The 110401-nt window shown below is 42.3% G+C and overlaps 3 protein-coding genes across 17 annotated transcripts; 2 read left to right on the top strand and 1 right to left on the bottom strand.

Annotated features, from left to right (window-relative positions):
* Positions 1–13644: 13644 nt before the first annotated feature.
* Positions 13645–22239, top strand: DIRAS3 (DIRAS family GTPase 3). 12 transcript variants are annotated; one of them, XM_078392969.1, is made up of 4 exons: positions 13877–14219; positions 14754–14918; positions 20828–20948; positions 21068–22239. In XM_078392969.1, exons 3-4 carry the CDS (start codon positions 20910–20912, stop codon positions 21488–21490), a joined length of 462 nt encoding a protein of 153 aa, XP_078249095.1. In that variant the 5' UTR covers positions 13877–14219; positions 14754–14918; positions 20828–20909; the 3' UTR covers positions 21491–22239. The 12 variants fall into 12 exon arrangements, with proteins under 12 accessions (XP_078249093.1, XP_078249095.1, XP_078249092.1 ...); XM_078392966.1 differs by having other exon boundaries at positions 14754–14865; positions 20828–22239; XM_072997793.2 differs by having other exon boundaries at positions 20828–22239.
* A 15373-nt stretch (positions 22240–37612) lies between these two features.
* GNG12 (G protein subunit gamma 12) lies at positions 37613–94807 on the top strand. Of its 4 annotated transcripts, XM_072997791.2 has the most exons (5): positions 37788–37901; positions 51613–51677; positions 56989–57095; positions 88369–88486; positions 89463–94807. In XM_072997791.2, the coding sequence occupies exons 4-5, from the start codon at positions 88385–88387 to the stop codon at positions 89586–89588; spliced, it is 228 nt and encodes a 75-aa protein (XP_072853892.1). In that variant the 5' UTR covers positions 37788–37901; positions 51613–51677; positions 56989–57095; positions 88369–88384; the 3' UTR covers positions 89589–94807. The 4 variants fall into 4 exon arrangements, with proteins under 4 accessions (XP_072853893.1, XP_072853891.1, XP_072853892.1 ...); XM_072997790.2 differs by lacking the exon at positions 51613–51677 and having other exon boundaries at positions 37762–37901; XM_020795249.3 differs by lacking the exons at positions 37788–37901; positions 51613–51677 and adding an exon at positions 38213–38328.
* Positions 94808–103533: 8726 nt separating this feature from the next.
* Positions 103534–107273, bottom strand: GADD45A (growth arrest and DNA damage inducible alpha). The gene is made up of 4 exons (XM_020795280.3): positions 107092–107273; positions 106258–106359; positions 105377–105596; positions 103534–104259 (listed from the first exon to the last, which is right to left on the bottom strand). The coding sequence occupies exons 1-4, from the start codon at positions 107133–107135 to the stop codon at positions 104146–104148; spliced, it is 480 nt and encodes a 159-aa protein (XP_020650939.1). The 5' UTR covers positions 107136–107273; the 3' UTR covers positions 103534–104145.
* Between the last annotated feature and the right edge of the window lie 3128 nt (positions 107274–110401).

Raw genomic sequence — 110401 nt, 5'->3', positions numbered from 1 at the left:
AGAGTATATCGATACGTGCATGTGTACATCAAAAGGGTAGAAGTTGCCTGCAGCCTGTTGTCAACGAGTGGAAACAATTTCTGTTCCAAAGAGGCGAGAGAGAGACTTGCAGTCACCATGGTTATGGACTCCCATTCTCAGGAGAGAACACTACCAAGCACATTAATTTGCATTGATCGTGACCAGACTTTTCAGAGCCCACAGTTTCCTTAAGCCAGCTGATCAGAGTTGCTTTCAGCTACTGCCAAAAGAGGAGCAGGAGATGCACAAGCTGAAGATAGGGGTCCCTTGACTGGATGGCAGGTTTTGAGGTTTATTTAACCGGTAGCACATTGGTGCACCACCAGTCTAAGCCCAGTTGCATTTAGTTCTACCCTAAGGGCTCTGGAATTTCCTTGTAAGAACTGCAATCAGCTGTTTGCATGCACAGGAACAACTAAAGAAAAATATCAAAGAAGTGTTGTTAAAGATCGCTTTTCACTGTTGCATCTCCATCTAAAGTCTCTCTTGTTGTCCATGCTATACCATATGCTCTTCATTCCTGGTTAATGACTGGGATCTTCATTGGAGCTGTTAGGAATGAATGTGGCTGATAGTTTCCCACATTAGTGGTCTGGGCAAGATGTCTTGATTGCCCCCTTTAAGTGAAAAACAAAGGAAGAAGTGACTGCTTTCAGTTCAATTCCACCTTATATAAATATAGGTCACTGTATAAGAACAGCAGGATCTTAATTCCATATTTATGCTAAAAGATAACTTAATGCTGTTTGCAAACAGGCGAATTGCATTGCTGTGCAGGTAGTGAAAATGAGAGTACAAGGGGGGAACATGTAACGTTCCAGAAGATAATGTTGGCCTGCAATTCCCACCATATCTAATGATGAGAAATGATGGGAGTTGTAGTCCAATGACATCTGGAGCAGGTAAAGTAGGCAATTCTCCCAATTAGGCAGAGTAGGCAGCCTCTGCCCAATAAAACAGATCCCTACAGTCTGCATCTCAATGAATCTGGTGATAAATCTCATCTGCTCAAATAGTTCTGAACTGCACCGCTGGCATAAACAGCCTTCTAACTGAGATAAGTCCCTCATGACATCTGCCTCCTGTTCTTGTTCCAATATTAGCTGCGGATTGCCTCTGACTAGCATGTTGCCTTTGATGAACTGACTTTCAGCTGCTGGGGCTTCGTGACATTTAGAGATGAACTAGGAAATATATTCCAACACAGTAGGTGGGAGCCTATTTGCCTATGTTGTTACACGGTTCATTTATTTTTGATTTTAATATATATATATATATATAGAATATAAAATTCTATATATTCTGCATATGCCTGCATCTCTGTATTCAAATCTTTACTAGGATGTTATTTAAAATCAATGCCTCCTTATTTGAAACCAAGTACAATTTAGAAAGCTACTTTTCCACCATATGTATGATTATAGCACTCTGGTAAACCACCAAGAATAATAAAGGAGTTGCTAGACACAGATTCCTGAGGGCTCACACTGCCTGACAACTATTTGTAACTATTTGTTTGTTTGTTCAATTTATATACAGCCCATCTGGCCGGGGGACTCTCTAGGTGGTTCACAACACACACACACACACACACACACACACACACACACACAAATCGTAAATTACAACTCAAATGTAATAAAATACAAGAATACCAGATAATATAAAATACATTCTAAAATGCATAAACATTTTGAATGGCAGTAATCAATAACATTATCAGCTGTTAGTTTCAGTTTCAGTGGATGACCTCATTTGATAAGCATTCTGGATTACCAAATTTTAAGTTGTTTCTTTAAAATCCCCAGTGAACGGACCAGGCAAAGAGCAAGTGGCAATTGATTCTATAGCCAAGAAGCAATTGCTGAGAAGGCCCAATTTTTGTTTTCACTATCTGTGTCAGTATCCTGAGCCATCCTGCCTGGAGTGCACAGGTAGGATGGGCAGTGCCAATTGGGAATAGGCATTCCGTTAGGTATCAAGGTCCCAAACCATGTAGGGTTTTGTAAGGTAAAAACATCACGTTGAAATGGGACTGAAATGGACAGGTAACCAGTGTAAGGCAGCCAGAGTCAGGAAAATACAGGTGGACCAGACCACAGACACTATCTGGATGCCCATTGACAGTGCGGGGTCCAGTAGGACACCCAAACTGTGCACCTTATCCTTCATGGACAGAGTAACCACTCCAAAGGAAAGGGAGGGAGCCAATCTACAGAGAGCAGGAACACCCATTCCAAGGAACTCCATCTTGTCGAGGTTCAACCTCAGTCTGTAGTCCCCCATCCACCCTAGCTCAGCAGCCAGACAGAAGGATGGAAGGAGAAATAGAATTGGGTATCACCCATGTATTAGTGACACAAAAGTCAAATCTATGAGATTTGAGCTGAGTCTCTTTGCAGCCTCATACAGATATTAAATAACATTAGGGAGATGAGTGACCCCTGGGGGACTCAACAATGGAGAGTCTAAAGGATGGGAACCATCTCCCCAAGTTGTACTCTCTGGGGATGGTCCTCATGGAAGGACTGGAGCCAGGACAGAGTCAGGCCACCAATCCGTAATCCCAAGAGCCTCCCTAGGAGGATATAATGGTTGACAGTATCAAAGGCCACTGAGAGATCAAGGAGGACTTAGCCTCCCTCAGAAGATCATCTTGCAGGGCAACCAATGTCATCTCTATGCCATGATACAGCCTGAACGAAGACTGGAATAGGTTGAGGGCATCAGAGTCATCCAAGAGTGCCTGCATCTGATCAGCCACTGCCCTCTCTGCTAGCTTGCTCATAAAAGATACATTGTCAATGGGCCTGTAGTTGTTCCAATCATCTGGTTTTATTTCTTTTGGATAGGCCTGATCAATGTCTCCTTTAGGGCTCAAGGGACCCAGCCCTCAAGGAAAGACACACTGATAATCAAAATGGTCCATTCCATTATTTTCGGCCTGGAAGGTTTTAAAAGCCAGGCTGGGCAAGGGTCTAGGGAAGCTGCATTGGCTCTACAGCGATCAAGCACCTTGTCAACTGTCAATGACTTTACAGGCTGGTGCTGATTTAGAATAACTGGACAAGGTGGTACAGTGGATGTCTCAGCTTGATCTACTGTTGAAATACAGTGGTCAAGGTCCCCGGAGAATGCCTCCACCTTGTTTTTTTAAAATGCTGCAAACTGGTCACAGGTGATGCGGTTAGGAGACCTATCACTTTGCCCGGCACTGATTAAGTCACATACAATACAAAATAGCTCTGCCTGATGGTCATGAGCTTTGCTTTTCCGATGAGTGTAATAAACTTTCCTAGCAGCTTTTACTGCTGCTAGATAGACATTACAGACAACTTTTACGGCTGTTAATTTAAATTCTGTCATAGCCCACCTCCAGATGCTCTCTAGCCCTCTCCTTTGTTGCTTCATCATCTATAGTTCTTGCATATACATGGAGTGGGGTGGGCTTGGCAGTGGAGAAGGTGTTTGGATGTGATCGTGTCAGCTGCCTGAGTTGCTTTGGCATAACATTTCACGATTTGTGCTTTGACAGCAGTGCCAACCAGATCGGCCGGTATCCCACACATTGCATTCTGGAAGCCATTTGGATCCAGTAGCCTGTGAGTGTGGGCTATTTTAATGGTCCCCACGCCCTGTGGAGTGGAGCACCACTGAGAGGCTGAATTTTATTAGGTGGTGGTCCAACCATGACAAGGTGAAAGACACGAAGTCAGTCACTCTCGTGCCCCCCCCCCGCCCTGTTGCAAAGACCAGGTCTAGCATATGACCCACCACATGCTTGGGGTTGTTAACATACTGGGACATGTCCAAGGAAGCCATGGTTTCCAAAAACTCAAGAGCCAGCCTAGAAACCTCCACCTTGGCATGGATGTTGAAGTCATCCAGAACAAGAAGTCTGGGGGACCTCAGCAAAGCTGCCAATACAAAGTTCACCAGCTGCAGAAAACAGAATGGTGGGTTGTGGGGAGCGTGGTAAACCAGCACAATCCCAAGGCCATCCCGAGCTCCCAGCAACACGTGGAAGGCCTCTGGCACTGGGATTGCCCAGGCAGAGACCCTGACGGCCTCTAAGGCAGGGTCCCTGTGGTGTTTGCCCCTAGTTACCCCTGGTTATCTTTCAACCACTGAGCACATGAAGGCAAACCAAACTCCTCTTCACACGCTGCCACCAGCTGATCACTATATCAACATACTTTTCTAGAGAACGAGGAAGGTCCATTAATCACTGTCTTTTAAATAAAGCAGGTTTATTGATTACAGATGTGTTAGTAATAATTAATACGTATCTTCTTCAGGTATCTAAATCATCAATAACAATCTTCTATTTGATCTTACAGTTACTATTCGCTCTTCTGACTAATCACACCTCAGATCTCCCAAATATCTCTCTGTCTCTCACTCCTGACTCCACACTCTCTCCCACTCTGACTGACTCTTTACTCTCAGGCTCCGCCTTTTTTACCTCTCTCTTGGCTCCGCCTCTCAAGAACATCGGCCAACAACATGAATAATGCATGACTATTTAACATAATAAGGGAGAACGCCACAGTCCCCAACCCCTGGACCAGTCCCAATCTGTGGCCTTGGAAGGAGCAGGCCACTGGGACAGATAAGCGGCAAGCGGGAGGTGAGCAGCAAGCGAAGCTCCGCCTCCTGTTAGCACACTCCTATTAGGTTCTAATTCCGCTGCTGATCAGAAAAGAGGCGGAGCTTCATTCCCCTGCTACTGCTGCTAGATCAGCTGTGCCTGTGGCATTAGAATCTAATAGGAGCCTGCGTTCCTATTAGGTTCTAAGCCACTGCGGATCTCACAGGAGGCGGAGCTTCAATTGCACCTCATCTCCTGCTCGCCACAAGTACCCACCCTCTGGTCCTTGGAAGAATGGTCTTCAACTAAACCATTCCCTGGTGTCAAAAAGTTTGGGACCCACTGCTCTAAAGTATTTTTTTATAAACAATGACCACTCCCTCCCACTCAGCTGTAAGAATATTTTATGCTAGCTGTGATGACTGCGATGACGTCACCTGCCTATCATGGTTATGCTGGAACCCATCTGCCTATAGCAGAGCAGGAGGTGGGACTCCAGGAGGTGGAGCTGTGTATATAAGGGGGGGGAGTGAATGATGTGAGACAGTTTTTAGTTGAGAGTTAAGAGTTATGGAGAGTTAGAGTTAGAGTTGAGAGTTATGAAGAGTTAAGGTCTGAGTGATAGTGTGTATGAGGGGATACTTTATTATTACTGATTGCCTTTTTATTTTAGTTGATAAAGTGATTTACCATTCCTTCTGTTGTTATCAATAAAATACAAGTTTTTATTTTTAAAATCATACATTTGTCTGAAGAGTCTTATGAAGGAGTGGTTGGTGGCAGCGTAAATAAAGTGTGAATGAAAGAGTGTCCTGACCATTGTGACGTGAAAGAGGGACGTCACAACAGAATAGAGTGTAGTGGGACAGTACTGAGTTTGCCCCTGTTGAACAGGAGCAACTATTCTGGAAACCCATAGTTTGGCAAAAATAGAAACGAGTTTGTTTATCCACTCAGCAACAGTACACAAGAAAGTCCTAACCTTGGTTGCAAAAGTCCTTAGAGCTGGCTTCTATGTGTGCAAGTCTACTCAGCCATTATGGAGGAACCAGTTTTAGGTACTTCTGTAATCAAGGTTAGGGCTGCTTCTCTTGCACTGTTAGGTAGAAGGAAGAAGCAACAGAAAGGGACCTCGGAGAGAGGAGAAAAGGAACAGCAGTTTATGTATTTAAAAGAGAAGAGAGGGGAAAACATATAAATAATCTGCCTGCCTGTTTCCCACCTTGCATCAATTCAGATCACTTGCTGCATCATCTGGTCCTCCATTTGTATGTCAAGCACAATATTACTTTTCAAGTACATGTCTGCTTTGTCAACAACACCTTCAGGTAGCTGCTGGCACCTTGGCCAATAACATGCTACTGAGAAAGAGAGAGGTGTAATGCTAAATGCATAGGGGAAAAGAATTTCCCTCTTCTGTTTCTCACCCCAGGAGAAAGCTATTATGCCATTTCTAGGCATTCCTACCTGGGATGAAGCCCCCATGAGCCTGGGCCACTTTCCTATTGCCAGTCCTAACTGGAGGAGACTTAGTGGAATCGACTCAGTGGAATGGACATAAGTGTTGATTTAACATTAAGCAGTTTATTCAGTGGGTCTACTCTTAGTTGGGAGGAGAAATAGGAGAGTGGCCCTAGGGTTTAGAATTCTAGCCAGTGCCAGCCCTTCCTAAAATTTGGAAAAGTTACTTTTGAGGACTACAATTCTCAGGACCGAATTTCTTAGGGAAACATGGAGCATAATATCTCTGGTTCATGTTTATGCAATCCTGAGATTGTCCCATTCAAAGCAATCAGTACTCCCATAAGCATCCAGTAGGAAAGGGGGGGGAACTATGCACAAAATAGGCCATTATGTGCAATAAAAACAAATGGTGTTTGGGGTATAAATCTGGGAGATTTGGAGAGCTGCTCCCCCACCCCCAAATCTGGGTGGTGGCACCCACCACACCAACAGAGTCTGACTCAGCCCTCTGGAAGCCTGCAGGGCAGCGTTGCTGCTTTTGCTACTGTCCTCATGCGGTGCCGGAGTGTAGATGTCTGCAGATTTCTGTTAATGGACTGCAATTCCCTGGGGAATTTGGGGAGTTGGAGCTGGAAATACATGACAGAGACACCCCTGTTGTTAATAAAATTGGACAACTTGAGCAGAAAAACACAACCTGGCTCACTCCTCAGCTCTTATACAACAGCTTGAACTACAGAAATTGCCTGTTGTCGCTACATTAGACCCTTGGGGAGCCTTATGTACCCATGACACCTGGGACCACACTGCAAGAACCTCAGAAAGGAGAAAGTTGTCCAAAAAGGGACAACTGGGAGCTGTTGTCCAAAAAGTAACTTTTCCAATCACTGTGTAGTAGCATAGCACAGGGGCTGACAACCTATGTCTCTCTGTTTTAATTTCAAAAGCCCTACATAAGCAGCAAGCTGTCTTTCCGGTGCCTGTCTGCTGGACAGGGAGAAAAGAGAGAAAGAACAATGCAGCAGAAAGAGAGGGAAAAGAGAGAAGCTCCTAGTGAAAAACATGTCTGCCAAACACCTGAAGGGGTACAATTGTCCTGCCCTGGCTTACATGAACAAAGCCCCCACCCCACCCCCAGTTCCATCTCCTGCTTCAGTGTTATTAACAGTGGCCTGATCTGTAAGTAAGTTTCAGCTGGGTTAGGGTTCACTTTCATAAATCCCAACCTATCAGCAGGAGACACAGTAGATGCAGGATCAGACCTACCATTAAGATTAGTGAAGCATCCATCTCAGCCCTCAATTCCAACAGGTAACAGTGGCAGTCCACCTTTTTCTCCAAATAATAACTGGTTGCCACCAAGTTGATTTTGACTTATAGTGGCCCTTTCCGGGGCTTCCTAGACAGGGTACTCAGAATCAGTTTACCTTATTTTGAGGGTGCCCTGGGAGCATGTAGCCTGCCCAAGGCCACAGAGGCTATCTCTCCTCCTGGGACATGCAATGGGGAATCAAACTCTTGACCTCAGGTGCTCCAACTCTGCGCACTATCCAGCTAGCTCCTAAGCTTCCTCATCATTCCCCTCTATTAAAAGATGAAATTTTACGCTGTATAGCAGGGGTCTCAAACTCATTTTACCTGGGGGACGCTGGAGGCAGAGTCTGGGTGAAGCTGGGCCGCATCAGATTTTCCGCCAAGTGGAGCAAGAGCCTGAGGAAGCCGCCCAGGAGTTTCCTTAGCCCGGCTGGGGCTCCAAGGAGGAGGAAGCGCCACTGGGTGCTGAGGTGGGCACTGGCCGAGCGGGTGCTGAGAGAGAAAGAGAGCCAGAGAGCCGCTTCCCTGGAAGACGTGGTGGCGGCGGCTGCTGTTGGTGGCACTGTTGGAGGCGCTCTTTGAGGACAGGCCGGGAGCAAGCTCCACTCTCAGGCATCGCACGACAGCGGCTCAGTCACTCAGGGAAAAGGACTGGAAGTGCGCCTCATTCGCTGGCTCTCCCCTAAGACAGCACATTTTGCACCCTCCATCTGGAACTGCAGCCTGCCAGCCTGACTCTTGACAGCAGAGGATGCGTGGGTGCTTCGGGGGGGCAGGCAAGGCAGGGGCCACAAACTATCATCTGGCGGGCTGCAAATGGCCCCCGGGCCGCACGTTTGAGATCCCTGCTGTATAGCCTATATTTTACCTCCTAAACTGGTCAGTTTCTTTCAGGTATGGTGGAAGCCATTACAGTGGTGCCTTGACTTACGAAATTAATCTGTATTGGAATGGTGGCTGCAACTCGAAACTTTCATAAGTCAAAGCAAAATTTCCCATAGGAATGCCTTGAAAACCAATTAATCCGTTCCAGCTGTTTTTGGTACTTATGTAGAGGTGCTGTTCTTAAGTCAAAGCATTAGTTCCCATAGGAACTAATGCAAAGCCGTTTGATCCGTACTCTGCCACTAGCGGAAATTTTTTTCTTCTATTAACCTAAGATGAACTTAGGTCAAAAAAAGGGCAGGGAAGGCGGAGGGAGGGAACACCTTCAAACAGAACACCTTTTAACCCAAGCACCTTTTAAACAAAACCAAGCACCTTTTGCGTGCGGATGCATAGAGGGTGAACTCATAAAAATAGAAGAGGAAGAAGTGAAGGAGGGAAAGGCAGTAGAGGTGTGCTTGGCAGAAGACAAGGAAGGGGACAAAGGGGAGGAGCAAGATGTGATAGTGTGGGAGGAGGTTATAAAGGAGTGGGGTGACACGCGGGAATTTAGAGTGGAAACTGACAATATAGAGAAAAGCATGAAAGACAGCGCAGTACAGACGAAAGGGGGTGGTGAAGTGACTAGTAACGTCTGTGACTTATTGAGAGATTTTCCAAACCTTGAGACAGGAGGGGGATTGCTCCCTGATCCAAACTTGCCCAGAAGTGAAGGGAGTGAAACTGCTAGAATGGATGGTCGTGGTTTACCCCTGCAATCAAGGTGGAGGAAGGAAAGTCCCAGTCCCTTCTACAACAACCCACCTCCAGAAGGGGACTGGGCGAGACACCCTTGTTGTGGGACGGTGTGTGCAGTGAGGAGCACCCCCTTGAGAGTGATAACCGACCGTGAGTGTTTTGGTCCAGCCCCAATGTGAGGAGTGGTATATTTACACCAGAAATGAAGATCTTGAGTTATAAAACATTCCCAGAGTTAAGCTGTTTTGATCCATTTAACCTTGTTAATTCAGAAGTTGATGTTAATAAAGTTGAAGAAGTTGGTCATTCCAAACCATCTTCGTCTCTTATTCCCGCAAAATGAGGGAACCATCACCAATTTTAGAAGAACTTGATCACATACAGTCTAATTTTCACATTTAATTTTAATTTAATATTACAGTCTACTTTTCACATTTTAAATCCACACTGCAAGACCCATCAGAGCACAGAAACATAACCCCCCACTTAGCCTTACCCCACCACCACCAAGCTGCAAAATACCCTGTACAGTACAGTAAATAGAGTGTACTCACTTAGAACAGGCAGTCTCTGTTTTTTTTAAGTCAAAAATCCAAAAATCATTTTTAAAAAAGCCAAAAAAAATATAGTCCATACAGCAAAGTACCAGACAGTACTAGGCAGTCTGAAGACTCTCTCCCTATCCACTCTCTAACCGCTGGGACAAGCGAGGTAGCAGACATGCAGCCTCTTCACTGGCCAACGGTTGACAGAAAGTTCAAATTTCACGTTTTCCCCACCTCCCGCACATTGTCTCCACTTGTAACTCAAAGGTCCAGCCACAAGTCGAAGCAATATTTTGCATCCGGAGCTTTTCATAACTCGAAAATTTTGTAAGTAGGGACATTCGTAAGTCGAGGCACCACTGTATATCCTATTGCCATGTTCTGAAGCAAGGGTCTATTGCAAGTCAAAGAGAGCTTCTGTATACAGAATAGAGGGGCCACTATCTTGTATTTTGTCTCAGGTCAACCCTGCCTACATGTATAATAATGCCCTCAGAAGCATACAAGAGAATGGCCATTTAAAAATAAAACAATACCCAGAAAACAAATGGATGTTACTCAGCTTAAAAATATGGATAAGCCCTGAGAAACACAGCTTCTGCAGCTTCAAATGGTGGCCAGATCTTCACATTTCCTTTATAACACAAAAGGGACTCCATATTGAATGATTCATTTTCTCAAAATGATTATGTTATCTCCACTCTCTGAAGGAAATATAACTAAAATAAATGCTTTCTAAAAAGAGCCTCGTGGCACAGTGGTTAAATCGCTGTACTGCAGCCAAAACTGTGCTCACGACCTGGGGTTCAATTCCCAGGTAGCCGGCTCAAGGTTGACTCAGCCTTCTATCCTTCCGAGGTCGGTAAAATGAGTACCCAGCTTGCCAGGGGGGGGGATGTGTAGCGTGCATAATTAACTTGTAAACTGCCCAGAGAGTGCTTGAAGCACTATGGGGTGGTATATAAGCAGCAAGCTTTGCTTTGCTTTGCTTTTGCTTTCAGCAACTGCAGAAGTACAGCTGCCCTATGCAACAAATGCTGGAAAACAGTTCAATATGAAGCCAAGATATAGCTATATAATTAATTTGTCTGTTTTTTAATGCAAATAAATAACAATGCATATGAGTCAAGAAGAACTAAGCTGTTTTGAGAGCAACACTGGATCCCCACAGATCCAGGGCAAAAAATATTTAAATGAAAATATAGTATTATCCCAAATACTATAATACTATTGGAAAAGGAGTATGCCAAGGCTGTATATTGTCTCCCTGCTTATTTAACTTATATGCAGAATACATCATGCGAAAGGCCGGACTGGATGAATCCCAAGCCAGAATTAAGATTGCCGGAAGAAATATCTCAGATACCTCAGATGATACCACTCTGATGGCAGAAAGTGAGGAGGAATTAAATAACCTCTTAATGAGGGTGAAAGAGGGGAGTGCAAAAAACAGTCTGAAGCTCAACATCAAAAAAAAACTAAGATCATGGCCACTGGTCCCATCACCTCCTGGCACACAGAAGGGGAAGATATGGACGCAGTGACAGATTTTACTTTCTTGGGCTCCATGATCACTGCAGATGGTAACAGCAGCCACGAAATTAAAAGACACCTTCTTCTTGGGAGGAAAACAATGACAAACCTAGACAGCATGTTAAAAAGCAGAGACATCACCTTGCCAACAAAGGTTTGCATAGTCAAAGCTATGTTTTTTTCCAGTAGTGATGGTCCAGCTCTCACTTCCATACATCAAAAGCCGAAGAATGGATGCTTTTGAATTGTGGCGCTGGAGGAGACTCTTGAGAGACCCCTGGACTGCAAGGAGAACAAACCTATCCATTCTGAAGGAAATCATCCCTGAGTGCTCACTGGAAGGATATATCCTGAAGCTGAGGCAAAAATACTTTGGCCATCTGATGAGAAGATAAATCTCCCTGGAAAAGACCCTGATGTTGGGAAAGTGTGAAGGCAAGAGGAGAAGGGAACGAGATGGTTGGACAGTGTCATCGAAGCTACCAATAGGAACTTGACCAAACTCCAGGAGGCAGTGGAAGACAGGAGGGTCTGGTGTGCTCTGGTCCATGGGGGGCCATGAAGAGTCAGACACGACTTAACAACTAAACAACAATTATCTCTAACAACTGCATGGCAAGCAAAAATTCCACAGGTACAACCTGTGGCATGTTGTGGCCGAGTTGGTATTTATTTATTTATTTATTTATTTGTTTGTTTGTTTGTTTGTTTGTTTGTTTGTTTGTTTATTTATTTATTTATTTATTTATTTATTTATTTATTTATTTATTTATTTATATCCCACCCATCTAGACCGAAGTCTACTCTAGGCGACTAACAACACGTTCATAAAACAATTTCATAAAAACAACAGTATAAGATAACAACTTATCTGATGGTAGACAGGGAATTACTATTTTGTTGAGTACAAACTGGCATAGTTGCTTGAGAGAACTGACTTCTATCTGGGTGTAGTCAGCATATGGTTTTCCAGATGTCAGATTACAACTCTCTGGCTGCACCCTCTAGGTTTGGTGGGATTTGCACTCCAGCAACGTTTATTCTTCAGCCCTGCACTAGAAAATCCTATGGCCTGAAAAAAATGAAATACGTGTTTCCTATGGGTTGTTTTATCATGAGATATGTTCTCAGCATTTGAAGGAGAAGGGTTCCCATATTTTGTTAGATTCAGATCTGTTCTGAGTGAGGTTATACAGTAGGTGCTGAGGGGTGGGGATCGGGGCAGTATCTTGGAGGAGGGCTTTGGTGATCATACCCTGTACCATTCACTACGTCACCTAAGATAGTCCGCTGACAGCAGAGCACATGCTGCATCTTCCACCCCCAGGGATCTGGAAGGCTGTTTGAAAAAAGGTTTTGGCCTGCTGGTCTGGAAGATAAATACCTTGAAGTATTTATACAAAGGAACTTTGAGGACAAATTGCTACACAAAACAGCTGAGCCCCAGTGTATCAGGAAGTTCAACACTATCTCCTATGGGCTTATCAGGGACAAAGGTTCTTTGTTTTGGTTTTTATGTTGCATACAATAATCATTAGTGCAAATATGTCTGTGCCTCTGTCTATCTACTGCTTTGTTTGTGGGTTCTGTGATGTCAAGTCAGAACTGACTTACAGTGACCCTAATAGGGCTTTCAAGATAAGTTAGATATTTAAGGAGTGTTTTTACCAGTTCTGTTCGCCCATTGGGTTTCCATGGCTGAGCAGGGATTCAAACCCTCTTCTCCAGAGACCTAGTCTGTCACTCTATCCACTATAACATTCTGGGAATCTACTGCTTTACCTCACAACTATCTTATGAAGAGCTGTTGCCTTGTGGATAGCCTCTACTAACACAATCCAAACGTCATTGTTCACAAATCAGAACCACCATCAAGTAAGCATGCCTTCTGTGTTCTTTAAAACAGCAGTTCTTGTAACTGATGAAATGGATTGTAGCCTCCATTGCTTAATGCTATTATAAATGTGCTAGTCTTTAAAGAGCCACATGACATGTTTGTTGCATGTACTGTACAGACATGACTGCTATCCCTCTGGGTTTTTTTTTTGTTACCTATTCACTGGAAAATGTGCAGTTGTGGTGGTGGAAGGACCTGTTAGTAGCACAGAAGAGGTTTAAAATCATGTATATTTCTTTCCTGTTTGCTATAGTAATAGAGATTGTGGATTTGTGCTAAAACAACAGGGCTCTGCTTTTTCACTCCCCTTCGTGGGTCCTCCTCCGCCGTCAACAGCTGGACAACAAAGTGGAAATTCAACAGGTGCAGCAAACGTACCAAACCATGGAGGTCTAGGAAAAAAGAATGCCCTCCCAAAAGATGTGAGTGTGCAGCCTGTCATCTCTACCGGGTACAATGCATAAATTGTTCTGCCCCCTCAAGTCCTCAGTTTAAAACTATTAGGAAGAGTGCTTTTTTGTCTTCCCCAGAAGATTCTGTGCATGCTGTTTTCAGTAAAACCAGCACCAAGGACCGCAGGCAAAGAAGGGAAAGGGAACCTGTCTTTCTTCATTTAATTGAAAAGCCTACATAACAAGCAGCACTGTCTGCTTAGGAAAGTCTCTCCTTCCCAAGGTTCGGATATTGTTTTTTTTTCTTCTCCTTCTAAAATGCCAAGCACAGTCAATCAAAAATGTTGTTGTTGTTGTTGCTGCTGCTGCTGTTGTTGTTATATTTTACTGGCATGAGCACCAGCCTTGTTAGCACTGTTATTTTTAATTATGATCTACCCTCGATCGATGAATGGGCCGTTCCATTTCTCTGGACAGAGCGGGGAAAAAAGAGCAATGAACGGGCAGGGCAAGGCGAGGCTGGACGACCACCCTGCTTCTCCCCCGCCACCCGATTCCGCCAGCGGTCCCGAGCAGGAGAAGGGGGCGGGGAGCTGGGCAGCCGGGAAGCGCTTTGCTGCTGCCGCCGCCGCCGCCGCCGCCGCGCGTCAAGGCGAGGCTGGGACGAAGGGAGAGGCTGCCCGGCCGTCGCTGGGCGCAATGGTGCCTCCTGGCTTAGCTTGCCGCCGGGCAGACCCCCAGGACAGCCCATTTCCAGGGAGCGCCTCCCCCGGGGACGCAGGGCAGGCGCGGAGAGAGGCTGCTGGCCGGGCCACCTTTCGGAAGACCCGGGGCGCGAGGTAAAGAGCGCAGCGTTTAGGCGGGCGATTGTCTGGCTTTCCTTTCGGGCCGGGGAGGGGGGAAGGAGGAGGAGGGGGCGCCGCCCTCTTCTCTCTGCGCCCTTCCCCCCCCCCGCGCTGGCCCGTCAGCAAGGCTGCTGCCCGGGAGGGAGAGCTATTGTGGTGTGCTGAGCTGTGTGCGTTGTGATCCTTGTTCGGTGAGGCTTCTCGGTGGGATGCTGCTGCGCCCTTTGGGCCAACGGGGAAGCCGGGGGAGGCCTTTTCAGGCGACTCCTCAGGCGCCAGCGCGGGCAGGTAGAGAGGGAGGCGCGGCCGCCGCCCTTATTGTTTTTGGTGGGGGGGGATCTGACGAGGCTGGGAGGAAGAACACCTGGGCAAGGGGGGCGGGCTTTCCCGAATTTCAGCCCCAGGGGAAGCTTCCTGGAGGAGCCTGAGGGCGCTTCGATGGGCCGGTGAAGGGACGAGGCGTAAGCCCTCCTCCCTCAGGCTGCGTTTTTTTTTTTTTTTGATAAAACTGGCTCCTGTCCCCTGTAGCCACTGGCTAGGACTGCTGATGGGCGTTGGACTACAAAGCTGAGGTGGCACCGGGTTCCACTAACGACTAGGACAGCAAGGAGCACCTTGCCCTCTCAAGCCCAAGCAACAGGTTGCTTGCTCTGAAGAAGAAAATTCCCATCCATTTCAGTGAAACATAATTCGGTATAAGAGACTTTATTTGTATATGCATTTATTATATCTTAAGTGTGGGCTTTTTAACTAGCAAAAAACTTAAGGGATTTACCACATGGTGAGGTAGGCCACCACTACTTCCATTTTTCAGATGAAGGGGGTGGAGGAAATCAAGCACAGGCTTCCACGCAAGAGCCTTGGGTTCTAGCTTTGACCTATTTAAAAGGAACAATTAAAAGGACCCCCACCTAATGCATACCTTAACTTGGTAAAGGGGTTTGATTGTGTCATGAAAACTGAAAGCAATATTGTCAGGAGGCTAGAGTCCTAGCAGGATCACCAAAGGTGGCATGGTCATAGCTGAGACAGAGACGCAAGACTAAGTTGAAGCCATTCTCTTTAGGATTTACTAATTACACCAACAGGAGAAAATGGATAGATACAGTAGAAGTGGGTAGAGAAACACTTGAAGGGGAGCTGCAGGCAGCAGAAGTGGCACTGGTGTAAGATTTTTCACAGACAATGACAGTGACGGTTAAGCTAACTCTTGTTAGTACTGCACAGAAGGCAACAGTAAACCATGTGTGAATATTTTATACCTTGAAAACTGTGTGATAAGACAGCTGCAAAACATAACAAAAGATAGCTCAAAATACTGAGAAAGCTATCAGTTTCTCAGGAAGAGCAAAGGATAACTGTAAATAGCATGGTTGCTAGTAAAATGATTAGAGAAGGAGAATGTCTGTTTGCTGATGTGCAGAGAAACAGAGAGGAAGTCCAGTCCACCTGTTTCCAGCACAGCCCTAGAGTAATTAATATTTTGTATAGGGGATGGGAGAATCTTTATTTATAGATTTCACTTCCCAGAAGAGCCTGTGAGAGTAGCCAAGGTACCATGGGGGTTGTAGACCAAAACATTATGAAAAGGTTAGCTGGACAAAAAGTTCCTCTAAATCAGTGGTCCCCAACCTTGGGCCTCCAGATGTTCTTGGACTACAACTCACAAAAGCCTTCACCACCACCTCTGTTGTCCAGGATTTCTGGGAGTTGAAGTCCAAGAACATCTGGAGGCCCAAGGTTGGGGACCACTGCTCTAAATAATGTTCTCCCAAAGTGCTTGATTTTAACTCCCAACAGTCTTTGTCAATGGCCAGGGATGGTTGGAGTTATAATCCAAAAGATCTAGAGGGGACCATATTGAGACTGAAGCTGAAATTTTATCGCCTAACATAGTTGGTTGCACTAGAGTAGGCCCACTGAATGAGTGCAGATTTGGTGAGTTAACTCCTCCATAATGTTCCATTGATTTAAATAGGTCTGCTCTTAGAGCAGGCTCATTTGACTCAATGGAACTTATGAAGGAGTTGACTCACCAAATCCACAGTGATACAGTGGGCCAACTCTGACACTACTTACTATGTTAAGCAGCAGGATTTTAGCTTGTGACTTAAACGTTGCTGTCTAGTATCCTATTGCCTAAATTAGGATGTTACTTTTTGTTTGCTTGCTTGCTTTCTTGGTTTGTGCATCATCCAACATCAAGTCCAGCATCTTCTGACTCTAGGCATTTTTGTAATAGAAACTATGCAAGAGAAGTTGATCACTCAAATCTGTTGCTAAAATTTCCACTTTCACACAACTATTGAAGACACAAGAACCTTATTATTCTTCTCTCCTCCTCAACTTCTCCTCCCCACATCTTAGCCTCAACTTGGATCTAGGGTGGCTTTTTAATGTTCTTGTTTCCAGTGAATAAGTTGCCAGACCTTGGAAACTTGTTAGAGGAAAAAAGAAAAGTAACACTGAGACTTGATTTTTACATCCACGGATTGGATCATTGTGAATTTCAAAATACAGTATACAAAAGCTCCAGGAAACAACTAAGTAGGCTACTAGGGCTTCTTTTTTTGGGGGGGGGAGGAGGATGCCTATGCTTTTAACTGCTCTGTGAAAGAGAAGGATTCAACCTTCTCCAGCATGTGAAGAAGGCAAGCTTCACCTCCAGGTGCTGAATTTCCTCCCATCATGAATCTGTTAAAGGCCCAGAAGCTCTGAAGGGACAGGGTTGTTTATGACCCAGCTGGCAATACTGAAGGAATCCAGAGTGGTATTACCATACCCTGTGGATGGCATTTTAATTTATCTAAAAATCTCCTTCCCAAAAGATATAACCTGTCCTTTGCTACTGAGTAAATAATACAGGTAAGTGAATGAGGGGAAATCAAATCAGAAAGAAGAAGCAGGTAGAGCTGTGCTTGTAATGTATGAAATTATGGTTTCCAACATGTGCATCTGTCATCTACATCATGATGTGTTTAATGTATTTGTGAAGGCTTTCACGGCTGTGATCTAATGGTAGTTGTGGGTTTTTCGGGCTCTTTGGCCGTGTTCTGAAAGTGGTTCTTCCTAACGTTTTGCCAGTCTCTGTGGCCGGCATCTTCAGAGGACAGCACTTTGTGCTCTGGTGAAGTTGGCTTGGTAGTGGAGTATTTGTGGCTGTGAGATGGGCTTTTTCTTTTTCTGTAGATGGGCGATTAGTGTGTCTTGTTGTGGGTGTATTGTTGTGATAAGAAGGAGAGATTATCTGTCACTGTGGTTGATGGGTGTCATTAGCTGGTCTTTCGTGTGTAGTGATACCCGGTCCTTGTGGCTGGGTAGAGTTCGTTGACCTTTTGCACGCTGTATTTTTTGAGAGCTGGGAGCCAGGTTTTGTTGAGTTTCAAACTTTCCTCTTTTTTGTTGAAGTTCTGCTGGTGCTTGTGGATTTCAATGGCTTCCCTGTGCAGTCTCACGTAATGACTGCTTGTGTTGTCCAGTATTTCAGTATTTTGAAATAGAATTTCATGTCCAGTTTGTTTTAGGGCATGTTCAAGGCCCTCTTCCAACACTGCCTAATGACCAGCTATTTCCAGTGGGATAATGAATTCTATGAACAGACAGATGGAGTGGCCATGGGGAGCCCCCTCAGCCCGGTTAAAGCAAACTTCTACATTGAGCATTTCGAAAAACTTGCCCTGGCTTCGGCACCCTTCACACCCACAGTCTAGTTCCGATATGTGGATGACACCTTTGCAATTTGGAGCCACGGTGAAGAAAAATTGGAAGAATTTCTCAACCATCTCAACAGCATACACCCAAATATACAATTCACAATGGAAAAAGAAATAGAGCGCCAACTCCCATTCTTAGATGTCATGGTCCTATGCAAAACCGACCTCCGACTGGGACACAAGGTCTACAGAAAACCCACCCACACAGACCAGTACCTACACAAAAACTCCAACCACCACCCACAGCAAAAAAGAGGCATAGCCAAAACACTGGTAGACCATGCAAATCGGAACTGTGGAGCTCAGTTTCTCAGCACTGAACTCAACCATCTGAATTGGGCCCTACGGGCAAATGGCTACTCCAAAAATGAAATCACAAGAGCCATAAAACCAAGAAAACACCACCGAACTGAAGAAGAAAAACAGCCACCCACAAATAAAGTATTCTGCCATACATCAAAGGGGTCATGGACTGCATGGGGAAACTTTTGAAAAAACACAACCTATAAACAATATTCAAGCCCACCACAAAAATACAACAAATGTTATGGTCAGCAAAGGACAGAAGGGACCCCTTCACCACTGCAGGAGTATACTGGATACCTTGCAGTTGTGGCCAGGTATATATTGGAACCACAAAACGAAGCATCCACACCAGAATCAAAGAACATGAGAAACACTGCAGACTAAAACAACCAGAAAAAGCTGCAGTAGCTGAACATGCCCTAAAACAAACTGGACATGAAATTCTATTTCAAAATACCGAAATACTGGACAACACCAGCAATCATTACGTGAGACTGCACAGGGAAGCCATTGAAATCCACAAGCACCAGCAGAATGTCAACAAAAAAGAGGAAAGTTTGAAACTCAACAAAACTTGGCTCCCAGCTCTCAAAAATACAGTGTGCAAAAGGTCAACGAACTCTACCCAGCCACAAGGACCAAGTATCACTACACACAAAAGACCAGCTAATGACACCCATCAACCACAGTGACAGATAATCTCTCCTTCTTATCACAACAATACACCCACAACAAGACACACTAATCACTCATCTACAGAAAAAGAAAAAGACAAAAGCCCATCTCACAGCCATAAATACTCCACTCCCAAGCCAACTTCACCAGAGCACAGAGTGCTGTTCTCTAAAGATGCTGGCCACAGAGACTGTTGAAACGTTAGGAAGAACCACTTTCAGAACATGGCCAAAGAGCCCGAAAAACCCACAACAACCAACATAATGTGTTTCTTAGTACAACAAATTTGAGATGTGAAGTTATAAACCAATAGCATATCTAACAACTAAATTCATCGAACGATATTCTAAAACCATTCTGAAAGTAGTGAAATGGAGAGGATCCACAAATTTGCTCATTTCCATGAAAGCCAGAATATTTCTGACTTCTTCATTTTGACTGGTAGTAGCTAGAATAGATGGAAGACTTCTACATACCTATGTATCTCACTTCCAAGAAAGTAGAGATTTCCCCTCCTGCTCCAGTACCTATATACTGTAACAGGTCAATCATATAAAATATTTTCCTCAGAAAATGTTCTGATCATCTTAAGGCAGCCTGATGCTATGGTTTCTTAGAAGCAAATTCTACAGAATTCAGTGTTGTTCAGTCCCTAATAGGCTTGTATAAAGTTTTTAGGTAAGGCTGGTTTGTAAGGTGCTTGAGTATTGGCTGAAAGGAAGAGACTCCAAAATGCTATGTCAAGACAATGTCCCTTATGATACAGCAGGTAGAGTGAAGGTGTGAGGAAAGTGTGCAGTACAAATACCAATATTTTACCACTTATCATATTGATTAGTCCAACAACATCTGGAGGGATGCACTTAGTATAGCCTGCTATACTATCTAGACTATGGGTGGGGAATATCCAGATTTTGTGAGATGACAAGTCCCACCCTCTTTTATGTGACTAGGGACATCCTCTGAAGCACTTAAACTGCAACAAAGCAGAGGCACTTGCTATGCATATTTTTAATATGTTTCTTGAACATGCAATAGAATTCCTACATGGAATAGGGATAGTGGATGGTTAAAATAATAGCCATAATTCCACAATTTCAGAGCCTGAATTGTATGGGGGGTCACAACTCTGCTGGAGACAAGTACTTATCTCTTTCCTTGGCAGGGCTGCTGATGAAGACTGACTTTTGTTCCAAGGTAGATAATGTTTGCAATACTGGCTTCCTTTGCCTTCCTGCCTGTTGCCTACAGCTGTGACTGTGCCAGTAGATTCACACTGGGATTGTATTTATTCATTTGCATCCATCATTCTGAGTAATGCTGTGCTCTGCCTGGTGGTTCTTGAGAGCCAACGTGGGCGTGTGCAGAAAACAGGAGAAGGGAAGCAATGAACCCATGGGATTAGTAAGCAACCTTCTCTTTCTCTTTCCCCCTCCTCGCCTCAGAAAATGAAAAGAACTGATTGCTGAGACTGGCAAATAGGGAAGGGTGATTCTGGACCTGGGCTGATGCCAACAAGCTTGGGTGCTCAGTTGCTTGGGGACAGAAGAGCACTAATGAGGAGGGCTGGTTGAGCTCCAGTCTGATGGGCAATTACAACCTTATTTCTCTTAATGGAGGAGCTTCTATCTGCAAGCAAATTAGACATTTCAGGGCTGGTAGAAATTCTGCCTAAAAGCTGCAAAACCAGAGGTTTCTTGACTTTCTTCCACAGACTTTCCCACTGTACTTCATATGGGTTGTGCTGCAAGTCCTGCCATCTTTGAGTAACTAGAACAATTTTGAATGTGGGGGGAAAGTTTGCTGTGGCTGGTGTGCAATACAAAGCTTGGGAAAGAAAGCTGTTGTTGAATTTAATTGGATATTGGAACCTCTTATGATATCTAATTTGCTGTTTCCCCTCTACAGTTCTGTTGTTCACAGGTATATATAAATGCACAGGACCCTTCTTTAGCCCCCAGCTGAACAAACAACATGCCAGAACAGAGTAATGATTATAGAGTGGTGGTGTTTGGAGCGGCTGGTGTTGGTAAGAGCTCTCTGGTTCTTCGTTTTGTAAGGGGAACTTTCAGGGAAACGTACATCCCAACAGTGGAAGACACTTACCGCCAGGTGATCAGCTGTGACAAGAATATCTGTACCCTCCAGATCACAGACACCACCGGAAGTCACCAGTTTCCTGCCATGCAGAGACTGTCCATTTCCAAAGGCCATGCCTTCATGCTGGTGTACTCTGTCACCAGCCGACAGTCAATAGAAGAGCTTCAGCCAATCTATGAGCAGATCTGCCAGATCAAAGGGGACATCCAAAAGGTCCCAATCATGCTGGTAGGAAACAAGAGCGATGATGCCCAGAGAGAGGTGGATGCCAGTGAAGGAGAGGTCCTTGCCAGCAAGTGGAAATGTTCCTTCATGGAGACATCAGCTAAAATGAACTATAATGTGCAGGAGCTTTTTCAAGAACTCTTGAATCTGGAGAAGCGGAGAAGTGTAAGCCTTCAGGTGGATGGTAAGAAATCTAAGCAGCGGCAGAAGAAGGATAAACTGAAAGACAAGTGCTCCATCATGTGAGTTAATGGGTTATGTGCCTCCTCAAGTGGTTAAAACAGGAACAGAAACATTCCGGCAGTGGTTTTTTAAATGTTTATTTTATTTTAACATTCTGGGAAGTATCTGGAGATAGGGATTTTCCAGTCCCAGGGAGGGTCACATTTTGCTGAGTTGAATATTTATTGAAGGGAAGTTGGGATTTGCATGTTTTATTCAGTACAGGCTGATGTGTGTGTTTTTGTTTTTGTTTTTAAAAAACAACCAACATCACAATTCACGCCCTCTACCACATCAACCAGTATTAGTCATTATATAAAAGAACAAGCTCCTGCAGTTGACTGTATAACACACAGCCACAGAACTCTGCTTTTTAAAACTGCATTTTACCCTGCTTTTCAAACTATCTCCAACTTATTACATATCCCCTTTTATGCACATGCTTATGGAAATAAATGGTTTGCAACAGGGTTCTAATGAAGTCAGGAATGAAGTTATTACATTGTCCAATACCTTGGTATATCTTTGAAACAAAACAAACTAAAACAACAACAACAACAACAAAATGCTTTTTCCATCTGATGACCAAGGCAAAATGAAACACTGACTGTGGTAAATGGTTTTTATTCCCTACTGCATTTTAAAAGATGGAGAAGATGTATTCCTTACCAAAGAAATCCTGATTGTTCCATATTAAATGTTAGTATTTCATGTGTACTGTTGTATATTGGCAAGGATTTTATGTGAAAGATTAAAGTGATTTGAGCATCTAATATGTACCTATTGATTTCTTAATGAGAAAAAAAATCCAAGTTTATCCTCTCGAAAAAAACATCAGTGGGTGTGAGTCGCCTGACTATTCTCCAAATCTTACAATCTGAGTAGATGGGAGGCAAGAATGGTATCTCAGGTCACAATGTAGATTATTGTCTTTAAAAAAATTAATAAAAGCTACATTCACACCCAAGAATATATATTAGTAGGGACAATTTTGAAGTGGGCAGTGATGGATCATGCAGGTAGGCCTCACCCACTTCACTTCACACTCACTAGAAATTGTGAAATGATCACTATTTTATAATCCTGCTAATTAAAAAAAAATAAACTATTTGAATTGGTGCAAAACTATTTCTCACCATTTAAAATAAAATATGAGTGAAATACTGCTCCCAGACTACAAGCAGTACACATTTACTTGGGAACATATGCCATTTCGTTGTTGTTTAGTCATTAAGTCATGTCAGACTTTTTGTGACCCCATGGACCAGAAGGACCCCAAGGACTTGCCATAGTTTGCTGTGGTCCACACAGTCAAAGGCTTTTGCATAGTCAATGAAGCAGAAGTAGATGTTTTTCTGGGACTCTCTGGCTTTCTCCATAATCCAGCGCATATTAACAATTTGGTCTCTAGTTCCTCTTCCCCTTCGGAATCCAGCTTGTACTTCTGGGAGTTCTTGGTCCACATACTGCTGAAGCCTACCGTGTAGGAGTTTGAGCATAACCTTGCTAGCATGTGAAATGAGTGCAATTTGTACGGTAGCTGGAGCATTCTTTGGCACTGCCCTTCTTTGGGACTGGGATGTAGACTGATCTTTTCCAGTCCTCTGGCCACTGTTGTTTTCCAAACTTGCTGGCATATTGAATGTAGCACCTTAACAGTGTAATCTTTTAAGATTTTAAATAGTTCAACTGAGACGCCACCACCTCCACTGGCCTTGTTGTTAGTCATGGTTTCTAAGGCCCATTTGACTTCACTCTCCAGGATGTCTGGCTCAAGTTCAGCAACCACACTATCTGGGTTGTCCAAGACATCCAGATCTTTCTGGTATAATTCCTCTGTCTATTCTTGCCACCTCTTCTTGATATCTTCTGCTTCTATATATGTATATATGTGTTAAACGTACGTACGTACATAGATACATAGCTATAGTTTACATGTGTAAACTCTTAGCTATACACAACCAAAACTGTCTTCAAGCATTTTAACATTGTTGGGTTACAGATTAAAGATGTGACAATAAAGATTGTGTAAAAGATCAAATTTATCTCATCATGGCTTGTGAAAGGTGACACTGCTCTCCACAGCTCTTTTGGGTGATTTGAGCAAGTTTTACCTCAAAAGGGCTGGGTTTTGTTTGTTTGTTTACCTGTCCCCTGTTCAGAAATAGTAAAGTGAAGTCAATGGCTTGTTGGCCAAAGACTATGTGCTTCCCGCCTCTCACGTGGCCTGTCAGAGTACTTATGTCAACAGGATTTCTGATTTAGAAAACTGTGATAAGGAATAGATAAAGTAAAACTGAAACAAGCACTGATGATTTCATAATTTGTGTGGTATGATGAATGTTTGTGGTTGGACTCCCAGCTTTCTCACTTGTTCCATTCATTTCAAAAATAAGGGTTAGTTTGTGGCACCTGGGAAAGTGTTTCTTTAATATGTTTTTAAAATGTTTTTCATTTTTTTAATCATGTTATAAAACAGATTAATTTCAGTAAAACCATCAATAACATGAGTTACAGAATGTTCATAAGTAAACATTAACTTTAAAATACCATTTTATCATGTCACAGAATGCACAAACACTTTTAGAAATGGGTTCAAGTTATGCCTGTGATAACAGGAGACCTGGAAAGCAGAAGGAAGTCCCAGTGTTGTAGCCTGGACCATCCAAAGGGATTTTGAGCACCAAGCTCCATGTGAGAATGACACTTGTTTTCACATAGAGTCATTCTATAGTACAGTATTTAACAGATAAAAGTGCACTCAACTGCCTCAAAGTTACCAGTATCCATTCCTACCTGCTGGACTCGCCTCTCTAAAAACCAAGCCCCAAACATGTATGTCTATTTCCCAACAAATGGTTGAAATCCTCCTCCTATTGTTTGTTTCTGGTCTCACTGCCCAGTGACAAGGATGAAGCAAGGTTTTTATGCAGGAAGAAAGTATTGCCTTAAGTTCAGTAATGCTGCTGTCAGTTCTAGTTGCAAAAAATTATTACGTAATAGTTAACTTTATTTTATTTTGTATTTGTATTCCAAATGGATGAACAAAGGGACAGTCCCACCACATGTGAAAAAAATGCCTGCTCCACAATATGCATTCCAGCACCTATTTGAAGTACTAGAATGAGCAAATTTAATAGGTGCTAGATACCTCAGGCATATGATTTTGATGATGGGCTGTTTAATACTTGCTGAAATTGATTTGAACACTTTTGTGTTCCAAACAGACTGCCACATATATTCTGGAATAAGATAGCTAAGGTTGCATTTTCATGTATCCTTCATACAGATGGTGGAATAATTAGTTGTTGTTAACAAAATCTTACACGCTTAAGAGGCCAGGCATTTTGCTATTGAAGAACAATTAATAAGCAATTGTTGAACAGCCATGAAGGATTTAGCAATTTGTTCTATAATTCCTTTCATGGTGAGAAAGTGTAGTATTTCATGTATTTTAAATCATGAGTCTGGGGTCTTTGCTAGTCTATCTTTGATTTGCTATCCACTAATTTGGGTCTTTTGTGATAAGAAACCTTGTAGAATGTGAAGTCCTGCTCCTCTTCACCCACCAAACTTGACTTGTCTTGTCAAATGCTAGAATAGGGGGTGTAATAAAACTGCAATTAGACGTCTTAAGGCAGAGGAAGAGGATACTATCTGTAGTTTTTGTGACTTGGAGGAGCTTTTCTCAACTGGGATTGATTGTCTATCTAACCAGCACTAATCAATTATTCCTTCCAGACTATGAATTCAAAGAGAGCCCACCTTTCTGCTGAGTGTTCTTTTCCACCTCTTTCCTTGGTTGGAAGCAGTATTGTTTGTCTGCTGCTGACCTCTTTGGTTGGTTACTAAGTATTTGTGCGGTGAAGAAAACAGCATACACAAACAATTTTAGTGTAAAATATTTCAAACAAGCAATGTTTTAAATCAAGAAATATTTTTTATTCTTTTTCCAACAAATGTCTCAGAGTGAGCTGTTGATATTTTAAGTGCCAGTTAATGAGAAAGAGGTGGATTCTAGGGAACTTGAAGCTATTCTCCTCTGTAGGTCTCTGTACTTCTACTGCGTAGCAAAAAGGAATTTTACCAGAAATGTAAAACTCTGCAACAGAGGAATTGTTTGAAATAAAAAACTAATACCCTGTTTCCCCGAAAATAAGATCTAACCTGAAAATAAGCCCTAGTAGGAATTTTCAGGATGCTTGTAATATAAGCCCTGCCCAAAAAATAAGCCCTAGTTAAGTGAAACCCCGCCCTCCACCATTGTGCAGCAACCAGAAGATGACATGACTGTATTTGAATAAATGTAGATTGTTGTACATGAAAAAAAAATCCCCTGAAAATAAGCCCTAATGCATTTTTGGAGCAAAAATTAATATAAGACCCTGTCTTATTTTCGGGGAAACAGGGTAGTGTTACATGTTTTCCTGCATTTTTTCTCTATATCAATCAGAGGTTTGAAAAATTATTGTTTTAGACTTCAGTTCCAAGAATCTCTGGCTGCTAGCAATCTTGATTGGAAGATTCTGGGGCTGTAGTTTAAAAATATATATGAAAAAGTAACATTTCCAAGGTCTGAGATCAGCCACATTTCTTACCCCTTAGATCTGATATTTTCATACATATTGTCCATTTGCCTGTAGTGCTAAACAGCATGTCTGTATCTGAGCTCTCAAGTGTCTGAGGTTTGTCAAACACATGAAGCTATCTTGCAGGTTTGATGAGGGAAACTGCTTGTACCATTATATTATTTCCTGACCCATGTTAGTGAAACAGGATATGAGAAGGAAGTGAATTGGGGAGGTAGAATCAAATTACTCCAGCTCTACATGATTCACATCTCTGGTTGCTTGCTTGTTACGTTACGTTTTTAAGCCACCCAATAACCAAAGTTTTCTTTGCAATGTAACAACAATAGTAAAAGAGGCCAGAGGAAAACAAGGCAAAACAAAAATGTTAGAATTCAAAGCAGCTGAAGAAATGGAATAAAACTGAAAAGACTGAATAAAATCTTTTTTGAAAAGCAAGCATAACATGAAAACAGTTTTTCTTGGCATTTAAATAATTGCATTTCACCAGACACCTAAAGATTGCTGTTTTTCAGTCTCACTCTGAGGACAGCAAATAGACTAACAAGCGCACAGAAGATATGTGAGTTGAGAAATTAAGGTCAATTCAAACCTTAGCTACTACTGGAGGGCTCTGTTGATGCAGGATAAGATGTTTGGCCTGTTGTGAATGGAGTTGCATCTCTGCTTAAGAATGAGATTTGCAGATTCAAATGGTGCCGGGTCCAGCAATGATGTTGGGTGGCAAGAGATGGAGATGGCTACATTTTGAAGAGCTACGTCTGATACACCAGTCATCAGCTGCACCTATTCCTGTAGAAGGTGGACTTTGCTATGGTAACACAAAGCAAAGTGCAGCCTTCTACTTTTCTACAGCCTAGTACCATGCACAACTCTGATTTCCCGCAAGGCTGCTAGTTTGCCACTTCCCCTACGTGGTACTATCCAAACATAGCCCAGCGTGCTCATTGGGGAATTCTGGGATTTATAGTTCATAAAACTAACTTTTCTAATCTCTAAAGAAAACATATAAGAAATACAATATAATACCATTAAAAAAATTTAAGCCACTCTAACATAGAGGATATCTGTGTCTGTTTTGAAATGTGAGATGCAACACTAGCTTGAAAGCAAAAAAGAGTCAAATGACAGGATCAACCGATAATCCTATACATCCTGTTTACATATCAATGCTGTGAAAAGCACAGGCACTTAATCAATAATGTTTCATAAGTGCTCTCTCCAGCTCAAGCTTATGATTTCAAAAGCATCTATATTTTGGACAATTTAAAATATATCCAGCTTGGTATGAAGTAATTATTTAATATAAAAGCAAACAGTACAGAATATTCAAATGTCACTCAGTTATTTTAAATGTGGATTTTTAAAAATGCATTAGACACAATAAGGTTGGTAAATTTTATACCTTGACCTATTTGCTTATTGCTTTTTAAATAAATGCACCCAACAGTAAATCAATATTTCTGACAGCTTGATTTAATGAAGAGGCAAAAGATGAGTCATCTATGACTAGAAGATATTTCTGCTTGATGTTGCTACTTCGCTGTTATTTCACAGGCCCTGGTCCCTTTGATACACTGCAGCTCATAAACATGAATCAGAAAAGTTTTCTCCAGAGGACTGGTTTATTTCTGGAGTGTATTCCTTGGTGTAAATCCCTTTTAACTGTAGTGTGATCTTTTCATCCCAGTTCTACAAGCTTGTCTTCAATAAAGATTTGTCTGCACCATAGTAAAAGCAAGGAAAATGCAATGAAAACTAAAGGATTGCGGATTGCAAATCCAAACTGTGACACCCCCTAGCCTTCAGAGAATTAAGCTTGAAGTTAAAACGGTTCCCTCGGAAAATCAGGAAACAATAGAACTGCTGCTTCCTCTCGCACAGGGCTTTTTTTTTTTTCCAGAACTTCACAGTGTTATTGCTCTCACTCAGTGTTGCAGTAATGTTCCAGAATCTGTACTGATTGGCAATCTGCTATTGTTACATACTTTGAAACATCTCTCTACCGACGCAGGTGGCGTTGGTAGTCTGCACCACCTTTTTCCACCTTTGGCGGATTGCCCGGCTGCGGCCCTACCTCGACACGGGGGCACTCACTACCTTGGTGCATGCGCTCGTAATCTCAAGATTAGGCCACTGTAATGCGCTCTACGTGGGGCTGCCTTTGAGGCTGACGTGGAAACTTCAGGTGGTGCAGAATGTGGCAGCCAGGCTCCTTACTGGAGTGAGAAAATACCAACACATTTCTCCAACTCTGGCCGCACTGCATTGGCTGCCCATTCATTTCCGCGTTGACTTCAAAGTCTTAATGCTTGCTTACAAGGCCCTAAATGGTTTAGGACCTCGATATTTGGCAGAACGCCTGCTTCCACCAAGGTCTACCCGGATCACCTGTGCAAGTCAGGAGGTGAGGCTGAGGAGCCTGACGCCGAGAGAGGCCCGGAAGGAGAAAACACGAAACCGGGCTTTCTCGGCGGTGGCTCCTCGCCTCTGGAACAACCTCCCTCCGGAGATTCGTGCGGCCCCTACGCTGGGTATCTTCAAAACTCAACTAAAAACATGGTTGTGCATCCAGGCCTTCCCTCCAGCCAGTACCTGATCTCTCTTCCTATTTCTTCCTTATTTTATTCTTTTCTTTTTTCTTTTATTGAAATTTTTATTGAACGATTATGTACATCCTAGTGTTTTATTGTCTTTTGTATTGGAAGCCGCCTAGAGTGGGCTAATAGTCCAGATAGGTGGGGTATAAATCAAATAAATAAATAAATCTATTTTATTCCCTGCTCTTATTAATATGGCAGAAGATCAGTAATAAATGAAACAGACAGAAAAGCAAGTTTAACTCCATCAACAAAATACATGTGTTGCTTTCTTCTGCACAGAGCAATGATTCATAAATGTATCCACAGATATCATTGGACTTCAACTCTCAAAAGCCCAGCCATCATGACCAATGGTCAGGGATTCTTGGAGTTGTAGTCCAACAATATATGAGGACCCAGGGCTGCTAATTACTGACTAGGGAAGATGACACCACACTCTGATCAGATTTCACCGTTGATCAGACTTCACCATTTGTTGTTGTTTAGTCGCGTCCGACTCTTTGTGACCCCATGGACCAGAGCATCTTACTGCTAATCTTCATCTGATTTACATGTACACTGTATATTTTGCCTATCAGATCTGTAGATGCAAGAGCAGCAATACATAATTCAATAATCTTTGATGGAGGGTGCAAAAACTGGTGGGTAGTATTTGAGACATCTGCATGGGATTATGAAGTATTCATAATGGTGCAAAGTCAAAGACAGGCCTCTCCCTTATAGAAAAAAATAGGGAAGATATATACAAAGTCAGGCATTTCATCTGATCAGACAAAAATCAGACAGCCCATTTCATACAAACAGAAAGTTAAGAGGAAAAAAGGCAGCTCTGACACTGATCACTGAAAGTAAAACGCTAAGCAGGGGTAAACAAGAAAATATAACATAGAGATTATAGTAGCTCCTTGTACTATATTTAGTGACAGATCACCCATTCAAGTGTAACTTCAGACACTTCTCTGAAGTTGTGCAGCTGCTCTCTAGACTTGGTCATAGTGAATTTGCAAGTGAGGCTTTGGGCACAACAAGGAATGAGCAAGAGAAGAAACTGAGGGAGTCATCGTATGGGTTTTCAGAACAGACATGAGATTACGTATGATAACTCTTAAAACTTGAAATGGAGATGAGACTGTAATAAGATTAGACACATCACAAATATGTCTTCTCTCTTTTAGTAGAGGAAAGCTCCAAGTATATCTATACCAGACAGATATAACAGTTTGATAACACTCCCCTAACCACAGCAGAGGAACTCAATCTGAAGAATGAAAACATTAGCCCATGCCAATGCCCAACCTAAAAGGCCTCACAAACAAAAATTCTATGTTCATGTATGTAATCCAAATGTGTTATTGGAAGACACAAGCATGCCTAGGTAGCACGGCATGTAAAAGGGACCTAGGAGTCTTAACAGACTATACAAGATAAACATAAGTTAACCTTGTGATGCAGCAGCAAAAAAGCTCATGCAGTTCCAGGCTGTACAATACCAGAATCAACTCAAATCATAGCGCCAATCCATAATGCTTAATAATAATAACCTTCAAACTACAGAGCTGGAAGGGACCCTCTGGATCTTTGAGTCCAGCTCCTCTGAAGGAGGCAGAGTGGGGAATTGAGCTCCCAACCTTTGGCAGCCAGAGACCTAAGCCACTGAGCTATCCAGGAGTAAGTGAGACCTCACTTGGAATATTGCATCCAGCTCTGGACACCACAGGTTACAAATGATTTTGACAAGCTATCAACATTAGGAGGAATTTGTTAATGGTAAGAGTTATTTAGTAATGGAACGAACTGCTTCTGATGATGCTGGCTGGAGATTTTTTTTTTTCAACAGAGGTTGAATATATATACTGTCAGGGATGATTTCCTGCAAGGGAAAGGACTAAAGGCCCTTGGGATGCCTGCTACTCTACAATTCTATGGTTCTATTATTCAGTGCAGCTGACATCTGCAAGCCAGGTTTGAATGAGGATGGTTCTGCAGTGAGATAGTCTTGATACATCTTCAAGCAGCCCTGGGGTGTCCATTTTTATGATACAACATGAGGGAGGTGGGAGGGACAAGTAATATTACCAGAACTAATCATGGAACATCAAAGTAATCACAGAATGAGTCAAGCTCAGGGAACAGAGAGTGATAAAAGGAGTTCTATTTTTGGCTCTTAACCCTCCGGGGAAAGGATTAGCATTTGAGAGCTTTTTTATTTAAAAAAAACTGTGAGACACCCTTTTTGAAATCAGCAATTCCTTACCCATATACACACATGCATACTTTCTGCCTCATCTCCAGGTAGTTCTATAGAGTTCATTGCTGATGTACTATGGTAACACATTATGCTGATCTTTACATACAGTATATGAAATTCTGGCAGAATAAAACCCAAACTACTCTAACTGTGCAAGGAGGGAGTTTGAGTCCTGCACCCTTTGATGATCTGCTACTTCTGAAGGAGGTATCAGAAATTATTCTGAACCAAAAAATGGGGGAAATTGCTTCACCTTCAGGTCTTGTTTATCGTATTTGGTTACAAGGGCATTCCTGCCAGATGTAAAGTAGAAAACCGTCCTGTGATTTGACATGTCATGTTTGACATGGAACAATGCATGGACAAAAATGATCTCCCTTATATTTAGAAAGATCCATCATCATGTTCATGTATAGATAACTTCCTTGCTCAGTGCTGCATCCTAGACAAAGGAACCAACAGAAATACGACATCACTCTTTTCCTGAGAAAGGCCTGGACAAGATTGCCAGCCTACCATCCAGTATCTGGCATTTGGTAAGCATCTGTTTATTGCTGAATGAGCCTGAATAGTTATTCCAGAACAAGGAGGAAATCACTGCTCAGGACCAGTTAAGAAACAAGTACAGAAGCAGTTTACACTACTTTGTAGCTTTTAAAATAGTCTGTGTGAATTAATGAAGATAGCTATAAAGTGAACTGCATTCAAGGCACGAAGTGCTAATATTAATATATAACTACTGAGAAATAAGGATATCACATTCAATTCTTTAGAGTCATCATCTTCCTCAATCTGTAGAAGATTCTTCAGAGAACTGACTGGCCTCTTCTGCTTAATGCTTCTTAGCAAGCATTTTCAGTTGATTTTGGTTTTTTCAAAACCATTTTTCCTTAATTGCACCGGTATCTTCAAACCTAGCGAGGTCTACTCAGAAGCAAGCCTCACTGGGTTCTGTGATACTGATTATTACCTGATACAGGTTTTCAGCCTAAATATTTTCCTACGATTACTTTATGCACTCCCAAATGCAACACAGGTTTTCTAAGATGCCTGTTCTCCCTCATGGCTTCCAACATGGCCCAGTCCTTCTCATTAACAAATAGAGATGTAAAATTACCCCAAAATTACAATTTTTCTTGGTTTTTCCCCCCAGGCAAATGGAAAATTTCAGAAATTTTACATCTGTATTCTCAACTGACTCCTGGGATTTGCACACCACCACCACCATAGTCATATTTGCCATTATTAAACACTGTCCCTGATAGTCTTTTTATTAGTGTTTTTCCAAGAGTTTGCCTGTTGTGGGCAAATAGCACTTGCTTCCTGTCCTGTTGGTGTTTCCATCCAACAAGTGTATGTGACAGTACATGATGTGTGAGAGAAGGCTACACAAGTCAGTGAATGGACTGAACAGAGTCAACAACACAACCTTTTCCACTTTGTGAACTTTGGATACTTATTTATCATATATTACATTTATATCCTGCTTTTCCTCTAGTGAGCTCTACAGGTGATGTACATAGCTATATTATCTTTTCCATGTTATCTTCAAAATAAGTGCAGTAGGTCAGGCTCATACTGAAAGAGTGTGACTGAACCACATTATGTGAGTTTCATGACCAAAGGGGTATTTGAACCCATTGTTATTGAACAGCACACCTCCTCATTGTGTATCGCAAATTATGCTGCTTAAAGCTGATAGGAGGTACAGGGGTGTGTGTGTGTGTGTGTGTGTGTGTGTGTGTGTGTGTGTGTGTGTGTGTGTGTGTGTGTGTGTGTGTGTGTGTGTGTGTGTGTGTGTGTGTGTGTGTGTGTGTGTGTGTGTTAGTATTTTACAAAGGAAGAGAAGGAAAATGGTAAATAGTAGGACTAAATGGCCACAAAAGTAAAAGTTCTGTCAGTGGTAATTCTGTGTCACAAGCACTGTGACCCATGTTTTGATGGAGAAGAGCCAACCTGACTTGTCTGTATGCAGGAACAGGGCTCTCATTTCAAACACCCTCCACGCAGATCTAGGCAAAGTTGGTTCGGCCCCCAAACAGAGTTCAGATTTTTCATGTGCCCCCCCATATAGAAATTAATTGCCCACCCCTGCTCCATAGGAAGGCCCTACCCCCATGAATTTGTTCTTATTTGCACATGACATCTGCTCCAAGTGTGAATCATTGGTCCTTGGGATCTGGTGCTCCCCAGAACCAAATCCCTCCCTATTTCATTTTGTGTCATAAGTGCGCATCTCTGCAGAACTCTTATTATTTTGTGTGTAACATGGTTCTGAATTCAGCCAAGTAACATGCTGGTGTAAAAGTGAATATCCTCAATGGCACACAAGGTACAACTAAAGCTGTGGGTGCCCCTTTTGCTGCCACTCATTTCCAACATTTTCAACAGCACTTTTTGCGAACGTAATTTCACTGTTTTCACATGATCTTCAGTGCACACAAAAAGAACTCCTCCCACCTCTGGGTCCTTGATATAACCATGCAGCTGAGGGAACAGTAGATAATGACTATATAAAACTTAATAAATTAATATTTATGACCTGCTTTTTGTCCAGCTAGCTGAAAGTTGCATGTTTTGCTCTCTCTGCACATATGCCTTTATCCTCCTAACAACCCAGAGACACAGATCACTGTCCCAAGGCCTCCCAGGGATCTTCATAGCCCCAGAGAGATTTGAACAAAGGCCTTGCAAGTCCAAGTCCAGCATTCTACCCACTACACCATGCTGGCTCTGTAATCTTGTATGAATGACTAGCTACAACTGCAGGTAGCTGCTGAGAGGATTTGGGCATTGTCTGTTAGCTTTTAAACCAAACAGATGGAAATTTCACACTTGTGCTTAAGAACAAAATGTATCCTAGTTCTGCTTTATGCTCAGTATAAAACTCTTTTTATATCCCTGCGCAATAAAGACTGCTATAAAACTTTATTGGGTATGCGAAAAGTAAAATGTGGCATTTGTTGTGCCATCATGTTCATTTTAAAAATAATAAAAATGACGAACTGTTTATTTACTTCTGGTTTAGAACATCCTCTTGTCAAGTATCCTGTGCTGCAGAGTGATTTCTGTTGAACGTTTCCAAAGCAATGCAGAGGAGTAATTTGGTCATACATAAATTCATTACCTCTGTGGCCACTGAATATGTACAAAACAGACTAAGGCTATACATACCACCTGGATATGCAGTGTGACTCCCTATGGTAAGTGTAGTTTTTTACCAAATGGGGAGGCGAATCCCCAGTACTTACCTATAGCTTTATCACAGGCTTACACTTAGTAATGATGGAACAGTACATCATAACTGATTTCCATATTTTAAAGCAAGCATTTTTGTAAAAGTAAAGTATAATTAAACAACAGTCCAAATCCTCTTACCTAGCTACACTGGTATAGCACAAATGGCATTAACAAAAGGCGCAGTTCCTTGTTCTTTCATTCCGAACCTCCCTCAGCGTTAGGCGCCTCAGCCACCCGGCCTGGCTGGAACGAGTGACTCTGGCAGCTCTGCCAGATATCGAGGTCCTAAACCATTTAGGGCTTTGTATGTTATACTAAGCACTTTGAAATCAACATGGAAATGAATGGGCAGCCAATGCAAGGCGGTCAGCGTGAGGAAAATATGTTGGTACCTTTTCACCCCTGTAAAACGTCTGGCCATCGTATTCTGCACCATCTGGAGTTTCCATGTCAGTCTCAAAAGCAGCCCCACGTAGAGCATATTACAGTGGTCTAATCTCGAGACTACGAGCACATGGACCAAAGTGGTGAGCGCCATCAAGATAGGGGCACAGCTGGGCAATCCGCCAAAGATGGAAGTGTGCAGAAAAGACCACTAACACCACCTGGGTTTCCACGGCGCCAGGTCCAGATGTACACTCAAACTGCAAACCTCATTCTTGGTGGTAAGAGTCACCCCCCCCAAAGAAGAGGGAGTTTCCCAGACCACTGATGTCTGGGGCACCCACCCGAAAGACCTCCGTCTTGCCCAGGTTCAGCCTCAGTCCATTCTCCTGCATCCATTGCTGAATGGCCTCCAGGCAGCATTCAAGAGATGAAACAGCATCCACTGTTATTGGAAAAAAAGAAATGTAGAGCTGAGTATCATCAGGATACTGATGACACAAAGCCCCACATCCTCTGATGACCCCTTCCAGCGGCCTCATATAGATGTTAAACAGCATTGGAGCGATAATCCAGCCGTGTGGAATCCCACAATTGAGGCTTCACGGGGCTGAGAAACTCTCTCCAATCTGCACTCTCTGGGGACGGTCCTCCAAGAAGGAACGGAGCCAGGCAAGAGCCAGGCCACTAAGTCCCAACTCAGAGAGCCTCCCTAGGAGGATACCATGGTTGACGATATCAAAGGTGGCTGAGATGTCAAGGAGGACCAGTAGAGACATTTTGCCCCTGTCGGCCTCCCTCAATAGATCATCAGACAGGGCAACCAATGCCGGTTCCATGCCGTGGAGTGGCCTGAAGCCCAAATGGAATGGATCCAGGGCATTGGTTTCATCCAGAAGAGCCTGCAATTGGTTGGCCACCACCCTCTCAACTACCTTGCTATGGAAAGAAACATTGGCAACGGGCCTATAATTACCAATATCATCCACCGCCAAGCTCAGTTTCTCCCTAATGGGCCTAATGAGTGTCTCCTTGAAAATTGAGAGACCCATTAATTATTGCCATACTGTAGCCCATTCAGATGTTATAGGCCTGGCTGCTTTCATTAGCCAGGCCAGGCAAGGGTCAAGGGAGGAGGTGGTGACGCGACAGCGATCAAGCACTTTGTCCACCATGTCTGACGTCACAGGCTGAAAGTGATTAAGTCTCATCGGGAAGATGGAGCGCTGGGGTAGCTATTTAGGTAGCTACACAAGATAATTACATTATGGGTGAGCAATAAACTTATTGCAGAACATCAGCCATGTTCCCCCTCTCCTCCTGGTTTGGAGATACATAAAATCAGCAGCTATTTAAGTTCCTGTGCTATTATTTGTTTTGGGGTGTGGTTTTTTTTTGGTGCTTTTTACAATGTTAACCATGTTTATTATATTAGGACTTTTAGTATTATGTTGTAAAACAAGCAAACTCTGTGAAACTCAAGGCTATAGCTACCTTTATTGAGCCAATCCACCTCTTAATTGGTCTTTTCCTCTTACCTTCAACTTTTCCCAGCATTATTGTAATTTCCAGTGAATCTGGTCTTTCCATGAAGTACCCAAAGTATGGTACAGCAGCAATCCCCAACCTTTTTGGGGCTGTGGACCGGCTGGGGGGAGTGAGCTCCATGTGCGGTGGGTCAGGGGCACCCCCGCATGAGTGTGGTGGGTGCGACACCCCCGTGCGAGTGTGACACGCCCACCACAAGCACGACACACCCCTGCACAAGCACAACACGCCCACTGCGTCGGTGTGCGGGGGGGGGGGCGAAATCTATATCCGTGGCCCAGTTCCAGCAAGCTCACGGACCAGCATCGGGGGTTGATGACCCCTGTGGTTGGTACAGGACAAGCAGATTTCTCAGACACAGCCATAAATCCTGCTCTATGAGGTTAAGAATAATTTATGCTGCTGACACTAAAAGGTGTTGCCATCGTTCTTGTCTTTTTCAGGATGGTCAAACTGAGGACCCTAAGGCCTTCTTTTCATAAAGACATGGTGCCATCTATTGGCCAAATGTGACTATTCTCAACAAGTACAATCTAGACACCAACTTTGAGGGTAAATATTAAAGCTGCACTAGTTAGGAATATCAAAGTGTTCATATTTTCAACCACAAAATCTAGAATAAAATGTGTTAGTTTAAATCTGTACATGTGTAAACGTGATTGCTTGAAATAACTGAGAACATCTGGAAAGTACCCTAGCATGGCTTCAATGAGCTAGGATTATGGAGTCAACAGGGGTTTTAAAGGTTATTGCCATGTCTAAAATGCCACACTATCACAACAGTCTCTTTGTTGTATGTTAATGTATAAATACAGTATTTGCCATGTAATCATCCTATGTCTGAGGAAGTGGACTTATCCACAAAAGTTCACATTAAAACGTAACACTTAGTCTTTAAGCTGCCACATTTTTTTTCTTTTGTGTTTTGCCTGATAGGATAATGGACAAGTTCTTAGTTGTATGGCCTGGCTAGATAGTTCAGTGAGTTGGGATACAGAGCCAAAGGCTGGGAATTTTATTCAGGTTCACTCTTGAGTGACTCTCAGCACATCATCAAGAATGTCATTATCTGCTTGGAAGATCCACTGCGTTCACCAGATGGTCTCTAACAAGGTGGCAGTCCACCGACTCCAGTGGCAAACCCCTCTCGCCATCTGCCTGCTTGGGGGCATCGCGGCGGAGACCTTGCCTCACCCAACCAGACCCGCGCCCTTCTCCCCAACAGGCCAAGGTCGGGTGCGTAAAGGAGCAGCCAGCCGTCCTCCAGGCGGCATCTCCCATCCTCCCCGGCGTGGGCCTGAGGGAAATGTGGAAGCGCGGACGGGGCTCGTCGCTGCGAAGCGAACTGCCCGCTCCGCCCTCCCCGTCGCAAGGCACGGCACGGCACGGCACGGCACACACCCAGCAAGGGCTCAGCTGCTCCGGGGAGGGCGGTAACCACGTTCGCGGCCTGGGATCCAGCCGCGGCGCCTTCCCCCCCCCGCTTTACGGACTTGAGCCGCCCGAGAAACCAAAAGGGAGGCCGGAGGGAGGGACAGGGAAAGAAGGCGTCTCCGCCACTCTGCTCCAAGCGGGCTGGGAGGGGGGGACGCGCAGGCGGGCAGACGAAGGAGGAGAGCCCAGTCCGGCTGGACCAGGAAGCCTCGTCGCCTTCCCCGCCCGGGGCCAGGCGGAGCCAGCAAGCAGGAGGAGGAGGAGGAGGCGGAGGAGGAGGAGCGGGTGAGAGGTCGGCCAGCTCCGGTCGCCCATAGAGACGGAGGAGTCCCGAGTTGTGAGGGCGGCGGCGGCGGCACCAGGGGCGGCGAGGGAAGGTCTCCCCGGCGGTAAGTGGCGGCGGCGGGGCGCCGGAGTGGCGGCCTTGGCGGGAGCGGCAGGCGCTGGGCGCAAAGCAGACCTGCCCTTCCTCTTCCCCTCTCGCGCCATGGCGGCGGCGGCTGGCGGGGAAGAGCTGCCCCCCCCGCTCTGCCGCGCCGCCCCCACGGCGCCCTTCCTTGGGGTTTCGGTGGCGACTACGCCGGGCGGAGGAAAAAGGGGCGAGCCTCCGCTCCAGCCGCCCCGCCGCGCCGCCGCCTTTTGCTCACCACTACGGGGCGCTGAGCGAGGCGTGGCGGCCGCGCATGGGCACCTCCCGGCTCGCTAGGCCACCGCTTCCCTACCCGAGGCGCTGCTCGGCGCTCGGCCGTCGCTGCCTGGCCGTCCCCCTTCTTCTGCCCTTCCCTTTTTCCGACGGAGATGCGAAGCCGGAGTCGGGTTCGTGACAGCGCAGGGGCGGGCGGGGTGTTGTGTGGGGAGCTCATAACTTTGCCGCCCTTGCAAAACATGGGGCGTGAGGGCGTGATGTTGGGTAGGTGGGCGCACACTTCGAGCCCGGGCGGATGCTCGTCTGGACCAGCATCTTGCCCGCCCCCGTAATCATCCCGGGATTTCGGGCTCCAGCCTCCCCTTGCTTTCGACGTGTACGCGAGTTTCCGCGGTCTCCAAAACGTGGACCTTCCACTCTCCCCCCCCCCTCTCCCGTTATGGCTAATAATAGTTGCTCGCTAATCCGGTGCGCCGCGAATGTCGTTCGTTCGTTCCCGTTCTTGCAGCAGAGCAGCCAAGTGGCTCAGTTAATTGCCCCTTGTGGAAAGATGGAGGATGTGAGGGGACTTGTCGGATCGTGCTTGGTTGGATTGCTTCTCCTTCCGAAAGCACAAGGAGATAAAATGGGCAAAAAGGTGTAAGCCATGGGCAAAATGTTAGAGCGCTCTGGCGCAGTGTGTTCCCTTGGCATTCATTGTGGGCATAGGTTACCCAGGGTGGCCCCTGGACCAAGTAGAGAGGGGGGTTGTCTTCACTTAAAATGGGGGGGAGAGGAATCCCCATGTTTAGTTAAAAGCCTTCCATGGGTTACCTGCCAGATGTTAGGGAAACACGAGACGAAACAGGCTGGCTTTCACCACTGAGTACAGACAGCCCTATGGAATATAGACAGCACAGGATCTTCTTTCAGTTTCAGAAGGGCTTGTATTAGAAACAAATTATATATATACTTATTGTGTATTTTATGCTGTAAGCCGCCTAGAGTGGTCTTAACCGACCAGATAGGCAGGATATAAATAAAATAAATAAATAAACAACATAAGAGTAAAAAGACCTTTTAAAAGACCTGCTGTCCTGTTTCACAGCATGCACACCTACCCAGTAGGTAGGTGTAGGGTGGAAAGGTGACTAGTTTGTATGGGGTGTCTGTTGGAGGACATGTTATCCTTCAGATGATGGTTAAGACTCTTATTTTCATCATCTCATGACAGCCTGGTTAATACTGAGGAATCATCTGAGTAGCCTTGCTGTATATTGTAGGTCAGCTCTGACTTGTCCAGTAGCTGCTGATCCTTGGCTGGATGATATGTCACTGCCATGTGTAGAATGTTTGCAGTGTTTGATAAATGGTGGCCGTTTAATCTTTACTGTGGAGCTGGTGCTGAATGATACCTGTCCTTCACTAAAATCAAATACCACAGGTGAAGAGAGCGTTGATGATTCCCTTCAGTTGTGTGGCTTCTCTGCCATATATTGTGGCTGTTCCTGGTTGCATGACCATTTTTACAGTGCCCGAAGGAGGAAGAGTGGTGCTCCCTTATGATACTCTTTGCTGGCTAGTGCTGGTGACTCTATCAGACATACAGTGTTTTGATCGGTGCCCCCTCCTCTAGTCCCCTTGGGGAAAGAGCCACTAAAGGTCTGTAGGAGGTGTCATTTCACCTGTGGTATTTGAACTCTGTATTTTGACAAGGAGTGCATGTTCTTTGACTAAGCTTTGTCAGTGAAAACAAGAAACCATTTATTGCACATGTATGGAAATCATAGGCAAGAAAACAGCCCTGAAAATAAGGTATGTAATGGATTTTCTGCATGATGCTTTTAAAAAGCCCCTTGTGTTTAGATGGCATCAAATCCCCTATCCATTTGTGAGTCAAGGCCTGAAAAGACTTCACCATCACAATGTGAGCAACAAGAAAAATGTGTTTGTTTTAGTGTGTCTGTGTAGTGTAAGATGTGGAATCATAATAAATGTCACACTCACTGCTGCTGATTAAACGTTTACTAGGTACTAATTGCATGTTTTCCCAGTGGGAGCAGCATGATTGGCAGGTGTCTACAAAGGTTTGGCTTGGCTTGCCAAGACAGCTGGCAGGTGTAGCTGCCATTGTCTCTTCTCCCTTCAGTCCTCTGCATATACCAGAGACATTGGGACAACTTTTTTGGGCTGTTAACTCCTAGAATTCCCCAAACAACACCACTGCTTTTTGATTACAACTCCCAGAATCCTCCAAAAGAGCCTCTTATCATGCTAGTAGGGGGATTTGGAAATTGTTAGTTCAGAAAGTAAGTTTTCCAGATTCTGAAGCAGGGTGGATTTCATTTAAAATGAAGTTGATTGATATGACAATTTAAATCAATTGTCAGTAAGCCTTTTATTTTAAAATACACAATTTAAATTAAAAAAAATTAAAAATTCAATTTAAGTTTAAAATCCAATTTTTATTATTTTTATTTAAATTGGATTCATTAATAGAATGCTTAATGACTAGTGATTTAAATTGTGATTTAAATCTACTTAATTTAAATCAGATCTATTCTGCTCTGAGGGATAGGGCCTCTCATCATTCACTAAACTTTCATGTTGCATGTAGTATATTTTAACTGCTTCAGAGATGAGAAAACATGAAAAAGAGACACATACACCCCAAAGGGTTTCTTTTTAAATTGCAGCTCTGCCTGCAAGCTTAGGAAACTATGAAAATCGTCTCCCATCCCTAAGCTGGAAAAGAAAGGAGGGTTTCTCATGTTGTACTGATCTGGGACCCTTGCTTCAAACAAGCTGGCAAGTGGATTTATGGGAGGCCTGATGATTTAAAAACCTAGTCACAAGTGAGATGTGATGGCAGAGCATAAAAGAATTATTTGAACATGTTCTGTCATGTTTAATGTTAGTCTGGTTTGCTGAGGAAATAAAAGGCTTACTGCATAGTCAGATCTTGCAGAGCTGAATTTAACTCTTCCTATTAATTGGCTGTTTCTTGGCAAATACTTTCAAGACAGATCTTTTGCTTATGTTTTCTTTGTATGATTTTAATCTTCACCTCATTATGACTTTTTAAAGCTGAAATGAAAATATTTGCTCTGCTAAACTTTTAGCGTCTATAGTTTTGCTAACTTCTATTTATTTATTTATTTATTTATTTATTTATTTATTTATTTATTTATTTATTTATTTATTTATTTAATTTATACCCCGCCCCTCTAGACCATGTCTACTCGGGGCGGCTTACAACTTTTGGACATCTTTCCAAATGTTAGCAATTGAACCACCCTTCTGTTTGAATCCTGTAACACTGTTTAAAAATGGGAAACTTCAGAAAAATATTTTGAATGGTATTTATCACAGAATTTATAAATGTGTAGTGTATCTTTAATTCTTCTTCTTTTTTTTTTAAGGGATGAGATTTTTGGAACTCCCAGTCCCATATTGCAGCAGGAACACCCTCCCCCAGGCTGAATTATGGAGCTGGGAGGCCTCCAACCAGCAGGAAGTACAGCAGCCTCCTCACCTTGATGCTGTTCCTATGCCACTTCCTTGATCCATTGGAAAAAGTGCCCCATTTGGTTCCTGTCAAATTATGGGACTGAGATTTCCTTAATTCTGCAAATCTAATCCCTGTCATTGTTAATGTAAAGACATGAGTGGCAATTGGAACACACTAGAAATTACTTTGCTCTTGGATTAGCGCTTGACACTGATCACAAAATAGCTGGAGTTAAAATAATTGTGATAGGCAGGAATAATTCAGGCAGTCTATATAGTACTGCAGTGAAAAAGAAACATCAGAACTTTGAGAATTCAGTCTCTTTTCAACATTACAGAGCATAAATGGGGTCTAGATTTTCTCTGAATTGTTTTGGTATGGGATAAATACACATTTCTTTTGCCTCTAGCACTTTGCTGCATTTTCAGCTTTCTTCCCTCTGTGAAAGACTACTTGACTACTATTGTTTGAATGGAGAACACTCAATACATAGTCCTTTGCACTGTTGGGTATAGTGGCAGTAACTTTTGGGTAACCTTCTGTGGGATTTACATCGTTCAGAATATGTTCCTGAAGCAGGAGAGGCTGAAGCTTATTAGTAGTACATAAGTTTTTATGTAGGGTTTTTTATTTGTTTGTTTTAGAATGTGTGTAACTTTTCCTTTTAACTACAGTGGGAAGGGTAACTTTGTCATAATTGGAGTGGGAAGTTGGAAGCCATGTATGATTGGAAGAGGGAATAACATTGTCCCTCGCTTCAAAAAGGGCAAAAAACAAGGAACTGGGAAACTACAGGCCAACCAGCTTGATATCAGTCCCCGGGGAGATTCTGGAGCAGATTATAAAGCAATCAATCTGCAAGTACAGTAAGACTCCTGTATCTGCTGAATCAGTATGCATGATTTCGCTTGTCCATAATCTGAATATATTAAATGAAATAACCCAGAAATATGTATTTCCACAATGTAATTACCAGAATTAGTAGAGGGAACCAAAGACTGTGCGAGAGAGAGAGAGAGAGAGAGAGGGAGTTCTGCAGGGTGGATTTAATTTAAATCAAATTGACAAAGTGTTCCATGATATTCTGATTATCAAGCTAACTAGTATGGGCTGAATATCACAAGTGTCAGGTGGTTACACAGTTGGTTACAGCATTGTACTCAGAGAATGCTTATTAATGCCTCCTTCTCAGTCTGGGCGGAAGGAACAAATGGGATATCACAATGTTCAGTTCTGGTCCCAATGCTTTTCAACATTTTAATTAATTACAGTATTTGGATTAGGGCGTTCAGGGACTACTTACCAAATTTACAGATGACCTAAAATTGAGTGGAATAGCTGATACCTTGGAAGACAGGAACAAAATTCAAAAACATATCGATAGACTTGAGCATTGGGTTGAAAACAAAAGAATGATGTTTAATTAGGATAAGTGCAAAATTCTATACTGGGAGAAAAATCAAATGCAGTTACAGGATGGGGGTACTTGGCTCAATAATACTATGAGCAAGAAGGGCCTTGGAATTGTTGTAGATCACAAGCTGAATATGAGCCAACAGTGCAATGTGGCTCTAAAAAAAAGGCAAATGCTATTTTAGGCTGCATTAACAGATTTATAGCCTCCAAATCCTACAAAGTACTACTCTCTTTCTATTTGGCACTGGCTAGGCCTCATCTTGAGTATTGTGAGTACTTGAGTACAATTTTGGACACCGCATTTCAAGAAGGATGCCAGCAAACCAGCATAAGTTCAGAGGAGAGGAACAAGGATGATCAGAAGATTGGAAACCATGCCCTATGAGGAAAGACTGAAAGAATTGGGCATGTTTAGCTTTTAGAAAAGAAGACTGAAGGGAGAAGTGATACCACTTTTCAAATACTTGAAAGATCGCCGTACAGAGAAGGGGCAGGATCTGTTCTCAATCATCCCAGAGTGCAGGACAAATAATAATGGGCTCAAGCTACAGGAAGCCAGATTTCAGTTCAATGTCAGGAATAAACTTCCTATTAGAGCAGATTGACAATGGAACCAATTACCTGAGGAGGTGCTGAGCCCTCCAATACTAGAGGCATTCAGGAGAAAATTAGACAAGCATCTGTCAGATCTACTTTGGATTGCATTCCTGCACTGAGTTGGGGGTTGGACTTGTTGTCCTTATAAGCTCCTTCCAACTCAATTATTCTGTGATTCTGTGTAGTCTAAGTCCTAAGTCCTGTGTAGTCTAAGTCCTTGCCTTTAAAGTAGATGTGTAATGCAGGATATAACTATGGATTCCTTTATGTCCAGCATAGGAAAGTCCATCAAGTCCTGTAGCCAGTCTGTTTCACTTCTTACCCTTAGAAAATTTGTCCCAGTGGCTGAACTATGTTTATCTTCATTTTCTACCAACTGGCTTTAGTTCTAAAGGAAGAGTTTCTGAAGGAAGAGAGAACAAGACTGTGTTTGACATACATGTTTGATAGGCAGTCATGTTACTACCACTTAATATGCTCTTCTCAAAGCTAAATATACCTAGCCCTTTGTGCCATTCCTTCTAGGATTTAGTTTACAGATATTTCACCATCCCTGTTGCCATATTCTGGATATGCTCCAGGTTTTTAGTGATCTCCAAAATTTGTGCCACCCAAAACTGAGCATAGTATCCCAGCATGACCAGCAGAAAACAGAGTAGAACTATTGATTCTTGTGTTTCTGGCACTATGCTTCTCTGAACTCCCTGTAAGATTGCATCAGCTTTTCCAGCAGCTGCATCCCATTCATGAACTATATTTATCTTCTGATCAGATAAAATGCTAGATACTTTTCACACTGTTGCTGTGCTTTATCTCTCCCATCCTATATGAGTGCCTTTTGTGAGACTTTACCCTTCTCTAAGGAATTTTATTGGTTCCTGTCTAGTGCCATTTTCTGTCATGATGGTTTGAATATTGATCCCGTTTTCTGCAGTGGTAGCTATTCCACCAGCTTCCGTGTTCTCTGTAAATCTGATAAACATCCTCCTACATGCTCTTTTTTTGAACTCATAAAAAAGCTGGAACAGCATGAGGCCTTGGATAGAATGCTTTCTGTTTCCATTCAAGAGCTCCTTCTAGGTTGATACAAAATCATTCTTGAATGTTCACCTGATATGATTGATCATTCAGCTGTGGATTTACCCAACAGTTGTTTATGAAGCCCAAACTTTACCTCAACAGGGGTGTTGCGAGAGACATGTCCACAGCATGGTCTACCAGGCTTACAACTCTTTATCTGTAAAAAAAGGAGAAAATCTCTAGATTGGACCCAGAAGACTGACATCCAAAGAAGATGGAACAGTATGAGAGCTACATGCTCTACATGTTACAAGCTCTAGCTAATGTGACATCCATGTTTGGAATATGAAAACTCAAGTTTCTGGAACCTCTTCATAGGCAGCTCCATGCAATCTGGATGTCACCAATCTGTGAATGGCAGTGACTAAAGTCCATCTTCTCCAAGGAAAAGGACATGGCTGGTATAGAAGTTCAATTTAGGCATCCAGAGATTGCACCACAGCCAGGATCTCCTTGTGTAGTGAGACTCATTTTTAAGAGGCATCTTAAGAGCAATCTCAGTTGCTGACATCTATAGTTTTTGTGTTTGGGGGTGTGTGTTTTTTGGTGGTTTTTAATCATTGCAGTGCAGGGAAAAAGTTGTGCTTGAAATTTTGGAAAGTTGGTCCAGAGTTGGAGTACACAGAACAAAGCTTGATAGACCAGTATGCTGACTTGGTGTAAAGATTTTGAAAAAGATTGTCATGGATAAACAGTCCAGAGAAGGAAACATATTGGTTCCTTTGGATGCAATGAACGAGGGCTACAGTTCAGATCATTAAGCTCATTATTCTCTTCAAAATCTTAATTGTAAAGTGATAAGTGTGAACTGTGTTGCTGTTCTTACTTGAATGAAAACAGCTTCACATATCTTCAAAATATTTATAAAATACTTTTCCTGTAGATGCATAACAGCTGTTGAACTAGTATGCAGAGGAAATCACCTGTAAAAATATACATTGTGACACTCAGGTTGAGTCCAGTGCTACAAGTTAGTCCTAAGGTAAACAAATCTACATTGTAATTCAGTGCATGTTTACCCAGAGACAAACATCACTGTTTTCAGTGGAACTTGATCCCGGGAAATGATGCTTAGAATTATAACTACAGATTCAGGTTACATTATTTCTGCAGTATGGTAACTTTGTGCACGTTGGGTATCACTTCCTAAGCCAACAGTGCTGGCTATAGAAGTATTCCAGGTAGACTGTTAGTTACACACAAACTAGTACACAATCTGATTCCTGTTTCCTTCTGGTGGATAAACTGTAGGATGCATGTGACTTGGTAGTAACTAATACCATGAAAACAATTTTTTCTGAACTGTGTACAGTTGGTCACCTTGCTTATTATTTGCTACACATATTTTCCGTGTCAGCCTTTCAAGGGGATTACCATGTGGAAAGGTAATTCATAAGAGCCACTGTCTTCTGATTAACATTGAACAATTATGTGTACAAGATTGTCATGTGTTTAAAAATTGTGGAGTTGTCCAGTTAATTTACAGTTGAGCAGTTTCTCATTGTTTCTAAATACATATGTATAATTCAACTTATAGATAGCCTCCTGGGTTTATCAGTTGGAAACTAATGTTTTGGCCCTGTAGAGCTTGAGCATGAGCAGCATTTCAGTCTGACACCCAGACAACAACAAAATAATTATTTCACTTCACTGTGATGGTTGTTTTCATTATGTTGCGGAGAAATATTTGAAGACAGCCCACTGTTGAGGAGTTCTAATTTATTTGGCATACATATTCTTTACTTTCTACAGGCATGACATACTGAGGTGTTACTACATTTCATCTCCAGAGAAACCCTATGTCATAATATTCTGGGGAGAAGTGGTAATTTGACCAGATCTGTCAATTTTGTGGCTATGCCAAGATTCAACAGAGGCCTCCAACATCCAGTTGAGCATAAGGGCAGGAGGTGGCAGCTTTGGTGAAATAATTGTATGGAGTTTATAGATAAGAAACCCTGGTTGCTGTTGTTTAAATATCAGCCAACCAGCTGTACAACAGAAAGAAGACTTATACAATTATTTGTTTCATGCCATGTTTATTTATCTTCCTTTCTGGTAGTGTTACGGTATTCCACTGCGACATGTTTTACTTTCACTTTTAGCTGTATTTAATCTAGGCACTTTTTAGTTGCTGTTTTGTCCCTGTTTTGTTTGCTGTGATACAGGCAGAAGTAAAATTGTGCTTTTTTTAACAGAGGATAAGTTATCTTCAGTATTGGTTTAGAAAACAAAGTAGAATTTTGCTTGCTTTTTTTTTTTTTTTTTTTTTTTTTTTTTTTTTTTTGCTAGCATTTAGAAAACACATAGGTGGCTCAGATACAGTGTTGCCTGAGCATTGTGTTCCCAGGCTCAGAAAACAGACAATGTCAGTGAATGAACTTTTCACCATCTTCTTTTTTCATGATCTACACTTTGTAGATGAGAGTTGCTGCACTCAAGAGAAAAGAAACTGGCTATGGTTGATCTTGCATTCCACATTGACCTAGCCCTCTGTGAATGGTGCAGTGAGGCAACTAAATTCTATGATTCTAACTTGCTCCTTCTCCTGTGATTCTACTTGTTTGGAAGAATGAGTCTCTTCTGTGCTACAGGAAAGCAAATAAACTAAATGAGCCCATGTCACACTTGGGTGTTGAAATCCCCACGTCATCATATGCATGCTTAGCCATGGAGATTGTTAAGTGGTCTTCAACAAATTATTGCAGATAAGCTAAAGTTGCTCTGTCATCTGCAATATGGCATGTAAGACTTTGGAAGATGTTTTTGTTCTGATTTGTTTTGGTTTTGGTGGCACATCTGAGTTAGTTCCTGCTCTCAAGTTTTGTGTAAATGGGAGCACTGGAAAACCAAAACAAGTGCTTGCTGTGATCTTTATTGTCACATCTAGAATTGTATAGAGAACAACTGGCTTCCACCTCAACATTATGTTCTTGTGGATTAAAACATAAATATAGGCTACTACTTCAATTGCAGTTGGATGAAATACAGTACTTGTAATGCTGTGTGGAAATAAATTATTCCTTGGCAGGAAAAGTGGGAAATTGACCTCTTACTCTACACTGGTATAGACTGTGAATTCATTGATCCTGATTAGAGATGGGGGCATTCGTATATGAATATGAATACCCCTGCACAGGTGGAGATAATGAGGGTCCAGCCCCCTGGGGCCAGACGGTTCACTCACCTTCTGCTGTTGCTGCAAGCACCGTGCTCCCTTCCTAGTGTCTGGAGCTCGCAGTCTGAGAGCCACTCTTTGACCTTGCAGCGAGGCTTGTCCTCCCACCTCCTGCCAGGAGTGGCTTGCAGACCGCGAGCTGTGGAGCGATAGGAAGGGAGCACGGAGCTCACGCCAACAGCGGAAGGTGAGTGGATGGTCCGGCCGCAGGGGACTGGACCCTTTTTATGTCCACTTGTGCAACATCCTGATTCTAATCCTGATGCTTCAAAGTGACTGGTTCCTACTATTCAAATGGTAGTTATACGGTTGTGGTGGTGGTGGTGGTTGTTTTATGCTTTCAAATTGGAAGTGACATAACAATCCTAAGGTAAGTGAGATATTTAAGGACCCATTTTACCTGTTCCACATCCCCAGTGATTTTCCATGGCTGAGTGGGGATTCAAACCCGGGTATCTGGAGTCCTAGCTCATTACTTTACCCACAACACCACAATGGGTATCCCTGTTATTTGTACCCTTTTCCTTTTAAATTACTTTGATGTGCCCTTGAAATAGTTTGTAAAATATGTCTGACTGTATATATATAAACACATACTTTGTAGCGGCCATAGGAACAGGAGGACAGTTGTATTATTTAGACTTCTGTAGTTTTAGAAGAGTAGCCACGTAAGTCTGTGCTAGCGTATCAGACAAACCAAAAGAAAAATTTTAAAAAAAAAGAATACAAGAATGCTCTGGTAACTTAAATGCTAACTGCTATATTTTAATATAATGCTATATTTCCTAAGAGTGAGAGAGGAAGTGAACCTGTCCATGAAAGCTCACATTAAAATATAATAGTTGGTCTTAAGGTGCCACAACATTCTTGTCTTCTTTATATTTTATTTTTCTTTTGGTTCTGCCTCTTAAACTTGTGTACATGTGCCATCGAGTAGCATGTGACTTATAGCAACTCTGATAGGGTTTACAAGGTATGCCAGATATTTAAGAAGTTGTTTTACCAGTGCAGCTACTCTGCAGTGAGATTCCATGGCCAAGCAGGCATTTGAACCCAGGTCTCCTGGATCACAGTCTGAAACGCTATCCATACTATCCGATTTACACTTACCTTTTTTTTAACCAATTGAAACTTGCATATTTTTAATTTTAGTTCATGCTTAATTCATGAAGTTTATAATGCACTGGGATAGCCTGGGAGATTAAAAAGAAGACAAGTCTCTTAACTACAAGAATGCTGCTGGTCTACTTTGCTCAAAAAATTATAAGGTGTACAGTAACATATAGTTCTAAAGCTTTACAGTGAAAAATGTTTACTTTGTAGCAGACTTCGTGGAGTACAAGATGGTTAATTTCTAGTTAAACAGGTACAGGATTTCAGCCTTAAAAGTTAACTGTCTTTAGTAGTTTTTATTTTAAGGTGCTCAAAAATCTTTGTGCATCAATTCAAAATATTTTTGCCATGTTGAATTTAAGGTAGTATTCTTATGCCAATATTATTAACTAACAACTGACTGCATATTTTCCTCGTAATGCACATAGACAGATGTACCTGTAGCATTTTATAAAGAAGAGGGAAACAAGAGGGCCATGTTTAGGGCTTGGTTAAAAAAAATGGTGATTTGGTTTAATTTGAGTTGCAGGCTAGGTTTGGAGTTGAGGCTGATAGTTTCCATAGCATTTGTTTTAATGCTGCAGTTGCTGCTCTCTCCTGCTCTGCTGTTTTTAAAGTTGTTTAAATGACTTTCATATATTTTTATTGTTAATTTTAATTTCGGACCTGAAACAGAATGGTGGACTATCAAATCTTTTTTTACATGAATAATATGAAAAATATTTGACCAATTTACTTGGTGTAAGAAGAGATTTGAGTGTTCAATCTGTATTTTAACACCAGCAATTTCAAAATGCCTTCCCCTCCAAGTTCCCAGCCCAAATAGGAGATGTTTAGATTTCTTTGTTCCTTGTTGGTTTTAATCTGCAGTTACATGCTGCAGAAAAAGCCAGTGTTTACTAATTTAAATCCCTAGCACTGGCTGATCTCTGTAAATCATAAAATACAGAGGTCTGCAATACATCTAGTCAGACAACCGATCCATCTAATCTATTGTTCTGGCAGGTGGTGGCTCACTGGAGTCTCATAAAGACCTCTTTTTCAAGATGCTTTTATTTGGAGCACTTTGGGGCTGGATTTGGGGGGTTCTGTAGGCAGAACCGTGAGCTATAGCCCTTCTTCTGATCTGCCATATTTATTCTGAACATAAACTTCAAAAATTTATGGCAGCTTTTCTCCAGGTGTCTTCCACATGTTTTGGACTTCTAATCAAATTCAGTGCCTCGTCCAGCGCAATGACAGGTCAGAATCCTAGCTGTTTTAGTCCATCTGGAGGGTACCAGGTACAGGAAAGCTGTTTTATATTTTTTTAAAAAAATTCAGTTGAGGAAAAAAAATGAAAATCAATGGGACTACCATCCAACAAATGAGAAGAAACACAACTGAGACTGAAAAAAAAATGTGGACGGTGTCATTCTTTCTTCGGCTCTCAGTACCATTCAGATGTTAAGCTTCATTGGTAGTTTACACTGTGATGTTCCTAGGCTGTTTTCCAGCAAATATAATCAAATGTTCAAACTTAGAGTCAAGATTAAGACTCCCATTACCAGTGGAGGAGAGTCATATGGGGGCACTGTAGTTTACCCTGTTCTGTTTCCTCTTCATCTCTAGTTGCAAGAGGTCTTTTATGGCATTGATATGGACACAGCAATTTTGAGATGAATAGAAACACGTGTCAAGGACCATTTGACCTTGCAGTCAGAATGATTATTGTAATGTATGCAATGTTATTCCAAGGATATTGGTGCAACCTCACTTACTCTGTGTTTATTTGGTGCTTTTTATCCAGCTACCTGGATGTAGCCCTGTATGAGGATAGGCAGCAGTTACATTTGTGAAATGCCCAGTGGAGGGATTATCTGGTCACACCTCTGCTTATCATGGTATCAACAATTAGCTGACTGCTGGATTTTAATTGTGGACCCAATCCATATATGCAATAGTGGATCAAAATGACATGTCTTAGCTAATGTTCTGTGCTTTCAGTTCACCTTAAAATTAAATATCTGTCAATGACAGGAAGAGAACAATCACACTTCCCTACCTTTATTTCAGTGTTTTCTGCTTTCTCATTTCCTTCTCTGCCTCCCTCCTTTGTTTTCCTGTGTTAAACTAAACACTTTGTCTCTTGTATCCTATGAGTTTGGTCAAAAATGAAACCCTGGAAAGAACTTTTAAGTAGTTGCTCAATTTTGCCTGTGTGTATTAAAGGCCACTTCCATGGAAAGGGCTGTGGGTGGATACGTAACATTAAATATCAAAACAAGCTCCTAGGATATAAATAAATATAAGATAAACTACTTTGAGATAGATTTATTTTTAATCATAAGGGAAGTTTATTTGCAATTAGAAAGTTGAAACTACAGTCCTTTATTTACTTACCTCAGAGTAATGCCCTTTTGACGTGGGTCTCTCTTCAATGTAGATACATATAGGATTGTTTTGTAAGGCTCTCTGGACTCCTCTGACAGAACACTTTAGAAAAGATTCAGGTATTTTGACTTGAATAGTACTCTGCTGATGTTCCTTTAGAGCTTGTTTTTGGCTGTTTATTTTAACATAACATTTTTCATCCTGTAGAAGAGAAAGTCAAGGAAGGCCACATTGGAACAAAGGCTTCTTGACATGAAAACACACTCAACTGTGTAAGCTTTTGCCACGTTTTTTAATGAGCAGCTATGCTTTGTTTGAAAGAAAAGCATATACCCTTTGAATTGCATAACTTACCAAGATGTGCCAAGCTGGTGAATATAAATTGATACTGGTTATGAGGGCGGTCATATTTTAGTCTGGAGAGTGGGTCATTCCAAATCCTTTTTGTGTTCAAAACAAACAGGCATTAGCCAGAATGATTTACAGTTAGCACAGTATGAGATACATGTTCAGGGCTTGAAAAAATTTTTGAATGTCTCACCAGACAGTCAAAAATTTCACCAGTCAGCATGACTGGACTATAGCCTTGCAATTTATGTTTAAACTTAAATTTAAATTTAAACTAGGCACTTTCTACATAACAATGTGTACAAACCCAATGTAGACAATGTAGTTGCTGACCTTGAGCCAGACATCCTGGAGAGCGAAGTCAAGTGGGCCTTAGAAAGCCTGGCTAACAACAAGGCCAGTGGAGGTGATGGCATTCCAGTTGAACTATTTAAAATCTTGAAAGATGATGCTGTTAAGGTGCTACATTCAATATGCCAGCAAGTTTGGAAAACTCAACAGTGGCCAGAGGATTGGAAAAGATCAGTCTACATCCCAATCCCAAAGAAAGGCAGTGCCAAAGAATGCTCCAACTACCGTACAATTGCACTCATTTCGCACGCTAGCAAGGTTATGCTCAAAATCCTACAAGGTAGGCTTCAGCAGTATGTGGACCGAGAACTCCCAGAAGTACAAGCTGGATTCCGAAGAGGCAGAGGAACTCGAGACCAAATTGCTAACTTGCGCTGGATTATGGAGAAAGCCAGAGAGTTCCAGAAAAATATCTACTTCTGCTTCATTGACTATGCGAAAGCCTTTGACTGTGTGGACCACAGCAAACTATGGCAAGTTCTTAAAGAAATGGGAGTGCCTGACCACTTTATCTGTCTCCTGAGAAACCTATATGTGGGACAGGAAGCAATAGTTAGAACTGGTCATGGAACAACTGAGTGGTTCAAAATTGGGAAAGGAGTACGGCAAGGCTGTATATTGTCCCCCAGCTTATTTAACTTATATGCAGAATACATCATGCGGAAGGCTGGACTGGAAGAAACCCAAGCTGGAATTAAGATTGCCGGAAGAAATATCAACAACCTCCGATATGCAGATGATACCACTCTGATGGCAGAAAGTGAGGAGGAATTAAAGAACCTTGTAATGAGAGTGAAAGAGGAAAGTGCAAAAAACGGTCTGAAACTCAACATCAAAAAAACTAAGATCATGGCCACTGGTCCCATCACCTCCTGGGAAATAGAAGGGGAAGATATGGAGGCAGTGTCAAATTTTATCTTCCTGGGCTCCATGATCACTGGAGATGGAGACAGCAGCCCTGAAATTAAAAGACGCCTTCTTCTTGGGAGGAAAGCAATGACAAATCTTGACAGCATCTTGAAAAGCAGAGACATCACCTTGCCAACAAAAGTCCGAATAGTCAAAGCTATGGTTTTTCCTGTCGTGATGTATGGAAGTGAGAGCTGGACCATAAAGAAAGCAGACCGCCGAAGAATTGATGCCTTTGAATTGTGGTGCCGGAGGAGGCTCTTGAGAATCCCCTGGACTGCAAGGAGAACAAACCTATCAGTTCTAAAGGAAATCAACCCTGAGTGCTCACTGGAAGGACAGATCCTGAAGCTGAGGCTCCAGTACTTTGGCCATCTCATGAGAAGAAAAGAGTCCTTGGAAAAAACCTTGATGTTAGGAAGGTGTGATGGCAAGAGGAGAAGGGGACGACCGAGGATGAGATGGCTGGACAGTGTCTGCGAAGCAACCAACATGAACCTGACACAACTCCGGGAGGCAGTAGAAGACAGGAGGGCCTGGCGTGCTCTGGTCCATGGGGTCACGAAGAGTCGGACACGACTAAACGACTAAACACACACACACACAAACCCAAAATAAATATACAGTGGTGCCCCGCATGATGACGATAATGCGTTCCGTTAAAATCGCTGTACAGCGAAATCGTTGTCATGTGAAAATAAAAACCCCATTGGAGTGCATTGAAAACAGGTTAATCCATTCCAATGGGGGAAATACCTGCTCGTGCAGTGAAGATCCTCCATAGGGCGGCCATTTTGCAATCCCTGTCTTGCGGAAATAAGTCTGGAAACCGCCAATCAGCTGTTTTAAATCATCGTCTTGCAAAAAATCGGTTCGCGAAGCAGGGAGCTAATCGTTGTTAAACGAAAAAAGCCCATAGGAAACATCATTTTGCGATTGCTATAGTGATTGCAAAAAAGGCATCGTCAAGCGATTTCATCGTTTAACAGAGTAAGAGTCTAGCGGGGCACCACTGTACCCTCAGACTTGGGTTTCTTTATTATCTGTGTGCCTGTGGGGTCATGAAGCTTGTATTTTGAATGTCTCCAGCAAAAATAAAACTTAAAGCAAAAGCGCCCAGGCTCTTAAGAAGCCAGGTTGTTCGGTTGAAATTCGGAGCAGGGAATCTCCATATTCTCCAGCATAGGACTGTTCTACATTCTCCTGCAGAGCTATATATCTATGTGCCGCTCGAACTCTTTTCTCGTGAGAAGAGGGCTGTTTTTCCTTTTGCAATGTGAAGGGGAAGGGGAGGACTGCAGGATCAGAGAAAGAGAGAGAGAGAGACTGAGGGTAAGGAGGTACGGAGGGAGCTGTGGCTCGTCAAGCACCGTTTTTTCACTCGTCACAGATGAGTGGACGAATGGATTTTTCAAGCCCTGTATATGTTACAAGGTGAATTCTCCAGATGTGTGTGAACTCTGAGAACAGAAATGTATAAGTTCTTGAACCTTGACATTTAGGTGCTTCTAGACAACTGGATTTTAGTAGCTGACAAAGAGGAAGTTCGCAGGTGGCACATAACCGAATGTGCAAAAGTAAAAATATACGCAGTGGCACTATTGCAGAATAAGAAGTATTTAGGAGGTGCATATCATACTAAAGTGATAACCTTTGTAGGCCATCCCAAAGGGGCAGCCCCTGGGAATCCGGGGCTGTCCACACAGACATTTGTCCCACTTTTTGGTATGCTGATGGGTTGGGTTGGTCCACTCTTTTTCCCCAAGCAACTTCATAATGGACATTGATGGAGTGGACCAATTTGCCCCAGCTTAATTAAAAAAAAATTAGGGTGTTCTTCTATTTTGGTACAGCTTGGAGGGTTCCAGTTTAGCCCATTCCTAGTGAATGTGGTCAGTTGTAATAGCCTACACTAGGGGCCTTGCTGTTCCTTCTGGTTTTATTTTCCAGACCAGTAACCTGAAGTGGCTTACAAGCTGCTTCAGGATATCAAAAATTGAACATTTTCCCGATTTGTCTACAGAGGGTCAGGGGAAGTGAAATAATTTTTTATTGCATCCAGTAGATCATTTATTGCTGATGCAATAAATCACTTTGATTAAATTTAAAAGCATGTTTTTCTTTGCCTGTCTGTGTATTATTGCTGATTAAAACCATGGCTACGGGCAGTTTTTCAATCAGCAGTACACAGACAGGTAAAGAAAAAACTATTTTTAAATTTAATCAAGTAATTCATTGTATTAGCAATGATATAGCAGATGTAAAAAAATCACTTCTCCTAACCCTCTGCTGACAATCAAGGGAAACATTTAATTGACACAAAGGTTTAGACAGGTCAAATGGCACCAACCTCAACCAACTTTTTGTAGCTCAATCCAGCCTACAACAAAATAGCCAGTCTAGATAGGCCCTTAGTTAGCTCATAAATGGCAAGCAGTAAACAAATAACTGTGAGGCAATGTAGATAGAATGTTGAACCAGGAGTTCTGGATTCAAATCACTACTGGCCCATGGAAATTTGTTGGGAACGGACAATGATAAGCCACTTCTTGAACATCTTACATATTTCAGAAACCGGGTTAAGTTTTGCGTGAGTTGGAAATGATGGAAATCCATTAAGAACAAAACATAACTAGGTGGAATGAAACACTAACATTAGGAAAATTAACACTAAAAATGAGACTGACTGCAAAAAACAGATGCGGAGACTTCCAGGATCCAAGCGCTGGTGCCTGCACAAGCTCAAGTGGGCTGGATTTCAGGTTATGAAGTTCCAGGAGTCAGGGGACACATGAATATGATTTTCAGAACTTCATAGAGGATGTAAGAAAGCAGTTTAGAGAGGAGATTCACAGATCAAGGGAGAATGGGGAAAGAATTCCAAGCAGTTTGTTGCAGAATGAGAGTGACTCAAATATTTATTTTGGTTCTGGGACATGGTAGCAAAATGGAAGAGAGAACTGTTGGGGAGGCTGCTTCTGAATACAGTGGTGCCTCGCAGGACAAAAAAACTCGCAAGACAAATGGTTTTGGCAACGGGGTTGATGACTCGCAAGACAGATGTTCCTATGGCCGCGCTTCGCAAGACGAATGTTTTCCGTTTTTTGTTCCTACCTCATGTTTGCTGATTTTTAAATGTTTTACTATGATGTTTAAAAAGTTAAAGTTTTTTTATTTACATTTTTAAAATCAGAAAAGGCGGGGGAAGCTGTGTGACCCTTGTATGCAATCCAAATGCAAAGGTACCTTTATTAGATCACTAAAAAAAGAAAAACACAAACAGTATGAATAGCCAACCAGAGCATCATCTGCAACTTAACATGGACCTTTAACATTATCCCTGTAGAACCACAGAACTTCCGGTCACCCAGTACTGTGGAGAGAATGCTGAATGACTGGCAGTCCTTTATCTAACAAGATTGAGGGAAACATTCCAGTCCAGGAGGTAGAATCTGAATCCTGTACATCTGATCTAAGTCCACAGTCTCGGTATGGAAACTTACTGTTAACAAAGGAACTTAGTATGCGCATCTGGCCCAGATTTTTCAAACATTCATGCTTTTTCTACACAATCCTTAGATCTGTAGTGTTCACCTGACAAACACCTGTACAGGGTACAAAGGTACCTCATGTCTGTGCCTTTTTCAACGGTCTAATAAAAGTATTACCCACACTTATCTTTAAATTGGGCTGGGTGGATTTTCTGGGGTCAGGACTGTATTGTTTTCCCCAGCTGATAATGTATCAGTTGGGTTTTGTGGGAATTGTTGGCAGAACTTTCCAGGATTTTGCACGTCCCACTGAGGGTGGCCAAGCCCATACAGATATAAAGAATTTAACAGGTTCATTTGCCTTAAGTATTCATAGTTTGTATTTTTATTGTAGGAATGTGTGAGCCATCCTGCACAAAAACTGCTTTACCCTTTTCTTTTACCATTATTGCCACTAAGTCGAGCATGTTTTGCTGTTTTACAGATTTGGCAAAGGCAAAGTACAACATTTGTGGAAGAACAGGAATTGAAAACTAGATACCTGATCCCTAGCTGGCAATTTAACAGCTAGACTGTTCCAGTCCTTTCCAGGTAATAACAACAGCAATAATAATACAGATGCCTTTTCAATGCCTGATGTTTCTTGCAACTTAGTCGAAACCTTTCATTTAAGAAATAAGATTTACAGTGCCACCTGGTGGCTGCAGATAAACTTTCCTTAGAAATGTTAGCATAGTTAAGTGAAGAATTCTGAATGTGACATCAGTACAGTACAGACTGACTTCTGTTTTTGCACAGTACCGCATATGGCTACATATGCACTTCTAAAAATTAATGGAGCTTTCCATCTCTTTCCTCACTTAAAGTTTAAATGACATCGTACCTCCCGTGAAAGGTATAGAGAATGCTTTTATGTTTAGTCGTTTTCTTCATCTGCAGAGAGAACAGCAAACCTTTAATTCAGGGGATATTTAATGCTGGTAAGTTGGAGGCAATGAAAGGGATGGGGAGAAGCGATATCAGCACATGCTATTTCTTGGCATGGTGTGCAATTTATTAAGTGTAAAACCTCTAACTATGCATTGGAATAAGTTCAAGGACTTATAGAGCAAAAAAAGCTCCCTAAAGTAGACCACCCCTTATTGCTTTTGTTCTCATAAACTGGCATTTACAGTCTCAATAATTCTCTCTGAGATTCTGGTAAGAGAAAGAATAAAAAGTTCAAGTTTACTCACAGTTATGAATAAATAAAATGGGATATTGTAGAAAAATAATGACTGGTTACATGAACAGAGTTTAACTGATTCATGCTACTTATTGACTAACTAAACTACTGACTGAATAACTGACCCCTGACTGAAACTAGAGTGGGGGGGAAATTCTTAGGTAGAGGGGCGGTGGCTCTCTTCAAAATCTAAGGCAGAGAGGGACCAATTCGTTGCTGCTGGATTGATTGACAGTCATATGAAGGTTGCAGTAATTCCAGCATTATTGACTTTAAGGGATTGGGTGTGTAGCACAGGGGTCCCCAACCCACGGCCTGGTGCTGGTCTGTGGGCTTGTTGGAACTGGGCTACGGAGACAGATCCCTGCCCACCCGCATGGTGGGCATGTCACGCTCACACAAGGGCATGTCACGCTCCTGCAGGGGATATGTCAGATGCGCGTGCAAGCACAACACCCCCCCAAGCGTGGGGGTGCACCCTGCCCCCCCATGCAGAGCCCGTTCACAGTCCCAAAAAAGTCAGGAACCGCTGGTGTAGCACACAAGGAGAACTGCCTAACCTACATGTTATCAAGTATTGTGTGTTACAGCAATGGTCTCCAACCTTTTCTGAACTGCAGACTTGTTGGGGGGTTGGGACATCCCCCTGCTCGTGGGTGGGTGGGGCACACATACATGGATGGGTGGGGCGCACTCATGCATGCACACGAGGCAGGGCACGCTTGCAGGTGGGTGGGGCACCCATGTGGGTGGGCAGGCCGTGCACGCAGGTGCGTGTGCGTGGGCAGAGTGTGTGTGGGGGGGAGATCTGTCTCCTCACCCCAGTCCTGCAAAGGCCATGGACCATCAGCAGGCCATGGACCAGGGGTGGGGGACCCCTGTGCTAGACAACAAGTAGAGTCACTGAGAGGTCCTTCAACAATGGAGGACACCTTATAAACAAGAAACAGCTTGTTCTGATGGGTTTCTTGTTCTAGAGGAGCCCTTGAGAGACTGACCGTCTCTCCTGGGCTTTGTCCTCTTCCCAAGACCCAGACAGCTTTAGACCAGGAGAAACCAACTTCCAAGGCTCCATTGGGGGGGGGGCATATATGCCTTCTCTGGATCTTGGATGGAGGCATGCCCTCCTACAGATGCCCCTCAAACACCTTGAAATAAAAGTGCAACCACCACGGCCACCTTGTTCAAATCTCTTGGAGGGTGTAGTTTGCTCTGTATTTTTCCAGTTTGGCCTCTTCTACATCTGATTTTAAGCTTGTTAAATCCTAATGACCCAGTGGGTCATTCCCACTTTTCAGAGTAGGTCTTGTAAGACCTAAAGCAGTCTCTGAGGGGATGAAATAGAATCTACAGAGGTGACGCGTCTGCCTTAAAGTACTGGTTACCAGAGCTTAGTGTTCAGAAGCTTTTCTGCCGTTGTTTGCTTGAGTGTGTTGGCAGGTGGCGATTGGAGGGGTCAAAAGCCATTGCTGGTGAGAATGGTGGTGCATTCATAGAACCCAACTCAGGATTACAATCTGGATTTCCCAGTTCAGGACGTTTGTGGCACTCAGGCCTAGCCTGGGCTATTGCCCCAACCCCGATTGTTATTGTCCAGATTTGGGCTCATCGTTTGGCTCATGACAGATTCCATGGAGCCCTGATATGGTGGTTAAGCACAGCCCCTGGAGCTCTCATGCTCCTTTCCCTGCCTTCTATAATTTTAAGTAACCATAGTTTGCTGTGGTGTCTAAATTGGATCAACTATAATTTACAACAAAATTGAAATCCATTCGAGCCACGCACATGTCTCTCTTTTTTTGAAGGAAAACCACAGCTAATGGATATCAGACACTGTGGCTTGTTGGAGTCATCTCATGCCATGGATGAGAGGTGTTTTCACTAGCCTGGTTAGAAGGTGCTTGTAATTTTTTATTGAGGGCAATTCAGATTTTGAAGTGAGGCCCCCTTTTGTCCAAGTTAGTGACCCACCTTCCTGGGATGATGCTACTCTCTGCTGCTCTTCTATCCATAATTTGCTAGTTGGCTCTGTGACCTCTAAATTGAGCCTCTCGGGTTTTCTCCCTTCAGGAGTTTAAACTTTTTTTTTCTGTGAAATAGGTAGTATCTATTATAGGTAGTATTGATAAATATTCATATTAATATTGCCTAAGTGGACATTGAATGCTGCAGATAAATACTGCTTTTAAATTGTGCATAATATTAGCATTCAGTGTCAGCTCTATTCTATTTTTTTTATTTTGAATTTTTTGAACATTTAAAGCAGTGTAAAATTATGTGTATCTTTAACTATGCTGAATTGTGTCTTACACATTTGTCCACTAGAGGTCAGACTTCAGCTATCATGTTACATAGTCGGACTACTGTTTAGAAAGTAGACTAGCCAGAGAACAATTTAATGTGGAGAAGTCAACAAAAGTTTATGTGAATTTGCCAGAAACATCTGCGGGCAGGATTACAGCATTCTGATTCGAGATATTCCCTGGACAATTCTTACAACTTTTGATGCTGACTTGATGTTTCAATATATCAAATGTTACATGACAAACTGTACTCTTTACTAGCTCTTCACCTGGGATCTAACCATTTATTGGATTCATATGCCTTTCTGTTTACAAAAGGGCCTTTGATAAGATAAGTAATATTTTGTTTACATCTCCATCCATCTGCTATGTCCTTAAACATACTTGTACTAACACTTACCTGGTTAGTAAAGGTAAAGTAAAGGGATGTGGTGGCGCTGTAGGCTAAACTGCAGAAGCCTGTGCTGCAGGGTCAGAAGACCAAGCAGTCGTAAGATCGAATCCACCCGACGGAGTGAGCCCCTGTCGCTTGTCCCAGCTCCCGCCAACCTAGCGGTTCGAAAGCATGCAAATGCAAGTAGATAAATAGGGACCACCTCGGTGGGAAGGTAACAGCGTTCTGTGTCCAAGTCGCACTGGCCATGTGACCACGGAAGATTGTCTTCGGACAAAACGCTGGCTCTATGGCTTGGAAATGGGGATGAGCGCTGCCCCCTAGAGTTGAACACGACTGGACAAAAATTGTCAAGGGGAACCTTTACCTTTTATACAGTGGTGCCTCACTTGATGATGATAATCCGTTCCAGGAAAATTGCTGTCAAACGAAAAAAACACACATTGAAATGCATTGAAAACCGGTTCAGTGCGTTCCAGTGGGGGAAATACCTGCTCGTTTTGCGAAGATCCTACATAGGGCGGCCATTTTGCGATGCCTGTAAAGCGAAGAATTGGTCCTGAAAACAGCAGGGAGCCATTTTGTGACCCACCAATCAGCTGTTTTCAATCATCGTCCAGCGAAAAAATGGTTCCCGAAGCAGGGAACCGATCGTCGTAAAACAACCCCCCTTGAATCATCGTTTTGCAGTCACTAAGTGATTTCAGCGTCAAGCAAGGTAATCGTCAAGTGTATTGTAGAATAGCTTAAATCCAGCATCACACTAGCAGACATCTGCTAGCACAGAATCTGCATCTTCCATCCCTCTGGACAAGAGTTTGAGAACTTATAGGAGGTAGAAGTGGGTCTTTCACAGTTCTACTGATGGAAGTGGTTCTGTTGATGGAAAAACACTGTTGTATCCCACCCTATATTCCTGTCCTAATAGATAGTAGCACCAAGCCGGCATGCACATCAATCTCCAAGATTCGTGGCAAAGGCTCTTTATGTACCAGCAAAGAATGGACTGAAACTTATGACTTTGTCTGCATTACATGACAGGATTCTGACACATTGTATTCCAGAATAGAGATGGGAGACCCTCATAAGTAGGAAAAGAAAAAAACAAGGCATAGAACATGATGGTGATTGATGAACTGTATTTAAACTGGAATTCATGTCTAGTTTGGACCATGCTGACCCTTTTTTGGGTGGTCTTGGTTAGAGACGGATGCTGCAGCATTACTCTTATTGGCATACATGTCTGTTGTGAGTTAAAAAAATCAATGTGAGCATTTGCAGAGTTGCACAATTGGTGTCTGACAGCAAATGCCTAGTGTCAACTTCCTGACTTACGGCAGTTTACAGCTAAGATTTACACTGATGGGGTTACGCTGGTTGGTGTAACGGTAGTAGGATTCTGGCTAGTGGTCAATTGTTTTACTGCTAGATCTTTATTTCTTGAATTAAGGTCATTTTGTCTTTTTTTTTTTTTTTTGCTTTGTTTTAGCATATAATGAGAGTTTCAGTTTTTAAGATAACCTCCCCAAAATGATTTATTGACTAGCAAGTCTATAATTAATGCCACTGCTCGTAAAGAGTTTGTTTCTTTGTTTGAGCACAACTTTCTCTTGTTCTGGTCCCTGGTTTGGGTTTGAAGACTTAAAAAATGCAACTACACTTGTATTTACTGAAACAGTGGCTGTTAACTTTGTCCCAAACCACAGACGGCACAAAGAAGATAAACAATGTATATCTTTATTAGTGTCAGCATTTAATGTAGTAATATAGTAATAACATGCTATCTAACAGAGTTAGGAATTTAAAAGTAAGCTATTCTGGTTAGTGATTACTGTTAATTAAATCAGCCAAGGAAGTTTTATGATTGGATATATAGAGGGGAGAAAAATCATATTTTATTGTTTTTGTTTCTGGGAATACAAAAGATTTTTCAATATTTCTGACATCTAGTACTGAGGAGGAAGTCAGCTGTCCTCTTAAGTCCCTGTGTTCTCTCTTTACGAGCAGCAACATTTAATATAGAAGAAACGAGGTTTAGTTTGGTTGCTAGGAGACAATTTTAAAATTTCAGTAATCCTCAGCCAGACATTCAATAGTAGTAATGTATAACAGAATGCAGTGATTATTTAAATCCTGGTTTATTATGGTTTTGGCCATACTGTACAAATAATTCTGTATTCTTGATAGGGAAGAGGTGACACAACACACAACATTTCCTTTTACAGTCAGACGTTGTATGCAGTTGGGGGGGGGACTGCTGACTGAATTACATGGCTAATGGCTGTGAACAGGAAATAGTAGTGGAAGCTGTATGCATTTGGCAAAGAAACAGCGAACAGTATATTTGTGTAAAGATGACAGAAAGGCCCTGAAAAAGAACATGGTGACTGAAATCCTGTTCAAGTTGGTGTGACATAAAGTTATGCATATGGAAGTGTTCATTGTTGCACGTTTCATATTGGAGTTGTGAAATTAACTGTGAAATTCACGATTGCATGGTTCATGTCATAGTTGCACAGTCTGTTGCACAATTATGTCGGGATCTGAGACCCTGTCGTGATTTTTTCCTACTATTTCCACAGCTTCACATTACACATTAAAAACATTAATCAAAACTATAAGGAAATGCTGTTATTTAGTTGCTTTCCAAAAACTGTTTGGATGTTTGCAAGGTGACTGGCTGGAGCATCTCCTTATCTCCTCCTTAATCTCTAGAACACCTTAAGAATGAAAGCTGCCAATTTTAGTTATAATAACTGCTAAAGCTAACATCAGTAGATTCCATTACATTGCATTATTGTCTTTAGAAGGGTTTAACTGGCCCTTTAAGTAATAGGTTTGTGTGGCTTCACAATGCCATTGAAGGAACATGTTGACATGAAAAGCATGTGGAGGGGGGAGCATGTAGTAGCCAAAGTTTAGTGTAGGTAACATGCTGTATGGCTCCTGTCCTTTCCCTCTACCATTAAACAGAACATACTGTTATGCATAACCTGACTTAATGTACTGAGTAAATGACCTTTCTTCTGTTTGTTTGTTTCTACAGTGGTGCCTCGCAGGACGATGTTAATTCGTTCCGCAAAATCGTTGTATTGCGAAAACATCGTCTTGCGAAATGATGTTCCCCATTGGAATGCATTGAAATCTATTTGATGTGTTCCAATGGCGGGAAAAAATCATTGTCTTGCGAAAATTGCCCATAGGGAAACCATTTTGCGAAGCGCGGACCCTGCTGTCAAAATCGTCGTCTTGTGGAAAACCGCCCCCCCCCAAAAAAAACCGTCTTGCGAAGCACGGACCGAAACATTGTCTAGCAAAACTCGCCCATAGGGAAAACCGTTTTGCGAAGCACTATAGTGATCGCAAAAAACCATCGTCTTGCGAATTAACAGTTTTGCGAGGTAATCGTCTAGCGTGGTGCCACTGTATATGGAAATCTTACTTCCTCAGAATTGTCCTTAATAGTCATTACCAGAGTGTCTAACAGATGTTCTTCTTTAGGTTAAGGTGGTGTAGTGAATGTTCACTTCAGAGAAAGACTAAGAAAGGTGGGATAGGCCCTCAGTTTGTTAGTATTTTAAATGACACAGCCATACACTATAAACATTTTTTAAAAGATACCTTCCGTTGAGAGTTAAATAAGCACTTACAATAATAATGTGCATTGTAGAGGTGGGGAATCTGGTGATCCACAAAGTGTGGCAGAAGTGCACCCCATATCCTTAGGAGACAGAAGGGGGCTTTTAGTTCTCCCCTCCAAAATAAAAAGCAGGCTTTGTGGAGGTGTTGAAAGCCATTAGGGTTGTCGGAAATCCACAGCTGGACTCCTGAGGCCCTCATGGAGCCCATGAGGCATATGTTGCTCACTCCAAGGAGTAGGGTAATATAAGCAGCATTTGTGACCATTTTTTGTCTTGTAGAACGTGATCTTCATCATCCTTCTGTGAGGGTTCAAGGGTTACCCCAGACTTATTGGACACAAACACCGGAGGCGCGTGTTCTTGAAAAACAGAACTAGGGTTTATTGGAACATCAAATAAAGAAGTGTCAACATTAAACTTGTCAGTAGTCTTTTCTCTCACCACCAGTGGATCAAACGAGGGTGTCCATGCATCTTGTAAAAAGGGGTTGAAACTCGAGTGGTACCAAGGTCCCTTAGAAAACGGGTTAGCTTCTCCCGGTCCCTTAGCTTCAACGTCCACCTCAATTAAGGGCAAGGTCTCCTCATCTCCCCTCTCCAGGTCGAAGGAGTCAGCTCCCTCTGAATAGGGGTCCCAGGGTCCGGTAAATACCTCCTCCAGCGAGCCTCCTCCAGACGCCATGCTCTCCTTTCCCTCTTTTCTCTCTCTACCTTCTCCTTTCCCTCCCTCAACCGCCTCCTTCACTCTCTAGCTTCTGATTCACCCCAATAAGATGGTCTGGGGGGTAAACCTCTTTTTCTTCCGTAGTCTGCCTCTTCCCAAGGCACCCTGACCTTTTCACATCTCCCTGTCCAGGGATCCTCTACCCAGATTAACTCCCAACCCCCGAGTATCTTGTCTTTCTCTCCCTTTATCTCTCCATGCCCCGCCTCTACCAACAGTCACTCCTCCACCCGGGTTCCCGCCTTTTCTGTCCCTGTCTGAGCGGCCACTGACAGCTTCCTCACACCCTGTTCTAACTCACAGGTATCTACACCCTGATGTCTGATCGAGACGCGAGTAGTCGTAGACGCTGTTTGAGTCCCCTTCTCTCTCTTAAATGAGGACGACACTCCGGCGAGTGCCTCTATAGCCTCGCCTCGGGTCTCACACCTTCAGACAACTTTTTTTCTCTATCTTGGAGAAAAAAGGATGTATTAAATCTCTCTGGTTGTTTTCAGTGGGTTATAACCATATCATGGTGTATAAAAACTGTGCCTCAGACCAGTAATTAGTCATTCTGAGGTAAGGGCTATGCTGTAGCTGTATATTTTGAAATGCAGAAGTCCTCATGATATCTCCCATAGTAATTTCCCTAAAGAGAATCCATAGTCATACTTCTAGGAAGGGAAAGGGAGAGAGAGGAAAGGATCCTACTTCTCTGTTATTTGTATTCAAAGAAACTAAGAGTCTGATTTAAAACTCCATAAGGAAATGCGAAACTCACTTACAAGTGCAATACAGTGGTGCCTCAACTTACAAATGTCCCTACTTACGACCATTTTGAGTTACGACCAGCTCCGGCTGCAAAATTTTGCTTTTAATTGCAACCGGAGCTTCCACTTACAAACAGAAAAAGGCAGAGGGAAAGGCGGGAAATTCAAGTTTCTAACTGTAGGTGGCAACGAGGCTGCTTCTTTGTAGCTCTTTCACCCCAGCAGTTAGAATGCGTGCATCGGAGGAGGCTTGGGACTGCCTCCTTTTGCTTCTGAGGGTGTATTTGCAGGGGGGCTTTGAGCTGCCTGGTAAGGTAAGGTACTTTTTCCTGCTTTTTAAAAACTGTTCTGGGTGTTTTTGCAGTGTGGTTTTGGGCTGGGGGGGTTATGTTTCTGTGCTATGATGGGTCTTGGGGGGGTTGGTTGGTTTGTTTTGGTTTTTTCCCCATTTCCAATGGGTCTTGGGGTTTCTTGTTGCTGTTTAGAGTGTGTTTTCCCATTTCCAATGGGTCCTGGGGGTTTGTTTGTTTGTTGTTCCCCCCATTTCCGATGGGTCCTGCATGCTTCTCTTGCTTTTTCCTTTGTTTTCTTTGCATTTCTGACCTGCCCCCTTTGTTTTCTGTGCATTTTCGATCTACTGCATTTGTTTTCTGTGCATTTCCAATGGGTCTTGCATGCTTGATTGCTTTTCTTCCCCACCCCCCTTTGGAGGGAAGGGATTAATTGCATTTCCAGTGAGTCTTGCAGTGATTTTCTCTGTGTATGTGTTTGTGTGTATGTGAGAGAGAGAGAGAGAGAGAGAGAGAGAGAGATTTTTTTCTTTGGCCAGAACAGATTAATTGCATTTCAATGCATTTCAATGGGAAATGATGCTTCAATTTACAACCATTTCAAGTTGCATCCATCTTCTGGAACGGATTATGATTGTAAATCAAGCCACCACTGTACTAATAAAATCTCACAGTTAAATGTATGGGTCATGAGTTTCACCCTGTGCATTAGTTACCTGGAAATAAGCTCTGTTTTACTCAGTCCTTGACAGCATCAAATCAGCTTTTAAGGTTTACTGAGTTTTTACAAAATGAAAACAGAAGCAAAAGCATAGCTAGCAGGAATACAAACAACCATGCAAAAAAGTGTGACCTATCAAACTGGTAGCCTGAAGAAGGAAGCCCATCAGAGCAAACTCCTTTGCATAATTATTATCTTCACCCTCTAACTTTTTCCATGCTAATCTGCTACAAACAATAGGAGAAACTGAATGCTGTGTTGTCACCTCACTGTTGTGCCAGAGGAAAGAGATAATCAATTGCCATGGTGCTCCAACAGATATTTTTATCAATGCTGCTCTAAAATTAAAGTTCCAAAGCTATGCTTCCCTACACTCTTTATATATAGCCTCATTGTCTGAAATCCTGTGGCACAACTCCACGTGTGCAATATCAGGAAATTTGATAAAAGCTTCTTTTGGCGATTACTGAGTGCATGTGACTTTAACACAGTGTGAAAAAAGTTGTCCCTACCCTGAAATCGCCAAATAAAGCCTTTAAGTAGCAATGATTTCCTATTGCTGGTGGTGTCATTTTTGTTGTTTGCAAAGAGCCACACAACAAGATTTTAGCTATAGAATAACAACATACAGAATGTTGCATATTATATAAAATGTGTTGGTTTCAGCATATAAGAGTAGATTTTTTGAAGTATGTAACTTGTTTAAGGAGCGGCCTGCCAGTGAGTTTCCATGACCAAAGGTGGATTTGAACCCTGATCTTCTGAATCTTAATATAACTCTGTCCACTACACCATGTTGTCTACAAAACAAAACAATGCACACCCTTCTGTTTTCTTGTTTGTGTGACCGATATTAAGACACATTCACAACAACACTTGATTTTAGCAAAATACAATATTGTTATTTACTTTAAACATTGTTTAAATTTCTTAACTATTATATAAATATTGGAAAAGAAAATATTCTCTCTCTACAGGCTTATAGTAGACACAGTAGAAATGGGGGGGAAGGGGGGAAGGAGAAGAGTCAAACTTCTTTGTTACATACTGACTGGAATGCTGTCCATGCAGTTGTGTTGTGTAAGGATAACGGTATCTTAAGTTTTATTTTCAGAAATAAAAAAATTCCATGCCCCACCCCACAAAGGTCCCGAAGTTATCATGAAATCTCTTTCATTGTGGAGATGCCATTGGAGATGTGAGTTGGGGGGGGAATCTTTAATGAGTGAAAATTGGGGGAATGACCTATCAGGATCAGCTGAAACCCATCAGGGAAGAGAAGAGAAATGGTAACTGTACTCTCCATTGAACCAGTGGAGTGAACTATATTATCTTGCGTCTCTCTCTGCTCTAGCTGTTAAAATGGCTATGGGTAAATAGCCAAGTTTTCATGAACAGAGGAGGTATGAAATGACCACTGGTCCCTGCTGAGCTGATGGATTAGAAACATCATGAGTGACTTTGTCATTCTCTCTCGGCCTAAGCTAACTCATTGGTAAGGTGCTAGCTATCTCTAAAGCAGTAGTCCTCAACCTTGGGCCTCCAGATGTTCTTGGACTTCAACTCCCAGAAATCCTGGCCAGAAGAGGTGGTGGTGTAGGCTTCTGGGAGTTGTAGTCCAAGAACATCTGGAGGCCCAAGGTTGGGGACCACTGCTCTAAAGGACAAAAGTTAGATTGGGTTTTGGGTGAGTGAGAGACAAAATAGCCATAAACATAATACAGTACCGGTATACTTTGTTGCTGGACTCAGTTACATTTCAGTTTTGAGTTGAACTGTTAGTCATAGATGATGACCTCAGCCTTTGTGTAAGCAATGTACAAAGTCTCTAAGAAAATAAACTGCAGGTTTTTGCCTGTAAACATATTTTGTCATTAATCTGAGAATCTGAAGTTAGGAATTAAATATGGAAAATATTACTAAAATAGTAGGGTCAGTAGTGGATGGTTTTATTTTAAAACTTATTTATAAATCAATGATTTTTTTTTATTCACCTTGCCTATCTCGGGTCCAGGCTATCTGAAAGACCATTATTTTTTATGTGGAATCATCCTGCAAACAATCTCAGTCATAGGCACCATCTCTGCCCACAGATTGGACAGTGGTTTGGGAATGATCCCATGTTAAAATCATGTGGATCCAGTAGGATTCATGCTTGGATCAGTGTTTGTGCACCACTGTAAAGCCAGGCACCCCTCATTTCTCTGTTGTATTCTGTGAATAAAAACGGGACTTTTGATTTCACAGTATTTGGGGGCAGATCCCATGTTAAAATCATTGGGATAAAGGAGGATCCATGCTTAGATCAGAATTTTTGCACCACTGTAAACCCCAGCACCTCTCATTTCTGTGTTGTATTCTATGGGTACAAATGGAAAGAGCTGGAGCATTCTTAAAGGGACAGAAACTGCTAGGCTTTACAAGCCCTCTCTCTCCCTCCCTCACTTCACCACAGCAGTTGGGGCAAGTGGCCAGCATGAGGGCAGAGTGGGCAAGCCTCAAATGAAATATGATTTTAACTGTCTGTGTAGCCCCCTATAACACAGCTTAATCGTACTAATTTTTTTCCGAAGAGGAGCAGTGTAAAAATGCAACACCTTAACCACTAACTCAAGGAGATGCAGACAGCGACTTATATACCACGTGATTGCCACAGCAAGAAGCTCCTATGCATATCGCCAGTTTAATCAGGACTGTAGATAAGCCCTGAGATTTCATGAAGAGAGAGAATGGCTGAATGGCCCTAATTTCTTTTCTAGAAAATGAGAGGGCCAAGGAAGTCTGGGAACCACAGAAAAAGCTTTGGGGGTGACAGCCCAGTACTATATTTTTGCCCACACGTTTTATAGAAACCCTTCCTTTCAGTATCAGTGCATCTCTCATCACCTCAAAAACATAATACAGTAAAAATGATGAAACAAAACAGACCTTCTAAACAGAGCCAATTGAAATATACCTCACAACAGCAATCCGTTTCCATCTGCTGTGCCCTGCACATTTCTGTGAACATCTGATGTCCTGTTCTGGGTTTCCCTGCTGAACCCAGTTGGGCAGGTTAGTACAGGAAGCAGGGATATTATAGCTACGATGGCAACATTGTGCTCTGACAAAGACCTGCCCTACTCCACTTTTGTGTCCTTCTCTGTGCATTGGCTTTTAAGAGGCCCTCAGAGGACACAGGTGCCTTTGCTGGGCTCAGAACCTGTTTTGACCAGAAAGAACAAGGATGTTCTGCCAGTTCATTCCTGGTTGATTACCTTTTAAATTTTGTTACATTACTAGTTTTTGAATTGTTCCAATATGCTTTTAAAAAAAAAATATAACACTTTTTTTTGCACATTATTAGAATCATCTTTTTCAGTATTGACATCTTAAAATAAATAAAATGGTTTGGCAGTTGGACAAATTAATGTCTGTGTTGGGCCAATGTATGCCTGGTATTTTGTACCAAAGAGAAAGAAGTTATATTTTAATCTGCGAGCAAGGTACCCGGCCATAAGTCATGGTTCTCTTCAGTCCCCTGCATTCCACTTAGTGACAGCTGTTCAGCAGTCCAAATCCATTTATAAAAGAATGTGAGCTGAGCATGGGTGTGACCATCAAGCTTGTCACAACTTCAGAGGTGTTCCACTGATGTTTCCTACAGTAAATATGAAGATGTGAAGGGATGCACGTAACCTCAAAAATTTTGGATGTACATTGGGGAATCTTGATTGGCTTTCCATAGTGAGGGCTTTCAGGTGCATAGTCTTGACTGCATGGCCTTCACACTGCAGGAATACATTTGTAATTCCAAGCTGTTGTATGAAGTGTTAATCAGCAATTAGTGCTACTGAGTTCAGTGTATAATATATAAGTGCAGAGCTGTAACTAGGGTGAAGTGACTAAGACTTAGAGCCAGGATGCCCAGATTTGCGGGGAACAAAAAGTTTATGTTTTTGCCACTGGAAAAGTGTGAACATGCACACCCAAATATGTATGGCATCTCCAGCTTCTCTACCCCACACAGGGGGAAACAGGCAGGCACAGTGTGGAACTCATGTAACTGCTGCTCTCTCAAACCAAGCATTTCTCCATCCTCTCCCAATCCATGCAGATCTCACAGAACTCAAGCTCATCCAATAGGATAGCAAATCACTGAGTGCCAGCATTTATTGTTATAAGGTAAAGGTTCCCCTTGACATTTAGTCCAGTCATGTCTGACTCTAGGGCGCGGTGCTGATCCCCGTTTCCAAGCCATAGAGCTAGTGTTTGTCCAAGACAGTTTCCGTGATCACATGGCCAGCACAACTAGACACGGAACGCCATTACCTTTCCACCGTGATGGTACCTATTTATCTACTCACATTTTTACATGCTTTCGAACTACTAGGTTGACAGGAGGTGGGACAAGCGACGGGAGCTCACTTCGTTGCGTGGATTCCATCTTATGACTGATCTTGCAGCACAGAGGCTTCTGCGGTTTAACCCGCAGCGCCACCACGTCCCTTATTGTTATAGCTCTGTATAAATTAGTACAATCTTCACCTAAAAATCCTTTGTTCTACATCCGTCCTTCAAAATGGAGTGTTACTAGTGATCCCAAGTTCTCAGATATTAAGAAAAAATGCATTGTGAATTAGGTGTGTGCTATACATCTAATTGTAGCCACATTCCTGTTAGGACATAAGAGGACAAGATTGAGATTCCTACAACTTCAGTGGTGGAGAAAATGTTGATAGCTTTCAGCTTTTTTCATCACAATATTACAGGTTTTTAAAGGTTACATCTGCTAATACTTGCAATAGAGCAACTCTAGTTTCCTTTGCACGGAATACTTTGGGTTGTTTGCACTTCCTTTCCTTGGTATTTCATTTAGTACACAAATGGGGAGGAAGAATGATTTGTGAGTTGTAAGCCAGGAGAGGAAAGTGGGAGTTCATAGATTTATTCTTTACTTAAGAAGTTTCCTGTAGGATACAGTGACTCACTAGATTTCTTTTTAAAATGGACATTTCCTGTCTGCTTGCCATAACCTCTCTAAGGGTTAATTTAGGGATGCTTACCAACCATTCTGGAGGTGTGGTTGTTTCCGTCTCTGGTCAAGGATTCTGTTAGTATGTGTGGAGGAGAAGAAAGAATGCCACATCTTTTCAAATTAAAGCAAATGTTCTTTATAGTTTCATTACATTGAGAGGGAATGATAAATACTGTGGTTTACATTACCGAACTCTGATTTGATTTCTCCTTTTGTTGAAGTATGAAAGTTCATCATAAAAACAGTGAGCATAGACCAGACCTGGGCAAAGTGCCGCCCGAGGGCCACATACGGCCCGTGAGCCACTCCTGTCCGACCCACGGACAGTTTTGAACATCAAAACCATTTATAGCTTTTTGTATAAAGTTGATCAGTTGCTTATCTTTAACATACCACAAAAAAACCTCTTTAGTATTTGTGAAGATTAACAAGTTTAAAATTTAAAAAAATCATAACATCACTGTTTTTTAAGTAAAGTTGGTTCGGCCCCCAAACACAGTTCAGATTTTTCATGTGCCCCCCCTATAGAAATTAATTGCCCACCCCTGGTGTAGACAATATTAGGAATGCTAACATTCTGAAAAGTTTTTCATTACTATATTCAATCTTAATATTTTCCTGGAGAAAGAATTATTGCTGCTGTGTCAGACCAGTTTCATCAGCTCAATATTGCCACAGTGAGCAAGCTGAAGACAACCAAAGCATGCTGAGTAATACAAGCTGAGAAATAGTGTGTGAACTGCCCTATATGGAAAGGCTTATGTTGCAATCATTAGAAAATTTCACCATCCCTAGGTTACATTACTTAAGTGACACATCACTGATCAACAGAGCTTATACCATACACATGATCCAGCCAATGTTAAGCACTTTCAGATCAGCATGTGTTCGGCACTTGTGAGACACACAAGTGCCAAACAGAAAAGTGTTTGACTTTGATCTGTCCAGGCCTGGACATGTAGTCTTGTTGTTCTGTGTTTACAGAGCAAATGATGTTCTTTTTGAAAAACAACACAAAGAGATAAGAGATATTTTTTAAATTATTGTATAGTTATTTTCATGGTTATTGAATATTGTTACTATACATAATCTGCCATTCCTGTACTGATCAGATAGAGAACAGTATGTATCCATAGGGTGTGGACTGAATGAGCCCATTTTAGTTGTATGAGCATGAGGCAATGTGTGGTGATTCCATCACACCATGCAGCTGGCTGAAAAAAATGTGAGTAGAATAGCCTGTCAAGATGGATGGGATGAGGACCCAATCTGAGTTGGGGGAAAGACCCCATTTCTTGCATCTGTGTTTTGGGCCAAGGAATCGCACCAGCAGTGGCATTGGATCTCCACTTTCCTTGCTGCTGAGCACTCATTGTATGTTACCAGCTAATCAGAGCTAAAAAGAAGCTTAAAACTGTTCTATATTGAAAGTAATAATAGTTAAAAGTTAATAGGTAGTCTTCCATAGTTAGCTTTTGTTAGAACTGACTTTCAAGTTAATTGATTTTAAACTATTGTATGAACTAAACTTTTGTAATTATGGTGAACAGCAGGCTACTCACAAAGCAACACTGGGGCTAAGTTCTCTTGCATACTAGTAATTGTGAATTAATTGCATTTCAGTCAGCAGGTAGCTTATACCTGCAAAGTCTGAGATAGTAAAAGAAGACAGTTTGACCTTAATTATCTCAGCTGGGGCTTGCCTTTTGGATCTGAAATGTATACTTGCAGTGAGTGTTTTAAATAGTTCTCTTCTGTGACTTAAGGCAAATTTCACATTTTCTGTAAGCAGAGTGCTACAGTTTGTGCGTGAGGAGACTTGGAGAAAATTTGCAGATCAACATTTAGTTGTATATGTTTTTAAGAACCCAGTAAATCTGTTACATAAAGATTATTAATTATGCTGGTAGTAAATAAAGGAGATGATGGTGATATGTTTGTTGTGTAAATAAAAACTTATGTAAACATTAAATAAACAGAGATAACAGACCAAAAATGATTAATTAGAGTATCTGGTTTAAAAAAAAAAGAAAAAGAAAACAAGTTACAGGTGATCTGGAACTGTTTTATGTTTGGAGACAGAGCAGACAATTTGATAACTGTTTTGCTGTTTAGCTTTCTGCAGCCTTTAGAGCTTTTTGTTTTTATTTATTAAGGGGGCAGGAGTTTTAGGGACAATAATAGCTGCATATGCCTTCCTAATCCTTGTGCTGAAAAATTCTAATTACTTTCTTGAGTTAGCATTTATTTAGACTTATATAGATGTTGCTGGTCATGTGTCTTCTGTCAAAATTGTGTGTGAGGTTTATACAGTGCCTTCAGAAGGAACAGTTAAGCAAGCCATTCTTGGTTAATGAACAGAAGCATCTACATCAGTGGTCCCTAACCATGGAGCAGTTGGGGTGCAGGGTCCATGGTGTGCAGGCACAGGGGTGGCACACTTGCATGCATGCATGAGGGTGTGTGACAGAGTTGTGGTATTACCAGGATGCACTAGGTGGCACTAACCAAAAGAACTTCCCTGAGAGATGAAGACACCAAGCACTAAGGCAGTTTTGATAGCAGAATAGTTGTATTATTTACATGGTATATAGATACATGTACAGCTTAGTCCTTGTTTCCAGTCCCAAAGTCATACACAGCAGTTTTCACAGAGTTCAATGCATAAATCAGAGTCAAAGTCCTTGTAAATTAGTTCAGCAGTCAAATACCAATGTTCAGTCCAGTAGCCAGAGTTCCTCTTCCAATATACAGCACAGAGACACAGCTTCTTCCAGGATACTCCAGCACAGCACCACAACAACACCAACCCACAGAGTGTGTGTCCTAGGTCTGCTAGCTTTATCCCAGGGTTAGCCAATCCTGGGATTGCTTTCTCAGCTGTTACAATTTACTCAGCTGGATAAATTCTAGCTTTTCTTCTTTATAACACTGATTCTGACAAATACTTATTTCTATGCACAAAACTGTATTTAACAATTCCTCCAGGTTTCTCCCAAACCTGCCAGTGTGGCACGCTCATGGGCATGGTGTGCTCACACAGGGGCGCATGCATGCACAGGGCACTCATGGAGGTGCAAGACATCTGTGTCCACAGCCCGGTCCTGCCTAGGCCATGGACCAGTGCTGGGTCACAGACCGGGAGTTGGGGACCTCTGATCTACATCACAGTTCCATTGCGTATTGAAATGCCTTTGAAAAGAGGCAACTTTCAGTACAGTGGTACCTCGACTTATGAACTTAATCCGTATTGGAACGGCGTTCGTACGTCGAAAAGTTCGTAAGTTGAGGCAAGGTTTCCCATACGAATGTATTGAAAACCATTTAATCCATTCAGGCTGTTTTTCGTTTGTATGTCGAGGTGCTGTTTGTAAGTAGAGGCATTAGTTCCCCTAGGAACTAATGTAAAGCCAGTTAATCCATACTCTACCACTAGGGGGAGAATTTTTTTGTTTTCTCTTCTCTTGACCTAAGATAGAACTTAGGTCAAAAAAGGGCAGGAAAGGTTTTCTTTTCTTTTCTTTTTTTCGTTCGTAAGTCAAGGCTCCGTTCGCAAGTCAAAGCATCATTTTTCAAACGGAACTGTTCGTAATTCAGAACGTTCGCAAGTGGAGATGTTCGTAAGCCGAGGCACCAATGTATAAGAAACTATTGGGATATTAACAATACCAATTACACATGGTCCCCTCCAAAGACCAAGCCATAATGGCCTCTCTGTTTAAAAGTGATTCCCAGTAAATGAGATATGTAAATCCAATAGACAAGGAATTGTAATAGATAAGAAATTGTCCAGGTATACTTGCATGCTTTTGGCAACAAAGAATATAATCACTCCCCCCTGCTGTCTGTGTCCCTACCTCTGTGGTGCCTTAAAACCTAGAAGCAAAGGAGGAAAGTAGCAGGGGACAGACATACCTTTTTTTCTTTAAATCACTTCTTCTTCCCCTAGGTATCATGACTGCTTCTTGGATTGCTGTTGGGATAATGCCTGGCTTTAGAGACCAAGGCATTGTGAGAGGGGTAGCACAAACAAGCAAGCAAACAAATGGTCAGTTTTCTGTCCCTCCCACATGGTCCTCCCATAAGACTCCCTCAGCAGGCATGATCCCAATAGCTGTCCAAGAAGCAGCCATGCATTGGAATAGGGCAAGCAGCTAGTGGTAGCAGAGGCCAGCCAAATGATGGTGAGTGGGTGGCAGTGTCATCTCCACCATTGCCCCTGGCATTCTACATCCTGTGACAAAAGGAATCTAGGACCCAGCTCACAGGAGTATTTGAAGAAAATGATGGTTCACAACTCACACACACTGATCATTACGTTATTGTTGGCCAAAATCCAAATGCTTGCTTGAATGTGCTCTTGGACTTCTTGTTGCTGAAAACCAAATCTGTTTCCCAGCTGTAGTTGAGTCATATCTCTTGCTTTCAGATGTCTTGCCTTTCCTTTGCAAGGTGACATCATTTGTACTTTGAAAATCTATATAATCATACAGAGGGAAGCTCTTTTAGAAATAGCACCCAAAAATCTGTATCTAAAGAGTTCACATTCAGTCCATGGAATTCAACCTTCACTTATCTTGTCCTGTGGTTCCCCCTTGGTTGCCCAAGTATAATTGCACCCAAAGACCCTGGTGAAGAGTTCACCCATCAGGGTCTGAATTCTCTAGTTCTTTTGTCCATAGTCCCAAGGCACATTAATCACTGTTGCCTGTCCCCTTGATTCCTTCATACATCACTGGCCCAGCTTCATTTATACTGTCTCTTTGATTTCTCTCTCTCTTTTAAGTTTCAATTGTGTTCCTCTTACCCATTGTTTTCTCAGGTTCTGGTTTTCTTATCATGGTCTACTATGTTCTCTTCCCTTCAGCTACCCTGTCATGTTTTCCTTGCAGTCCTTTCTCTGCCATTGTGTACACTGCCAAATGCAAAGTGCTGTCAATTTCGTACAGAATCTCCTTTCAATTAGCCCTTCCTTGCCCCAGTTCCTATCTGACTTGCCATTTTTAAGGTTCTTTATCACTTTAATAGTCTGCATCATACTCTTCATTCTTGGACACTTTAATGCTAGAGTTGATGCTGGTGACAATTCTTGGCCCACTTGTCTAGGCCGTTTTGGCATTGGAAAGATGAATGGAAATGTCCAATGCTTGCTGGAGTTTTGCTGTTATTATGGTCTTTGTGTCATCAACACGTTCTTTAATATGAAGCTTCAACACAGAGTTTCCTGGAGACATCCAAGATCGAAGCATTGGCATCAGCTCGACTTGGTCCTCACTAGACGTTCTAGCCTTCCTAGTATCATGATCAGACACAGTTACCAGAGTGCTGATTGCAATACTGATCACTCCCTGATGTGTAGTAGAGTAAAACTGCAAACAAAGAGATTGTATCACACGAAAAAGGAAGACCACGTATTGACATCAGCCAGACTCTTGATCAAATAAAAGTGGAGGAATTTGCCCAAGCGCTCGAGGAAACCCTTCCAGGCCCAGCTGAAGCAAATGCACCTGAACAATCAGAACATTTCAAGAACGCTGTGTATAACACCGCCTTGTCAACATTTGGCAAGAAGACCAAAAAGACGGCTGACTGGTTCGAAGCCCATCCGGAGGAGTTGATGCCAGCCATCGAGGATAAGAGAAGAGCTATAGCGGCATACAAAGCCTGTCCTAGCGAGTACAACTTGCAAGCTCTTTGAGCTGCTTGTAGCCAAGTCCAACAGGCTGCCAGGAGATGTTCCAACCATAATTGGCTTCAGCTCTGCTCTCAGATACAGATAACAGCGGACACAGGTAACATCAAAGGAATGTATGACAGCATCACGCAGGCTTTAGGTCCAATACAGAAGAAATCTGCTCCCTTGAAGTCTGCTACAGGTGTAATCCTCCAGGACCGATCACAGCAGATGGACCTCTGGGTGCAGCACTACTCTGAGCTATATTCCAAGAGAATGTAGTAACTGAAGAAGCATTAAATAATATTGAGTGCCTGCCTATCTTGGAAGAGTTGGACAGTGAACCAACTTTAGCAGAAATAAAAGCAGCCTTGGATTCCCTCTGTCTGCAAGGCACCTGGAAAGGATAACATCCCTGTTGAAGTGCTGAAGTGCTGTAAAGAGATCATCACCACCGAACTGTATGAAGTCTTTCATTTTTGCTGGAGCGAAGGTGGAGTACTACAGGACATGAAGGATGCAAACATTTTCACATTGTATAAGAACAAAGGAGACAGAGGCAACTGCAATAACTACTGTGGCATCTCTTTTCTCAGCGTTGTAGGGAAACTGCTTGCCCGCATTGTGCTGAAGAGACTCCAGGTGCTTGCAGACAGAGTCTATCCAGAATCACAGCATGGATTTCAAGCTAATAGATCCACTACTGACATGGTATTCTCTCTCAGACAGTTGCAGGAGAAATGCAGGGAACAACAACAGCCACTCTTTGTGGCCTTCATAGATCTCACAAAGGCCTTTGATTTGATTAGCAGGGATGGCCTTTTTAAAATACTTCCCAAGATTGGATGTCCACCTTGACTACTTAATATCATCAGGTCCTTTCATGAGGGAATGAAGGGCACTGTAGTTTTTGATGGCTCAACATTAGACCCCTTTGACATCCGAAGCAGAGTGAAACAGGGCTGTGTCCTCGCACCAACACTTTTTGGGATCTTTTTTGCTGTCATGCTGAAGCATGCCTTTGGAACTGCAACCGAGGGTGTCTATCTCCGGACTAGATCAGACGGAAAGCTCTTCAATCTCTCTAGATTGAGAGCGAAGACCAAAGTCCAACTGAAATGCATGCGGGACTTCCTCTTGGGCCGATGATGCAGCCATTGTTGCCCACTCTGCTGAAGACCTCCAACAACTCATGAATCATTTTAGCAAGGCCTGCCAAGACTTTGGACTAACAATCAGCCTGAAGAAAACACAAGTCATGGGCCAGGGCATGGACTAACCTCTCGCTATTACCATCTCCACGCAAGAATTGGGGGTTGTTCATGACTTTGTGTACCTTGGCTCAACAATCTCTGACACTCTCTGCCTAGATGTCGAGCTGAATAAACACATTGGCAAAGCAGCTACCATGTTCTCTAGACTCACAAAGAGACTATGGCTTAATAATAAGCTGATGGCATATACCAAGATCCAGGTCTATAAAGTCTATGTCCTGAGCACACTCCTGGACTGCAGTTGAGTCCTGGACCCTTTGTGCATGGCAGGAGAGGAAGCTGAACACCTTCTATATGTGTTGTCTCCGACGCATTTTTGGTATCATCTGGCAGGACAAAGTTCCAAATAGAGTAGTCCTAGAATGAGCTGGAATTGTTACCATGTATACATTACTGAAACAGCAACATCTACTTTGGCTTGGGCATGTGAGAATGGCTGATGGTCGGATTTCAAAAGATCTCTTGTATGGAGAATTAGTGCAAGGAAATCGCCCCAGAGGGAGACCACAGATGCGATACAAGGACATCTGCAAATGGGATCTGAAGGCCTTAAGGAATGGACCTCAACAGATGGGAAACCCTGACATCTGAGCGTTCAGCCTGGAGGCAGGCGTTGCATCATGGCCTCTCCCAATTTGAAGAGACCCTTGTCCAGCAGGCTGAGGCAAAAAGGCAGTCACGAAAGCAGCCAAATCAGGGAGCTGGGCAGGGAACAGATTGTATTTGTCTTCAGTGTGGAAGGGATTGTCACTCTTGAATTGGCCTTCTCAGCCACGCTAGACGCTGTTCCGAGTCCTCCATACAGAGCACGTTACCATAGTCTCTCGAGACTGAAGGATGCCTAGTACTAGTCCTTTCTCCGCCATTGTGTATACTGCTAGATGCAAAGTGCTGTCAAGTTCGTACAGAATCTCCTTTTAATTAGCCCTTCCTTGCCCCAATTCCTGTCTGACTTACCATTTTTTAAGGTTCTTTATCACTTTAATAGCCTGCATCGTACTCTTCATTAAGCCTCCTTTGCCTAAATCTAATTGCTTCTCCAAAGTAGAGCCGACACATTTATTTACCATTGAATGGTTAATTCAGTAAATCTACTCTAGTTGAGGCCAGCAGTTGGATTTAAATCCCAGACTTTGGAATCCCTGCCCCTGAGCTTCCCTACATACTGGGACTTCTTTCTAGCCTGTATGTGTAAAGTCTGATTCTAGCCATACTGACAAACTAACAGTTCTCCATCTGTTACTGTAATGATGCCATGGAAGTAAATATTCTATGGTATCATGCCAGCGGGATCAGTGGCAAAGTCTTTATGGTTATATATGCAGTGCTATATAGATTATCATTCTTCGCTTACCATAGTACAAAGAGCTACATGTCAGTGCCTTTCATTTTTTAACTGTGGCTAAATGTTCATGATTTTACATTACAGAATCTATGTTGCCAGTTATTGGGTTTTTTGCCCTCACATTAATCCCACTGTAATTATTTTTAACGTAGGAGAGTTATAAACCAGCAGAATCTCATTAGCAATTACAGAGCGCAATTGTTCTAGGTGGCACACACACTGATCGTTCCTGCAGCCTTTGGCTTGCAGTTACACAAGCCAGAGATTGCTGGAGGATATCCTTTTGAAATAAGACATATATATGTGCATCAGGGTAGTGAAAACCGCTTGTGCATTTGATGAAAAGTGACAACTGCCTGTGCAGAGGGGCAATGTGTGCATGGAAAAACTAAGCAGGATTATGGCCTCTGGTGCAATAGTAGGAAAAAAATAGAAGCACATTTAAAATATATGTATTTCCATTCATTTTTTTAAAACTCTGTTCTGTCTTTCCTGGAGACATGTCACTAACTGAATATTCAAAACTGGCTTGTAAAAAAGTTTACAGATTGGGCTCTGAATTATACAGGATTTTTGTTTAGCATAAATAATTCAGAACTGCTTGCTCATGTTGTAGGGCAAAAGGACTTCCATTGGGATCTATTCTTTTCCTTTTTTAAGATAGAGGATACTTTTATAATTGCAGTATTACAGGGAAAATTAGAATGCTTTAGCATGTTCAATATAAAATTTTGACCAGGGTGATTCACTACAGTTTTTATTGCATAGTTTCAGTTGGCAGTATGGGGTGTTAGATTCATATTTTCTAGTAATCATGTAAAGTTGTACACTGATTTTTTTTTAAAAAAAGTGATCATGATCCAATAAAAGTCCTATTGATTTATTATACAGTCATAATGTGGGTCTGGTCTAGCAGGAGCAGACTCTGCTGCTGCATTTACCTGTGCACTGCCTTCCCAGAGGGTAATGGGATTACAGCTTAAATTTTATAAATTACTCTGGAATCTTTGGGTGAAGGTGGTGTAGGCCTCTGTCAGTAAAGAAGTGCATTAAGAATAAATAGGAGAATTACATTTGTTCTGTCGAAATAATTAGAATTAAAGGCCAGTGTTCTACGTTGGTGTCCAACACCAACAGAACTATGACTTCCTCCCATTCTCTCCTGAAGCTCCCAGGAGCCCAAAAATCATGAGCTTCAGAGGTTTTACCAGCTCTCCAGAAATTATTCTTAAAGTGTGTGGGGACTACAGTAAAGCAGGCTTTGCCAGTTTTGGAGAAAGCAGTGGATCCAGGAGGTGTACACGGTTAGCTGTTGCCCCAGAAGTGCAGAGCTTTTGACCGACTGTACTCTGTAGCCTTAGAATGCTTGGTAAGTAACAAATAGACATATGTCCTGATTTTTCTGCCCTTTGAGATCATTTTCTCTTTCCTAAATGTTTAAAAATAGTTATCCAGTCACTGTCTGCTTGTGTTTGTTATCCTTCTTGTCTTCTGTCACTATTAGACAGCAATAAAGGCAAAGCAGATTAACTGTGTTACTGGTAGAACTTCAGACGCATCAGTTCAGGTGCTGCCTGTAAGAACAGTGTCCAAGGAGCTTTGGCAGTGGGCTGTGTAAATGCTGGTAAACAGTCTTTTGAAGACCATACTGATTACGCACATAATCTTGAATGAAGCAGCCAGTATCCAGACTTTTATTGACTTAGTTTCACAACAGGAAATGTGATCTTGTTCTCTAGAGGTTTTTTTTAGGCTGTGAACTTCATGCACTCCTCTCATTTTGTGGAAGTCATGTGTTTGGCACACTAGAAAAATCTCTTAATACTAACCAATGCTAAATTTTATCATTCTTCCCTCTTTCCTTGTTTTATGGCAGATATTATGCATTCTTCACTGATTTATAGCTTTTTAAAAAAAAATCAGTGAATGTCTGCCCCTCTCTCTTTAGCTGAAGCAAACGGTGTAGTCCAAATGTACTGTATTCTTTATGTATTTATTTAAAATAATTTTACAACACTGTGGTTGGGTTCTTCATATATCTGGAGCAGTTTCTCTCTTTTGGCGGGAAATAATGAGGGAATCTCTTTTTGAACATCAACATTTTTATTGAACTTAACATCAGGTGCATCAACGATCACCTCTACCAGTTCTAATAAACTCATATCAGGCAACTGTCCATATTGATAAAGGTAAAGGTTCCCCTTGACAATTTTTGTCCAGTCGTGTTCAACTCTAGGGGGTGGTGCTCATCCCCGTTTCCAAGCCATAGAGCCAGCGTTTGTCCGAAGACAATCTTCTGTGGTCACATGGCCATTGCAACTTAGACACGGAATGTTGTTACCTTCCCACTGAAGTGGTCCCTATTTATCTACTCGCATTTGTATGCTTTCAAACTGCTAGGGTGGCAGAAGCTGGGACAAGCGACGGGCGCTCACTCTGTCACGTGGATTTGATCTTACAGCTGAAGATCTACAGACCTTACATCACAGAGGCTTCTGCGTTTTAACCCACAGCACCACCACGTCCCCAGTCCATATTAAGGAGACAACAAATTTGACTTTGAATTGATATGATTTATGAAGGGGTTGGTCCAAACCGTTCACAATCATGATCGGCTTCCTCAGGGGTGTACTTCTCACCATGCAGATGGTCCCACAGCAGGGGTGTCTGGCCCAGTCGCCCTCCGGTGGTGGACTGTTGAACGAGGAGTCTGGTCATACCACCTTCTTCTAACGACCTTGTCCTCATGGATACACCACTACTGTCGATTCTAGAGAGTCTACGCGTGACTTGTTTCCTTTGGAGGTGTCAGGATCTGGTAACGATCCTCCAGTCTTTATACTGGGAAATCTTCTAACAATCCTCTCATTCTATTATATTCGGCTTCTTTCTCTTTCTCCTTTTTCCTCTCCCTTTTCTAATGTTGCCAATATTCTAAATTGTCCCACTCTGATCTTTTATACCTTCCTCCAATATGGGTAAAATTAACTCCCTCACTCCCTCTCTCTTTCTCCTCTACTAAGCAAACCTCAATCTTTTCCTCTCTCTCCTTCATTTCCTTCCTGGTCTCTTCCTCTTCCTTCAGCCCTTTATTTCCTAATATCTCTTTCACCCTCACAACTTCATCACACGTGGGTGTCTCTTGTTGAGGGAACAGCTGACTCTCCACTTTCTCTTTTTTCTCTATCTCTCCCTCTCACCCACCTTTCTCCTTAAAAAGTACCCATAGTGACTTACATCATTAAATGGCTTTGCCTACTTGTGGAAGGACAATAAAGATGGGGCTAGCCTAGCCTCCTGTGGGAGAGAGTTCCAAAGTCTGGGAGTAGCAACAGAGAAGGCCCTCTCCCCTGTCCCCACCAAACCCACCTGTGAAGACAGTCGGACTGAGAGAAAGGCCTTTCCTGATGATCTTAACACTTGAGCAGGCTCACAAAGGGAAATGCTGTCCTTGAGATAGGTGAGCCCAAGCTGTTTAGTAGGACTTTATAGGTTGGAATCAACACCTTAAATTGAGCCCAGAAATGGATTGGCAGCCAGTGAAGCTGCCGTAGCAGGTGAGTAATATGATCCCTTTAGCAACCTGGTTACTGCATTTTGGACTTGCTGCAGTTTCTAAACACATTCCAGAGACAGCCCCACATAGTGCACATAATAATAATCAGTCTAGGATGTAAGTAAAGGCATGTGTCACCATGGCCAGTCCTCTCCAGGAACTGATGCAGCTGGCACACTAGTTCTAATTGTACCTGGGCATCCAAGGCTGAGAGACAAATTCAGGAGCACCTCCAAACTGCACACCTGTGTTTTTAGAGGGAGTGAAAACCCATCCAGTACAGGCTGCATCCCTCCTCCCTGAACTGCCTTTCAACTGACCAAGAGCACTTCTGGCTTCTCTGAATTAAGTTTACGTTTCAGGAAAGATAGAGTTGGGTGTCATCCACGTACTGGTGACGCTGAACCCAAAACTCTGGATAACCTCTTCCAGCACTTTCCTATAGATGTTAAATAACATGGAAGACAAAACAGAACCCTGAGGGGCCCTGCAGGCCATTGGCCAGGGTGTCAAACAGGATTCTCCCAGCACCACCTTTTGAGTTCTCTCCTCCAGTAGGGACTGCAGCCATTATAAAACTGTGCCTCCAAGTCCCATCCCAGAGAGAAGGGCCAGAATGATACCATGGTCGGTGGTATCAAAAGGTCACTGAAAGGTCCAGCAGAACCAACAGGGACACACTCTCCTTATCCAGTTCCCAGCTTAGGTCATCCACCAAAGGTGACCAGAGCAGTCTCCGTTCCATAACCAGGCCTGAATTCAGATTGAAATGGATCTAGATAATCTGTCTCATCCAGAAGTCTCTGAAGCTGAGAAACTGTATGGAATATTAGAGACAGGTCAGTAATTATTCATATTGTGGAATACAAGGAGGGCTTTTTCAACAATGGTCTTGAGGGAGAGAGGGAAGGAGAAAATGGATGTCCCTCCTCTGGCTAAAACCACTACTGGTTTCAGTCCTCACTAATGCTAGCATACCAACCATTGGTATATGGCCCCTCAACAGACTATCCCTGAGGGAAAATATCCTTCGATATCATTAAAAAATGTGCACCCCTCTTCTGAGCTGAATGTGTTAATTAAATGAGGTTTTATATTACACTTCCTAATGACAGAACAAATTGAAAATGTACCCTTTCCCCCTTGGAAATAAATTCCTATGATATACTAAGTACATTCTTGCCCATCTCATCCTCCAGACGTATTTGTTTAGTAGGGAGGGTCAGACTTGAGCTGTCTGCCTGGAAGCTGGAATGATGACACAGCGTACTGTCTGGCACAGTCCTTTGCTGGGATCTGATAACAATAATAGCTAGCAAGGGTGAATCCAGTCTATTGAATACATTTTCTTACCAAAGGTTTTAGATGTCTGCTTTCTAGATCTTCTTTCTTGTAGTTTAGGCTGGCCATGTACTTCTCTGTAGCTTTTGTTATGAAGCCCCACTGTTGTTCTGCTAATTTCCTACGTGCCTTTTGGACCTTGTCAAAAGGTTCGTTGAAATTCTTAGGCGGTCCCGAAATTGGCGTGGAAATTGAAGTAGACGTATCATTTAAACCATCACTAACTTTATTCATGTTTAACAAAGGTGTGTCAGTGACAACTTCAGTGGAGATAAACGAGTCCCAATCATTCAACTGACTATCAAAACGCATAACATTATCAGAGTTAATGTCCCTTCTCAATATTGGGGTGCTGGGCCAAAGCACTTCTTGTCGGTGGGCTTCCTCAGCGGGGTGCTCCTTACCGTGCATATGGTGCCACAACACGGGTGGCGGGCCCAATCCCCCTCTGGGGTGGCTTGTTGAAAGTGGGGTCTGGATGTACCACCTTCTTCCAGGGACCTTATCCCCTAGGGTAAACTACCATGGCCCATTCAGACATCTCCTTAATGGTCACTCCTCCTCTTTCAGGCGATGGATCAGGTAACAAACCCCCCACCTTCAGGTTTGGGAAGTCTCTTAATAGGTTGCTCACATGGTCACTCTTCTCCTCCTCCTCTTCTTTCTTACTGATCTCGATATACTGTAGAAGTCCCACGCACCTGTTCCCACCTTTAGATCCTCCGCCCACGTTGATCATTTGCTCCTCCTATTTTCCTTTCCCTTCCTCAAAGAGACAGACCTCTGTCTTAACCCTTTCTTCGTCTCCCTTTGTCTTTAACATCTCCCGCTCTCGTTCCTTCCCCTTTACATCCTTGTTTTCTGGAGGAGACGGCGCACTCTCGTCCTCCTGGCCTTCACAGACCTATTTCCTGCAGGTATTCACTTTATTGATGACTGCCACATTGCACAACCAGCTGGGATACACTGGTACTGATCAGCTTCCGTATTTAGAATCCTAATTCAGACCAATAAAATCATGATGATGAATCTGGATCAGAAACCACACAAGACTCAGAAATGGTTCATCAGTTTTGATTGAATTAGTAAGCTTCTCTGACTCAGTGACCTCATCATTTTTGATAGGAACTAAAAACCTGCAAGAACTAGGAAGTTTGCTTTTTTTGAAAGAAAGGACAAAGTTTTGCATTAAGCAAGAGTAGTAGGTATGTATCTTGTGCAACATTTATCAGGAAATTGATACTGCAGTTCTTCGGATAAATTCATGCTGTTAGGTACTTCGTGTATAATTGGTACATGGTAGGGATAGAAGTTCATTTCTCTTTGATTGCAATTGCCAGAATTCACCTGAAATTTCCCCAGGTAGAATCCTGGAGCCGCAGTCCAAAAGCAGTAATTTAAAGAAAGGCTTTTCTCATCTCAGTGTGGTATTCTATTACCATTATATTAACCTTTCAGGAAGAAAGGAAATGTTCCTGGTGGTGTCTGGGTGTTATACAAGGGTTTCTGGAATCTCAGGGAAGCATGGGATAGGTAGTCTCACTGCCTGTTAGGCTCTATAGAGGGAGCTTTAAAAAAACCCTACCCATCTAATGTTCCCTTGAAACTCCCATGAATTCTTATAACTCTCCCAGGCACCACTGGAAGTGGTTTCCTTCCTGAAAGTCCAGTATAATGATGATGAAGGCTCTCATGGAGATGAGAAAATCTCCTCTTTAAACTGTTGTTTTGGGGCAGCATCTCCCAGGATTCTGCCCCAGGGAAATTCCTGGTGAATTCTGGTAGTGTAGTTGCAATAAAAAATAGAAGTCTCATGCATAGTATAGGGTTAAGAGAGCTTATATTTGATTGGCAAATAGACTAGCATTCTAGCTTATGTAAGATATGCATTAATGATGCACAGTATAAATCAGTTCCTTTCTTGTTACCTCTAGCTATATCATCTGCAGAGGTGTTCCTGAAACTTGGAAGGTGCTCATTAGTAAGAAATGAATATTGTCTATTGGATGGATACTGTTATTACAAATGTATATGTAATTAAATTTGGGAGCATGTAGTATGTCAGTCTTGTAAAGGAAATAAACACTGGGAGTAAGATGTCAAAAGCATTTCAAGTTTAAGATAGCAGAGGTTTTCTATTTGCTTTTGTGGTCTCCCTTGACTGAGATGGACATGGTGTATTAAAACCTTAATCTCTAGAGATTGTTCTAAATTTTCGTAACTTTACAACATTCAACATGTAGTACATGTTACTGAAAACCAGACAGAACAGTTTGTACTATCACGGATATGGTGATGAAATGCTTTTCAAGGCCTTTGTGGTAGATGGTTTACTGTTAAGGTTTGCAAAATTTTGAAAATAACTAGCTTGAGAAGAATCTTAGGCTGATCATTTATTTATGCTGCAGTTCAACAGTAGCCATGTTGTTTTCTCGTCAGAATCAAGTATGGCTCAGTGTGTGTAGGGATTTTGTTGTTATGTGTCATGAAATGTTCTTATGTTGGTATGATTTAAAAATATTTTTAAACAAATTAAATAAAAAACAAAACAATAAAGAATTGCTCTATTTTAAAAAATGACCCTGCTATAGTTGCTTTATTTGCTTGCTTACAAAAATCTTGCCTATTGCTTCATCAGGTTTGGATACAACAAAACATGGTTGTGAACACATGTTCTGGCAGTGCTTCAGGCATAACCCTGAAATCTATTTATGCGTTGTACTATAGGACATCATGTGACATCACAGAAGCTAAAGAGCCATTCCAGCAAAACTGTGATGTGCTGCTCTGGCCAATCCTTGGCTGAGCATGATGAACAAAGTCATTATAGCACTTTGTTGGAAGGCATCCAGTCATGTTGAAATCCTGTGATGCAGCAACTTTTTAGAACTCTCTTCCCGAGATGTAGAGTCGGATTAAACACAGAAGTGATAAACAAGGTGGTGCCATTTCAGTTGTCAAAGAAAGGGGATTTAATATATTTTGAGACTTTTATTGCTTCTGATTCTCTCTTAGACAGTAGGGCGATCTCTTTACTTCTGTTTGGTTGTTTCTTATAGGAAGATTGGGGGACAGGGCTTTATCTGTGGTTTATTTAGTCTTAACATCCCAACCAAGACCTTTTCCTCATTGCTCTTAATGGTCCAAAGTCCTGATCCAAATAGGTCACAGCAAGAAGCCTTTGTCGTGATTTGTTTAGCCAGTCCCACTGGCTACCACACCTGCTTATTCTAAACTGTGCTAAATAGTAATGCCTTGGTCTAAATATTTCTGCCTATTTTTGATCCTTTGCTGGAAGAGGTGAGGATAGAACCTGCACACTCATCATCATAAATATCTAGAGGAATAATTACTAAAAAAAACTCTTGCTACTAGTGTGCGTAATTTATGACTATTATGGTTTTTTTGGGGGGGTTGGAGTTTTGGAATAGGTGGGGGGTCATGAAATTTTTTTTTCTCCTTTATTGTCTTTGGAACGTATTTGAAAATGAGCAAGCGAGACCATGGTTATAAAATGCAATAGCTGTTTTCCTTGAAATAATTTTATGCCTATATGTTTTGGGGTGGATTGAGCAACCATAAAAATAATCATTTGGCTTTTTTGACAGTGTTTGGAAGAACTCAATGAAGATGTCTAGCAAAACATCTGGCACCACAAACAACATAGCTCAGGCCAGAAGAACTGTCCAGCAGTTGAGAATAGAAGCATCTATAGAAAGAATAAAGGTAAGAAGGGCTTGTTTTATTGTATTATGTGATCATTACTCAAAGCGAAGCATTTACATTTATCTAAAACTCCTGCTTTAAAAAAAAAAGATATATTTCCAAGGTGATTCTTTCAGACATTCTTAGGTGCCTCTTTACAGCAAGACTAGGTAACCTGGAGTCCTCCAGATACGTTGGGATACATCCTCCATAATGCCTGGCTATCAACAGGTTATTTCACACATTGCCTTAAGTCTAGTAGTCACAGTTAGAACCCGTAGAGTGCAAGTAGGAATTTCATGATTCAACTACTGTGTAAGTTCTGTTGATTCAATGGGACTACTCTAATTGTGACTTACTAGTAGATTTCATCTACTGTTTTATTTAAACATTTTCCCTGTTTTTATAGTGCAAGATATACCATTGCACACGAGTCACCTTCTCTCCAGCTTTGCCCACGTGCTCATGAGAAACAAAATAGATTTTTGAAAAAGAAAAGAAATTAATGAAAAGATAAGGTTAAAATGAGCTAGGGTTCATGCATCTAATATGCAGCTTGGATACTTCACCCCCCAAAAAAATCCCACTTTCAGAGGAAGACTTTCCTCAGGATTGTAGCAGGTTTATATTCTTCACCCATACCTACTGTGCTGTTACGTGCTGTCAAGATGGAACCAACTTATAATGGTCCTCACAGGATTTTCAATGTTAGTGAGATATTTAAGGAGTGGCTTTACCAGTTTCACTCCCCTGGTGAGTTTCCATGGCCAAGTGGAAATTCAAACCCTGTTCTCCAGAGTCCTAGTCTTTCACTCTATCCACTACACACCACACTGGGCTATATTAATGTTTATAAGTACTCATCCAGACTTCCAGTGAAATGAATAATGAAATCATTATGTAAAACTCGTATTACTCATCCTGCTTACCTTTTTGGAAATGAATCTGGTATATTTACAAATCTGAAACCCCACTTCCCTCCCTTTCCCTCTTTCAGGTGTCCAAGGCATCTGCAGATCTAATGTGCTACTGCGAGGAACATGCCAGGAAGGATCCTTTACTAATGGGTATACCTGCTTCGGAAAACCCCTTCAAGGATAAAAAGACCTGTACTATCTTATAGGCAAGAAGCAAAGATGCCTTCAAGACACCCCCCCTCCTGCAAAACCAACCAAGAAGATTCATAGAGAAGTAACCTGAAGATCACCTGGTACCAGCTGCATAAAACAGCAGCTCATTCACATGCTGTGTCTAAATGAAGTTTTCTAAAAAGTTCCTTTTCTTTTTAGCATTCTAAGTGAGAATGCAAGTTTCTCAGGCTACTTCTTGTAAAACAGAATGGTTCTGAGAGTATAGTTGGGAATTGGATGCTGTTGGCATTTTTTGGGATTGTTGGGTTGGGTTGGGGTTTTATTTCAAAGTGCAATGCGTGTTCACAGTTCCAGGTGTTAGGTTGAACAATCAAGACCAAAGTTGCCTGAGCTTCATTTACAGAATAGTGAGGCAGACAAAAAACGTAGAGTTCTAATCAAGATCACTTATTTTGATTTTATATTAGTGTATATCCTTGTGTATGTAATTGGTGTCTGTATGTAGGGAGTGTATGTTTGTTTGTTTTAGGTGTATGCACACATTCCAAAGTGCTTTCTTTACGTGCGCCTTTCTGAGTTAATTGCTGCATTTATTGATAAACTTCTGCAGTTCATGCCTTTACCATCAAGTATGTCTTAAGCTTTTTACAGTGACTTAAGAGCCTGTAAACATAAACGTAGTACAAATTCTTGATCTCAAAATAATTTTGAAAGGTGGCCTTTGGCTTATACCCTTGGATTTCTACCTTTCTCATATTTCCTTTGAATCTTAGACTGTACTAAATGACACATAGATTCTAGAACTGAATTGTCTTTCATTCCCTTAGAACTTTCCAGAGTCTGTCCCTTCCCTTCCCTACACAGTTCCTACAAACCTGCTTTTTGGAAGCATGCAGGCTCTTCTTAACTTTGCCTGCTATGCTCACATTTTACAGATGCCAAACAATGTTTAAGAGGAACAAGAGACTCTTGGTGCAATCCATAATGCTATTACTTCTGCCTAAAGCCAGGTTGTGCTGGGGCAGTGCTTGAAGGATTGGAAACAGTGGTCAACAGTTAATCTCTGAAACGTGTAAACTTTATTAAAATATTTGTGTTCATGTCAGGTATTAATGAAATACTGAATGAAAAGAACTAGTATTGACTTAAACCACTAGTATGTATCTATATTCCATTTATTACCAGTCCTTTAATGTTGCCGATGTTTTTTTCTCTAAATTGTGGTCTGTCATAGCTCTACAGTTACATTGCCTGGCGTTTATTCCCTGAGACGACATCTCGGATTGCTCCACATATAAGAGTTGCGGGATTGGTGACTAGATTTGTGGGGGAGACCTAGTGATACAAAATGCAAAGTCAGCCATTGGTGTTTCCACTCATAATGTCCAGAATGTTTTCAGGTAATTTAAAGCTCCCTTACTGAGAAAAGCTAAGTTTTCCCCTTTAAACAAATAGCAGTTGTGTCTGTATCGTGAGGGGTCAAACCAAGGCCAACCCAGAATATGTGGCTTCATTGCGACTTCACTGAGATGGTGGTTTGCAAGCCAACAAACCAAGGTTCCTGACCTGCTCACAGGCCCTCTGTAACCTGAAACCATAGGATCAAGCTCTTGTGGAGATCTGTCTTCATGTTATAGCATTAAGATTAAACAGGCACATCTGATTTTTATTTTTATTTGTTTATCTTTTCTTTGGGTCCAGTTTTATTTCCCTAATAGTGTTTCAAAAAACTAAACTATAAATTGCTCAGATGTAAGAAAAAACATAGTTTTAGTGGGGGGTTTTGACATCATCAGATTTTCTTTTTATAATTAGAATAATTTTCAAATGGCAGCTTTGGAAACAGCACATTAGAAACTCTCACACGGATTCTGCTTCCCCTATGTCAGTCTGTTCTCTCATAGTGTTAGTTCATTTGTTAAGGATACTGATTAATTTGATGGTAAATATTAATTTGATGGTAAATATCCTTATTCCAGCTGCTCTCCGGAGATATTTTTGTTCACGGACTAAAAAATGGAATATTTGGAACCAGGCAAGGAAGGGCTTTCCCTTCTGATAGTTTAAACGTTCCTATGAATGTTGCTTCCCGAAGACCATACTTAATGTGGTACTCTGAAACTGCTGATTTCCTTTGTGTTGTTTTAAGATACTGGGCAGCTGTTGATTATTATAAGATATAGAAACTTACTTTTCTGAAGGCTGATTCATAGAATCCTTACTACAGTACAGTACATTGTAACAGGAACACAGATTGATTTGCATTTTCTGTAGCTGTGTGTGCATTGATTCAGTCTTACCAGTTCAGTGTGCGTCCAGATAATAACTTGCCAAATACGAGAATCTGGGATTGTGCTGAATCCGGATGCGGTAACCAAATCAAGAAATCTATTGGTTAATGGTAGTTTAGCACACACTAATCACCAGACAGTTGTCTTCACCAGATTTTTAAAAGTGGTAAATTCACATAGCGATAAGTGTTGCTCTGCTGGGACCGCACAAAAAAAAAGCACAGAAGCCGTATCTAAATGAACACATCATGGGAGTATTGTACTCCTCTGGGATCAGAACTGGCTCTTGTCTCAATAAGTCTTTGAATGAGGTGAGCCTGTGTAGGCAAAGCAGCCAAGGGTGTTTCTTGTGCTTGCCCCAAAACAAGAAAAATCCCTAGTACCCAATTGCCTGAGAGTTTAAAAATAAGGTGCTGGGTTCTTTTTAAAAATCTGCATTTTTGCTCTTAAGATCCTTGCTCCTAAGGATCCTTTCTCTGCTTCGCCACCATGAAGCCATCAAAGCTTCTATTCACAGACCTGCTTTTTCAAGAATTAGAACTTTCTTGCTTTTAGAACTACCTTTCCTCATCAAATTAATGCTATTTTCTATAGTCTAGTTCTTGATGCAGTCATCTGTGTGGTACTTTCATATAAAAATGAATACGCTGTTTCAAGGACTGATCTTTAAAAAAAACACTGAATTAAAATATATAAACTTTTATGTGTAAGGCATTTAAATTGTTGCATACACTACATATCACCAGCAAATGCTGCTGTGTGTTCTTTAATGGATTATACATTCTAACACTCAATTGCCGTAAGCTGGGCATGTTGCTCCCTACCTTCTACTGCTGATTAGTAGATCATATCCTGAAACCTTGCAGTTAGTCTTCAGCTTAATGTCCTGATGCAAGCAGAGCCGTCTTAAATAGGTTTCTTCAGATTACTGAAGAATAGGTTTGACATTGCATACCTATTGTTAAAGCCAGTCATCAGGGTATGGCAACTTGGGTAATAAGAATTGAAGGAAGGAAAGGAAGGTCCTTGGAGGTTGCACTGCCCAATATTGTTTCTGATGTCTGTTAATCTATCTCCCTCTCATTTCCTTTCCTGAGATGTCCTGAAGTAGAGGTGTGTGGCTTCTTACATTTTTGGACAGTTCACTGCGTTCCCCAGATGTAGTGGTCACTGGCCATGCTTCCTGGAGAATTCTGGGAGAGATTGTCCAAACCCACAATTATGTGCACCTCTGCCCTGAAATATGGTTGGAGGTGTAAGGCTTTAGAGCTTGGGTCTTTTGTTTAATTTTTATTGATACACCAATGCTATCATGACCCCTAAGTGTCTTTTAAAAACATTCTTATGTGTTTTTCATGGTTATGTGTTCCAGCAGGACAAAATGAGTTAGATCCAAAGATGCCCTTACATATGGGGTAGAAGGTGTTTTCTGCTCATGGGACAATTGTTTGATGTCTCGTTGCTAAAGAGTTGCCCCCCAAATCCTGTACATTCTGTACATAATTCTGAACAGATTGCAAAGCTTCAGTCCTGAATGTATTTACTAGGAAGTAAGCACCATTGAAGATAGTAGGATCTGCTTCTGAGTAAACATGTATGGGATAGCAGGACATATCCAGACATTTTATTCTGGTTGTGGAAGAGGAAGCACAAGAACTGCTACAAAATTTGCCTGTTAGAAGACTCTGTTATGTATTCTGCTAGTGCTTGCAGAACAACACTAATAATTTTACTTCTGCTTAAGGTGCTTTGGATCCAAACTAATATTTTCACCAGCAGTGCTTTAGATTCTGATCACACATATGTACTTTACTAAGTGAAGGAGAGTATTGAAAATACCATGTTGTAAACTGCAGGGACTTAATTTTAATCAACTGAAAATTGTGCCAACTTTGCATTCAGAAATGCCTTTTGAGTTTTACTAGGCTGAGACCCTGGCCCTGTTTAGTTTCTGTTTTGACTTACATTATATCAATTGTCTATCATAGCACGTGCCAATTAACAGTTCCATCAACTGGAAATTCAACATCAAAATACTACTAGATGCTTTGGATCCTGTCCAGCAGATTGTTAGGTGACTGCTAAAGGCATTGCCACCTTTTTCCAGCCTTCCATAAAGTACTGTCCTTTAGAAGAATCAATATAGGCCTACATTCATTTTTGTATGTAAATCTGACCTTGTAGTGTATAATCATCCAGGGAACCATAAAAAGTACTGCCTTTATACGCAGCCCTGTTTCCTGTTCTCTGTTTCACTGAGACTTAAATGGAAGTGATACAGCAGTGGTGCTTAGATGACAGCACCCAAGAGAACAGCCTTCCCGTTGCTCTTGCACTCCAGGTCTATTGGACTACAACTCCCATGGCCACACAGCCAGCACAGAGAGGAGGCTGCAGTAGAATTTCATATGGAAAACTGAGTCATCCAAAATAATAACTGCTAGACCACTGTGAGGTTCTAAAATTAAGACTATGATATTTAACAAGAATTTTCAGCAACTGTATCACTATACCATGTCTTGGTGCTTTGATTAGAAATGCCTCAGAAGTAAAATAATATTCCCGAAGATGCTTTGTGTTCTTTAAAGAAATTATATCCTGCTTTCTTCTTACTATACGCACTTGTGCTCTGGGTTTTCTTTTAAATTGCTTTTGCAGTATCATTTTGTATTATCATTGTAATCTTAGGTCTGCAAGAATAATACGACTTGCATTTCCCAGCAGAAAAGAATATGTACATTTTAAAAATAATGCTAACTTGTTTTTGCGTTCACAAGCATTCTGTCTGTAATAAGATGGCATACATTGTGCATCAGCACATGCTATTATTTTTATTGAAAGCTGGCTTCTTCTAGCCGTGGGAGAGGTTTACACAAATGTAATTAAAATTCCTGTTCACAGCTAATTTAGTACCATAGATTTTAAAAAAAATCACTTTAATTAAATATCACTTCTTTTGATACTGGTTTCTGCTCTTCATTGTAATATGGTTGACTGATGTATAAAAAAGAAGATTGTTATTCTTTCTTACATTGCTTTCATTGGGTTCAGTCACTGAAGTGTCAAATGTAAAAACATATCAAAGTTTGCATATTTATCATGGTGGTACCTGTATAATGGGCATTGTTGATCTAATGCCATTCCTTCTAGAAAGCCATTAAACACAGGCAGAAGCATGTGTGTTCCACATGCACTATATGCTGCTTAGTATGGCTCAGTAAGAAACTGACAACACATACCAAGATCCAGGTCTATAGAGCCTGTGTCCTGAGCACACTCCTGTACTGCAGTGAGTCCTGGACACTTTGTGCCCGGCAGGAGAGGAAGCTGAACACCTTCCATATGTGTTGCCTCCGACGGATTTTTGGTATCACCTGGCAGGACAGAGTTCCAAATAGAGTAGTCCTAGAACGAGCTGGAATTTTCAGCATGCATACATTACTGAAACAGCGACGTCTACGCTGGCTTGGGCACGTTGTGAGAATGGCTGATGGTCGGATTCCAAAGGATATCCTATATGGAGAATTAGTGCAGGGAAATCACCCCAAAGGGAGACCACAGCTGCGATACAAGGATATCTGCAAGTGGGATCTGAAGGCCTTAGGAATAGACCTCAACAGATGGGAAACTGACATCTGATCGTTCAGCCTGGAGGCAGGCGGTACATCACGGCCTCTCCCAATTTGAAGAGACCCTTGTCCAGCAGGCCGAGGCAAAGAGGAAGTCACAAAGGAAGCAAAACCAGGGAGCTGGACAGGGGACAGATTGGATTTGTCTTCAGTGTGGAAGAGATTGTAACTCTCGAATTGGTCTCCTCAGCCACACTAGACACTCTTCCAAGTCCTCCATACAGAGCACGCTACCATAGTCTTTCGAGACTGAAGGATGCCTACTATCATACTGGCCCATCTTAGAGATGTGGTGGCGCTGCGGGTTAAACTGCCTCTGTGCTGCAAGGTCAGAACTGCAGTTGTAAGATCAAATCCACGCGACGGAGTGAACTCCCATCGCTAGTTCCAGCTCCTGCCAACCTAGCAGTTTGAAAGCATGTAAATGTGAGTAAATAAATAGGTACAGTACCACCTCGGTGGGAAGGTAACAGCGTTCCGTGTCTAGTCATGCTGGCCACTTGACCACGGAAGATTGTCTTTGGACAAAACAGTAGCTCTCTTGGTTGGAAACTGAGATGAGCATTGCCCCCTAGAGTCAGACACGACTGGACAAATTGTCAAGGGGAACCTTTACCTTTACCTTTATACTGGCCCATAGCACTTAAAGCACTCTCTGGGTGGTTTACAATTTAATAATGCAGGCTACACATTGTGCACGCACACACACCATGAGCTGGGGACTCAATTTACAAACCTTCAAAGGATGGAAGGCTGAGTCAACTTTGAGTTAGCTGCCTGAGCCCTTGAGAGCACTACTGCAACAAGGCCTCTGAATCATATGTGGGGCTTTAGTTGATATGCAGATGCTTGGTAAGCAAGCTGTTCCTCTGAGGAGTTGTCATCTTCATTCTTTAAGTCTCCTTTGACTTTCCAGAGGACATTGCCAGCAGCAGCTTAACAAATACAGTGGTGCCTCGACTTACAAACACCCCTACATATGAACATTTTAACTTACGAACAGCTCCAGTTGCAAAATTTTGCTTCAACTTGCGAACGGAGCTTCAACTTACAAAGAGAAAAAAGAACAGGGGGAAAGTGGGAAATTTGAACTTTCAATTAACCGTTGGCCAGTGAAGAGGCTGCTTGTCTGCTACCTCGCTGACCCCAGTGGTTAGAGAGTGGATACAGAGAGAGTCTTCAGACTGCCTGGTACTGCACTGTACGTACTGTATTTTTATTTTTATTTTTTTGCTTTTTTTGCTTTTTTTGCTTTTTTAATTTTTGATTTTTGGATTTTTTACTTTCTTTTTTAAAACAGAGGCTGCCTGTTCTGGGTGAGTACACTGTATTTATTGTACAGGGGTTTTGCAGCTTGGGTTTGGGCTAGGTGGGGGTTATGTTTCTGTGCTCTGGTGGGTCTTGCAGACTCTTTCTGCAAGGGTCTGTGCTGGCTGGTGTGCTTTAAAATGGATTTCAGTCTTTTGGTTTTAAAATCAGAACATTTTTTGCAAAGGTCTGTGCTGACTATTGTGCTCTAAAATGGAGTTTAGACACACGTTTCTTCCCCCCCCCCTTGTCTTCTCTATGCTTCCTGTGCTTGCTTTGGTTTAAAAGGTGTTGATATAAAATGTGTGGGCTTAGCATGTTTGGGTTTAAAATGTGTTTTAGACTTCGAACTCCCCGCTCCCCAATTGTCTTCTCTCTCTGTGTCTGTCTGCTCTCTTTTTGTGCTTAACAGCACAAACCTTTGTCGGGGGGGGGGTGTCTGTGTGCCCCAATGATGACCTTCTTTCTTTCCTCTTTTCCCCAATGTTCCCTCCCTTCCTCCTTTCCTGCCCTTTTTTAACCTAAGTCATGTTAGGTTAAAAAAAATTCTTCCCTTAGTGGGAGAGGATGGATTAACCAGTTTTGCATTATTTTCTATGGGAACTAATGCTTCGACTTACAACCAGCGCTTCTACATACAAAAAAAACCCGGAACGGATTAATCTGGTTTCAGTGCATTGGGAAATGGGAAAATGCTGATTCGACTTAAGAACATTTCGACTTGTGAACATCTTCTAGGATGGATTAAGTTCGTAATTCGAGGCACCACTGTACAACAGTAGCCAGCAGAGAGAAGCAGTAATGGATAAATGTGGTTACCCATTACTGCTTCTCTCATGTAACTTCCCCTGCCACAGAAGTCCTGCAGGTACAGAAGATGACAACCCTATTCCTTATGATGCTTGGAGAATTCACAGCATCGTAGAGTTTGGAGCAAAGTTCCCTCAAAGCTGTGCATGCACGCAACTCCACCTCCCACCATGCAACTTTCTTCCTCTGTGCAGCGATCATGTCCAACCCCTTTAGTTCCAGTCACGATGGAACCTTGAATGGGGGGGGGGTGGAGTTGCGTGGACAGAGGTGCGAAGTCACGGACGAGAGAGGCAGACCCCCACCGAGCGAGGCTGAAAATCAGAGGGTACGTTGGTTTGGAAACATTACTATTTTGGATTACAGCTCCCAGAAGTTCCCAGTCAACATGACCATAGTCCAAAAAGAGCCATTGGTGGCTGGTGCCCATTATGGTGGGTGGGGTGGAAGGCACAACAACCAATGGTAGGCAGAGCTGGGACGAACAGAGAATTATCTCCATGGCATTCACGTATACACGTGTACAGAGAAGCCTTCTGTCTCTTGTAAGGAGGCAATGGGAGGGCTGGGGCAGAGACTGAGGTATGCCAGTGCATCATGGAGGAGCCACCACTGCAAAAAAGCAGCTATCCTAAGATGTGCTCCTTTAAAAAAAAAAACTGGAAGGAAAATGGTGAGTAGGGCCAGAATTCTTCTGATGTCTAGCATTTCCTGACAATAGGGTGCACCAGGAGAAAGAAGGTGCAGCAAGATCACAGCTATGGGGTGAGTATATGTGCTAATATATTCTTAACCAGTGTTAAGAAGCCAGTCTTAACCACTTCATTCCCCCATGAGCAATAAGGCAAAGGGTAGTGGAAACGAAATTTCTGTGTGCAGGCAGATAGCCAGATACATCACAGTCGCTGAGAATCAATGTAATGCACATGAGACAAAACTGAGCTGCATTTCCCATACTTTCTCCTGTGCAAGGCATAACTGCTGCAACCTGTTGAGTAAGACAGGACTGTTAAGCTGGTTCTCAGTTTCCATTGCTTGCAGAGCAGGTAAAGGAAACTCTGTTCATAGGTGAATGTTATGTCCATTATCTCTTACGGGATGGGTGGGGGACAGGAAGAATGGGTGAGGTACATACCTCAAAGCATGCCATCTACTTTTAAACATGGCATCCCCCTCCCCTTCCCCTCCTTGCTCACCTGTATATGGAATACCTTCTTGTCCCTTTTGCAGCAGTGAAACTGGGCACTGCTGTCTGGAAATATACCCTTTTAAAACAGTGGTGAAGAATCTTTTGTCCTCCATATCTCTTGCACTTCCAACTTCCAGACCTCCCCCCCCCCCACAACCCAGCTGGCATGGCTAATGGTAAGGAATTGTGGGAATTGTAGTCCAAAACCTCCTGAAAGCAGCAGGTTGCCCATTCTGGGCAAAGGTTTTGGAAAGAGTAGTGATATTCCTTTGTCCTTCAGTTCTTTTGTTTCTTCCCCTAATTTTGGAGTGTCTGAAGTGGCACCGGGACTCTGCTATTTGAATGCAACTTCAGAGTGTTCCAGATAATACTGCTTGGCACTGTTATAGCTGTAAGCAGAATCTGGCTTTTCCCTCCTCTGACATTTTTTATGTGTACTAAGCAACTAGCACAAACAATGAGGACAAGATAGTGATTGTTTTTTAGGTTTTCATTCCAGCAGTTTCAAGCGATGACTTAGCAAACTAATTTCCAGTTCTACAGATACACACAGTTTAACTGCAATTTCATCAGCAGTTAGTCATAGATCTTTAACTATGTGCAGGATACTGGGCCATCTGGTTCCATCCATCTGGCTTTTGCTGATGAACCACCTCCATTCCTTCCATTCAGACATGTGCAAAATTCCATCACAGCAATTCTTAGATGATAGCTCTCTGGATGACCTCCGTAGATAATAATGTGTCCTTACTGTTCAATTTCTAACAAAAAGTGTTCGTATAATACTTTAATGACTGATATTTCTGCCTCTTCATTTTGTAAAGGTTAAAGTGGAAAAATACTTTCAAAGGTAGTATGCCTTAAATGTGTATTTTATTTTGCATTTTTTTTTTATTTTGAAGGCTGAAACTTAAAATGGCATGCAAAGCAAGATTTCAGGGGATAAATTTTCAAACAACTGTGTGGTTTCTTCCATTTTCAGTGCCTTGTTCTTTGTCCTGTTCATTTCCCTGCTTTCACTTGTGACTAGCTACCGAATGGCAATATTGGCTTAGTGGTGTTTAATTTCCTTTTTTTGCTTGCATCCCTCTTTTTCGATCCTTGTTTGTTTCTTTGATTTATCATTAAAGCATTACGCGTGCAGTGCAATGAGTGCTGAACAAGATCACAACATTCCATTCATGCAGTTCTCTGTTTTGAACAGTGTCTCTTCTGCTCTTTATGACCTGTAAAGCTCTGTATTACTGCAGTCAAGACTGTCTGAAATACCAGCCATATGACTCTCCCTGGGTTCTAAGACCTTAAAAGAAGGACCTTCTCTTTGTTTCTACCACTATCACGGGCATATCTGGTGAGGTTAAAAGAGAGGGCTTTTTTGATCATTACCTCTGGGCTTGGAACTCCTCTCCATGTGAGCTAGGTTGACAGATAAACTTTTGGCAACAGAGTGAGCTGTAGAGAAAGATGTTAATGGGGGGGATGCCACATTTTCATTTTTTTTAAATTATTTTAATTGTTCTACGTTTAGTGGTCATTGTTCTTGTTACATATTTATTATATGGTCATATGCGAAAGAGCAATAAGAATTATATATTTAATTGCACTTGAATATTATCATTCAGGTCCTTTTAAAAAATGAGTTGTAAATTTCCTTGGATCCCTGCGTTAGGGGAAAGGTGGGCTATAAATGAAACAGACAAACTAAGTAATACAAATTCACTATCCAATGTAGAATGGATAGTTCCGCTGGAACAGTATAGTAGCAGTGGAAGGTCACGTAAGTTTGAGATTCCCTTTTACCATACCAGTTCCCTGTGAGCTGAACTGCATTCTATTGGGCTGCTTCTGGGGCCTCATGGCACAGTGGTTACACTGTAGTAACGCAGTCAAAACTGCTCGTGGTCAGCGTTCCATACGAACGGATCTGACAGCTTGACTGGAGGTGGACTCAGACTTCTATCCTGCCGAGGTTGATAAAATATGTACACCTAGCTCATGGGGGGGGGTTTGGAGCAATGTGTAGTCTATATAATAATAATAATAATAATAATAATAATAATAATAATAATAATAATAATAATAATAATAATAATAATAATAATAATAATAATAATAATAATAATAATAATAATAATAATAGTAAACTGCCTAGAGAGTGTTCTAAGCATTATGGTGTGATATATAAGCAGCACACTTTGCTTTTTTTCTGCACGTGTCGTTTACACTGGTGCGCACTGAACGGCTTAACATGTTGTGCCCATGAGAGAGGGGGCATTGCCTTAGCACAATACACAGAAGAAGTGAAACAGGGCAGACTTTGCTGAGATCTGAGAGTAAATGGAGTCTGCTTATCTAACCTGTGCAGTCTTACCGTCATGCCTATAAAATGCCCTTAGCAAGGCCTGCCTCCAACTTGTTATTCACTCTCAGACTAGGCTCTTACCTTGGGAAAAGCAAGGTGTGCATCACAAGGTCCTTTGGCACCCAGGATGCTTCGAGGTGCCTGGAAAGCAGCTTGAACTGCTGTCTTTCAAGGAAGCTGGCTCCAGAAGCCCATTGCTCTTTCCAACAATTTGACACCATTGTTGATTGTAGTTACTTCAGAAAGGGAAGACGGAAAGAACTGAAGAGATTCTCTATAGCAGGGACGGGCAGATGTATTGGAATACAACTCCCATAGACCCAATCACTGGGCATACTGGTGAAGGTTTACATGAGTGGTCATCCAAAATATAAGGAAGTAGGCACTACGTTGCCTATCACTGCTCTGGATTGTATATCTACAAGTGGCATGTGTTCCTTTCCTTAACAAGAGGTACAAGGTGTGCCCTGTCCTTGAGCAGAATTTAGGTAGTTTGCAGATGTCAAGATTATGTGGTGTCACCACAGGGAGCACTAACTGAGTTTTCTGCCTTGAAACACAAATGTCTTGGGTTGCTCTGATTCCTAATACGGAATCTGAATTTTCAGATGTATAAACCTTTGACATCTCCTTGAGTGTCCATACCCTGAAAACTGTTTACGAATTCAATTCCCTGTACATTTCCCATCATAATATGTTAATTTTAGCATCAACCCAAATGCCCTGACTTCATATTGTTTGTGAACCATAATATTCTTTAGCCTCTTTGTATGCTTGCCCTCAACATTTTAGAGTCAGAATGTTTACATATACTTCCATGGAATTCTGCAAAGTAAACAAATCTGCCCTTTCTTTTGTTTCTTTAATGTAATATACTAATGCAGTGCTTTCTTTGTGCATAATGCTTAACCCATTCAGTGGATCCCTCTTAACAGTCCACTGATACTAAAACAAAATTTGCAGCTATAGCTGGAATTTTAAACTCACAAGACCCCAATCAAACTTTTCAGTTATAAGCTGCCCATTTTGAATGGGATTTAGGTATGCCTTTCTCTGAATTTTGTAAACAGCTCTCAGCTGAGGCAGTAATATTTGGTTTATACAACAGAAAAGTGAAATAGGAGGTACGTCAAATTACCTGTATTAAGATAAACTCTTAAGCCTTCGACAGACATTTAGCATATGACTTGTTGCACTTATTCACACACAGCTTTGATTTGTTTAACATCACAGGACCAGTGGGTCCTTCAGATAAGCAGACCCATGCCTTATCAGATATGTGCATCCGTTGCATACAGAAAATCTTTCCTCAAGAGTGCACAGGTGTTGTATTAGAATTTTCCCTAAATAAATTGTGCCAAAAATTTGTCAAATGGAAAAGTATTTAATTCTTTTAAGAGCATGCATGTGTTTTTGATGAAGTTATCTGGCAAACACATGGCTGACCAAAGGCACCTCTGGCTATTTCCTGGAATGGAATTAGCAACAACTTCCCTCCATACCCAAACAATGTTTCTTTTCTTTGCATTTTTAAAAATTAACTGTGTGACTCCTGTGTAGGCAGTAAGGCGATGATAAAAGCAAGCAAGGCCAACTTCTCTTCCATTTCAGGACTCTGTAATATTGTAAACCTTGGATCTTTTTGTAAGTCTTTATTTTTGGAAGTTTTGTCCACCTCTGCCCTGTGCAGGAATATATATGTAAGCCATTTTCTGTATATGCTGGAGGAGGTAAGGACAAATAGTGAAAACTATATTTCTAGTTCTGGATGTCCCATTATTTGCAGCTGTTATACCGTTGTAAGGAATTTCCAAAAGTAATGTGCAAATATTAAAATATTGGGCCAGCAGCCTAAGTCACCACAAATGTCTTGTGCTGTTGACTTGAATTCAATATTATGATAGCACTCCATTGCTATTATGACAGCTTTCTGAATTCCCAAAACAGCTCTCTATACCACCTGAACACCATTTCTGAATAGCTCATGGTTTAGGTATTTGGCTACAGAGCTGGCTACAGAGCCAGAGGTTGGAGTTTGATTCCACACTGCCTCCTGCAAGTAGAACCAACCTGTGTGGCTTTGGGCAAGCTGCACTGTCCCAGGACACCCCTAGAAGAAGAGAATGGTAAACCACCTGTGAGTACTCTACCTAGAAAACCCTGAAAAGGATTGCCACAAATCAGAATTGATTTGATGTCACATGATTAATATTAATCAGTTTCTGAGGGTTCACCTGCTGCTGGCAGGTGGGAAACCCTTCCTAGCTCCACAGGAGGAAGCAATTCAATAATGTAGAAACACCTTACCGAGTACTGACCATCAGTTTTCTCGAATCACTGTTGCCAGAACCAGCTCCTTGTATCACCCATGATAAAACCAAACACTGATTCTTTCATGCCTTTTAAATGTTTATTTCAGAAAACATAGTCCAATTTCAAACAATTTATTAAAAGGTATCAGTTCAAACATTTTAATATGAATGGTGCAAGCAGGATGCTCTTCAACACCTGTAAGGATAAATAAATCTTTTGTCCATATAAAATAACTTAGTATTTCTTAGAATAAAAACTTAAGAAATCAGAATATTGACACAAAACAGAATTTGTTTTGAGGATAATGAACTTTTTCACTCTGTCAAGTATAGAAACTAAGAAGTTGCTCTTTGACAACTCCAACAAAGCATATTAAGTGTGTTTTCTTTAAGGAAACTATGCCACATCACTTTCGCAACCTTCTTGCAGGGTTCAGACTTCCTCTGATGATTTCTGATTGCTCCCTCAACATAACTTCCACTTCAGGTCCATCATCTTCCACCAGCAAAGTTAAATATCCTTCAGTTTCACACAGTGTGTAGTCCAACCGCAACCTACCGACTTGACATCAGTTACTGTAACCCTTGTGTCAGGCTGGGAAATCACTTCCTGAGCAAACTACTAAAGTATTTTGAAACTTCAGTGCATCTTTTTTCCGCTATCCAGTTCAGTTCCATTCAAATGCTGTCACCGCTCAGGAAGGTTAATCACGGGGACCCACTGATCCATGTAGCGGCTTTCCCGGCAAAAACCAATCAACTGACTAAGGGCTGGATCCTTCCATTGAGAAGCATGTGGATTCTGTAAGGAAATGGAGAGATTTTTCAGTATAAAATACAAGGTAATGCTGTTGACAGTAAAACATGCCTGTGGATAAATGCCACAAAAGGCTGCAATCATGTTCTCACTCACTTTGGAGTAAGTTCAAGTGAACTCAGTGAGGCCCATTTCTGAGCAGGCATGTACAGTACAGTACATTCAGTTTTTCAGAGCAAAATGTCACAACATAATCTGTTGTATGGCATATTCTGCAAACTATTTTCAAACTAACTTTTGTCTTTCCAGCTTGAAGAAACAAGAGGCTGTAGTATGGAAATTGTCCAAAACAAGTGGAAATTGTCCTTTTCCCCCTCTTTTGAGTAGAATTAGTCTGTAAATTTATTTATTTACTTATTTATTTGGAAATTTGAGGAAATTGCCTATATCCTAGCTTTGGATAAGGGCTAAACACTGTCAATAAATTTCCGTCTTTTTTGTATTACACATATGTGTATAAGTAGTGTTAACAATATAACCTGGGATATTTAATTTTAAAAATTATTTGTAAGATTAACATTGGAAAAGTAACTGCTTGAAACCTGGTTCCTAGATTACCTTGAACATTTCAACTGTTCACAAATCACAATCAATCCCATGTATAGATCAGCACTTAGTTAACACTGACAGGTCATTCTGTCAGTTACATTGAGCTATTAGCTAATGACCTCTGCGCCAATTAGTAACAAGGAAAGACAAATATAGGCAGGGAATTACTGTAGAGAGGTGACTCATGGGGTTGTATTCTCCTGTCGTCAACAGGATAGAACATGTTTGAACATGTCTTTACTTTGAAAATCCCATGAGCCAAAGAAGAAATGTGATACGATTTGCACAAAGGAAACGGTCACCTGGATTCTCATTCAAATAAGAGACAGATGAACTAGCAGGAGATGGTGAACATAATTAAGTCCAAAATGTGATTTAAAAAAATTAAGAGTGTGAGTAGTTTTTAAGACAGATTTTCAAAATTTGCAATGCAAACTCATGTAATGAAACACTGCTCTTCACACCCAAGCAGGAAATGTTTAAGCAACAGTGAGGTCACTCTAGTGTGGTAGAATTTGTGGACCATATGTTAATAGCAAAGTCTAGCACTTACTGTCACAAGTACACAATGTAGGTCTGCAGGCTGTTCGCTCCCTCCGCCTGCCCCCAGAAGTAGCAATTCTGCCAGCCGGTTTGGATTGCTCACTCGAAGTATATTGATGTCATTCTCACAGCAGAAAGCCTGGATCAGAGTGAAGTGAATTTGTAAAGCAACATCCTGGTTGTCTTCCTCATCCGCTGCCAGCAGACAAAGCACCACATTATCTGGATCCCTGCAGGGATAAGACAATGCACAGCAATTTAGTCACTGCCCAACTAACAATGATGCATTTTACAATGTGAGCGTAAGAGACAAAACAGGAACAAGTCAAGGGCCTTGCTAGAAACACATACTAACTATACAGTAGTGTATGCAATATTTATCATGGATCGGCATGTTGATCCTACACACACCTTGGATGATGAAAACTGAATTTTTAAGCACTCATCACCTCTTATCAAAGCCCACAGAATGGTGGGGGGGTTCAGTGTGAATACATTTCAGCACAAAACTGAATAGCGCCTTTCAAAAGCACTGGTCAGCAGTTCCCATTGTGCCAACTGTCACTGGATGTTTGGAACTCTTGCATTGTGGGTAGCACAGAAGGGGGAAACCTCTGCTAAAATTCAACCCATCAAGAAACTGCATGTGTGATACACACACATATACAAGCTCAGCAAACATTTATATAATGATGATATAGGCAGAGGCACCAAGAGGTTTTCTGTCTGCATAAAGCACACAGAACGTGTTTCCTCAGGTAGGGCAAGATTGCACCCAAAAGCCCTAAGGAGCTGCAGCTTAAGAAACATGGGAGGGCTCGCTGGGTGGCTGCTACTCCTCCTCTTATTTTTATTAGTATTATGACACCAGAAAAGTCAGCTCTCACTTACACATTCAGCAGCTTGGCAGCTTCGTACACGCCGATAGTGATGCTTCTCTGAGTCAGGGCTTTGCTTAGGACTTCCTCCAAGGCGTCCCCTACTTTCTCCATGCTGGTGGAAGATGCCCCCCAAAAAGAAGAAAAGGCCACTTCAAACCACAGCCAAAATGTTTACGAAAACAGATTTTTTTAAAAAAACCCAAACACACACAGAATTTTAAGTGCCAGCCTGGGCCACCTCCTTCTCCAACCCTCTTCTATCCTGCAGAACTGAGTGGAGCTGAAAAATCCCCTTAATCCGAAGTGATCGCCTCGGAAAGGAGAAGGGGAACGAGATAACGGCAGCGAGAAAGTCCGGCTTCAGCACGGGTTCAAGCATGCATCGCGATCCCTTTTTCTCTGCTTCGCAACTGCGGTCGACCCTTGTCAGGAGCCGGGCCGCCTTTCCCCTCACGCAGACGCACCCACGCAGCCCACCGGGTTTTCTGACCTCACAACCACCGCCACCGCCACCACCACCAGCGGAGAGACCTCCTCCTCCCCTTGCTCCCACACCGCTTTCCTTTCCCCCCCCCCGCAGATCCCCGTCAGGAATCCTTGCACCGCCGCGCTTCCCCGTCACGAACGGTGAGGCGGCGGGCGATCGCCTCCTCAGGGCGGCGGAGGCGAGGTGTGCGGTTCGCGCCCCGCTTGCCCCGCGAAGCGAATTCCGAAAACGAGAAGCGTTGGTGATGGGGGCTTTTTTTTTTAACAATTAAAAAAAAAGTCTCTTCAGGCCATTCCCCGCCCGCCGCCTGGCTCTCTCTCGCGCGCGCGCGCTCTCTCGAGGGCTGGCCAGCTGTACCTTCCAAAGGTCTGGTGCTCCCCCGCGAGTTCTTCCAGAGTCATGTTGCAGCTCCGAAGCTCCTGCAATCAGGAGGGGAGAGGAAGGAGGGAGGCCAGCTGGGGGGAATCGGGCGCCCTTGCCCTGCTCTCCTCCGCTTCCCTTTCTTTGACGCACTGCTGGACGGGCTGGCTCGGCTCCACCTGCCCTGAGGTGAACCGGGACGCCTTTGTCGCTGGAGAGCTGCCCCACCCGCAGGCGTTGCTGCTGCCGCTGCTGCTGCTGCTGCAACTTTACTCCCGGCCCTTTTCTTTTTTTTTTTTTCTCCCCCTCCCCCGGGGACGCTTTGCAGCCCCAACGCCCGCCGGACCCTTCGGCCAGCCCGCAGCGAACCTTATCCTCCCGACGCGCCACCGCAACCGGTGTGAGGGACAAAGGGTTGCTTCGGCCGGAGTTATCCTGCCAACCCCCAGCCAACCGCCTCGCACCTCGTTTGCATGCGGCCATGCTATTGGGTCATGCAAATGAGCCGTGGCCCTCTCCCTGACCCCTCCTCCTCCACCACCAACTCTCGCGCCCTACCCTGTGCTCTCTGCTCTCCCTTCCACACAAAAAAGGGGGGGTGAAGAGAGGGAGAGCGAGAGAGCGCTGTGTCAGTAACTTTCCCTGTCACGGCTGGCGCGGATTGGACGACGGCAGTGCTCAGGGGCGGGACTTATTGTGCGAGGGATTGCTGTGGAAAGCTCTCCCTCGCTCTCTCTCCTGGTTCAGCTGTTTTTCTTGTTGGTGCGCATTTTTCGCCTTTGTTTTGAGAAAGGGGGCTGTGGCAGCGGCGGGGGGGGGGGGAGCGATTGACGGTCAGCTTCTGTTTGAAGGCCTACGCTTTGCAGATCGCCTTTTGGAATAAATAGCTGGTGGCAAGCAGGTTATTAAAACCAAGGAGAAGTCTGCTCTTGGCAGTGAACGTGCTTTTGTATACTCCTGGAGCAACCCCAAAGGATGATAGGGCCCCATTTTCTGTTGCTGCAATGATATTTTTTCTTTTAATTGTTCCTGGGTGTCCTTCCGAGGCTGAGGAGGCTGTGTCTTGGGCCTTCCTTGTGGGATTTTATGGGCATTTTTTATTTAGCGACAGTGCAGCAGTTGGCTTTGCACCTCAGGCACTGTTTCCAAACTTCAGTGACCTCTCTGACCTTAGTTGACACTTGCAGCTTCAACCATTTGCTCTGGTGTTAATCTCAAAGCCATCGGCATACTGTAGCGGCAGCTTGGCACTGCTCAAAAAAAGCAGGCTTATGTAGCAACTCTGTGTGTGTCTCTGTGTGACATTTAGAACGCAGTTTCAGTTAATGGAAGACTTACTGGGAGAAATGAAACTCCAGAACATGGAAGCATTACCCTTTTTGCGAGTACAGTACAACTGCCAGCGACAGAACAGGCAGCCAGAACATTTGTGGAATTTGCCCCCACCCACCAAAAAACCAACAGCAAAACCTTTCCCGAACTCTTGTGCTTTGCACCAGCATTTATTTGTGCATGTGTAGATCTATTACATTCCAAACACATTCTTTCTCTGAGGAAATCGGTGTTGAGTATTCAGTTCTGCTAATTTTATTTTCCCAGAAACCAGGTGAGGAAGGTCAAGCTTGGAGAGTGAAACTGACCCAAAGTCACTCAGAGACCTTCATGGCTGAATAGGGATTTGAACCTGAGCCATAAAGTAAATAATACAAAGAGCTTTAAATTAATAGAACTTTGCTCAATGTTTCTTACTTTCTTGATAGTTATTAACCAGCAAATTTTCCATGAACATCTTGTCCGTTTTTGGACACAGTCATCATGACTGTACGTTTCCCCAGTCCTGCTAAAACCTTTCTTTTAAATCATTTTTAAAGAATTTTCAACAGTAGCATGTCACCCTGGAAAACAGCTAGGTTTTTTTCCCCTTCAGACTTGGATTTATTTATATGAGCAAGTTTGTGGCAAATTACATTTGGAGCATGTTAAAACCAGGACAACAGGTTTGGAAAGAGCAGTCCCCCCCCCCCAGCTTAGCATGTAGAAGAAGCACATTGAAAAAGATAAAACACTATTAAAAGAACCTTCAAGTCACATCAAACACACTATTCAGTCTTGACAATGTGCATTTGGGGTGTGCATTTTCACATTTTTGAACTTTCCAGTTTCTTCAAGAATTCCAGGTAAAATTCTGAGATTTTCAGCCACAAGCCCATGCCCACAGATACCTACATTTTGCTCACCTACAGCAGGGCCTACCTAAAAGGCTGCATGGTCTAGTTTCCTATTGTTCATGCAGAAAAAAAGGGAAGCTGACATGATGTTTCCTGTTGTAGTCTCATTGCTCTTTAGGTTTTGGACACCTCCCTAAGAACTGTTCAAAGCAATAAAGGGCCTGACCTATGAGGGAATCGTTCAAGAGTCCTGCCACTCAGGGAATGGATTATAAAGAGGAGGAAGCAGTGTAATTCTGCTTGTTGTGTTGATGCTGCATTGATTGGCCAAAGTCTTTACTCGGTCTAGATGTGATGAAGGATTGTTTTTTTCCTGATGCCTGTCTGTGTGGTGTCTGATGAGTCCTCATGTGGTTAGGTGAAACTATGTGTAAGCCAACTGTCTGACATTACCATCACCATGTAGAAAACAAATATAAGGAGTGTAGGCATTTCGGCAAATTTCTTGTGAGATATGTGGTCTGTTTCAGACTTTAGGCCCAGTTCATTTGAAAAGCAAGCAAGCTGTTCCATGTGGCCAGGTGTATGTTGCAAATAGTTTCCCACATGATAATTATAAAAGTTTCTTCCACACCAGTGGAAACACCTCCCTAAAGAAGACAAGACTCACTAGATAGGAAAATAATGCAGTAAAAAGTTGAAGGCAACAGGAGAAATCAAGGAGCAGCCTTGCATTACAGGACCTAAGGTGGGCTATTAATGATGGGCCTTACTGGAAGTCACTCATTTGGAAGCTCTCTTTAAGTGAAAAACAACTTGATGGCAAATATAAGGGGAGTGTTTCCATAATTAGCTATGTCTGGCAAACCATTTTGTACAATATGGCTCATGAGACCAGGATTCCTTTCAAGCGGTGACTACACCACAATTGTACTACCTGCAGTGGTTCAGAAGCCTGAGAAGACATCAGGGTTATTAAGGGTAGAGCATCTGAGGCAGAACCTGTCCACTGAGATACCATGTCATGTCCGACAGTCATGAAAAATGCCAGATAGGCAAGGCTTAAAATCAAACCAGATAATTCTAGGATAGTGTCTGGAACATCACTGAGTATGAAACGGTTAAATAAAGGCATGCTC

The sequence above is a fragment of the Pogona vitticeps genome, chromosome 4, assembly GCF_051106095.1.
Source record: "Pogona vitticeps strain Pit_001003342236 chromosome 4, PviZW2.1, whole genome shotgun sequence".
Lineage (NCBI taxonomy): Eukaryota > Metazoa > Chordata > Lepidosauria > Squamata > Agamidae > Pogona > Pogona vitticeps.
The sequence above is the reverse complement of the archived record's forward strand: the minus strand, read 5'-3'. Positions and strand labels throughout refer to the sequence as shown.

Bases quoted from the DNA above. Each gene is read 5' to 3' on its own strand.
- DIRAS3 (XM_078392967.1), top strand. From the start codon at position 20,894: ATGCCAGAACAGAGTAATGATTATAGAGTGGTGGTGTTTGGAGCGGCT.
- GADD45A (XM_020795280.3), bottom strand. From the start codon at position 107,135: ATGACTCTGGAAGAACTCGCGGGGGAGCACCAGACCTTTGGAAG. The intron at 106,360-107,091 runs GTACAGCTGGCC...ATCTTCCACCAG, and splicing joins GAGCACCAGACCTTTGGAAG to CATGGAGAAAGTAGGGGACG. The intron at 104,260-105,376 runs GTAAGTGCTAGA...ATTTCCTTACAG, and splicing joins TACATTGTGTACTTGTGACA to AATCCACATGCTTCTCAATG.
- GNG12 (XM_072997792.2), top strand. From the start codon at position 88,385: ATGAAGATGTCTAGCAAAACATCTGGCACCACAAACAACATAGCTCAG. The intron at 88,487-89,462 runs GTAAGAAGGGCT...TCCCTCTTTCAG, and splicing joins CATCTATAGAAAGAATAAAG to GTGTCCAAGGCATCTGCAGA.